Here is a 144179-nt window from a genome sequence, read left to right on the forward strand (position 1 = left end):
CCCCCCCACCTCCCTTTCAATATCTTCTGCAGCAGTCCCTATCAGGCTCTGTCCTGGCAAAATTTCCCTTTGCCAAAACTGTCTCTATCTTTGACTTTCAATAAAGCTGTTCTTACTCTTGTAGAGTCTCATAAATTATTTTATATTTTGTGAACGACCACAGGTTAATTCTACGCCAAGACAGAAAACATGTTTATTATGTACTCTGTTCTGGTAGTTCCAATATTTTGGATTTTCTGTTTTCTATTGTTTTTGCAGTTTTGTGCTTATGATGTCTTATTTCCTAAAGTGCCTTGATATAATTAATCATATGTTTACACTATATTTAAGAAATGACAGTCACATGCCACATAATGTTTCAGAGAACAAGAACCGCATATATGATGATGGTTTCATAACGGTATAGTGGAGCTGAAACATTTCCATCACGTAATGATGTAATCATCATAACAACATAGTGCAATGTATTACTCACATGTTTGCAACATAAACAAATCTACAGTACTGCCAGTCATATAAAAGTGTAGTGTGCACAATTATGTACAGGACATAGTACTTGAAAATGATAAATAATTATGTTACTCATGTATGTATTTTCAGTACTATACTTTTCATTATTTTAGAGTTTACTCTTCCTACTTATGAAGTTTGCTGTAAAACACTATGTCATGTTATGCCAGTAGTTGCCTCATACATCTAGTGTTTACTGTATCACTTGATTGTGTCATTTTCTTTTGTGCTTAATTTAATCTTGTGTGTTTTGTATAATAACACACTGTGCCAGCTTATAGAATAGGAACAATAGACTATAGCCTAGGTGTGTAGTACGCCATACCATCTAGGTTTATGTAAGTACACTCTATGATGTTTGCACAATGATAAAATTGCCTAACCACACATTTCTATGAATGTACGCATATACTGATCATTAAGTGGTGCATGATTGTATTTATAGAAATAATTTCAGACTAAGATAATGTCATCTTCCATAACAGTAGATTTAAATTTACTTTCTCCAAGAGCCTATAGCACTAGCCATATTTAATCAATTCCTTCAGTCATCAAGTTGATTCCATGTTTGGCTGCCTGCGTTGTGAAGCCAGGTTCACTACCTCTTTACCCTTATTCTTAAGGGCAGATAACCAGGTTTCTAGGCCACATTGACAGGACTACTTTACCAGGTTCTCTTTCTTTTTTTTCCACCAATTCTTAATTTTTTTTTACATTCAATATTATAAAAATATGGAATGCTTCATGAATTTACACGTCATCCTTGTGCAGGAGCCATGTTAATCTTCTATATATCATTCCCATTTAAGTATATGTGCTGCCAAAGCAAGTACATACCAGATTCTGAATAGATCCACAAAGTTGTGAAAAGAAATCTCAACTTCTCAGTTGCCTGTCCAATATAAAAATTGCCAGTTGTGTGCTTTTCTATCTCTTCTGTACTTCCATCATCCCCGGTAAATGACCCCTGTCTTATTAGACCTTTGTTATTTAAAAAAAATTATCTATTTCATCCAGCATCGTTAGTTTTCTTCAGTGGGTTCAAATGAAGTAGTTTTTCATTATGCAAAATAGAAAATGACCAGTCCTCAATCACATTTTCAGACATTGGCAACAAACAAATAGACATGTATTTCTTTAAAGTATAAATTAAATAGCAACCCAAACTAAAATTTTAGCAATAAATAAAAAGTTATACAAGATACTTATGCACAAATTATAAAGTTTACAAAAGGATATTTTAAAAATTTTATAAAATATGAGAAATATCCCTTTGTAGGAAGACTCAATATCTAAAGAGTTCAATTTCAAATTATTCTTTAGAATCAATGATAGTCCTAAAATTTATACAAGAAAGTAAAAGAACAAGAAGAACCATGAAACCAATGAAGAGATAGAGTAGGGCATGGAGGATTTCTCTACCAGATATACATCATGACTTATGGAGTTAGAATTATTGAGATCACATAGTTTTACTGGAAGTGTAGATAGAGTGAATAATGGAACAGAATAGAGAATTCAGAAACAGACTCATGCATTTACCACATTTGGATCTGTACAGATATAACATGGGATCAGTAGGTAAAGGAGGGACACCTCCAGACGTGGAATTAAAAATTTAGTTATCTGGATGGAAAAAAATAAAGGTGTATCTCTACATCATATTCTACACACTACAGTTGGATTGAAGATTTAATATCTTCTTTTTATTTTTTTATTTTTCAATTATACTTGATATTCAATATTATTTTATATTAGTTTCAGGTGTACAGAAGCACAGTGGTTAGACATTTATATAATTTTTGAAGTGATCACACCGATAAGTTGATTATCCATCTGGCACCATACATAGTAAATCCAATATTATTGATATATTCCCTATGCTGTATTTTACATCCCCATTACTATTTTGTAACTATCAATTTATACTTCCTAATTCCTTCCCATTTCCACCCAGTCCCCAAATCCCTTCCCATCTGGCAACCATCAGTTTGCTCTCTGTATCTATGAGTCAGTTTCTGTTTTGTTTGTTCATTTACTTTGTTCTTTATTCCACATATAAGTGAGATCATATGGTATTTCTTTTCCTCTAACTTATTCCTCTAACTTATTTCACTTGCCATAATACTCTTTAGGTCCATTCATATTATTGTAGATGGTAAGATTTCATTCTTTTTTTATGGCCATATGACAGTCCATTGTAGATATGGACTATATCCTCTTTATCCAATTGTCTATTGATGGGCACTTAGGTTGCTTCCATGTCTTGGCTATTGTAAATAATGCTGCAATGAACAAAGGAGTGCATATATAGTTTCAAATAAATGTTTTAAGTTTCTTCAGATAAATACCCAGAAGTGGAATTGCTGGGTCATGAGGTAGTTCTACTTTTAATTTTTTGAGGAAGCTCCAAACTGTTTTCCATAGTGGCTGCACCAATATGCAGTTCCACCAACAGTGCATGAGGGTTCCCTTTTCTCCACATCCTCACCAGCACTTGTTTGTTGATGTATTGATAATAGCCATTCTGACAGGAATGAGGTAATAATGTCATTGTGGTTTTTATTTGCATTTCCCTGACCATTAGTGACGAGCATCTTTTCATATGTCTATTGGCCATCCGTATATCCTGTTTGGAGAAACGTCTATTCAGGTTCTCTGCCCATTTTTCAATTGAATTGTTTGTTTCTTTGTCTGTTTGTTTGGTGTTGAATTGTATGGGTTCTTTATAAATTTTGGATATTAACCCCTTATTAAATGTATCATTGATTACTATCTACTGCCATCCCATTAGCTGTCTTTTCACTTTGTACATGGTTTCCTATGCCATGCAAAACCTTTTTAGTTTGATGTAGTTCCATTTGTTTTCTCTTTTTTGTCCATTGCCCAAGGAGATATATCAGAAAAAATATTACTAAGAGCAATGTCAGAGAGTTTACTGCCCATGTTTTCTCCTAGGGTTTTTATGGTTTCTGGTCTTACATTTAGTATTTAATCCATTTTGAGTTTATTCTTGTATATGGTATAAGGAAGTGGTCCAGTTTCATTTTTTTGCACGTATCTGTCCAGTTTTCACAACACCATTTACTGAATAGACTATCTTTACCCCTATGTAAATTCTTGCTTCCTTTGTCATACATTAAATGATCATATAGGCATGGGTTTATTTTTGGCCTTTCTATTCTGTTCCGTTGATCCATGCCACTTCCACACTGTTTTGATTCCTATAGCCTTGTAGTATAGTTTGATATCAGGTAGCATGATACCTACAGCTTTGTTCTTTTTCAAGATTGTTGTGGCTATTTGGGGTCTTCTGTGGTTCCATATAAATTTTAGAATTGTTTGTTCTAGTTTTGTGAAAAATGCCATTGGTATTTTGATGGGGATTGCACTGAACCGATAGACTGCTTTGGGCAGTATGGACATTTAAACTATATTAACTCTTCCTATTCATGAGTATAGTATATGTTTCCATTTATTTGTATCTTCTTAAATTTCTTTCTTCAATGTCTTATAATTTTTACAGAAACAGAAAGCAGAATGGTATTTTCCAATGGATGGATGGAAGGTGGAATGGCACGCTATTGCTTACTGGGCACAGAGTTTCAGTTGAGGAAGATGAAAAAGTTCTGTAGAGTGATCGCACAACAATTTGGATATAATTAACACTATAAAATGGTACACTTAGAAATGGTTTAAAAAAATTTACCAGAATAAAAAATAATAAAAATCATATCATAATCCCCCAAATACCTCCTAAGGTTTCTTATATCTAGGAAATTTAAAACTCCTTACCATGTATATTAGTTTCCCAGAGCAGCCATTACAAAGCACAACACACTGAGTATCTTAAACAACAGAAATTCCTTATCTCACTATTCTGGAGGCTAGAAGTTTCAGTTCAAAGTCATGGCAAGGTTGGTTGGTTGAAGGTTGTGTAAGAGAGTGCATTCCATGTCTATCTTCTGGTAGTTTGCTGAAAATCTTTAGGATCTCTTGGCTTGTAGAAGCATCATCCTGATCTCTGCCTTCATATTCACTTGGCATTGTGCCTGGGTACATATCTACCTCTAATTTTTTTAAAAGGACACCAATCATATTGGATTAGGGTCTATACTAACAACCTCATTTAACCTAATTATCTCTGTAAAGACTCTATTTCCAAATAAGGTACTGGTAGTTAGTGCTTCAATATATGAATGGGAGGGGGTGCACAATTCAACCCACAACACAGTGGTCCTGCATAACCTGATCCCTGCCCAACCCCATGGCCTCATTTCCTCTTGTCTTTTCCATCTGCTCCATGACAGCCAAACTTGCCTCCTTACTCATCCCCAAAAACACCAAACACACTCTTGTCTCCAGTCCTTTTGCAGTAACTCCTACCATGTGCAGATACACCGTCATCTCACTGGCCACCAGAGAAAAGTTAGGAAAGATGTTGAGCATCATCCCAACATAAAAATGCCTCTTCTCTCCTATTCCCATCTCTCCCATTCCTGGAGAGCTTTATGAAATGTAGGAAGGGATTCATTGAATTATAAATCCATTAGTTTATCCACTTGTTAAACATGTCCCTCCTTTTCATTCATTCATTCATTCCCTTATTCAAAAAATATTTACTGAGTACGTACGCTATGCCAGGCAACCTGGCAGAGTCATTGCTGGGAATGATTTGTGAACAACACAAATACCCCTTTTTTTTCTTCCAGCTTACATCCCAACAAGAGACTGAAAAGAAACAATAGAAATAAATCATTGTGTAAAATACATATGATGTTAAAATGCGATGAGGGCTTAGATAGGGAAGAAGATGAGCAACAGAAAGAGCTTTGAGACTATAAGGGGAAGTTTCAGTTTTCATATTAAAACGTGTAGTCAAAGAAGGCCTCATTGAGAAGGTGAGATCTGAGCAAAGATCTGAAGATGAGGAGTTTGTCAAGGAGATCTCCAGAGGAAGAGTATTCCAGGTCAAAGGAATTTTTAGAGCAAGGGTTTGGTGAATGACGTTTCCTGGTATGTTTGAGGTACTACAAGGTGTGTGTGAAGTAAAGTGAACAAGAGGGAGAGTTGTAGAAGAGAATTCAAAGGGAACTGGGAGCACATTAGGGTTTCAGTTTTTGCGGGCTTTAAATGGGAAATATTCCAGAACTCTGAGCGCAAAATAGACTACGGGACAAAGGTAGACCAGGAAGATGCATTAGGAGACTGTCATAGAACAGCAGGGGAGAAATGATGTGACTTAAACCAAAATGGCAGCAGCGGCAGCAATAAGAAATGATCAAATTATAGATATATTTTAAAGGTTGAGTCATGTGCATTCTTTTATGGATTGGATGTAGTTTGTGAGAAATGAACAGGCAGAAATGTTTGTAGGCTGAGCAACTGAAAAGACAGATTCCTCATCAAGTTAGACAGGAAAGGCAGTGGGAAAAGCAGAAGACTAGCAGGTCTGCACTGGACGGGGCTGGTTTGGAGATGTCTACTAGATATCCAAGTGGAGATGTTGCAGGAATTTCGGAGCTGAGTGACTGGGACGTCACAGCATCACAGCAGTAGGAGCTGTAGCAATAACAATAGCAATGACAGCAGCACCAAGCTCCTTTCGGGAGTTCTACGACCACAGAGCTCTCATCCATACCAGCCTCCTGACCAAGTTGATCTTGGAGATCACCCTCCCCATGGTAGGAAACTCTGAAACATTGTAGGGGACTCTGAGGCACAGAGAAGGGAAGGGAATGGCACTGGATCCTCTAGCAGTGTAGGGCAGACTTGTGGCTAATAACTAGTTCTTCTGATCCCACGTCCTTCTCCTGCTTCTTCCTGACACATATGGTATTCTCTGGTCAAACAGAACAACCACCTCCTTGTACATGTGCTTTATCATGCTGCTCTGCCAGAAGGTCCACCTTGCACCCCAGCACCCTCCCCACTCAGCCCACTCATTGACTCCTCACACGGCCATCTCCCACTTGTCTCGTCTGAGTCCTCCAGTCCATCCCTTGATCAGCCTCTGCCTCAGATCACTGATGCTCTCAGAGACAGAGCACTTATCTGAATCACTACCATGCCCCCAGTGCTCTTTTTCCTGTGTATCTCCCAGCAGGAGTCACTAAATATAATTGAACGACTAAGGGAAGGGGTGAAATGCATTCCACACTCAATAACCAAGGTTTGAGCCCCCTAGAATATGTAGGAACACACTTATGTATTTATTCCTTAATATCTTTTTGGATATGTCTCCCCAGGCAAGGGTAACAAAAAAGAATTAACTAAATGGGACTACATCAAACTCAAAAGTTTTTGTACAGCAAAGGAAACCATCAACAAAATGAAAAGACAACCTACAGAGTGGGAGAAGATATTCAACAATGATACATCTGATAAAGGGTTAATACCCAAAATATATAAGGAATTCATACAATTTAACACCAGAAAAACAAACAATCTGATTAAAAAATGGGCAGAGGACCTGAAAAGACATTTCTCCAAAGAGGACATATAGATGGCCAACAGACATATGAAAAGATGCTCAACATCACTAATCATCAGAGAAATGCAAATAAAAACCACAATGAGATATCATCTCAGACCTGTCAGAATGGCCATCATCAATAAATCAACAAACAAGTGTTAGTGAGGATGTGGACAAAAGGGAACACTGTGCAGTGTTTATGGGATTGTAAATTGGTGCAGCCACTGTGGAAAACAGTATGGAGATTCCTCAAAAAGTTAAAAATAGAACTACCTTGTGACTCAGCAATTCCACTTCTGGGTATTTATGCAGAGAAACCCAAAACAGTAATTCAAAAAGATATGTGCAACTTTATGTTCATTGCAGTATTATTTACAATAACAAAGATATGGAAGCAAACGAAGAGCGCATCGATAGATGAATGGATAAAGAAGTGGTGGTACATATATACAATGCAATGTTAACCATAAAAAAGAATGGAATCTTGCAATTTGACAACACGGATGGACCTAGGGGGTATTACGCTGAGTGAAATAATTCAGACAAAGAAAAATACCACATGATTTCAATTTTACATGGAATCTAAAAAGCAAAATAAATGAACAAACAAATAGAAACAAACTCTTAAATGCAGAGAACAAATTGTTGGTTGACAGATGGGAGGGGGGTTTGGAGGTGGGTTAAAAGGTGAAGGTATTAGAAGCACAAATTGCCTATTATAGAAATAGTTGTGAGGATGTAAAGTATAGCATGGGGAATATAGTCAATAATATTGTAGTATCTATGAGTGGTGTCAGATGGGTTCTAGATTTATTGGGGTGTACATATCATAAGTTATATAAATGTCTAATCACTATATTGTATGCCTGAAGTGTGTATAGAATATTATATGTCCACTGAAAATAATATAATATTGTATGTCCACACTAATAAAATATAAATTTAAAAAATGGAAATGCACTTTAAGTGATGTTAGAGAGAATAAGCCTAACATTTAAATATCTATTAGTATGGATAACATTTAATGTAATTTTATATGTAATGATTCTGTAAACTGTATTGTAAGTTAAAGTGTGCCATGTAATGGGTTGGCGTTTTCTTTGAGGCAGAAGGAAGAGTGTTTTTCCAGATATCATCCACCAAATGGTACTCATTCCTGCAACACTTTAGTAGGTGTTATAGGGGATACAAAAAAAGAATGAGACCTGGTTCTATTTACTAAGAAATTTTAATTTGAAGGAAAAAATAAAACTGTTACCTGATAATTGGGATAATTTTCTACAAGTTAGTGCTTGCTCATAAAATTTTGTCCTTTTAACCATTACAAATTTCAGAAACAGCTAGTTAGGTGTGAAACAAATTATTAAGACTCTTTAAATCTGAGTATAATTCTGGTACTTCTGTGAGTGTAAATGACACTTTTTCTGAACTCCAATCCTTATTTGTGTATATTGAAAAAATCCAGTTGTATAATTTTAAACGCCATCAGTAGAAAACATGTAAAGCATGTGAGACTATGGTTTTACTTATAGCTCCTGATTTCTGTCAGTCCCATTTCTCTTAACATTTCTCAAATGTAGCCAAATCACAATCATTCCAAGATGAGAGTAGATAGAATTTTGAGATTAGTTTAAGAACAACTGCTTCATTGGTATTATGGACTCATGGACTGGCCATGGCACTGCTCAGTTAGACATATGACACAAAACGTAACCAGAACAGATAACAGAATAGCCTGCTCAGCCTCTAGAGTTATCATATCTTGCTGTATATAATGCACACTTTTTTGCCCAAATTTGTAAGGGAAAAATAAGGATGCGCATCATACATGGGTAGTACTAATTCCATACCTATATAAATGTTTTTAATTATTTTATTTATTCTTATGAATTAAAAGTGTAACTCTAGAAACCGATAACAATATCTGTATGCAAAATAATACTCTGGAATACAATAATTGGTTTTGTTGAACTTCTGACAAACTTGCAATGGCAAAGAGTTCTTGGCCTTCTATGACGTGTAAATATCGTAAATTTGTTACCGGTACATAAAATTTCTTGTACTTTGTATCTGTTCTTATGTTTTGTAATTATTTGTTACATAAAATTTCTTGTACCATAATATGTTAAAAAATAAATGCTAAAATTCCTTTATAATATAAAAAACAAGTACCTAAATGTAAACAAATACAAACTTGAATTAAAAATTAAAATGAAAGCTTTTTTCCCCTGAAAGTTTGGGCCAAAAATGTGGGTGTGCATTATACACAGGAGTGCATTATACACGGCAAAATATGGATGGTATTTGAGTTAGTAGATTCTCTAGCTTGAGTTGTCCTCAATAACACGATTTCCTGATTATTTGCTTGCAGTCCAAGGAGGAGTTTGTGCCATAGCTAATACCTCCTGCTCTACATGGATAAATACTTTATTTCCAGAAAGAAATACGAAGAACCAAACTCCTTAAACTTTCAAAAAGGGGGCATTCCAATTTTGTCTCTAGCACCACTGGTTGGGTAGGATTTAGATTTTCTGATACTTTCAGCTGGCTTCCAACTGGGCTAAGAGTTATTTTAAGGTCTGTGTTGCAAACTGTTTTACTCATTGTTATTATAATTTGTTCAATATATTTCTTTGTTAGGCCATTGGTGTTCTACATAAGCAAATGTTTAAACCCCCTTACAAAAACTTGGAAATGGTTGCAGGAAGGTTACAAATGATCCATTGCATCCCCTCCATATTTGTAATTCATAATGGTTATAACCTTTACTCCCGATCTCAAATACCCTTTTTGTCAATAATCCCTGATTTCTCTTGATTTTACGAAATAAGTGCCTTTGTTTGTTCTTAAACCCTCCTCAAACGGTTCTGACTGTTTAGCAAGAGACTGTGAAGTTTTGCAAGCGCCTGAGAGATCGCTTGTGAGCAAATGTCCCACTTGCTCCAATGGGTAGTGCCCAACTACAGAAGTTCCACCGAGGGACTCAGTGGACCCAGAGAAGGAAGCCAAACCACTCCAGCACTAACACAGGACAAACCAACCTGATCAATCATCAACGCTGTCTGTCAACAGGTTTTGATCAAAAGGGGGATGATGTCAACCCCAAGAAAGAATATACCTGTTAAGAAAAACTCCTAGTGCCTAATCAGGCCCAAATTAATAACCAGAGTCTAGCAGCCATTGTCTATGGGGCCTCTCACACACACTGCAGTTCAGTGAAAAGCCACAGACTGGGCTGCCAAGCCTGCTGCACTGAACCGACCCTTATCAAGGAGTTCCTAGAATCATATTTTGACCAATAGGACTAAGACCTTCCCTGTCCAATTGGAGTTGCACAGCTGTACTCTCATTTGCATCATTATGACCAGGGTGGCTCCACAACCAATCAGAACGTGTGGAGTTGGCCAATCAGGACACTGCAATTTGGACCAATCAAACTGTGGATTTGAAGTCCTCATTTGCACAGAAATGGACCAATTGGGGACCAGGTATAACTTCTCTAGAGAGAAGTCTTCTCTCTATATAAGAGAGACTTCTCTAGACTTCTCTAGAGAGAAGTTGGAACTTCTCTCTATATAAGCCAGCCTTCCCTTTGTCTCAGTAGAGGACACTTTGGGCTGCATTTTCCGTGCTTGAGCTGTAACACGCACAGGAACTGTAGCATTTGAGCTGCAGTAGTAGAGCTACAGCACTTGAGCTGCAACACTGGGCTGCTTCATTTGAGAAACTTCACTTGAGCTGTTTGACTTGAATAAAGTCTCCATTCACTACATCTCAGATTGGGGAATCCTGGTGGCATTGAACTGGTGGCAGTGACGTTTTGTCAACACTTTAAAGCTTCAACCTCTTGCCATGTGTCTGTCCTCTGTCTTACTTCCTTCTTCCCACTCTCCTCTCCAGAGGCTAACTATCCACATTTGTACCATCCAAGGGGAGAGGAAATTGCCCATAGTGTTGCAAAAGGAGAGCTGATTGCAAAAGGAGATCTAAAGATCTGTCTCAAAGAGTTTTCACCTGTCCTCTTTATCCTTTTAGCCCTACTCCCTACTTTCAGGCCCAATTCCAGAAGTACCTCGTGTTAGCACTGCTGTCCTTTTGAGGTTTCTGAGATATAAAGTCAGATTGGCAATCAGCTTTTTTTTTTTTTTTTACATCTGTCTGGGGATCTGGAATTTTTTCAAGTTTACCAAGAAAATAACATCCATCTACTTTCCACATCCAAATGTTGTTGTTGGTATGTCCTTACCTGTTTCTTCCTGGCCTTGTGAGTTACCTTTTCAAATAATCCCTTAAATTTGGTTTTACTGGGTTTTTTTTTGGAAGGGAACAAAATTTGATGCGTTGTTAAAGAAAAAAATATCCTATCTATTAAGGAAAAAGTTGTTCATGGCACTTGTCAAAGAACAGTAGGGTAGAGTTTATTCAAGGGGGCCATCATGATAGATATAGTGACCACTGCCATGGGGTCTTGCAATGGGGAAGAAAGATTGGACTCAATTCCAAATACAGCATGGGCAAGTGGGAATTTATAGCCAAGGAGCAGGGTGGAGGTCAGACGATAGAAAATTACTAAGAGGAGACATCAGAGGTGAGGGGGGATTCTGGCTAAAATGATTTAGCATGATTCTTGCTAAAATTGTACAATGCAAAAATAAATCCAAGAATCCAAAAGTCAAGGCCTAGTTGAAAAAGAGCTCAGAGGAGCCTAATTAGAGTTTGGCGAACGTGAGAATCTGTAAGTGTGACCAGCCCAATCTCTAAATATTCCCTTTACCTAAATTTTTTTTTTTAAGTTTCTGGTCTTTTAAAAAACGTCTAATTGTATTGTTGCTAAAGAATGAATGTGGTCCTTATGATATCAATTCTTTGAAATGTATTGAGACTGCTTTATAGCCTAGCATGAGGTAATTTTTAAAATTATCTTCTCTACCTCTAGCAATATTTTTTGCCTTAACTTAAAAAAAAAATAAATGTAGCTGTTGTAATTTCTGTGGTTAATATTTACCAGGTATATCTTCTTCCAGCTTTCTACTTTCAAGGTCTATGTATCCTTATGTTTTAGCACATGGCTAGATTTTTAAAAATCTACTGTGACAATATTTTTCTTTTATTTGAAAAGTTCAGTCCATGCGTATATGTAGTAATTACTGATAGACTTTGATTTATTGCTACCATTTCTTATGTACTTTTTATTTGTCCCAATTTTTCTGTTTCTGGATTGTTGGAGCTTTTTGTTTGTTTGTTAATTTGTTTCCTTCTCCGTCTCCTCTATACCATACTCTCTGCTTACTTTGGAAATTGCACACTCTGTTGTGAATGTTATTAGAACCATTTCCCTACCAGAACAACTATGATGAATATAGTCATGTAATTTCTAATGTAAGAATACCCTTGCAATCCTGGAGAAATTGGTTCAAGGTATTTGTGTTAGTACAGTAATAGGAGATTTTTATTTAGTTTGTTTGGTGTTATCTGTGTTACTTTAGCTTGATTAAATGAATTGTGAAGATTTTCATATTTTTCAATATTTTGAAATAGTTCAGGCACTTCTAAAAGAGAAACAGACTTGGGTAGTAGTTAAAGAAGGTAAAAACATATTTTAGTTGGTACTATTGCAATAGGGGAAAGAAGCTTCAGTAAAACCAATCTTAACTCCCAATACAGACAAGACAGCTGGGGTTTTGCAGCAAACAAGCAGAGTTAAAAGGTCAGTGGATGGAAAATTACCAGAAGTGGACAGGAAGTTTGGGGACTCCTGCTAAAATGACCTAACAGGATTCTTGCTAAAGGCAGGCCAAGGATTTAGACATCAAGATTAGGGGATTAGGAATATGATCAGATATTAAGAATGGGGTTTCTACCTAAACTGATTTAAGATGATTCTTGCTAAAAATTGGGCTCCACAGGCCAAGAACAAGGAAGGCCAAGGGACCAGGTCTCATAGAAAAGAGGCCTCAGAGGAACCTGTCTAAAGTTTGGTCTAGGGTTGTGTCTTTGTCACAGCAATAGAAACTGGCAGAGGAAACTAGCAGTTATTTTTAGAAAACCAAATATTACAATCTAAGCTACCGTATCAATCTGCCCCAAATGTCACGTACTTCTCTAAGTTCCAGCAGCAGATCCAGGTGAAACTATAATAACAACTCTGGCTACGTATTTAATTGAAGATTATGCCTGCACTCTATACAATGATAATTTTGAAGCCTTTAGAGCAACGCCTGATGCTGAGCTAGGGGAGGGGTACAGTAACTACCATTCATGTGTCAACGAAAAACATCCAACCTAAGAGAAAGCTTAGAAGAATTTATCTGAACCAAACTGATGACAATTGCCGGGAAGCAAAATCTCAACAGATTGAGAAAATGCTCCGCAAAATGGCAGTTTGCAGTTTATTTTATACATAGAATCAAAGGAGGAGGGTTACATGAAATCCATTGGTGGTAGATTAAAGGGGTGGGAGAAAGCAAAGCAGTGGGGGGGCGGGTAATCTCTGGGATTGGATAAAAGTAAACTGGAGAGACAGGTACTTCTTTTACACAGGTGGGTACAGGACAGTTACTAGTTCACATAGAGATGGTCATCGAGGGACAAGAACAGTAATGAAGGATTCTGTACTTTCCTGCTCCAATCCGGGAAAAGGGATTACATTCCAAGGATATCATCTTAGGTGCAAAAAGACAACAGACAGGCTCACTTAAGGTAGAGATTGACTTTATGAAGCAAGCTTCAGGCTAAAGATGTGACTTCCCACCATGGCCCAGTTATGAATTCTTTTTATGTTCACGCCATCTTATGTGCTTATTTTCAGTCTCCTGACCTTGTCAGGTTTAACATATGGCCCCTTTTCCATCCTCACATGGAAAGCCCGCTATACACCCAGCGTGTTACCATTCATTCTTTTGACAACTTTGCAAAGGACTATCCTGGGCTCCTTTTATTTCAGAGCAGGAAAGTGAGGCTTAGCCAAGGTTGCCTCTTATCCCCTCCCCACGGACTAGGCACTATCAGGCTCTAAGGAGGGGCTCCTTTAGGGGAGCAGGGGTAAGGTCTGCGCAAAACTTGGCAAGCTGCAGCTCCACCAAAGCGAGCCATTCTGGGAGCCACCTCTGACTCACGGCTGGAACCGCCCCGCCCCACTACTCGGGCCTGCGCCTGCGCACTCCGAGGCCCCGCAGCCTTGTGGGAAATGTAGTCTGGCATTCCGGCGGAGGCGGCGGGTGGGGCGGTATCCGCACTGGCTGCTCAGGCTCGCGCTGGGCGAGGGTGAGTGCGGGGCGGAGGCTGGACGCGCCGGCCCGGCGGGCGGGTGGGCGCGCGCAGGTTGGAGGCCTGAGCTGGACGAGCCCTGGACTGCCGCGCGAGGGGAGGTCGGCGGCGAATGGGCTTTGACTGCGTCCTTCGGGCCCCTGCGCAGCTCCGGGCCGCTTGCTCCAGGTGCGCCCCTCTCGCCCCCGGAACCGGGCTGGGGAGAACACCCAGAGCTGAGGGTCGCCGGACACGGTCCTTCCTCTACTTGTCCCAGGAGCGGCGAAGGCGGGAGTGGCGCGGCGGCGCGGGTTCGAGGGGCCACTGAGGGACCCTGGGTCCCCCCTGCCGCGGACTTTCTCCGGGACCCTCTCTGGGGATGCTGGACCAGCTGCGGGGGCTCCAGGCTCCAGCACGTGGCCTTTGTGTAAAGCGCATCTCAATGCGCGCCCTCCGTGATTTTCGATTCCGAGGGGCGCTGGCGTGTGCTCCCCTTGACGCATCTCCGTGAAAATGGGGAGGCTAACCCTGTGCAGGCTTTCTTCTTCGGGAATCCTTTTTCTTTTTTTTTTTTAAGCAATTCTTTTCTATACAAAAAAAAAAGTTCACTATAGTACAACTAGAAAATTGAGAGGAGCAAAAGAGAAAAAATCATGTGAAAACTGTCAGAATCTGCTTGTACACGTGTATATGTGTCTGAACATAGAAACTCTTTGTTCTTAAACAAAGATGGATATTAGTATCCTTTTCTCTATTTGCTTTTAGAAATGAAGTATGAAACACATTTGGTAAGTGTTTTAAAGGGCACAAATCTTAAACCCCATGACTTTTTATAAATATTTTTATCTGTGTAAGTACCACTCACCATGGAGAATAAACTTTTTAAAAAAACAATATTTTGAAAACATCTACTTATACCAATTTTTAACAAATAACTAAGTTGTCATTTTCATGAGTATGAGGAAAAGTATGTCTGTGCCATATGTAATCCTGTCTTTACGCCTTGGTGGTACACCCCCCCAATATTATAAACAGTAGTCTCTTGGCTACTTGTATCTTTGTATTCTTGTCTCATTCTATAAATCTTTTCAAGTGAAATGTCTGGGTCCTACTATACGGCTTTTGATGCCTCTTGTCTTATTCTCTTCAGAAAAGTAGTAGTTTATAAACATTTGCAATATAAGCATGCCAGATGGCACCAAGCCTGGGTTCTCTAACTTTCTGAGACTGTTCTCTAACTTTCTGAGACGTGCAAATGATAGGGTTGTTTAAATTTGCATTTTGAATACTAATGAATATTTTTATGCAATTTTTATTTTGTTTATAAATTTTCTATCTGATACACAAGTATGTTTCCGTACTATGCAAAAATGTTACATTTTTATATGTTCAGACATGAAAGCCTTCCCTTCGTGTTTGGGTTTGTGGCATGATTGTTAGGCTTTCTGTTCCATTATGATCACAAAAATGTTCATCTGCATTTTCTTCTAGTACTTTAGTTTCATTTTTTGTGCAAATTTTTATTCTTTTCCAAATGGTAAGCACTTGTTCCAAGTTAGTGAACAATCCATCCTTTGTTCACTGATGTGAAATGTCACTGTTTTCATATCTGAAATTCTTATATGTAAATTTTTTTCTGAACCGTTTGTGTTGGCAGGATTAATTTGTTCCACTGACTCTTTTCCCTGTTAGATGACTACATCCATGAGGACAGAGAGCTTCTCTGTTTTGTTTGCATCGGTATTCACCTCCTCCCATTCACCTCCCTTAGGAATGGTGCTTTGAACACAGTAGGTGGTCAACAGTATATCTGGTGAATGAATGATTCTGCCATTCAGTTAACACTGTGTTCTGATTATTGTAGCTTCATAATATCTGTTGGGCCAGTGCTTGCTCATCACTATTCCCTTTCAAAAATTTCCTGAATGTTACTGTGCAACACAGTTAAGTTTTAAAAAAAATCATCTTTTCCATAATTAACTTTAAAATATTACTTTGGTATAATTTGATTGGGAATGTGTTGAATTTATAAATTAATTTCAAAGAAGTGATAATTTAGGATATTGTGACATCCTAACCAGGTATATCTCTCTCTTCATCTTTCTTTATATATCTAAATAAGCTTAGTAAAATAAATTTAACAAATAAAAATCATAGTTTTCTTTAAGTAGATACCGTACACTTCTTATTTGGCTTGGTGGTAGGTATTTTATTTTTTGTTGGTGCAGAGGTTTCCTTTCTCATGGCTTCTTTTCCTTCCCTCAGTTCTGCCTCTTCCTGCCCACCCTGTAGGAAGAACCCCGCAGGAAGGAAGGTGAAGGCGATGACCGCTGTGCCTCTTCCGTAGGGAGCTCAGGTGAGCTCATATTTCAATCTCAACCCTCTCCCTTACTCTTTACTCCTATACTGTATGTGGGCTTCACCACAGAGGACACTTGTATTGAGATCTCTGAATGTTGGATATTTTCCACAAATCTCCCTTCGGTGTCCCTCAGCTCTGTTCTCAGCTGCCACTTCCTCATTCAGCTGGCCTGTTGAGCCCTTGGTACTGTTCAAGGGTTAGAAAAGGAACAAAAATCATATGAGAGATGGTCCTGGTGCTTATGTCTCAGGGAACACAAAAGGTCACATCTCTACGGGATACAATCGCGATGATTGCACATGAATCCGATAATAAGAGCAAGTATGGTTAGGTACCCAGAGTGTCTGTTGCAAGACCTGAGAAAGGGAAGATTAGTGGGGCAGCCGGAGAAGTAAGTAGGGTTGGGTAGGGGTGACGAAAGGGGATTTGCTGTAATGAAGTCAGAGTGTCCCAAGTTTAAATCCTGACTCCACCAATTCATAGCTGCATTGTCTTGGGCAAGTGCCTGGACCTCCCTGACGTGCATCAGTCCTTTGTGGTGATGACAGAAATGACAGGATTAACTGAGTGTTAATCCTCATACTTGACATTGGTAAGAATTTCCATGGCTTATTTCATAAACATGGCTTATTTCATAATTCCGACTTCATAGGTTTGTTGAAAGTTCAAATGAAATGATGTAAGTAAAAAGTGCCGTGCACGGTTCCTGGGTGTTGAAGGTACCGGGTGAGTGGTAGGCACTTAGATTTCCAGCCAAGAGCTCAGGGGTTAGAATTCAGAGGCGGAGCACAATGTCAGAATGTGGCAGTGACTGGAAGTGAGAGGGAATCAGATACCAAGTTCGGGGTCAAGTTTGTGTGTCTGGTGAGGTGGTAAGTGTGGGGGTGGAGACGGAGTCGCAGGAATTTTGATAAGAGGGTTGGCATGAGAAGAGCTATGCCAGGAAGACCATGTGTCCATCTGCCAGAGAAAACCATGAAGCGAAACTAGTGAGTGGGGAGCCTACGCGTCTTTTGCCCTGATTGCTTTAAAATGGAACCTGCTAGTTTTTACTAGAACCTGGAGTTGTTGCTTCTCTGGAGAAGGAAATAAGACATTGGGGGTCTTGGCCCAGGTGACCTCAAGTTTTGTTTGTTTTATATTTTCCTGTTTAAGGTTAGGCTTCCTTAAACTGGTCTGCAGTCCCGAAGGACCTGTGGTGTTTTCTCTGTTCGTTAGCTCATGTGTTAGGCTTCTTTAAACATGTCACCTGTTTGTTTATCAAGGGTACCGGTTTTAAGAAGGCTTCATAAAGATGGATATTAACGGCTGTAATTTCTGTTTGTACGTCTTTCCTAGATATTATCAAGCTTAGATATAAAAGGCAACATAACTCACAACAATAGTTATTAGAAGAAGGGAGTTTCTAGAAAAGGGGAAGGATTAAAGGGAGAGCATTCACAAGATTTTAGATGATGGAGGTTGTGGTTTGGTTGTCAATAGCCTTGATTTTATTTTGTTTAGTTAAAATAGTATTAACTAAGTTATTAAATCAGCTTTTTTAAGGTATAATTTACATAAAATAACCCATTTTAAGTTTATAATTCATTGAGTTCTGATAAATTTTTGCACCAACATAACCACCACCCCAGTGAAGCTATAGAACGTTTTCATCACCCCAGACGGTGTCCTCACCCCCTTCCAGTCCACGTCCCTCTTCCCAGGCAACCACTGGTTTGATTTCTGAATACTTCAGTATGTGTTTCCTAAAAACAAGGCCCTTTGTTTTACGTATCCAAAATACAATTATCAAAGTGATGAAACTTACACTGATACAATACTGATTGAATCTACAAATCTTCCTCATGTTTTGCCACAAATGTCCTTTATCTGGGCGGAGCTAATCCAGGTCACATTTGGCTGTCATGTCTTCTTAGTCTCCCTTCATCTGGAGCAGTTCCTCAGTCTTTGTCTTCGATGACCTGGCCACATTTGAAGAACATAGTGATTGATTTGGGACACATGAGTGCAGCATTAGAGCTGTTTCCTTTTTTCATCTTTCCTCCTAGTTCCATCTTTACTCTGTTGGCCAGGGATGTGACTATGAATTGCCCAAGTATGACTTACATTTGCCCATATATTTTATCTTCTTTTCCTGAATATAAATAGTGGGCATATCGTTGTAAAAAAATTTTAAAACTATAAGATATACTCCCAAGTCTCAAACCCTCAAGAATAACTATGGATGTACATTCTTCTGGCCTTTTTAAATACTTCTCATATCTTTTGTCCATTTTTATATTGGGCTGTTTATACATCAAAGGAGCCTTTTATATAATTTGGATATTAATCTTTTGCCATAAACTGCCAACATTGTTTCCTGTCATTTTTCTTTTAAATTTGTTTATAACATCTTCTGCTACGAATAACTTTTGAAGTTTTATTCAGTTAACTTTCCTTTTCCTTTGTTTGGCTTTAGAATCATGCTGTGAAAGGCTTTCTATACCCTAAGATTTTTCTATGTTTTCTATTAGTCTCACTTTAAATTTACATCCTAGCTATCTGGAGTTTACTGTATATGATGTGAGAGTCCAGTCTAACTTCACTTAACATGGTGTGGCAAGGCATCCAGCACCCATCCACTCACTGAACACATACTGAGCACCTGCCTGCCCTGTGCTGAGCAGTGTTCTGCATGCTGGGAAGATGCAGTGAGCGAGACAGGCAAGACCTCTCTTCTCCATCTATCTTCTGGTGAGGGTAGGTGGAATGAAAAGGAAACACCGCTGAAGACATTGTCCAGTGCTGTGAAGGCCACACAGCAGGGTGGCCTAGTGAAGTGTACCTGGGTTGGGGCTGCTGTTTGAGCGAGGCAGAGCCGGAGTGCCACCTGATTCTGCTATATGGGCACAATTTTATTTGTTCTTCAAAATTTATTTTGTTATTTCATAAAGCAAATCACCCCTCATTTTTCTTTTCAAACTTTTGGTTGCTTTACTGTTCTTATACATTTATCCTCATAGTTAAATTTTACAATGTGTATTCTTACTGTTGAGTAAGAAAACTCCATTTTATTCAGCTCTTTCATTATGGCTTCTGTTAACTTTGTGAGGATTTTGCAAATTCCTGTTAAGTGTGTTCTGCGGTGTTTCATTTTTTTGCTGTGTGGTGCTTTATCATGCTTTTATCTTCTTTATAAATTATACTTTCATCATTAAAAATCCCTATTTATTTCATTTGGTACTCCACCTTTTCAAAGAATAACAATATCAAAATGCCTGTTGTTGCTTTTAGGTTTAAGAAAGCCTCTACGTGAATGAGATAAACCCATGACACTGCTTTTTCCCCAACAGCATGAGTTACCCTGTGCTTCCTGTAGTGCTGGGGAGAAAAAGACCCCTACTGAGTGGAAAGGAGAAAGGGAGAGACATCTTAGGGGATTGACAGCAAAATATATTTTATGAACGGATCATTGTTTTACTTTAGCCTTTTAAAATACCTTTCTGTACTGATCCAACTCACTGCCTCACAGGGTCATAGCTGGCACAGGGGTCCTCAGCACATTTCCAAATGAGACCAGCTTTGGGACATGCTTTGGGGTACTTCAGGGGACAAGAATCCAGGGAAGGGGGAAGACCAGCATATAGCCCCATTGGAGTCTGAATTTGGGCTTTTAATTTTGCCCAATATATTCAACTACCAAGGCAATTTATTGAAAAAAGTAGATTAGTTTTTGGAAAAAGAATGTCATATTTCTGATCTGTATCTTCTTTCACAAAGAAGGGACTTATGTTTTGTTTCCACATATATTCTAGCCTATCTGACATTTCTGTTCTCCCTGCTTGCTTTTCATTTGCAATTGCCTGCTATATTGTGTCTCTATATCCCCTTTTATTTAACTTCTTGGTTTGTGTTTTAGATATATCTCTTAATATGTGCCAAATAACTGGATTTTAAACAAATTTTAGAGTTTTAATAGAGAAAGTCAACCTATTTATGTTTGTTATTATGCACATATCAGGTCTTTTTCTGGTTATTTAATGATTTATGGTTATTATGCTTTCTTGTTTCCATTTGGTAACACACAAAAAAGTTTAGGCTGTAGGAAAGAATAAAAAGCATTTATTTAGCAAAGGAGGGATTGCAGTCCACTGATTCAGGGAGCAACCTAAATTGTGCGGCGAAGGGAACCAAGAAAGGCAGGGTTTATAGAGGACAAAAGGAGAGGAGCTATTCTCATTAAGGTCCTCCATGTAGGTGAAGGATGTAGGCTGGGTCAGTTGGGATTGGTCAGGCCTGTTATGTAAATGGAGGATGCTGGTTGTGGAAATGGACTGGTTCCTTTCAAGGTGAAGAATGCAGGTGGTCTGGTCACCACATACGTCCGTGTGGCAATCATGGACCCAGGATGTTGCTTGTTCGGCCTTGAGCTGAGTGTAGCAAGGTCAGCAACTTAACAATAGTCCCAGAACTGAGACATGAGTTGTGCACAGGCCCCGCCCCCTCAGTGGCCTTCGACTCCATGTTAAGTGACACTCTCTCCCTTTTTTTTTTTTTTATTGGGGAACAGTGTGTACTTCCAGGACTTTTTTCCAAGTCAAGTTGTTTTCCTTTCAATCTTAGTTGTGGAGGGTGCCTTTCAGCTTCAAGTTGTTTTCCTTTCTGTCTTAGTTGTGGAGGGCGCAGCTCAGCTCCAGGTCCAGTTGCCGTTGCTCGTTGCAGGGGGCGCAGCCCACCATCCCTTGTGGGACTCGAGGAATTGAACCGGCAACCTTGTGGTTGAGAGCCCACTGGCCCATGTGGGAATCGAACCAGCAGCCTTCGGAGTTAGGAGCACGGAGCTCCAACCGCCTGAGCCACCGGGCCGGCCCTGAGTGACTCTCTTAACAATGCTTATTCTACTTTATTTTCTCCTTATCACTTTCTTCCCCTTTCTTTACATTTGTTGAACTGATGATTTCTCTTGGTTTCTTTTTTCTTTCATAAAATGGAAATTCCGCCAGGTACTTATATCCTACTAATGAGCTACCTTTACTTGATAACATTTGTCAGTGATTCTTAACTTTTTTTTGGTTATTTTGATACATTGTTTAAATAAATAGTAGAAAAAATGATGAGGTGGAAAGAAAGTGAATTTTTTCTTGCCTCAGTGTTGACGCTTCTTCTACAGTTTATAGTCAGTAGGATGTGAAATACACAAATATCTTGGAATTGGTTTCATTCCATCTCTGGTCTCTTAGGAACCTTCTCCCTACTGAATTTCTCCTCTTTGCCTGTTTACATATTACAGTGTTCTCTGTCCTTAAATGAAAACCTTTTCCATTACTTTATTTCCATGACCTATTCCATATTTGTTTCATTACAGTCTTATTTCTCATCTTTTTCACAGAAAGTTTGAAGTCACTTCATCTGGATGCTTCTGATTCTTTATGTTCCATTGCTTCTTTTATCCACTGCAAGCTGACGTCTGCCTTCATCACTCTGCTGAAATCAGTGAATTTTCAAATCAACAGCTCTTTTCGATCATCGTTCTTTTTGAGCTGCTCCAGCTTCTGAGAGCATTCACCACTCCCTCCTCCTGGAAACTCTGTTCCCGAGTGTCGGCCCTGCACACCCGTCCATGTCCTTTCTGCCTCACTCTCACTCTCGCTTCCCCGATGCTAGTGTTCTTTTCTTGGACTGTTTCTCTTCTCACAGCACCGGGAGTTGGATGGTTCAAGGCCCAGCTGTGTGATCTAGGAGAGGTTATTCAACCTTTTTGATCCTCAGATTCGTCATCTATAAAATGATGACTAGTGCTCTCAGTCCAGCAGGTTGTTTATATGGATTAAATGCGGGAAGGTGTGTGGATCTCCCAGTAGGGTAAAACTCAGTACAAATACGAGTTGTCACTTACGGTGACCGCCACTCAGTTAGTGTTTTCTCCTTTATTAGTCAGGGCTCTCCAGAGAAACAGAACCAATAGGATATATGTGGACATACAGAACGCGATTATGGAATTGGATCATGCGATTCTGGAGGCTGAAGAGTCCCCACGCTCTGCCCTCTGCAGGCCCAGGAATGCCAGGGCTGTAGTTCCACTCCAAATCCAGGGGCCTGAGATCCAGGGTCCGATGATGTAAGGCCTGGTCTGAGTCTGAAGGCTCAAGAACTAGGGACACTGATGTCTGAGGGCAGGAGGAGATGGATGTCTTGGCTCAAGCAGAGAGCAAGTTCACCCTTCCCTCTCTTTTCTGTTCTCCTCAGGCCTCAGCACATCAGATGACGCCAGCCTTTCTGGTGAGGCTGACCATGACTCAGTCCACCCATCCACATGGCAGCTCCCTCACAGAAACACCCACAGGTAGTTTCTGGGCAACCTGGGCCATCTGGGCAACCTTAGCCCAGTCAGAGGGACATAAAACTAACCAGCACACTTGTTAAAAGATGTTAAGTGGTTACAGTGTTTTATTTCCTAGTTTGAAGGCTAGAGAACAAGACTGAAATGGGCTTTGAAATGCCAATCAAGTCAAGCTGGGTGTTTCATTGGTTCTCTTATAGACCAGCCACATTCTAGGTGTGTCCTGTTTACATGGCCTTTCACCCAGTCACTGGATTCCCACCTGTATTGTAAGGCCTGTGATTCCACGTGCTACCTTGACACCTTTGAGCCTCACAGGGCCCCAAAGACCTAGCCGTGAGTTCCCCTGCTCTCGCCGATTTGCCCCCATCCAGAGGGAAAGGCCCCCACCCAGCAAACTCGGCTATCAGCCCCACCAGGTGCACCCCTCCCAGTCCTCAGCCTGATGGGTTTCACCTCTCTGCCAATGCACGAAATTCAACAAGGCTGTCGTGTCTTCCTGAGGTAACTGTTTTTGTGTAGAATTAACCCATGGTCGTTCGCAGACTGTAAAATAATTCACAAAGACTCTACAAGAGTAAGAAAAGATTTATTGAAAGTCAAAGAGAGACAGTTCTGGCAAAGGGAAGTTTTGCCAGGGCAGAGTCTGATAGGGACAGCTGCCCAGATGAGAAGGAGTGCTGGGGTTTTATATTTTTCTAAGCAGGAAGTAGGGTGCTTGTCAGCTTGCAGAAGGCTGCCGTTACAATTGTCTTCTCCTGGGAGCTCCTGTTTCCATCTGTGATGGATGTCAGCTTGCAGGGGGTTGCTGTTGTGATTGGGAACTGGTCTGTTCCCATTTATGGATGTAAGGTGCTTGTCAGCCTGCAGGTGCAGTGCTAGCCAGGGGCTTCAGAGCCAAGCAGTTAATGTTTAAGCTCGCTCCTGCCAGCTTACAAGCTGTTAACTCTTTACTTGTCTCATCAGTAACCAAGGGTCACGTCACCCTCTTGTCATTGCAAAGCCCACCTCCCACAGCCCCTGCTAGTTCAGAGTTTCTGAGTGTAACTGCATGGTAGGTAGTGAGCTCCTGCCCCAGGCTGTACGGATATGTGACTAATAAACTGCTGTCAGTCTCGTCTGCGCCTGCCAGGTGTGGTTTAGAGTGGGACTCCCTCTTTCAGCAGTGGGGTGGATGGGAGGCCAGAGGGTCACCGCCACTTTCCTCCAGGGGTAACGCAGGGCAGCCTTTGCTGCTGTCCCAGTTCCTCCCCGAGCCCTACGCCCCTGCCCTCATGCACAGCACCTTCTGTATCACTCATCTCTGAGTATTTCATGTCTAGTTTTGTTGCAGATGTTTAGTTTCTTTTGGGGTATGACACGTTTTGCTCACACAGATCTCTTTAGCTTGTCCCTTCTAATGCTACTTGTTTTCTCACTTTCCTCAGAGGGTTTTATTGGTATAATCCTTTGTTGAACAGTGATTTATAGTTTCAAGAGTCAGTGACATTCAAGGATGTGTCTAGATTTCACTTGGGAAGACAGGCTTCATCTACATTCTGCTCCAGGGAAGTTATATGGGAAAGTGCTGCTGGAGAACTACAGGACTTGGGTTTTGCTCGGTAAGGACTTCTTTGAACTCATCTTTCCCCACCTACGCACATCTGTAGAGCCTCTGAAGTTATCAACTTGGACTTGAAATCCTGATATTATAGGGCGTTGGTTTTGGGTGGTTGCTTGGTGTTCTCTCCTTCCAGGTGAAAGGTCTTTTCTGTAGAGAATTGGAAAATGGAAAATTTTGGAGGCCACACCTTCCTTTGTTTCAGAGGCGCTGAAGGGGAAGGGAGAAGGACGTGTGTAGGAAGTGGCTTTTTGACCCTCCCTCAGGAGGAAGTGTCTTTCCTCCTGAGCAGGGCATCAGCTTTCCAAACCAATGTGATTTCTCAGCTGGAACCAGAAGTACTGAGCCACGTGACACATGAACTCCCAGGGTGCAACTCTCCAGGTGAAGTATCAGGCTGCAAGGACTTGTTCCATGAGTTTGTCACCTGGGGAAGAAATCACCTCAGAGACCCCTTGCTCTCTTGGAGACACCTACCCATTGCTGTGTGTTCTCTCAGATGGCTCTGCATCACTGATGCCACTCATCTTCCCGAAGTCTCACCCGTGTCCGCACCTTGGGGACACATTATGTGGGTTTGTATCACTCATTCAGTGTTAGCAGTTATTTCCCTTCTGTCTTCATCTGTACTTAGAATCCATGTTTTTCTATCTTGTTCTTTTTTATTCTCTTTACTCTCTGTCTTTCGGGAGTCTTTCTTCTCAGCCATAACCTATACCATTGCTTCCTTTCCCTTACTCATTTAAACGTTTGTCAGCTTTTTAAAGGGAACTAACATTTCTCTCCCTCTGCGTTGTGAGGTATTTTACACAGTTTTCATTCAAAAACAAGTGGAAATGACTTTAGCCTTGTTACTATTACTAGTAAACTGATATTTTATGTATTTCCTTTCTTATTCTTAAATTTTTAGTCTGCATCTACTACCTGTTCAATTCCATTTTTCTCTAAACATTTAATGCTTATTAATCTTTATTATCTGGTTTCTAATCCACATCACAAATGAAGTTTCTTTTTTAGGTGTTATTACTGACTTTTCTCTGAAAAACTGCATTTTACACATTTACATCTTCTCTACTCAGTATGAAAGTGTTGATTACCAATTCTTTTTATACATTTTTAAATTATGAGATAGGCAAATAATTTTTGATCTGTGGATAGTGTACGGCTATCTGATATAGTGCAATAAATCAGTGAAAGAACATATTGATAGGAAAAAAATAATCCAATGAACACTGCTGTTGGTTTCCAGTAAACTTTCTAAAGAATAGGATTCTAGAAGAATCACTGGGTCAAAGAATACACACATTTTTATGGCTCTTGCTACATATTGTGCAACTTTGGATTTATTTTATGTTTTTAATGCTAATTTATTACATATAAAATGATCCCTTAAGCAGCTTTAATTGCCTTTATTACAGGTTTCTGTGGGTTTAATTACTATTGCTATTTGTATTTACTGCTATGTAAATAACGTATATATTCAACAGATGTTTCTTGAGCACTAGGCCCTGTTCCTAGCACTGGGGCTACAGCAATAAGCAAAACAGGCAGGTTCCCCATGGAACTTAAGTCTAGTGAAGTGTCTCCTTCACTAATTTAATAAAGAAAGAAGCCAGGGAGGGAGAAGGGACAGGAAGGGAAGAGAGAAGGGAGGCATGGGTATTGTAGTCAAAGTACCGTGTGGAACAAAAAAGCAGCGTACGGGAACTATAAGTTAATGGACTGGTAGGGTAGGCCTCACCTCTGAGGGGACTTGAGCAGCCATGATGGGTCTGTGGGGACACTCTGGACACAGGGAATAGCAGGGGCAGAGACCTATAGGGGCTCTGTGGCTTCGTTTCAGGGGAAGAGTGCAACGAGATGTGAAGATTTTCTTAAACTTTGTCTTTCAGTCCTTCTGTGAAAAAATTTATTTCTCTTGTCAAATTTTTTTATTTCTGTGAGCCTTCTCATTCTCTGTGTGTTCTTTCTTTTTTAATAGCTATCTAGTTTATTGCATGCATTAACTTTTCTGTATGAGGATATTTAAATAATTTTGGTTTTTTTATTTGATTTTGGTATGTGTGTGCAGAATTTTTTCCCTTGTTTCCTAGATTATTTTAGTGGGTTTATGTATGCCTTTTTCATTATCCCATTGTCATTCTGGTGGGTTTTCTGGAGGCAGCAGAGGCAAATACACGTATTCTCGATACTGTTTTCCTCTCCCACTCCTTTACGTATCTTCAGACTTCTCTATTGGACGGACCTTGAAGTTTCTTCCCTTGTTATGACTGCATTTCACACTATTTTCCTCATCGCTGAGTGTCTGTCTAGCCACTAGTGTGTTGCTCACTGCATTGTCAGGATTGAGCTTACTTTTGTGTCCCCTGCCAATGGAGGTATTTAGTATATGTTTGTTGAGTGAATATTGAATGACATCAAATAGAAGTTTTAGAAATCAGATGAAATTACAGATTTAAGACTTACAATCATATGTGTGACGTACATATCAATTTGTATTGTTAGTTTTCAGGAAGAATGAATGATAAGGGCCAAGCAGCAAGGAAGGAACCCTAAAGAACAGTAACATTTGGCTGGGAGCCAAAAGTCCTATAGCAGAGGTGACAGAGTGGTCAAAGGCGGAGGAGAGAATTTAGGGAGAGCTGGGCCACAGGAAGAGAGAGAAGTGGAGGACAAGGTGAAGGGTAGCCTGTGAGTCAGGAAGGGCACTTCTGGTGTGGAGGGAAATGTGCTGTGGGCTGACGAGTAAAACAAGACTATTAAGTACCGACCGTTGTTGCAACAAGGTAAACTTTGAAGGAAAAGGAAGAAAGGGCAAGAACTGAAAAATGTCAAAGGTGGAGTGCCTCCGACTTATTTTTTACCAAGAAAGAGACTTGAACGTATTTAGAAGAGCAGGAGTGTCTGTTAGAAAGGAGAGACTAAAGTCACGGAAGAGTAAGGGAGAGAATGGAACCCAGGAAACACGATGATGTGCAAACTCCGGATCTTGTTCTTTCCAGATTTTCTTTAGTATTGCGGCCAGATTGAGCTACCATTTGGTCTTGTTATTCCATCCAAAATCGAGACAAGAAAGCATCGCTTGAGTGCTGTGCTCGGCAGTTCCCCAGTCCCCATCTGATGTGCTCATCAGTATAGTCGTGCGGTGTGTGTATCATTAGCCCCTTTCACAGTGGGAGAAACGGGCTCAGAGAGGTGAAATGACATGCCAGAATGTGAACACAGCTTTTTGTTTTGTGTTTGTCTTTGAGTTTAATGCTAATTCCAAAAACATCATTACTTTCTTTCCTTGCCTTGCTGTGACTTCTTGTTTCCTACCGTGTTTCCCTGATAATAAGACCTAACTGGAAAATAAGCCCTAGCATGGTTTTTCAGGATGACATCCCCGGAACATAAGCCCTAATGCATCTTTTGGAGCAAAAATTAATATAAGATCCGGTCTTATTTTCGGGGAAACATGGTAGTATGTCTAGTAAAAATAAAACTTCTACATCCTGACCTAATAGTCTGTTTAGATGCCTGTTTTCTTTCTCTGTTCTGAAGGTTCCCGTGTAAGTTGTTGAGTGCTTCATTGGATTTTGCTGCTTTATCAAAGCTGAGTAGCAGATGTGGGTTTAGAAGTGCTGTTCCTAGAAACAGTATTATCGCTAGTAAACTTCTTAATGTTGAAACAAAGATGGAAGTTATTAGTAATGTGGAAAGCACTGGTTAATTTGTAGCCTTTAATCAGTGGTCATTACACTTAAATAATTTGTTCAGTTATGAAGGAAACAAAAGTTAAGAACATGTATAAAATATTAGATATCTCTTATCAAAGATTATGTCTGATAAATAAGGTATAGGAAGAGATTCTGTAACATTTAAAGCACTCCAGGAAGCTATCCTTAACTAACCCTAAACATGGAAACCTGTTGTGTTTCATAGATGATTTTGTATCATTCTCAGACTCCTCCCTCTCTCTCTCTCTCTCTCTCTCTCTCTCTCTCTCTCTCTGTAAATATACGTGTATGTCAATACATACAGAATTTACCTACCTTCATGCGAACATGAGCCTCACTCGTGTTCAGTACAGATACAGCTTCGCTTCCATTAGTAGGAAAACTGATCTAAAAGCCTATAGTAAATGTAGGAACATCCAAGTTTGATCCCCTCACACAGGACAACCCTCCCCCGGCCTCAGGGCTCAACACTGGCTGGTCCTCGTCTGGGATGCTCTCCCCTCGATGGGTCTATGACTCCCTCCTTAGCCTCTAAAGTCTTGGCTTCAATATCACTTTTTCAGTGAGTGAGGCCTTTCCTGAAGACTCTTTAAAATTACAAACCCTTCCCCTCACCCATCATATTCCATATTTCCATTTCATTGCTTTTATCCATAAGGTATACCACTTAAATACTAAGTATTTTACTCATTTATTATGCTGACTGCCCTGCCCTTCTTCCTCTCACTATAATCTAAGTTCCTTTAAGGGCAGACATATGTTTTATTCATAGCTATCGCCTTAATTCCTGGAACAGTGCCAGGCTCAACATATACTTCGTGAGTGAATGACTTACCATGTTAAGATCCATCGGGCGCTGTATGGAGGGTGCATTGTAGGGCAGCAAGAGTATAAGCAGGAAGTCCAGTCAGGTGAGTATTGAAATAGTCTGGTTGAGTGGAAGGAGTGGTTTAAATGTTACACAGGAGATGGAAGAAATATAAAAAGGGAAAAGGACGACATCACCTTGCCCTAGGAAGAGTGGGAACTGCTGCCCAGGCCCCACACCTACCCCAGTACTCAGCAGTCGCTTGGCTTCTACTATGGCCAGTCCCAGACCCCAGACCCCATGGTCCTGGGGACTCTTGTTCATGTCCTGATGAGGACCAGAATGATGCCAATCCTGTAAGTTAAGTAGGCATTTTACGACATAATGGGAGTATGGGCTAACACTTGAAAGTTCTGTTTAGGAAAAAAAGGAAAGGAAGAGAGAGCTGTATATTGTTTAACACAAAATAATAATGGTAATAATAACAACAATCACTGAACCCTTATTATGACCAAGCATAATGCTGTATGCTTCATAAAGTCCTTATGTAATGAGATGGCAAAATGGCAGGGCTCTGGAACGTTGTCCAATCCTGGAAGACCTGTAGGTTTTCACCATACTGCTCAAGTTCCAAGCCCACAATATTTCACTAATTCTGAGTAAAGCCATCCTTACTATTTTGTTTTCAGAGATATTCATATAATTGGAAAAATGAAATTTCCTCCCCTCTCAGTTGTCTAATTTTATTAGTCATTCTTTTGGAATAATATTGAATAATAGCAGAATAATAAACAGCCATTCCTTGTTTCTGTTACTAGTGTGAATTATTCTAGCATTTATTTTTATACTTGGTACAGTGCTAACATGTTTGCTTTTGAATCAGGATTGGGTGTTGAATGTTATCAAATACTTTTGAAGCATCTATTAGGTTGATCATATATCCTTTTCCCGTGACCTATCAATATGGTAGGAATAAATTCCTAATAGTGAACATTCTGGAATTCCTGGATCGATCCTTTGTTCAAATTGAATATTTAATGTTTCAGGAATGGTTTAGGAGTACTATAATTACTGAATTTTCATATTTAAGATATGTGTTTTGGTTTTCTCTGTACATGTATATAGAGTACTGGCCACATTGAATTCTTGAGTCATATCAGCTAGTTTTTAAAAAGTTTGTAGGTAGTCGATATTTTTCTTAAGCAGCAAGTCTTCAGAATTAACTTTTAAATTAGGTCTCTAAATTCCATGAAGATACAATGAATCTCACTATTAAGCTTTCTGCAGCACATAATGATGTTTTAACTCAAAGTGACTAATATTTTCCAAAATACCAAATATTTTGTTGTTCTCATTTGTTTTTTGAAATGTTGTGTATACAGAAGAATGTGTAAAATATATGTATTTAACAAAAACCTACATACTCTTCTAGTGTAAATACTATAAATATTAACCGAGTTTTGTTTTTATATCACCACTGTGATATTGGTACCATTTAACAGGTGAAAAAACAGGAGCACAGACATGTTAAGTAACCTGCCCAAGGTCACACAGCTAACAGTGATGGAGCTCAAATTTGAGCCAGGTCTCAAATGTGTGGCTCCAGAGTTGTTGTCTTAACCGTTATACCCTACTGCTGCTTTTTATAGTTAATGATAAAGATTAATGAATAATAAACAAACACCCAGGCACTAGGACCCAGAGTGGGAAACAGAACACTCCTGGTGTCCTTGCGTGAGCTGTGTGCATTCACGCTCTTCCCTCTCCCTGGGACACAAGCATTCTTCTCACTTCTGTGGTTACTGTCGTCCCCTGCTTTTCCTTATAGTATTGCCATTCACAAATGAACTCTATGCAATATATTTAGTTTTAGTGTTTTTAAACTTTATCTGAATGGACTCTTGCTATATATATTTCTCTAGGAGTTGGTTTCAAGTATTTATTCATTCATATTGATATATGTAGTTTTAGTTTGTTAATTTTAACTAGTCTTCAGACCGCTATAACAGAATACCATAGTATATGCAACTTAAACATCAGACATTTATTTCTCACAGTTCTAGAAGCTGGAAGTCTGAGACCAGGGTGCCAGCGTGGCTGGGTTCTTGGTGAGGACCCTCCTCCTGGTACATGGGCATCTGCCTTCTTGCTGTGTCTGCACATGCTGGAGAGGAGAGGAAGCAAGCTCTCTCATCTCTTCTTAAAAGGGCACTAATCCCATCCCCAGGGCTCCACTTCCTCACCTACTGACCTCCCAAAGGCCCCACCTCCTAATATTATCCCACTGAGGATTCGGCTTCAACATAAGAATTATGGGGAGACACAAATATGAAGTCCATAGCATTCACTGTTGTCAATTATTCCATTGTATATTTGACAATTTAATTATCCATTCTATTCTTTGATAGATATTTGTGTTTCTAATTTTTTTCTCTTCTGCAGTGCTACTTTTAAAATTCTGAATCATGGTGTACCTTTGCAAGTTAGGTTTACCTAGGTGTGCATACCTAGTAGTGGACTTGTCAAACCATCCATTCAGGTTTTCCTTTTATTAAATGCCTATTCAAGTATTTTGCCAGTTTTTCTCATGGGCTTAGTGTTCGTTAGATACCAGGTTCTAGTTCTTTGTAGGTCATTGTTACAGGTATCTTCTGTAATTTTTTAAAAAAACTTCCTTTATGATGTCTTTTGATGACTGGAAGCATGTAATTATTCTTTCAATGTTTAGTCTCCCTTTTGCTTTTTTGCTTTTTTATTACTCTCCTTATTTTAAAATTTTACTTCTTAACCCTCTAGCTTGCAAACTTGGTATTTTCTGCATATCATTTATATTTGAAGGGAGGCAGTTCTTCAAACTGAAGGAGTTTGTATTTGTCTAACACTGAATGGATCCCCGTTTGCCCTTCATGTTGTCCCTGGGTGGCACTTTAAATGTTCTCAGAGAACTTTAGTTGGATAGCGGGATACGATGATGGTGAGGTGGAGCAAGTGTCCGCCTCTAATTCATGTGTTTTCTCATACTTGATTGAGTAGGTCCTCTCCGGGGTCACTTGGTGATGTGTGTGTTTTGGAGGTGGAGCCTGCTTGGCTTTCCACTTTTTGTCTTTTTCTATGAAAGCAGGTCAGGTGGAAGGCGGAGGTCCCAGTGAATGCATTCCCCTGGCTTCACAGTAAAGCCTCCTGCCCTCCAGCCTTTGGTCTGTTGGTTCCGTGTTGATCTCTGCTCTGCTGACTTTGATCAAGCTGAGAAGGAGATTCTCAGATTGTAGTTTGCCTGTCCTCTGCCTCTCTGCCTCCAGGACATTTTTTCAAGGATAAGAAATGGGATCTGAGAAAATAAAGCCTGAGTGGTTACAAGGTCCTTCCTTCAGCTCCCCCTGAAGCAGTTCAGCAGATTCCTGCCTACCTGCCCCTGCCACCAGTTCTCATTTTTAAGGAATGGGTATGTAGGAAAGGGCAGGGCACTTTAGGACTCTTACCTTTGTGAGAAAATTACAGCCTGCTTGAAGTTTCGAGGGGAAAGCTTTTAGATTTGTGTTATCCTCCATAAGAGTTTGAGTTTCAAGTATGTTCTGGTATTTTATGTACCAAACAAGTACGTTACCCAAGGGTAGATTATATACATTATCTGTATCAGATTATTTTTATTCTCATTTTATATCTGTGCAAACTCAGACCTAGAGAAACAACTAGTTAAGATGGTTAAGTATTAACAGCCAGGGTTTGAACCCGAGTTTGTCTGACTCCAGGGTCAGCAGTCGTCACTGTGTCACACTGTGATGTTTTTGAAGATTTAGTGTCAGAATTATAGGTGGCACTACAAGAGGGAGGAAACAGTGGATACTAGATATGGTGTGGCAGGGCTTTCTGATCTGCCACTTGCAATCCTACGTCTGCCATACATTTTCCTTTAGAAATGAAATTCCATCTTCATTAGCCTTGTCCAGTGATCAGTGGTTTTGGTGTCTATCCCTCCTGCATAGGCTCACTCTTTTCTCTGCTTATCCTGCTTCTAGTTCCTGGCTCACTGTTCTCGCTCCCTTCCAATTCTCTTCCTAATTGTAGGGGCATCTTTGAAAGCTCTCAGGTGTGCCCTGTAGTTATTCTGTTTTATTATTTTCATTCCCGCCTTATACAGTTTTCAGTATCCCAGCACAGAAACCAATATGCATTTGAATTTTTTATTTTTTACAGACTGGGAAACAAGACTTGAAACCAAAGAGTCAACTCTAAAGTCAAACATTACTGAAGATTTATCCTAGAGAGTAATAATGGAAAGGGAAGTTCTCTGGCATTCTCCTTTAGGAAAAACCTGGGAACCTGATAATTGGTTAGAGGGGCAACAAAAAAATCAGGATAGACATCTTGGCCAAGTTCAAGTTACTCATAAGGAAACCTTCACTGAGAGGAAAGTATGTGGAGGAAATGAATTTGAAAGATGTTCCAGTCAGGGTTCAATCATTGATACACAACAAAGTACTCCGAAGGGGAAAAGGCCCTATAATCAGAATCCACATGGAAAAGATATCAAACAAAATTGTGAATTAATTAAAACTCAGAGAATGTTTGTAGGAAAGAAAATCTATGAATGTAATGAATGCGGGAAAGCCTTCAGCCAGAGCTCATCTCTTCTTAAGCACCAGAGGATTCATACTGGGGAGAAACCCTATAAGTGTAATATATGTGGGAAGCACTTCATTGAACGCTCCTCCCTTAGTGTACATCAAAGAATTCACACTGGAGAAAAGCCCTACAAATGTAATGAATGTGGGAAAACCTTCAGTCAAAGCATGAACCTTACTGTTCATCAAAGAACTCATACTGGAGAGAAACCCTATCAGTGTAAAGAATGTGGAAAAGCTTTCCGCAAGAATTCATCCCTTATTCAACATGAAAGGATTCATACTGGAGAGAAACCCTACAAATGTAATGAATGTGGGAAAGCTTTTACCCAAAGTATGAATCTCACAGTGCATCAAAGAACTCATACAGGAGAAAAACCCTATGAATGCAATGAATGTGGAAAAGCCTTCAGTCAAAGTATGCATCTTATTGTACATCAGAGAAGTCATACTGGAGAAAAACCTTATGAGTGTAGTGAATGTGGAAAAGCCTTTAGTAAGAGCTCAACTCTTACCCTGCATCAACGAAATCACACTGGAGAAAAACCCTACAAATGTAACAGATGTGGGAAATCTTTTAGCCAAAGTACGTATCTTATAGAACATCAGAGACTTCATTCTGGAGTAAAACCTTTTGAATGTAATCAGTGTGGAAAAGCTTTCAGTAAGAATTCATCTCTTACTCAACATCGGAGGATTCATACTGGAGAGAAACCTTACGAGTGTATCGTATGTGGAAAACATTTCACTGGACGATCATCCCTTACTGTACATCGAGTTATTCATACTGGAGAGAAACCTTATGAATGCAATGAATGTGGAAAGGCCTTCAGCCAGAGCGCATACCTTATTGAGCATCAAAGAATTCATACTGGTGAGAAACCCTATGAATGTGATCAGTGTGGCAAAGCCTTCATTAAGAATTCGTCCCTTATAGTGCATCAGAGAACTCATACAGGAGAGAAACCCTATCAGTGTAATGAATGTGGGAAAGCCTTCAGTCGGAGTACAAACCTTACACGACATCAGAGAACTCATACGTGAGCAAAGTTTCGTTGGGCCCTTTACCACGATTAACTCTCCAGCAATAATCAGATATGTCATGTAATTTAGAAACCTAATAAATGTAACAATTTGGGGAATCTTTTAGATGAAGTATATTATGCCATATCAGATAATACAGACCACTGTAGAGAAACCATATAAAAGTGGAGAGATCTTGATTGATTCAGAAAGGAAAACTTTATATCAGAATGTTTAAGTAGCTAATATTCTAAGTAGCTAAATATTCTTCATGCTGAAGATAAGTTCTGTTGTATCATACCACAGACTCTCCATGTGGTATCAGAGACTTCACACCGGAGAGAAAATGTGAGAGTGCTTAACTTGACAGCCCCAAGACCTGGGATGTACTCTGATCTGCCACTAATTTGGACAAGTCACCTACTTTCAACAGGTCACAGTGTCCTTATTTGGTAAATGAGGGATTTTGGATTTAAAAGGCCTCGAGGACACCTATGCACTCTGAAAAGTTACAAACCTATAACTACAATTAATGGTGGGACATCCTTGATCTTCTACCATGTTATATATGTTATCTAGATGCTCCTATTCCAAAATCTGGTTTCCTTGGATGTTGTGAATTAAAGTTCTATACCTCCACCAAATCCTATTATCCCTCCATGCCCCCCTCCTTGTCCTGGCATTATTTCCTCCCCTAAATGCATATAGGCTGGTTGCTACCAGGTGATGGAATAATTGTACAAATCTTAATGCAATATCATGCTGTTTTGAGATCTCAACTAACAGTCATTAAATTGTTAAATAAGCTAATTATTTAGAAAACAATCTAACTTAAATATAGTTTTAAAAAACATACAAGGTTTTTTAAACATATCTTTGTATCATACTCTGTCACAGTGGAAATGAGAATAGGCTGAACACTAATAGATATGAACAACTGACAGGTTAACAAAATCTTTGTAACTCAAAACATATTCAAAACAATCATATGAGATTTTACACATCTACAGTTATGATAGTAGTTAAGCCAATTTCATTTATTTCACACACACACATTTAACAAGTGCTAAATACATGCTAGACCTGATTAGAAAATCAACATGAGTAATATATTCTTGTTTCCCAAGGTTTAAACTGAGAAAGTGGTAGGGATGGGAGAGGAAAGGAAGAATTCAAGCAATAATGAGACAGAATCTGGATAACATAACTGATTAAATGTGGGCACTTGAATTTCTTATTTGGGTGATAAGGGTACCATAATGAAAAACAAAGTTGACCAATTTTGTGGAGCAGTGACAAGTTCAGTCTGGGGGGTATTTTGAGGAGTGAAGATTCTGGATATGCAGTAGAATAAGTAGAATGACAGTGATAGAGGGCACTGTGGTAGTACAGCAGTCCCCCCTTATCTGTGGTTTTGCTTTCCATGGTTTCAGTTATCCATGGTCAACCTTGAGTCCAAAAATATTAAATGGTAAATTCCAGAAATAAACAAGTCATATATTAAATTGTGCAGAGTTCTGAGTAGCGTGATGAAATTTCGCACCGTCCTACTATATCATCACCTCACTTTATCTCATCACGTAGCCATTGTATCATCACATCAACACAAGAAGGGTGAATAGAATATGTTTTGAGAGACTATATTTACATAACTTATAGTATATTATAATTGTTCTATTGTTACTGTTAATCGTACTGTACTGATTTATAAACTAAATTTTATCATAAGTATGTACTTATAGGATATATATAGGGTTCAGTACTATCCATGGTTTCGGGCATCCACTGGGGATTTTGGAACGAATCCCTCAATAAGTGGGGACTACTGTACTATCACTGGATGGGTAAGTAGAAGCAGTAGAAGCTGAGGGGAGGCGACAGCCAAAAGAAACATGAACAACAGAAAGAAAAATCAGAAGGTGGCACAAAAGTAAAAGAGTTTTAGTGTAGGGATAGCAATAGTTAATATTTTCAAATGCTCCTGAGGGTGAAAGTAAGATCAAAATAGAAATATGATCTTTGGTTTTTGTTTCTGATAACCTCTAAAATTTTAGTTGGTTGAAGAGTGAGTTAAAGATTGAAAGGGACTTAACTGGGAAAGGAGAGTTTAGAAAGATAACTAGAGGGAGATTGGAGTTGAGAAAAGGTGTATCTATCAGAAGAGCTTTTGGTTACAAATACTAGAAAACCCCGTTAAAATGGCTTACAAACAGATAGAGTTTATTTCCTCACATAACAAATCTGGACGTGGTTGGCTTTGGTTCAAAGACAAAATAATTCAATGCCTGAGTTTCATGGCTTTTCCATCATGGTCACATGATGGTGCCGTAGCTTTAGGTCAAATATCTGCATTTGATGCAAGAAGGGGAGTGGATAATACGAGCAACATTTGTGCCTTTCATTATAAAAGGTTTTCCCAGAAACCCCTCAGCAGACTTCTGCTAACATCTCATTGACCACAGCTGTATTACCTGGAGGTTAGTAGCAAAGGAGGCTGAGAAAATAAGTATTTAGCTCTTGCAGCCTCCATAGTAGAGGTAGGCAAAGAAAAGGTGGTTTGAGAAAGGTATTGGATTAGCCAGCCAACAACCTGCTGAGAATGTTTGCATGATTTAATATAGAATTCTGCATGTTTATCACCTAAAAGATGCATGGAGAGTCTGAAGGCGCAGAAAGGAATGGATGTGCAGCTCAAAGTGGGGAAATATGATTTGGAGCACAGGTAGAGACCATAGGAATCTTTTTCACCAGAAAAAAGGGAGTTTTCCACTGGGAGAGGTGGTAATCAATGATGGGTGCAGATGTTTGTGGGTGCCAATGCAGGTTCCCTATGGACTCTCAGTGTTTGGACCTTGGGCCGTTCAGTCTCTTTGGGCTATATGACTTCTAAATTTTAATTCATGGAGTTCAAACATCAAAGACAAAGGAGGACTGAAACACTGAATTAACTATATCCTCAGAAACTGATAATAGGTCTCCATTACATCCAGTTTCCTCTTTTCCTTTCACCTATTTTTCTTGTTCCCCACCTCATCTCAAGAGATAGAAAGGAGGCAGAAGAAATGGGTAGAAAATAGGTGAAAATGATAAAGACAGTAGCAAAATAAAGGCTCAAAAGCAAGGCACAGGACGAGGAGAGGAAGAATGAAGTTATTAAACCTATGATTGATGCAGTAACTCAAAATTGTTTAAATATTAACCCACAGAGGGAGCACCAGGAGAAATGGGTCAGATAAATGGAGGTTTAAGTACTTTTTCAGGAGATTTGGAAGCCTTAGGCACTTGTCAGTTCTCAGCCATCCGAGGCAACAAGTAATGAGGACAACCTTTACACCTTTCATCTGTCAACAGGTGCAGGCCTCCTGGTTCCACGTACTAGACATGAGACCTTGGGCAAAGCACTTAACATATTGGTGCCTCAGTTTTCTCATTTGTTAATAGTGTAAACTTAATGGCTTTGGATTACATCAGATAACTGATATAAAGAGCTTATAAAAGTGCCCGACATGTAATTAGTGCTGAACGAATGTTATCGCCTTCATGTACCTAAAAACAGCAATACCCAAACGCCTTAGCATGGCATCCAGAACCCTTAATTAGAATGACAAGGTTCTCAAAGCACATAACTTCTAGGAAGGTTGTATAACTGGGTAACTGGGAGTCTGTCTCCCCCCCGAATGCTGTAATAGCCCCTAACTGGTTCCCGTGTATTCCCTGCAGCCCCACCATAGCCTGTTCTCCCTACAGCTGACCAGTGCTTCTGGCCAAGTGTGCTCAGTCATGTCAGTATTTTGCTCAAGCCCCTTCAGTGGTTTCCTATCACACACAGATTAAGACCAGAGTTCCTACAATGGCCTTCTGGTTACCGTATGACTTCCTCCCCCACTCTCCTGTCATACTGGCCCTGCTAAGCCTCGCATTCACCGGGCACACTTCTCTGGACAGCGGCGTTCCCTTCCCGCTCTTCCCCACCTGGGTTCCTCCCTCACTGTGTTCCAATCTCTGCTCAAATGTTCTCTTCAAGTTGAATTTCCCAAAATGCTACTTAAACTCCACCCCCCATCACATTCTGATCCTTGACACAGATCCACTGTCATCAGTACCTGATAAATATTTTGTTAATTAAACCTGCTTAAGTGCAGGGTTTTCACTGCTATTCTCCAGGCCCAAGAACAGTGCCTGACGTGTTTCAAAAGTGTCTACAGAATGAAACCTTCAATAACACCCAAACTAATGCTGCAGTGTCACATACAGCCACTGCTTCTATTCCTGACAAACCTCAGGTCACATTCTTGGCTCTTTCTCACCATGGACAAAGTTAAAACCCTCACCTTTCCTTCCTGCGCTCCATGAAAATAGGTATTCAGAAACAACTAAGTATCTCCACTTGGCTGTTTCTGTACAGCGCCTCCTCTTTGCCCGCCCCCTGAACATACTGTCGACAAAAACAAACACTACCTTCTCTAAATACCACCCATGCGTCCAAGAGGACCTCCTTGGCATCCAGGCTCCTTCCTCTCATGATAAGTCGCTGGGAACCAAATCTATTCTACCTGCTCGACGTTTCTCAGGTGCCCGTGCCCTCGGCCCCCGCCCAGGTTCCAGCCACCATCGGCTGTCCTGAACCGCCGCAGCAGCCTTCTCACTCGTCTGCCGGCCTTCAGCCGGATACCCCTGTCTTCCCCGCCCTGCACCGCACTTATCGCTGAACCATCCCTTGCCCGACCACCGGCCACAGATAGTATCGTTTGCGTCCCGGGGCGGAGGCGCAGTATCGCCGCCTTTTCACGTCCTTTCGGCGCGGTCCTTCCTCTGGAACGCGCCTTTTCGGCTTGTCGCCTCGTACTCCGTCTTTCGGAACCGTTCCGGATCTGCTCTCGTCACCGGATCAGGAGCCACTCACCACCGTCCACTTTTCGTTAGTCTAGCTTCTTGGGGGTTTTTCCAAGGCAGAGACCGAGTCCCAGAGTGACCCGAACGGAACCAAAGTCGCACCTACGAGTTAGCGCACGGGGAGTTATCTGCGTAATGGAACGGCGACACCCCGCTGAGGCTCCTGGGAAATGTAGTTTCAGTAGGGAAAATCTCTAGGGGCGGGGTTTGAGAGGCGAGGGAGCGGGGTTTGAGGGGCTGTGCACTGTCTGCGCGGGCGCGTAACATCTTTCTCTGCCCCGCGCGGTAAGGGTGCTCGCCACCGATTTGCCACCTGGGAAGTAGAGGTGCTGCGCACCTCGAACTTGCGAGGATTCGGCTCAGCGGTTCCCAGGGCAACGCGCAAGCGCAGTTCAGACCCGGGCTGCAGATTCCAGCTCTTTGTGTTCTGCGGGCGATGTGGCGGTTGCGGTCTCTGGCCGCCGGCCGGGGTTCCTCAAAGGGCAACCCAGTGGTGACCAGGCACGGTAGCCAGAGCTTCATCGGGAGAGCGGGAGCGGCCGTGGCTGGTCGCGCCCGGGGAGAAGGACGGAGGTGAAAGCCAAGTAGGTCCGGGTCGTGCTCCATTCTGGAGAACGTTGATCTGATGCCTCAAACTTCCCGGGATGTATGGCTAAGGTTTGTTTTCTAAGAGAAAAAGAGGACGACCAGGTGTGCGCTCTTGGGTTTAGGGTGCGAATCTGCGAGTGCCCCTGGAGGATGATGCGGTCAGGTCTTCTGGCGCGCTTCTTGGAGCCGACCACTGGACGCCCGTTTACGCTCAGGGATAGATGCCCCGGGTGGGGTTCAGAGCCCTGTACGCAGAACCCTCCGAGGCGGGCACCGCGGGGCAGCCCCCGCGGCATCTCCGCTGTGGACCTAGCAGAGCAGAGGGCTGGAGGGTGGGCTGGGTTGTGCCAAGAAGATTCCTAAATCCCCTCTCTCTCTCCGCCTCCCACATCTAAACACACTGCTGCCCACCTTTGACTCTAGGTCACCCAAACTGGGCCCCAGAGGAGAGGCCTGAGGCCAGAGGAGGGCTTGGCTTAAGAGATTTCGACCATGAAGATCTAGCCTTCTTAGCTTCCTTTCTGAGGAGAAAAAAGTGACCTTCCTTCCCCACCTCCACTTCCCTCCCAGAATTAAGCAGCTGTCCTGTGAGGACACTTCTCTAGAGACCTCTCAGTGTGACTTAAGGGCAAAAGTTGGAGTGTGAGTACAAAGCGTGAGAACGGGGGGAGGGGTGCTCTCTGCAAGAAGTCAGTGGAAGGGATATGGAAGGGAAAATGGGGAGGATTCTAGTCGATGCTAGGGGAAAGATGTGTGGTGGCGCAGTACCGTGTTTCCCCCAAAATAAGCCCTAGCCAGACCATCAGCTCTAATGCATCTTTTGGAGCAAAAATTAATATAAGACCCAGTTACATTATATTATACTATATAAGACCCGGTCTTATAGTAAAGAAAAACTGGGTCTTATATTAATTTTTGCTCCAAAAGATGCATTAGCGCTGATGATCTGAGTAGGTCTTATTTTCGGGGAAACAGGGTGGCATGGTAAGTGATCCCCATTACAGTGGAGGCCAGCAGAAACACCCTCAGGAGGAGGAGAGAGAATTGGGAGCAAATAGGGATTAAGAATTCAGGGCTGGGGTTATTGTTGGTGGACTCCCAGGATTTGAATGCTCACAGCCTCACTCTGGACTGCTGTGTGGTGTCTTTTGAACCAGTGTGTGTAGAAGTTTCCAGCCTCAGGAGTCCTTGCTCCAAGTCCAAGCTGACTTGTTCCTAAAAGGGTTCATCAGAGAAGAAGGAATGGCTGTCAGGTACCTGCCAAGCATGGTCCAGGTGAGTGGGGACTTGCTGTGGGGTTCCCCCCACCACACACTAAATTACCTTAGAAGATTTGAATGTAGAGGTTTGGAGCGTGTGGGCATGTTTCTTTTCCCTGACCAGGAGCTTTTCTCCCAATCCAGTCTCACTCAGAGGTCTGATCTAGTCTCTGCTTTCTCTCGCCACACCCCATACTGGGCTGATCCTAGTGGGTGTAGAGCTAAGGAACTTGTTAAAGGTCTCCTAAGTGACAACTGGAACTGGAACCCAGGTTGGTTGGAAATGGAAACCTGCAATCTTCCCACTAGCAACTAAGATTGGAGTGTAAGAGGTTCCTGCAGTTCCTGAGACAGGAGCTAAATGAAGAAAGAGGTTGGAGCATTTTCCTGGGGAGGTGGGATTTACTGCACTCTTTTTTTTAGTTTATTTTTTATTTTTCTATTATGACATTTGGCTTTTTACTTGAGAGGATTATTGCATACCAATGGAATCATTCAAACGATGTGGTACATATATACAATGGAATATTACTCAGCCATAAAAAGATGGAATCTTACCATTTATGACAAAATGGATGGACCTAGAGGGTATTACGCTAAGTGAAATAAATCAGACAAAGACAAACACCATATGATTTCATTTGTATGTGGAATCTAGGAAAAAAACACACAAAATAAATAAACAAAACAGAAGCAGACTCAGTACAGAGAACAAACTGATGGTTGCCAGATGGGAGGGTAATTGGCGCTGGGTGAGAAAAGGGAGGGATTAAGAAGTACAAATTGGTAGTTAGAAAATAGTCACAGGATATGAAGTACAGCATAGGGAATATAGTCAGTAATATTATGAAAACTATGGATGGTGCCAGGGGGGTACTAGACTAGTCAGGGGGATCACTTCATAAGTTATATAAATGTCTGCCCACTGCTGCACACCTGAAACTAATGTACTATTGTATGTCAACTGTAATTAAAAAATTTTAAAAATTTTTTGAAAAGATACATTTTCAATTTCAATAAATTACTAAAAAGCTTTGAGCAGTGCCAACCTCTATAGAATAAGTGTATGGGCTGCACTTTGAAGAAGACAGCATTTATTTGAGTGTATAAATTCTGATGATTTGCTAAAATTGTTCACTTTACACGTAAGCCGGTCCAGGGCAGGAATCGGTAGCAGAAACATTGAAAGGGATGAGCAGCTGGTTGAAGGTGCTGTGTTGAGTGAGACACAGCTCACCAGCTACTCACCCTCCTTTTCCCGCTTTCTGACTTTCCTTTAGGACCCATCTCAGGCACCATTTTTTCTGTGAAACCGGTCTCCATGGTGCCAGTCCACTGTGATATTTCTCTTCCCTGACCTTTTCCTCAAATTCATTGTCAGTGTCATACCATTAATCTTGTGTTTACAAGCTGCCTTACTTTGGTTGCCACGAGTGGCCGATATTAGGTTTGTAAAATGTGCCATGTGAAAGGGTAGCCACCGGTCAACAGGGACGGGCTTGCTGTTACAGGAGTCAGTGACCTTCAAGGATGTGGCCGTGCTCTTCACCCCGGATGAGTGGGCACAGCTGAGCCCTGCACAGCGGGCTCTGTACAGGGAGGTGATGCTGGAGAACTACAGCAACCTGGTCTCTCTGGGTAAGTGGCAAGCCTCCGAAGGCTCGGCTTCACGTTGGGACACCTCCCTGGGACCCTGAAACTGGTTGCACAGAGAAGATTGGGCTGACTGAGGGTGTGATTTTCAAGGCTCCGACATGCCTGTCCTTGGTGTCCTGGGCACAGGACTCTTTGGGGGCCTCAGATGAGTAAGGGTCAAATCCTCCTTCCCTTCACCAGGGAGAAGGATATGGGAACAGGTTGTCTGTCAGGCCTGAGCCATCTTTTTGTCCTCTGGGAACTCATCTCTACCCTGGGCCCTCCTATCAAGTCACCTTTTCCAGGAAGTACCAAGGATCAGATCGCATCCTAGCATGATTTTATTTCTAGTGTGAACAGATGTGGTCCATTTTTTTCCCCTCACAAACAGGACTCTTAGGACCCAAACCAGATATGGTTGCCCACTTGGGAAAAAAGGAAGAGTGGATGCCGCAGGACGCTTCTGGATGCTTCTGTCTTGGTAAGAATTCTGCAGTGCAAGGCGTCAGGAGAAACAGCAAATGCGTCAGGCCTGTGGACCGAGAAATGAGCATCTTTTCCCTTTTGTCCATCTTAATACTTTGTTGCCACATTTGTCCCCACATGCATGTGGCACTCCTTTCTTGTGGTGATTTGTGCCTGCCTGGACCCTCCATGATTTTCTTCTCTCCCAACTTGGCATGGATTAGTAGTCCCCGGTTTGGAAAAGACCTCATATATAATCTGGGCAGCTCTCCCACCACGCTTGCATGTCCTGTTGTCCTGCTAGCACTTGACAGTGCAGTCTCTGCTTGCACTTCTCCAGTGAGGAGTTGCACACTGGGTCACACACAGCAGAGTGGCTTCTTGTCCTATGGCCAGTTACCGTATGTCTACTGAGGCCACTCTTCTACCTGAACACTGCACATTTCTTCACCCGCTTCCTGTTGGTTCATACACGTGTGCATACCTTCAGCCAGCACATAATTATTCTCTAGCGTCTGCGGCACCGCACTGAGCTGTGTGCACCAGGAGAGCGTGGCCAGGCCTATGGCATATGCTACTGTGCCACCACACCCGGCACAGTGCTCGGCAGCTGCTGAGGGGCATAGACTGGCTGCTTGGGGATACAGAGCACATGACAGTTTAGTGGCTGTTACTTGTCTTGAGGAGCCCACTGGACCTGGTAGCTTAAGAGCAGGTTCTAGGGAGCGTATTGCCTTATCCAAGAGATTACAACAGTTCACTTTCACTACATTTGCAGGCTACAAAGTAGTTAAATATTTTTTAAAAAGTGTTTGTTACTGACTTTGCCCAGGGAAGTAGGCAGAAATTCATATCCTACAGTAAATAACTATATATCTGGAATGTCTAGGACCCAATCTGTTATGGAATTTAAATGTCTTAGCTCCAACACACGGTTGTCAAACAAAAATCTTGTAACTTACCCCAATAGCATTCTGAATTGGTATGTTCTATTATAACCAAACTGAGGCATTTTAATATTTCATTCTGTATTATACAAGCAGTACATAACAAAAAGGGGAGAGTTAAAAGAAATTCATCTTCTGTCCTTGCAGTCTGGCATCATAACCTCCTTCATGCTTCCATTTATTTGTCATTAACACTAGTTCTTTATTGCACGTGTCGGGGGCGATGAAGATGAAGAAGGACTTTGATGCCTGTAAGGGACTTTATAGTCACCGTGGGTAATGACCTGGAAAACCAGGTGGTCCTGGGGCAGTCCTTCCCAGGGGCCCTTCACAACCCTCGGTTCCAGCACCTCTTATTTTCTGCGTTGCCTGGACACCCCAAATGTTGAGCCGATTCATGAAGGATGATAGTGGTTAGTCAGTCAGAGGTGGAAAGAAGTCTCATTTTCTATCTCCCAATAAAGATTTATAGCTGTTCCCTCCTTTCCCGAGAAGGTGGTTTTTATTGTTGAACAGTAGCATCTCGTCTTTCGTTTGTTAACTGGAAAATGCTACTATAAAGAAATGGTAGCCATTTCCAAATAATTATCCCCCTCTTGTCTCTTTCTCTTATTAAAATATTCATTGGATTCATTTTTAGTTTTAGTTTTGTCTTATTTCTGTTTCATTTCTTAATGACTGGCTAGGACTTGAGAAACCACATAGAACAATGGTTATAGGTTTTATACCTGATTTTTAAGGGACTGGATCTAGCCCTAGCCCATTGTTGCACCAATTACTCTTGGTTTAGAATAAACACTTATTTTTAAACAGAATAAGAAAGAGTCCTTCTGATAGATAGCTTTCCTTCTTAATTTTTATCTCTGGGCCATGAGCTGGTAGAGGGAGGAGAAAGTCAGTTGAGTGCCTGTGGCTGGGCCCTGTGCTAGGTGATTTCCGGGAATTTATGTTAACTGCCCCATCTAATAATTACAACCTGAGGCAAGTATGATTAACCCCACTTTACAGAAAATTGAGCCTCAGAGTAGTTGATTAATTTGGATGATTTCATGTTGCTGAAACGTGGCAAGTCAGGATTAGGGTGAAGCCAGCATGAAACCCATCTGATCCTCAAACCGTGTCATTTTTCTTCCTTCTCCAAAATAGCTTTAATTACACAAAAAATTATTTAGTCAGTAAACCTAAAGAAAACTATTTGATCCCTTGCTTTAAGCTGTAACTTGTTACATTTCTTTCTTATTTATTAATCTGTTTAGGTTTCTCTTTGTTGTGTCAATTGTACATTTTACCCTTTAGCTTTAAATTAATCTATTTTGAGCTATAAAATGTATTCATTTACAATTGTGCATGGTGCACAATTGTTTTAACATTTTTAGATTATTTCCAATTTTACCTGCATACTTTTTTTCTCTTAAATTAGTTGGGAAATTTTTTTAGAGAACCAGCTCTTATTTATTTCTCTGACATGGAATTTTATTTCTACACCTGGCATTACCAGTTCCTTTTTTTTTTTTCCCTCTTTTTTTTTTTTTACCTTAAAATAAAGAAACAACACCCAGACTCCACTGTCTGTCTTAAGAAACCAGATATAGCGGCACAGGAAGTCCTGTGTCACCCCCGTCCTTACCTACCCGAGAGCCGTCAGCTTGATTCTGCACAGTTCAGTTCCGCTCTTCCTGCTCTGACCGCATGTATGAAGAGCTCTTAGCAATTTTGGTGCTATAAAGCTTGATATATATGTCTTGTACTGTAGATACGTTTCCACACCTTCTGCTTTTAAATCCTCGTTGAGATGTGTAGCTCTAGGTCTTTTTAAACTGCGTTTTGAGATTCCTTCAATGACTGTCCCTTAATTTTCCATTTTTTGAGCTGATAGACCTGTTTCCAGACTTTTTGCTGTGTTGAATAATGTTGACCTGAATATCCTTGTACGTACTTCCTTTTATACACATGGGCCTTGTTTGGGACGTTCTTTAGTGTGTTCATAGATGCAGAAATCCTGGGTGTAAGGGTACATGCTTCTTCAGTTCTACTACATTTTTCCAGGTTGCTGGTTAAATTAGTTTCAAATGAAACTAATAGTTGACGTAAGCTCCTATCACCTTCTTGCCAAAATTTGGAACTTTAAGACTTTTAAAACTTCTCCTTTGTCCCATTCCTGAAATATGGTATCTCATTGTGGTTTTAATTTGTGTTTCCTTGTTTACTGGTGAAATTGAACATCTTTTTAAGTGTTGATTATTTGTGTCCTGTAACTTACATATTCATATTCTTTGCCCATTTTTCTATTATAGTTATCTTTTTCTTATTCATTTCTAGGAGTTCTATACATATCTGGGAATCTAATACTTTATCAAGTAATATGTATTTCAGTTTATAGCTTTTTCTTTACTAACAGAAATTCCTAATTAATGAGCTAAAATAGATCAGTTTTTATCTTTATGATCGTTAGTGCTTTCTGTGTCCTGTTTAAATAAGCGTCTCTACCCTCAGAGCCACGGGGGAATGACTTGGTCTCATTTGCCTGTGTCCCCAGCACACCAGGTCCCAGTATGTAGTCGTTGAATGAAAACATGAATTTCTGATACTAACTTTTGTCTCTCTTTCTGTGTAAGTCTTATCAGAGGTTTTCTTTTTAAATAGACTTAATTAACAAATGTTTGACTTAGCTGATCCTTTCTGTTTTATCTTGATCTATTTTATTAGTTTTTGCTCTTCATTATTCCCTTTGAGATTTTTGGAGCTTATTCTGTTCTTTTTCTATTTTTAGAATTAAATTTTATCAAAGTAATACATGCATTTAGTTTAAGGAAACCAGTGTTTATTATGAAAAACAGTGGCCCCTTGTCTCTCCTCTTCCCCATTCTCCCCTCTTTAGAAATAAGCACTTTCTCTTCTTTTAGCTGATTATTTGGTCTGTTTGCTTCCATGTCTTCAAGTAACATTTTGTATTGTTACCTCCGGACTTTTTAGTTTTAGACATTATTTATCTGAATTCCTTCCATAAAAAGTGAGGATTAAACTCACCGCCCCAACCAGTCATCTTACTGCCTCTTCCACCCCTGTCTTCCCCGAAGGGTTGTAGGGTCATCGAGCTCAGAGCAGTCTTTGCACCCTTAGTCACTGTTCACAGCCTATCCACGTAGTAAATTATGACAACTTTGGCTTTCCTAAGCAATCTGTTCCCAGCGTTCATTGGTTCTTTGCTTAGTTTAATTTATTTTAATCTCAGCCCTTCTCCAGTTGTCTGCATCTGCTCTCAAGACTTACATATTCATCAGGCACTGTGATAGTTTTGTTTTCCTGGAAAAGCCTCTTCTGGAGCATCTGACCTAGTCCATTCCAGAGCCTGGCACCAGTTGTCATCCTCCTGTGAAGCCCGTCTTTCCTGGCTGCATGTCCCCTGTCATATTCTTGCTTGGTTTACTCTCTTCTTTTGGTGGCATACATCATCCAGTAGCTTCCTAAGAAAGGATGCCGGGAGTACTTTTTTTGTAGCCTAGCATGCTATAAATGTCTTTTTTCTGCCCTGACACTTTCTGGGTAGTTTCACTAGATCAAATTCAGCACTGTAATTCAGTCAGCTCTTGAGAAATACAAAGTCATTCTGATTCTTCATCAGTTATGACCTGTTTCCGTCTCCGAAAGCTGGTAGGGGCCGATCCAATACTCCCATGCTCTGACGTCTCTGAGTGATCTACCCTGGTATGGTTCTGTTTGGTGAGCATTTCCATCTGAAATTTTTGCCCTTTGGATCTTCTCTTATAGTAGAAGACATTTTCTTCTGTTATTGTGTAATTTCCACCTTCAGTTTTCTCTTATTTTCTCTTCATGGAATGCTTGATACTGCCTGTACTGGTCTTCTAATTTTCTTTTTATTACAATTTCCATCTTTGTTTTTTTCTACTTTTTGACAAATTTTTCAATTTTATCCTCCAATTTTTCTCTTGAGGGTTTTAAAATATTTTTAATCAGCTTCATATAAAGTATAATTTATATGCAGTAAAATTAACCAGTTTTAAAGTGTAATATTTTATCAGTTTTGACAAATTTGTACAGTTGCATAACCATCACCAAATCAAGAAAAATAACATTTTAGTCACCCCTAAACGTTCCCTTTTACTTCTTTGCAGTTAATCCCTGCTCCAGCCCCAGCCCCAGCCCCTGGCTACCACTGATGTGCTTTTGTCGTGAGTTTAAGTTTCCAGGATCTCCTGTGAATGGAATTATGTTGCATGTGCTCTTTGGCATCTGACTTCTTTCACTTAGCGCAATATCTTTGAGACTTATCTTGGATGTTTTGCATCCCGTAGTTCCTTGCTTTGCTGAGTAGCATCCTGTTGTGTAGCTGGACCACTATTTGTTCATCCATTCATCACTGATGAACATTTGGGTTATTTTCAGTCTTTGGCCAAAACTACCGTGAAAATTCTGGTACAAAGTTTTGTGTGGACATATTTTTAGTTCATATGCTTTTTCCAGACATATGTTTTCACAGAGGTAAATGCCTAGCGGTAGGGTTGCTGGGTGGCATACTAAATGTGTATTTAACTTTATAATAAATTGTGGAACTGTTTGCATTTTGCATTCCCACAGCAATGTATGCACGGCCCCGGTGTTTCTCCCTGCAGTGGTGACGGCTCCTGCAGTGCTGAGTGGCTGTGACAGGCCATCCTCCTTGTCAACAGCCTTAGGGGAAAAGCATTCAGTGTTGCACAGAGAGTATAATGTCAGAGGGAGGATTGTTTTGTAAATGCTCTTTTATCAGGTTGAGGAAGTTTACACCTATTCCTGGTTTGATGAGAGTTTTATCATAAACAGATGTAGAATTTTTGTCAAATGCTTTTCTGAATCCTTAAGATGATGCTATGGTTGATATAGTGAATTATACTGATTGGTTTTAAAATCTCAACTCAAATTTGCATTCCTGGAGAAAACATACTTCGTCTTGATTTACTACCTTTTTTTTTTTTTAATTTTTATTTATTTATTTATTTATTTATTTTTTAATTTATTGGGGTGACAATTGTTAGTAAAATTACATAGATTTCAGGTGTACAATTCTGTATCACATCATCTATAAATTACATTGTGTGTTCACCACCCAGAGTCCTCCCAGTTCTCCTTCCATCACCATGTATTTGATCCCCCTTACCCTCATCTCCCACCCCCCAACCCCCTTACCCTCTGGTAATCACTAAATTACATTCCCCAGATTAATTTTCAAAACCCCATTTTTTTAAATATTGCTAGATTTAATTTAACATTTTGTTAAGAACGTTTGCATCGGTATTCATGAGGAATATTAGTTTGTAATTTTCTTTCCTTTGGTATCAGAGAGTAACATTAGCCTTATAAAATGAATTTGGAAGTTTCTTCTTCTCTTCTGTTTTCTGGGGAAATGTGTGTAGAATTGGTATCATTTCTTCATTAAATGTTTGGTAGAACCAGCAAAGTCTTCTGGACTGGCTTGCTCTTTCTTTCTTTTCCTTCCTTCCTTCCTCCCTTCCTTCCTCCCTCCCTCCATCCCTCCCTCCCTCCCTCCCTCCCTCCCTTCCTTCCTTTTCTTGTGGGATGGGTTTAAACTGCAAATTCAGTTTCCTCAGCTTTCTGCTCTTTAATGGGCCACAGATTTTAGCCTGGGCTTCCCCAAACCCTGATATCTGTCACTTCAATTCACTGAGACTCCTGGCTGTTTTGATCCCATGCATGACATAGAAACCGCCTCCAGGGGCCAAACTGGGGCATCCCTAGGTTTTCCCTTGTCTGTTTCCCTTCTCCCAGGCATCACCATCTTCCCCTGTTATTTGTCCATTGCCTAAAAACAGTTGCTTCAGTTTTTTGTTTTCTAACTGTTTACTATGGGAATTCTCTATTGACTTTTCAAATCTGCCGTCATTTTTAATTTCCAAGAATTCTTGTTTCTCTGAATATTGCTTTATTTGTAAGCTGTTATTCATGTTTTACAGTTAAATATATTACTTCTAAATAATTATTTTTTAAAAAGATTTCTCTCCCTTGCTAGGCTCTGTGCTCTCGAATTTTCTCTTTATTTTGGTATCTCTTTCCTATTAGAGGCTTTCCTCAGTGTCCAGTAATCCCTGATTGTCTGTCTGCCCAGTTGAACAGCAGAAGACTGGAGTCCTCGGGAAGCTCTGCTGGGGAGTAGGTGGGGCTCCAGTCTTCAGCGAACCATCCTGCAGCCAGCTGCCGGGGTGTTCCCATCCGTGGCACGGGTTTACTTTCTCTGGGAGAAAATGTCTCTGCTCTTTTGCAGAGCTGGGAGAGGGAAAGGGATGTCCCTCCTCCTCTGAATTGGAGAAGGAGTCTGGGGGCCTAAAGGCTTTGTAAACTGATCTTAAGCCTTCTTTTATCCACCCCCACTCCCCACTTCTGGATGTACGTGATGGTGCCAATGCTTGAAGCTTTTGATAATTTGAAAGTAAATTGGGTTAGTTTCTGGTCTCTTCTCTGGGAGTGGCCTCTGGACTATATTGTATAGGGGCTTGGGTCATACTACTCACACGCCTTGCTTGAAACCCTAGAGTTGCGTAGTTTAAAACCATACTTTTTTTTTTTTTTTTTTGATGTGGGCCAGTACAGCTGGGGCTGTATCCCCTTAATTCAGCCCACACTGAAATGACCTGGGCCCCAGTGAGAGCTGAGTGAAGTGGCCTTCGTCCTCACCCTAGTTCATCTTCAGTGCGGTAAAGCCAGGCTGTGTTTCTCTGCCCGCTTCATTAACAATTAACTGAGTGTTATCCTTTACCTAAAACATTAAAAAGAGAAATATTCTTTTATATACAAATGATGTGTTTTTATTATCACAATCCAGAAAACGGCTTTCATAGACATAGCTATCCAGTAGCTGCTAGAAAAGAAAGCTAACAGTTGGGTAGTTTTGTTGAGCCAAATTATTTTTGAAATTCATCTCCCAGATTTTTAAAACTTTTTCTGAAGTAATACTAACACAGAAGAGTACACAAATCATAAGTGTACAACTCAACAGATTTTTACAGTATAAATACATCTGTATAACCAGTACCTTTATCAAGAAATCGAATGTTACTAGCGCACCAGAACCCTCCCATGCCTTCTGTTCCTTTTGTCCTAAAGAAAACGACGACCCTGACCATAGCTGTAGTTTTGCCTATTTTAAAACTTCTTTTAACTAAATTACTAGAGTAACATTTGTTAACATTACATAATTTTCAGGTATAAAGATTATAATTCAACATCTCTGTAGTATATGCTGTGCTCCCCACCCAAAGTCTAGTTTCCTTCGGTCACCGTTGATTTGATTCCCTTTACCCACTTCTCCTTCCCCCCACCCCTTTTACCCTGTACAAACCACCATTCTATTGTCTGTATCTATGAGTCTGTTTTTGTTTTGTTTGTTCATTTGTTAGTTTTTGTTTTATATTCCACATGTGAGTAAGATCATATGGTTTTTGTTCTTTCCGTCCAATTTATTTATTTATTTATTTATTTCATTTAGCATAATACTCTCAAGATTCATCTATGTTGTCACAATGGCAATATTTCATCATTTTTGTGCTTGAGCAGTAGTCCATTGAGTATATGAACCACTTCTATTTATCCATTCATCCATCACTTAGGTTGTGAACACTTAATTTATATCCATGTCTTGGCTATTGTAAATAATGCCATAATGACCTTAGGGGTGCATGTATCTTTACAAATAAGTGTTTTCGTATTTTTGGTGTAGATACCCAGAAAATGGATTGCTGGATCATATGATAGTTCTGTTCTTAATATTTTAAGGAACCTCCTTACTGTTGTCCATAGTGTCTGCTCTAATTTACATTCCCACCAACAGTGTATAGGGGTTCCCTTTTCTCCACATCCTCTCCAACACTTGTGATTTCCTGTCTTTTTGATGACAGCCATTTTAATGGGTGCGAGGCGTTATCTCATTGTGGTTTTGATTTGCACTTCCATGATGATTACTGGTGTTGAGCGTCTTTTCACATGTCTATTGGCCATTTGTAGGTCTCTTTTGGGAAAATGCCTTTCATGTCCTCTGCCCATTTTTAAATCAGATTGTTTGTTTTTTGTTGTTGAGTTGTGTGAGCTCCTTATATATTTTGGATATTAACCCCTTATCAGATGTATCATTTGCAAATATCTTCTCCCATTTGGTTGGTTGCCTTTTTGTTTTGTTGATGGTTTCTTTTGCTGTGCAGAAGCTTTTTAGTTTGATGTAGTCCCATACATTTATTTTTACTTTTGTTTCCCTTTAAAACTTTATATAACTGGAATCATACAGCATGTACTTTTCTGTCTGGCTGCTTTCCTTCAAGAATGTGTTTGAAATGCATCCATGTTGTCATGTGTAGCAATAGTTGGTTTATTCTCATTGATGCATAGCATTTCACTGTGTAAACCTCCCACTATTTGTACATTCTACTTTTGCTGGACATTTGGATTATTTCTAGCTTGGAGCTATTATGAGTAGTACTGCTATGAATATTCTTGGACATCTTTTAGAGAATATATGACAATTAAGTTCATGAACTTATTGCAATGATGTTGCTAAACCTTTTTTGATATCAGAGAGATTATTCGTTACGAATTTGTACCAACTGGACAAATAGTTAAGCAAGTTTACTATTTGGAAGTACAGAAAAGGCTGTGTGAAAAAGTTAGATAACCTGATCTTTTCGTCATTGATTCATGGCTCTTGCCATGAATCAGGACAAAGCACCAGCTCACACCGCACTGTCTGTGAGGGAGTTTTTAGCCAAGAAACAAATAACTGTATTGGAACACCCTCCTTACTCACCTGATCTGGCCCCCAATGACTTCTTTCTTTACCGAAAGATAAAGGAAATATTGAAAGGAAGACATTTTGATGACATTCAGGACATCAAGGGTAATACGATAACAGCTCTGATGGCCATTCCAGAAAAAGAGTTCCAAAATTGCTTTGAAGGGTGGACTAGGCGCTAGCATCGGTGCATAGCTTCCCAAGGGGCGTACTTCGAAGGTGACCGTAGTGATATTCAGCAGTGAGGTATGTAGCACTTTTTCTAGGTTGAGTTCACGACCTTAATTGTCCGACCTCTTAAGTATACATTTCTCTTGACTGTATAGCTAGGAATACTAAGTTCATCAATATGTGAGCTTTAGTAAACACTGTCAATCCACATGGAAGATTCATGATTCATTGTTTTCCATATGGGTATCCGGTTGACCCAGGATTATTTATTAAAAAGACTGTCATTTTCACATTGTACTACAGTGTCACCTTTGTCATACATACGGTGACTGCATGTGTGTGGGTCTGATTCTGGGTTCTATAATCTGTCCTGTTGGTCTGTTTGTGTGCAAGTCTGTTCCTGAACTCTCTATTTTGTTTCATTCTTTTTGTCTAATCTTGTGCCAATACAATACTGTTTTACCCTAACGTTATAGTGAGTCTTAAAATTAATGACATAAGTCCTCCAGCTTTGTTCTTTTCGGGTTTTTTTTTAGAATTTTAGGATTGGGTATTCAGTTTCCACAAAATTTCTGATGGAATTTTTGTAAGAATTGGACTTAATCTGTAGGTTAAGTGGGGAGAATTAGAAGTATTCCATTCTGTGAACATGGTAGATCCCTAATTTACTTAGGTTTTCTTTAAATTCTCTGAATTTTTTGTAGTTTTATATGTACAGTTATTACACATCTTCTGTTATATTTATTTGTAAGTATTTTTTTTGTTTTTAAAGCAATTATAAATATCTTTTGAAAGTTTAATTTTCCAATTATTTGTTGCTGCTATGTAGATATACTGTTGGTTTTTATATATTGATCTTATATCCAGCAACTTTATTAATTTTAATAGACTTTCCATAGAATATTTTGTGTTTTTCTATGAACATAATGTTATCTGAGAATAATGACAGTTTAGTTTTTTCTTTCCAACCTTTTTTTTTTTTTTTACCTTGTATTAAGACTTCTAATACAATATTAAATAGAAATAGTGATAGCAGTCATGCTTATTTCATCCCAGTCTCAGGGAATATTTTACAATTAACTGTGATGTTGGTGTAGATTTTTTTGTAGACACTTTTGATCAGATTAAGGAAGTTTGTTTCTACTACTATGCTAAGTTTTTATCATGACTGGATGTTGAATTGGGTCTGATGATTTTTCAGCATCTATTGAAATAATGATGTGGTTTTTCTCCTTTATTTTTGTTACTATGGCGAATAACATTGAGTGATTGAAATGTGAAAACAACCTTGGAATTTCAGGTTATTTGTGATGTATTATCCTTTTATATGTCACTGTATTTCTTTTACTAATTTTTTTTTTTTTTTAGGAACTTTGCATCTGTGTTCATGAGAGTGAATGGTCTGCGATTTTATATATTTTATTGTCTTCATCAGATTCTGGTAGTAGGTTGTGCTAACTTCATAAAACTAGTTAGAAATGTTCCTTCTTTTCAGTTCTCTAGAAGTTCCTATGTAAGATTGATGTTACGTTATTTCTTCCTTAAATGTTCAGAAGAATTCATTAGTGAAGCCATCGCTGCCTGCAAATTTCTTTGTGAAAAGGTTTTTAATTGAAGATTCAAACTATTTATTAGATATATAACCATTCAGATTTTCTGTTTCTTCTTGTGTCTGATTTAGTACATTATACCTTTCTAAGAATTTGAGTCTTTTGTCTAAAGCGTCAAATTTATTGGCACAAAGTTTTCTCATTATGCTATTATATTACAAATGTCTGTGGTACCTGTCCTGATGTCACTTTATCATTCCTGGAATTGGTAATATGTGCCTGTCCTCTTTTCTTGATTAGGTTTGCTAGAAGTCTATCATTTTTTTATTAAGTTATTAATTTCTGTTATCTTTAATATTTCTCCTTTGGGTTTGTTATTTTTCTACTTTTTTGAGATTGATAATAGACAGATAGATAGATGTACATTTCCTTCTAAACATGGTTGTAGCTGTATCCTATAAGTTCCATTTTATGTTTTTACTACTTAATTTAAAATATTTTCTGATTTTTGTTCTGTTTTCTTCTTTGATCTATCAGTTATTTAGAAATGTATTGCTTAATTTAGAAATATTTGTGGGTTTTTAAACTGTCTCTCTGGTATTTTGGTATTCATTTCTGGCTTAAATTCCACTGAGTTCAGAGAACATATTTTGAGTGTTCTCACTCCTGTGAAATATGTTCATTCTGCCTCATGGCCCAGCATATGGTCAGTTTTGATAAATATTCTATATGCACTTATGTACAGTGTGTATTCTATTATTGTTGGGTATAGTGTTCTAAGTATATCAATATGGTTATGTTTGTCAATCAGGTTGTTGAAATCATCCATATTCTTAATGGTTTGATTTCTGAGTTATTGAAAGTGGTATGTAAATATATCACACTGTGATTGTTAAGATTTCTCTATGTATCCTTTTCATTCTCTCAATTTTTACTTTATACATTATGAATATGTAATGTCCAAATGGAGATTTGTTGTATGTTCTTGGAGAATTGACCTTTTTGTCAATATGAAATACTCTAAAATCTATTTTTTATGACATTTGTTTGATATAAGTATACCAGCTTTCTTGTGGTTAGTGCTTTCTTGAAAAAAGCTTTTTCGTTCTTTCCTATATTTCTATATTTTGTTCTATGTTTTTGGTATTTCTCTACTTTTTTAATGTGTTTTGTTTCCTCCTTCTACAGCACAAATAATTCCAAATTATATTACTTCTGAGCCTTGGAGACAAAAACCACTAGTAAGCACAGGAGGCTTGTGAGTTGAATGTAACAGCTTTTGCTAGGTTTAGCCTGTGGTTTTCCTCTGTGAGGGAGTTGATGAGTTCTGTCATGTGTTGCTGCTAATGTTTTCAACCAAGGATCTTAGGCTGTTTGATATTTTTGGCTTCATCATTTCCATTTCCAGTCCATTTATTTTTTTAATTTTTAAGATTTTTATTAAAATATAGCTAACATACAATATTATATTAGTTACAGGTATACATCATAGTTATTCAACAGTACCCACCTAGCACTATACAGAGAGTTATCACCACATTATTGATTATGTTCCTTATGTTAAAGAAGTGATCACCATAAGTCCAGCAACCATCCGACATTATATTACGCTGTCACAATATTATTGGATAGTTCCCCCCTTTTTAAATTTTTCAGTTAGAATTGACATTCAATATTATTTCTGTTAGTTTCAGGTGTGTAGCATAGTGGTTAGACATCTATATAATTTAGGAAGTGATCCTGCTGACTAGTACTCACTTGGCCCTATACATAGTTATTATCATATTCCCTATACTTTACATCCACATGACTATTTTATAACTGCCATTTGTATTTCTGAATCCCTTCACCTTTTTCACCCTTCCCCCACCCCTTTCCCATCTATCACCCTGATAGATCTAGTACACATCTGACACCATACACAGTTATTACAATATTTTTTATTATATTCCTTATGCTGTATCCTACATCCCCATGATACTGTGTAACAACTAATTTGTACTTCTTAATCTCTTCCCCTTTCACCCACCTCCAACCCCCCCCACAATCTGGCAACCATCAAAATGTTCTCTGTATCTATGAGTTTGTTTCTGTTTTTTTGTTTGTTTGTTTTTTAGATTCCACTTATAAATGAAGTCATATGATATTTGTCTTTCACTGTCTGACTTATTACACTCACCACAGTACCCTCCAAGTCCATCTATGTTATCGCAGATGGCAAGATTTCCTTCTTTTTCTATGGCTGAGTAATATTCCATTGTATATATGTGCCACCTTTTTTTATCTGTACATCCACTGATGGAGACCCAGGCTGCCTCCACATCTTGGCCATTGTAAACAATGCTGCAATGAACATGTGGATGCACATATCCACATGAAGTAATGTTTTGGGTTTCTTGGTTGTAGGTCCTTGCTTTTCATCACTGTGAATATTTCCTACCAATCCCTTCTGGTCTGCAAAGTTTCTGTTGAGAAATCAGCTGACAGTCTTATGGGGGGGCTCCCTTATAGGTAACTTACTGCTTTTCTCTTGCTGCTTTTAAGATTCTCTCTTTGTCTTTAACCTTTGGCATTTTAATTATGATGTGTCTCGGTGTGGGCCTCTTTGGATTCTTCTTGTTTGGGACTCTCTGTGCTTCCTGGGCTTGTATATCTATTTCCTTCACCAGGTTAGGGAAGTTTTCTGCCATTGTTTCTTCAAATAGGTTTTCAATTCCTTGCTCTCTCTCTTCTCCTTCTGGTACCCCTATAATGCAAATGTTGGTACGCTTGAGGTTGTCCCAGAGGCCCCTTAAACTCCCCTCAATTTTTGGATTCTTTTTTTTTTTTTTTTTTGCTGTTCTGTTTGTGTGTTTTCTGTTACCTTATCTACATCTCTGGTTCAATCCTCTGCTTCATCTAATCTACTGTTGATTCCCTGTAATGTATTCTTCATTTCCGTTATTGTATTCTTTATTTCTGACTGATTCTTTTTCATGTTTTCTATTTCCATTTTTATGTTTCCTATCTCTTTGTTGAAGTTCTCACTGAGATCATTGAGCATCCTTATAACCAGTGTTTGGAACTCTGCATCTAGTAGATTGCTTGTCTCCATTTTGTTTAGTTCTTTTTGTGGAGCTTTGTTCTGTTCTTTTATTTGGGACATGTTTCTTTGTCTCCCAATTTTGGCTTCCTCCCTGTGTTTGTTTCTATGTATTAGGTAGGGCTGCTATGTCTTCTGGTCTTAGTAGAGTGGCCTTCTGTAGTAGGTGTGCTGTGGGGTTCAGTGGCACAGTCTTTCTGGTCACCTGAGCCTTGCACTCCAGGTGTGTCCCTTGTGTGGGTTGTGTGTGCCCTCCTCTTGCAGTTGAGCCTTGGTTAATAACTGCACATCAATGTGAGGGATTGACCCTCAGTCTCACTGGTTGTGAGGACTGGCCTTGACTACAGTGGAAGAGTTGTTGTGCATGGGCTGACCCTACAAAGCAGGATCTGCCTCAGCAGGGCTCTGTTGCCTGCCCAATCTGCCTCTTGGGTGTGTCATTCTTGGAGGCGGCTGGGTGATGCTCCAGCTATTTTCGAAGCTGGCCACTGGAGGTGCCAGCCTCAGGACCACCTTGGAGGGGATCTGCTGCAGGTCAAGTTCAGCTGCACCCCATGCCCTACCCAGGGCCATCTGGCAGAGCCACAAAGAAATCTGCACATGGCTGCCGGCTGAGTCATGCTTGGAAGTGCCTCGAGAAGCCAAGGCCAGCTGTGGCTAGTGCTGGGCTTAGGGCTGCTTAGCCAGAGGTACAGGAATGCTTAAGCCACATGCTGCTTGTCTGGGTACTGCGAACCTTTGAGAGACCCTAGGGAAGTCTGCAGCATGAGCTGAGGCAGTTGGTTTGTACAAAAAAGGCACTGAAAGCAGCTTGGATGTGCCTGAAAGTTAGGCGGGGTGGGTCTGGGATCACCAGGGCGTGGTGAATGAACAGCCTTAGCCAGCTTGATGGAGACTCAGATGCCATATCTGAGAAGGAGGAGGGCTCAACAAAGAAACCATGGCCTCTGCCAGCTCCTCCATCCAGGAGAAAGCTGTCCTCTAGCCCCCGCTCCAAGCCAGACAATTCAGTTCCCCACTATAATGTCCCTGCTGCCTTTCCAGCTGCTGCCCCAGTGCTGGACCTCAGAGCCAGTGATTCAGTCAGTGAGTAAGTCCATGTGTGGGCCCTTTAAGAGGAGTGCCTGGGAGTAAAGCCATCCTCTTTCTCACTCAGTCACAATCTCTGCTGCTTTTCACAACCAGAAATGATGGGGACTTCTCTCCCCAGCACTGGAACCCTGAGCTGGGGTGGGACTGGGACCTCTCGCTCCTTGGGGGGGACCTCCACAGCCGAGATATCCCTCCTGATTTTTAATGGTCACATGCGGGTATGGGACCAGCCTGTTCTGTGTCTCTGCCCCTCCTACCAGTCTCGAGGTGGCTTCTTCTACATGTCCTTAGTTGTCAGCAGTCCAGTTTTTGAAGTCCAAAGAAAAGGAGTTTCTAAGCTACAAAATAGACTTTTGGTCCAAGGCAGAAAGTTAAATTTCTGAGGTCTCTCTTCTTCTCATTCTTTTGAATTTCATTTTTTTTTTCATGTAGCAAGCTGTACTTTCCTGATGCTTTTTTTCCCTTCCTGCCTTAGTACCATAGGCTAGTTTCTGCCTCAATTTATCGCAGTATTTGTTTTGTGGCTGTGTTTGTATATCTTCTTGGCACTTTCATACAGTGAGACTTCAAATTTGGGACTCTTCACCAGAAAGAAATCAAGATGTCACCACTTTTCTCTTGGATACCCAAGGAGGGTGTAGTCATATTTCTTATCTTGCCCACACCCCTTCATATGATGTATAACCCAACAGAGAAGGAGTCCCCATAGCTCTGATAGACTTGGGTATTGTGCTGCTCTTTCAGTTTTGAAGTTTCCAAATTCAAGAGAGAGAGATCAAGGTCACATGATGATATTATTCTACCCGCTACAAACTAATGGCCCTCTTTGGTGAAGGTTGAGAATCCCTAACATAAAATATATCATAAATAAATAAAATATATCATAAAATAAATATTACTTTTTTTTTCCTTTTTTAAATTCTCATCTCCCCTTTGGCAACCATCAGCTTGTTCTCTATATCTATGGGTCTGTTTCGGTTTTGTTTATTCATTCATTTTGCTTTTATTAGATTTCACATATAAGTGAAATAATACGGTATTTGTCTTTCTCTGACTTATTTCACTTAGCATAAGACCTTCTAGGTCATCCATCTGTCACAAGTGACAAGATTTCATTCTTTTTTATTGCTGAATAAATGTGGTATATATACACCACATCTTTATCCATTTACCTATTGATGGACATCTAGGTTGCTTCCATATCATGGGTATTACTAGTAATGCTGCAATTAACATAGGGGTTATCTTTTCAAATTACTGTTTTTGTTTTCAAATTACTGTTTTTGTTTTCTTCAGATAAATACCCAGAAGTGGAACACTGAATCATAATGGCAGCTCTGTTTTTAAGTTTTTGAGGAACCTCCATACTGTTTTCCATAGTGGCTGCACCAGTTTACAATCCCATCAACCCAGCACAAGAGTTCCCTTTTCTCGACATCCTCTCCAGCATTTGTTGTTTGTTGATTTATTGGTGATAGCCATTTTATAGGTGTCAGGTGATATCTTGTTTTATTTGTATTTCCCTGATGATTAATGATGTTGGGCATCATTTCATATGTCCATTGGCCATCTGTATGCCCTCTTTGGAGAAATGTCTATTCAGGTCTTCTGCCCATTTTTTAAATCAGATTGTTAATTTTTCTGGTGTTAAGTTGTATGAGTTCCTTATATATTTTGGATATTAAGCCCTTACTAGATGTATCATTGGTGAATATCTTCTCCCATTCAGTAGGTTGTCTTTTTGTGTTGTTGATGGTTTCTTTTGCTGTGCAAAAACTTTTTAGTTTGATATAGTCCCATTTGTTTATTTTCTCTTTTGTTGCCCTTGCCTTAGGAGACAGAGCCTAAAGGATATTGCCAAGAGCAATGTCAAAGAGTTTATGGCCTACATTTTCTTCAAGAAGTTTTATCATTTTGGGTCTTACATTTAAGTCTTTAATTCATTTTGAGTTTATTTTTGTATATGGTGTAAGAAAAGGATCCAATTTCATTTTTTTTGCATGTATCTGTCCACTTTTCCCAACACCACTTATGGAAGAGACTGTCTTTCCCCCCCCACCTCCTTCATCATAGATTAATTGACCATATAAGTGTGGATCTATTTGTGGGCTCTCTATTCCATTGATTGATATATCTGTTTTTATGCCAGTACCATACTGTTTTGATTAGTGTAGCCGTGTAGTATAGTTTGATATCAGGGAGTGTGATACCTCCCACTTTGTTCTTCCTCAGGATTTCTTTGGCTATTTGGGGTCTTTTATGGTACCATATAAATTTTAGAATTAGTTCTAATTCTGAGAAGAAGGCCATTGGTATTTTAATAGGATTGCATTGACTCTGTGTATTAATCCTTCCAATCCATGAGCACAGTATATGCCTCCATTTATTTGTGTCCTCTTCAATTTCTTTTTTTCAATATCTTAGTTTTCAGAGTATGGGTCTTTCACCTCCTTGATTAAATTTGTCCCTAGGTATTTTATGCATGTTAATGCAATTGCAAATGGGATTTTTTTCTTAATTTTTCCTTCTGATCATCCATTATTGATATATAGAAACACAACAGATTTCTTATATTGATTCTGTATCCCACAACTTTACTGAATTCATGTATTAGTTCTAATAGTTTCTTGGTGGAGTGTTTAGGGTTTACTATATATAGTATCATGTCATCTGTAAATAATAAGAGTTCTACTTCTTTCTAATTTGGATGCCTTTTATTTCTTTTTCTTGTCTGCTGTGGCTAGGACTTCTAATAATATGTTGAATAGAAGTGGTGGTAGTGGGAATCCTTGTTTTGTTCTTGATTTTAGTGGAAAACCTTTCAGCTTTTCACCATTGAGTATGAAATCCTTGTTTTGTTCTTGATTTTAGTGGAAAACCTTTCAGCTTTTCACCATTGAGTGTAATATATAGCCTGTATTGTGTTGAGATATGTTCCTTTAATTACCGCTTTGTTAAGAGTTTTTAGTATAAAAGGATGTTGAGGTTTGTCAAATGCTTTTTCTGCATCTATTGAAGTGTTCATATGGTTTTTATCTTTTATTTTATTGTGATGTATCACATTGACTGAATTGTGGATGTTGAACCATCTTTGCATCCTTAGGATGAATCCCGCTTGGTTTTGGTGTATAATCCTTTTGATGTATTGTTGAATCCAGTTTGCTAATATTTTGTTGAAAATTTTTGCCTCTATGTTCATCAAGATATTGCCCTGTAATTTTCTTTTTCTTTATTCTTTTCTTTTCTGTTTTTTATTTTTTATTTATTTTTTATTTTTGGTAATGTCTTTGTTTGATTTTGGTATTGGGCAATGTTGGCTTCATAGAATGAGTTTGAAAGTATTCCTTCCTCCTCAATTTTTTTGAAATAGCTTAAGAAGGGGAGTGGTATTATTTCTTATTTGAATGTTTGGTAGAATTCACCTGTGAAGCTGTCTGGTCCTGGACTTTTGTTTGTTGGAAGTCTTTTGATTACTGCTTCAATTTCATTGCTAGAAATTGATCTGTTTAGATTTTGTATTTCTACCTGGTTCAGTCTTGAAAGGTTACATACTTATAGAAATTTATCATACCTTTTCTTCTTGGTTGTCAAATTTGTGGACATGTAATTGTTCAGAATATTTGATAACGATTCTTTGTATTTCTGTGATATCTGTTGTAACTTCTCCTCTTTCATTTATGATTTTATTTATTTAGTCTCTCTTTTCCCTCTTTGAACTGCTTTTACTGCATCTCGTACTTGAAATATTGTATTTTCAGTTTCACTTGTTTCAAGATAGTTTTTGATTTCCTGTTCGAGTTCCTCTTTGATCCATTGGTGGTTTAGTAGCATGTTATTTAATCTCCCCCATCTGTGTTTTTTTCAGTTTTCTTCCTGTAGTTGATTTCTAGTTTTCATGCCATTGTACTTGGAAAAGATGCTTGGTATGATTTCAGTCTTTTTGAATTTATTGAGGCTTGTTTTGTGGCCTGGTATATGATCCATTCTGAAGAATGTTTTATGTGCACTTGAATAAAATATGTATTCTGCAGTTTGGGGTTGAACTGTTTAAAATATCTATTAAGTGAATCTGATATAATGTGTTTACTTATTAATTTTCTGTCTACATGATCTATTAATTGATATGAATGGAGTGTTAAATTCCCCAACTATTACTGTGTTACTGTGGATTTTCTCCCCTTATGTCCATTAATAATTGCTTTATATGTTTAGGTGCTCCTATGTTGGGTACATAGATATTTACATTTGTTATATCCTTTTCTTCAGCTGATCCCTTTATAATTATGTAATGTCCTTCTTTGTCTTTTTTTTTACATTTTATGTTTTAAAGTCTATTTTGTCTGATATGAGTATTGCTATCCTAGCTTTCGTTTTGTTTCTATTTGCATGGAATACCTTTTTCCATCCCTTCACTTTAACTCTGTATATGTCTTTCTGTTTGAAGTGAGTCTCTTATAGATACTATATAGATGGGTCTTTTCTTTTTTTTAATCCATTCTGCCACCCTATGTCTTTTTATTGGAGCATTTAATCCATTTACACTTAAAGAAATTATTGATAAGTATGTCATTTTGTTGATTGTTTTTATAATTCTCCTCTGTTCCTTTCTTCTCTTGATCTCTTTTTGTGTGTGTGGTTTGCTGGTTTTCTTTAGTGTTTTGTTTGGGTTCCTTTCTCTTTATTCTTTGTACATCTTTTATGTTTTTTGGTTTGTAGTTCCCATAAAGTTTATGTATATCATTCTGTATTTCTAGCAGTCTATTTTAAGCTGTTAGGCATGTAAGTTTGAATATATTCTGTTAGGATTGCATTTTAACTCCCCACTCCTTGCTTTAAGTTATTGATATCATGTATTATATCTCTTTGTGTGGTGTGTCTCCTAACTACTTATTTTAGTTTGAATCAAGTTTGATACATTTTTCTTTTGACCTTTTTTTTTTTTTTAAAGATTTTATTGGGGAAGGGGAACAGGACTTTATTGGGGAACAGTGTATACTTCCAGGCCTTTTTTTTTTTTCCCAAGTCAAGTTGTTGTCCTTTCAATCTTAGTTGTGGAGGGTGCCATTCAGCTTCAAGTTGTTGTCCTTTCAGTCTTAGTTGTGGAGGGCGTAGCTCAGCTCCAGGTCCAGTTGCCATTTTCTAGTTGCAGGGGGCGCAGCCCACCATCCCTTGCAGGAGTCAAACCGGCAACCTTGTGGTTGAGAGGACCCATCCCAACCAACTGAGCCATCAGGGAGCTCAGCGGCAGCTCAGTTCAAGATGCTGTGTTCAATTTTAGTTGCAGGGGGCACAGCCCACCATCCCTTGCGGGACTTGAGGAGATGAACCGGCAAGCTTGTGGTTGAGAGCCCACTGGCCCATGTGGGAACCGAACCGGCAGCCTTCGGAGTTAGGAGCATGGAGCTCTAACCACTTGAGCCACCGGGCCGGCCCACTTTTGATCTTTATAGTAGCTTTTTTAAATGTCTGAATTTCTGTATTTATTAAATATTTGGCGTTACCTGTGAGATGTTTTTCCTTTCTCATATTTTCTTATTTCTGGTTATAGACTTACCTTTTCTGCTTAAAGAAAACCCTTTAACATTTCTTATAAAACTGGTTTAATAGTGGTGAACTCCTTTAGTTTGCGCTTGTCCAAGAAACTCTTTATCTGTCTTTCAATTCTGAATGATAATCTTGCCAGGTGTAGTAGTCTAGGTTGTAGGTTCTTCCAGCACTTTAAAGATGTCCTGTCCTCTTCTGGCCTGTAAAGTTGCTGCTGAGAAATCAGCTGATCGGCTTATGGGGTTTCTTTTGTATATAACTAGTTGTTTTCCTCTTGCTTGCTTCAAGGTTGTCTCTTTAACTTTTGCCATTTTAATTACAATATGTCTTAGTGTGAGTCTCTTTAGGTTCATCTTGTGGAACTCTGTGCTTCCTGGACCTGGATTTCTGTTTCCTTTCTCAGGTTAGGAAAATTTTCAACCATTATTTCCTTAAATAAATTTCCGTATCTTTCTCTCTTTCTTCTCCTCTGTGATCCTTATAATGTAAATATTTGAGTCCCAAATGAGAGCCTCACATGTTTACTATGACTGCCCCATCCTTCCTTGGAAGGTCCTGAACTCCACTTTTTGGCTCCACAATGCCATAAGACTATAGAAAATTCTGAATCTTGTCTGAGAAGCTTAAGAATTCAGCAAATTCTATGATATAAAAACAACTAAATGTTGGGATCACCTCTGTATATCCCTTCTCTCCCAAAAATTGGACTAGCAAGTTGGCCTCAGGTGTCATCTGATGCCTTTAGACAGATTTTTTTTTTCAACTTCAGATTTTCCTGTTGTTTTCCGCAGAAATGTTTGTCTGCCACAGGCTACTCTATGAGTCTGGAAGTGAAAGTCAGTCCTTAGGATTCTGAGATTTGGCAATAATGGTGTTTAACTTTGACCATTCTTTGTTTTGAGCAACAGTATGTTTTTCTGAGCCCACCGGGACTTTAGCCTTAAAATGCACCCATTTAACTTTCTTTTCCAGATAAGTTTTAAGGCGTTTATTTATTTATTTATTTATTTATTTATTTATTTATTTATTTATTTATTTATTTATTTATTTGACTATAGCTCTTTGTAGATTTTCTGGAGTGAGTAGGAAAAAAAACATAATGAGGGAGACTTGTTCTTGATAGGATTTCCGAGGAATCTTCATCATGTGTGTTCAGTAGTTAGTTCTTATTATTGTATTTCTTAGTATAGTCTTAAATAGACTTAACATAAAAGGCAGCTATTCACAAATACGTATGGAAAACTAATATGCGATCTAGAACTCTACTTGTTAATATCAAAGTACCCATGAAAGGTACCAAGTGAGACAGCAGTTGAGTAAGTGTGAAATTTGTGTTTGGAGAGAGGAATAATTTTGTCTGATAATTCATCTTGGGACTGTTGTTCCTATCCCAGTAGCAGAGTCCCATTCTAGTGACTAGTATTCTCCTTTTCCTAGATTCAGGGCCTTGTCCTCTGAGACATAGTGGGCATATCCTGGCAGATTTGCTGCTTTATTCCTGATTTTCTGTGCTCACATATACATCCTCATAGTACGTTTTCCTCATATAGATGTCACATTATTCATATAGGTTGAAGACATTGCTTCCTCATCAATGTTAGGAGGTCTTTCACACAGCATTAATAGTAGCCTAACTTTTTATTATCCATCTGAATGCTTAAATGAGTGTATAAAATATTAAAATGTTGGTTTTAGTAGTTACTCTGGAACTGAATTTTTTCTTCCAAGTATTACCTCTAGTTTCAATGGTTTCTTAAGGTCACACCTGGATTATTTTTAAGACCATATCACTAAAATAAACAAAGCACATTTTTTCTTATGTTAGCATAGTGTGTCTGCATAGGTTTTTGTTTTGTTTTTTAGGCTTGGAAAGTCAGGTAACTTCTCTAATCACAAATAAAATAACTATTATACTCAGGATCCCAACCCAGGCCTGTGACTTCTGAACGCAAGGTCCCAAGGTCTTCTGCTTCATACATTATACATTTGATCAGTCTCTTCCGGTTGTGTCCTCTGTTCACCTCTCTTCCCCTTTGCTTTTTTCACTTCAAGAAATCTTCAAAACTGCAACCTCTTTATTAGCATTATAAACAGGCTCACCTTCTAATCCCAACTAGATGTTTTACTAGGATAAAATAGACATTTTTATTTTTGATGTTTTTCAGACTGGATGACTACCCCTATGAGTAAGAAATCTACTCTCAAGGCAGATATTCCTGAAGAAGACCTGGGTCAGTGGATGATAAAGGAAAGATTCACTAGAGATAGTCACTGGAAATATGATAACCAGTTGGAATGGCAGCATGGAAGCCAGGAGATAAAGTTGCAGCAAGTAGTGCTCGCTCATCAAAAAATATCATCTGCGGGTAAAGACCGGGAATGTGATGAATCTAGGAAGCGCTGTGCCATGAGCTCATCTTTTGTTCAAAGTCAGGGATTTCAATTTCAAACTAGCAAAAAAGCCTTTGAGTGTAGTGAGTGTGGAAAAGTCTTCACTAAGTGTTCCACCCTTAATAAACATCAGAAAATTCATACTGAAAAGATTAGTGCAAATCGGAAAACTGTTATTAAAGAGAAACGATATGAATGTAGAGAATGTGGGAAAGCCTTTCACCAGAGTACACACCTCATCCATCACCAAAGAATTCACACTGGGGAGAAGCCGTATGAATGTAAGGAATGTGGCAAGGCCTTCTCAGTGAGCTCCTCACTTACTTATCACCAGAAAATTCACACTGGAGAGAAACCTTTTGAATGCAACTTATGTGGAAAAGCTTTTATCCGAAACATACACCTTGCCCACCATCATAGAATACATACTGGAGAAAAACCTTTTAAATGTAACATATGTGACAAAGCCTTTGTGTGCAGGGCACATCTTACCAAACACCAGAATATTCACAGTGGAGAGAAGCCCTATAAATGTAACGAATGTGGGAAAGCCTTCAATCAGAGTACAAGTTTTCTTCAGCATCAGAGAATTCACACCGGAGAGAAGCCCTTTGAATGTAATGAGTGTGGAAAGGCCTTCAGAGTGAACTCTTCCCTCACTGAACATCAGAGAATTCATACTGGAGAAAAACCTTATAAGTGTAATGAGTGTGGGAAAGCCTTTAGAGATAATTCATCCTTTGCTCGACATCGGAAAATTCATACTGGAGAGAAACCTTACAGATGTGGTTTGTGTGAGAAAGCCTTCAGGGACCAATCAGCCCTAGCCCAACATCAGAGAATTCATACTGGTGAAAAACCATATACGTGTAATATATGTGAAAAAGCCTTCAGTGACCATTCAGCCCTTACTCAACATAAGAGAATTCATACTAGAGAAAAACCTTACAAATGTAAAATCTGTGGGAAAGCCTTTATCCGAAGCACACACCTTACTCAACATCAGAGGATTCACACAGGAGAGAAACCCTATAAGTGTAATAAATGTGGGAAAGCCTTCAACCAGACTGCAAACCTCATTCAGCATCAGAGACATCATATTGGAGAAAAGTGATGTTTGCAGTTTTTAAAAAGAGCTTTGAGACTGAGTATATTAACTATTGAATAGAAGAGAATCCATTCTAGAGAATGAATAACCATGAATGTTTACATAAGATAGTCATTTTATTTACTGAGAGGCAAGCTTTAGAGTATTGTGGGTGTTGAAATTTAAGAATGTCAAACACTATTCATAGTTCAGAATTGCCTCAGCTGAATAGCAGTACTGTGCAGTTTAAATTACCAAGTATCAGAACCAAAACGGAGCTTCATTAACAACATAAAAATCAGTAAACAAAATTTACCTTTTGACTATTAAGAGAAATTATAAAAGTGTAAAAATTAAGGTTGAGAGCAAAGTAACAAGAAAGTAAGTAAATGGTCTACAAGCATTTCACTCTACTGATTCTCTTATATCAGAGGGTTCCTGCCTTCAGTAGAACTTTTTGTTCTCGTCTGCACTGCTGACACCTGGAGTAAAGAAAATGCATTCACTCGTGCATCGGCCCAGGACTTAAATTATGCTCCCTATCTTCTGCTTCCATCCATCTCGTCATATCTCACTGGCCTGTGTGTCCACTGGCTTCCTACCTGTCTTGTCCATCTTAGACGATTCATTTGAATGGTGTGTCCCTCTTGATTTAGCAGCTCCAAACTGGTAAACATCGTGTCACTTATTACCACCCCATTTGCCCTTGGGGGATGTGGTGATCCTACTTCATACACAGTCCACGATTGTGGATATCGCACCCAAATGCAGCTTTCAGAACTCAGGACCTCTGCCTGGGAAGCAGATATTAATCAAAATTCTTGAGTTACCCAGTTCCTCTGGGCCTCAGCTTGACTCTGACCCTGGGGTGATACCTAAAGTAAGGGCTTGGTCTGTGTGACCGTTACCCTTCTGTCTTGCAGTAAGTCTACATACAGCAGGCAGGGGCATGCTCAGGCTCAGATGTGACAATCCCAGCCACCTCGTGGTGGCTTAGGTCACCTCCACTTCTGCGACTTGCGATTTCCTGATGTGCAACTGACATGAGAGGTTGGCGCCCCATGGCCAGTTCTCAGAGGGCTCTGACCCACTTACCCGCAGCTGGGTGGCCCTCACTGGCCCCTTCATTAGAGTATATTTGTTACTGCCAGAATATTGAACTGCATCCTGGTTGCCCTGCCTTTGTCCAGTTTTCTGAAAGTATTAACAGGAAAAGCAGAGAGCTTTGTATTTCTGGTTTTGCATTTGAAAGTGGCCACTTCCTCTCCTCCATGTAGGTATTTCACTACTTAAAGTCTGTCCCATTCTGACAGTGTTGAACAATATGTTGACTAATTCCATGAGTCAGGAAGTGGTCAACCAGCACCATGACATTCTCTGGCAGGGGCTGTGTCTGTGCCCAGAAGTTTGTGTGACACTCTGGTTCTGCAGGTATAGTTACTTCTCCATCTTTAATCCTTCAATGCCATCAATAGAAATCAGAGAGATGAAATAACATCTGTATGTCTTCACACACACAGCCTCTGGTGGCACTCTCCCCTTCCCCACCACAGAGAATGAGGAGCCCTCACTATTTCAAGCTGGAACATTCCACGTCGTGAAGATGGAAGAGCAAGTAAACTATCATTCTGGGGAGCAAAGTGGCAGGTTGGTTTTCTGTGGAAGTGTTCTGCATCACGTTGGGCAACCTGCTGGCCCCTATGAATGCTGCACCTCAGCTCCAGGTTACAGAAGAGGATATTCTATGTCATGGTGGGATCAGTGGACTCCAGGTTAAGCATAGATGTGAAGCTTCCTGCAGCCTTAGCGCCCAAGTTTTCTAAATTTGGCTTCCATTTAATAAAGGTCACCTGTAGGCCTCTCCTGTTAGGTAAGCAGTGACTTATACTTTCTCCCTGTTAAGCGGCAGGTAAAGCAGCATTTCAAAGGGTTACTTGGGACTAACTGTGCCCTGGACATGTTTCTCTGCAGCCTCAAGTGGCTGGCGACCCCAGATTCCACAATAAACTAGAGAAGATGCTCTCTGTCCTCCGTACTATCCGTATGGCTTGTCTGGTCCCAGCTCTCACCCCCTTACCTTGGATCCCTGAGAAACACTTTTCTAAACTGAGTTTGTTGCTCATTTTGTTTGTTTTTAGTGAGAGCTACCACCACTCGATGTGTGCCTGCTGTTGAGCTAGGGCCAAGACCTGCTGCCACCGCGAGCCTCATTCTTCCCAGTGACATCTCCAGCAGCTCCTCTGCCACGATTAGTGCAGTCCTCTCCCTGACCCATCTCCTGTCAGGCTTGGGTCTTAATGAAATTAGACCTCTGAAATGCCTATTCACTCATCTCTGTCTGGGAGGCAAAAAGTAAATAAGTAGCCTATTAGATTTGCCCAGGCCACCTGGATGTGTTTATGGTAATCCTGTTTAACCAGCCTTTAGCAGTGGCTCCATTAAAGTCTGCCATCTGATTGGCACCTTATTGTATGAACGTCTCAACTGAGGGAGTCAGCATTTGCATGGGTGCTATTCTGCACTTTTCTAGTCTGAAGCAGTATGGCTCTGCCCAGGCAGTCTGACCTGCCCGAGCATCACCTTTGGCTCACGCCCTAAAAGTGCATTTTTGAGAACCTTGAGATAGAGTTCCTCAGCTACCTTCTCTTCTGCCAACTGATCTGCAAGGTGTTAGACAAGATTTCAGCAGCTATTGAGAGGGACTTTTCTCTACCCCACCCTCAGCCAGTGACATTAGAGAGAGTGCCGAATCCTAACCACTAGATCACTAGGGAGTGTTGAAGACATGAGAAATTCCTGGGAAGAATAGTTTGCTCTGTACCTCAGTTTCCTAGTCTTGCTGATTGGCTACGCAGACACTGACTGGGACGGGTGAAGAGCGCTGGGACCACCCGTCAGGTTAGAGTCTGAGCGGGGATAAGCCATCATCCTCAGCACATCCAGCCCATCTCCCACTACTTGCCCCACATCGTGCGGAAAACTTCCCGGCACACCCACGACTGCCGTCTCCAGACGATGAATCTGCATGTGGCAGAGGAACTGCTGGACTTGCATCAGCCATCTCCCCAACCCCTCAACTCCAGCTAATCTGTGGGCCGGAGAAATAGACTCCCCACTGCCCCCAGGGCTCTGCTCGTGTACTTTGGAAATGCCAACTGCACTCTGCCGGGGGAAGGTTTGAGTAGAGGATTAGCATCTAAGCTTCGGTACATTCTTCAGTGTCTATGGGCTCCCATGAACAGTCACTGAAACTGCTCTTAAGGAGAAAAAAATTGCTCCAAGTTTCCCCTTTTTAATTCATCTAGTCCTCTCTTGTCAGGTCTTACTCATCTCCAGCTGATTGACTTTGTGCCTGGGTTCTCCCTGTCCAGCTGAGTTGGCCTAGCTTTGGCAGAGGATTCACCCTAGGATGTTGCCTTCCTCCATATTCAGCAACTGCTTATAAAATGGTACCTTGGCCTTGCAGCAGACTCGGTCTTACAGGGTACTGTGCCCGAGCCCCAGGCTTGGAACAAATTAGCCCTAAACTGCATGAATGTCTTAGGTTAAGAAAACAATTCCCTTAAACACAAATTTAAGAACAGGTAGCCTCCAGCTCTCCAGTTCCTCTCCTTCCCTTCCTTTTTCCTTTTGCACTTTGTGCTGCCCTCCCATAAACTACTGTATTGGCTAGCAGGATAATGTGGGAACAAAACTCCCACCTGCAGTGGAAAGGTTTCCAGCTTGGCCATCCTCAACTCCTGCTAAATATATATTTTGGTAATATTTTTACTTTTAATATTTTTATACCAGCTTGTAAAGGGAAAAGAAATACAAAGCTTGAATGTTTCTCATCACTCAAAGATTGTGCTAATGGTCATTCTCTGCAAGTGCCAGGATTTGGTCATGCAGATGTACCGTCCCTGTGCTCTGTGTTGTGCTGTACACCACACATAACTGTCCTTAAAAAAAAAAAAGCCATAAAAATGATTCATCATCTTTCTGAAAATAAATGAGAAAAGTACCCAGTATTCTAAGATGTACAAATTACATTTGTGCTCCCTGCTACCTAATCAGATATCACTAAGACATGTCAGAAATCATGCTTCCAAGTATTTTTATCTGTTTATGGCCAATCTCCCCACATGGCCATCCAAACCTAGCTGGCCCTAGAAACCACAGTGTTCAGGCGGTGTCCCCCTTCCTGGCAGAACATTTGAGGGCATACCTTGTGCCAGGTACTGGGGTAAGCACCCTGCATAGATTAACTCAGTTAATCCTTAAAATTATGTGAGATTGTTTCTACTATCCCTTCTTGAAGGTTGAAGAAAGGTGTTGTTGATCCTGAGAATGAATGTACCTGTTGAGAAGGGCTCCTTGTAGTTAATTGGGCTCAAATTTATAAACAGAGCCTAGCAGCCATTGCTAAACAGGGGCCTCTCACATAAGATGCACTTCAGAGAGAAGCCTACACTGAACTGCCTGCCTGCTCTGTGTTCCTGCTATCTGAGCCAGCCTTTCTAAAGGAGTTCCTGGAATTGTATTTCAACCAATAGGACTGAGACTTTTCCCCGTCCAATCGGAGCTGTGCAGCTATACCCTCATTAGCATCTTCACCGACCAATCAGAGCAGCTCCAATCAGGGCAGTGCTTTTTGGACCAATCAAACTGAAGATGTGGAGTCCTCATTTGCATGAGAATAGGCCAATCAGGGACTTCTCTATAAGTCCACACCCACACCCCAGCCCAGGGGAGGGCACTTTCCCTTTCCAGGGAAGACTGAAAACTGTTTCCCCAGCTGGAGTTGAAACACTGAAGATTTCTGGGAACAGAGCAGAGCTGTCTAACTGGAGAGGGGCTTCGCCCAAGGGCCTCCTCTTGCCCAGAGCCACCTTACAGCCATGGTGTTCCATAGCTGTGCTGATTCTTAGTTGAACTGTAATATTTGAGCTGTTCCATAGCTGTGCTGTATCACAACTGAGCTGTTTGCACTGAATAAACCTGCTCCTTCACCACACCCCAAATGGGGATTCCTGTTGGCATTGAATTGTTGTCAATGACCATGGATTGACAATTAAGAAACTTGTCAGAAGTCGCATAGCTAGTAAGTGGTGCATGAAGGACTTGACCCAGGCAGTGTAGCTACAGAGCACACGTGCCTACCTACCACACGAGGCCACCTCATTTCTGATGCATTCTAGACCACCCTAGAGAGCTATTTGACAGGAGACTTTGGGGTGGGGCTGATGTGGCAAGTCCCCAGTCTTGTAACCATGCACTTCTTCCCCAAGAAAGTCTTCTGCTCTGGATTGGCAAGGTGGGAGGAGTTCAGGATGCCTTTCTAACCCAAGAGTGCAAGAATGTGTTCACAGACAAATATCTGAGCCCCAGGACATCTCATGGGCATAGCCTATTGTAACTATGGCCAGTCCTTGGACCCAGGACAAATAAGAGAGTTATTGCTAAGAATGCCCCTTCTGTAAGTGTTACAAAAGAGGAAATCTCAGGCTAGTGGCCAGAGAAACAGAAGGGCAATAGCCATTTGTTTAATAACTTCTGCCAAATGTAGTATACAATGGTTATATATGTATATAGTTACTGCTTTCATGAACTTTAAATTGGGGAGATGGATGTTATAAAAGGGAACAAACAATTAGCAAGTAATTGTAATATGTGGAATGAATAAATAGAATGGAATACTATGACAGAGTGTCGGGTCCAGTTTGAAATTATGTGGTTGGAGCAGGCCTCACTGAGGAATGAATTGATGACAAAAACACAGGATAGAAGAGTGAGACAGGCAGAGGTCTGGGTGTTCCGGACAGAGTGGAGAGCATGGGAAAAGCTCGGGCAGGAACTAGCTTGCACTGGTTTAGAGCCTTTGCAGTGGTGTGGGTGGGACCCAGAGGGCCGGGCCCACAGGAGCAGGATGAGATGCTGTAGGATGCTGTAGGAGATGCCCGCACAGTGAGCTTTGGTTTGGGTTTAAGCAAAGGAAGCGATTGCTAGGTGTCAGGTTTTGTATTTCAAGCTTCCAAGCTACAGTAGTTCTTATTAACATGTAACTTTTACCAGAGTATAAAAGGTGGAAAAATTCCCCATTGTTTGTTTCCCAGTTAATTTTCCTTGCAATGAATAAGAAATTCCAAAGTTGGAAAAACTGTTTAACCACCGAAAATTCAATTGCTCATTTATTTCAGTAATATACCTCAACCAAAGTATAGGGTTGCTTTCTGACACAAATGTTACCTAATGTTGTTTTATAATTTCTAGCCATGTGGTAAGAAAAATAAAGCAGTTACAAATATTTACGGTCAGGAATGTGCCAGATTCCCCCTGGTGAATTGCCCCATGCTTCTCCCCACTCTTTCTGGTCCCCTCCCGTCTCCCACCCTGCCACAAGCCATCTGTCCACCCCCACAGATCCGGGCATGGCATTCACCTGCTTAAACCCTCCAGTGGCTGTCAGCCAAGGGTGGAAAGCAAGGCCTTCTCGACCATTCACAACTGAACCCGTGTAGACTCTCCAGCCTCATCTCCCCACCTTAACTGCAGACCCAGAACGGCCAGTAGCTCCTGACACCCCAAACTGGTTTGTCATTGTCTCTTTGTCTAGTTCCCCAACTAGGCTGTAAAGTCAATGTCAAGAATTTAGTTCATTGTCCAGCTGAAGTTGAGCACATAGTGGTGTCAACAAATGTCTGTTAAATTAATAAACAAGTGAAGCTCATTACTTCCAACAAATGTGTGCTGAAGTCTGTAGAGGATATGACACATCTCTTCAGAGGAAAATGCCTTCAACTGGCTTATGGGTTATAAAGGGCTCTTCTATTCCCAGGGCCAGTAACCCTGAATGGAAATCTTGGGGAGGAAAAGGAGGTGGGAGCAGTTGTGGTTGCTTTATCCCCTTAGGGTTATTTGCAGACAGATAACTTTTTAAAGTGATTTCCATGTTGTTTTTCTCTTTGGTAGCAAACAGTACAAACTCAAGAGCACGTGCAGTGAAAAGTAGCCGCCTCCTTCCATTCCGTCCTCGAAGGCAACAACAGTTACCAGACTCTGTGTCCTGCCAGAGAGTCTACACATATGCCACTGTCCGCCTTTCTAAAAACACAGATGGTAGAGTTCCAGATACATTGTTCTGCATTTTGCTACTTTTATTTAACAATGAATTTCAAAGATCTCTTCATTACAGTAATGTAGAACTGCCTCATTTTGTGTAATGGCTGCAAAATATTCCATTGCATGGATGCACCCTGATATAGTTAAATCAGTGGTCCCAAATTGTTGTGCAGTGAGGCTGCTTCATTATTGCAAAAATGCTGCAATTAATGTCCTTGGATATATGCTATTTCATACTTTGCCAAGTATGTCTGCAGGAAAAACTCCCTGAAGTGGGTTGTTGGGCTGAAAGGGTGTGTGCAATTTTTAATTTAGAAAAACAGTGTCATGTCGCCCTTTGTAGAGGTGGTACTAGTGTGCACCCGCCATGGGAGGTGGGGCCATGCCCCACACCTTGCCAGCACAGAATGGTCATTAGCTCTCTGATCTTTGCCAATCTGATGAAACTGTGTCTCAGAATGGGTTTCCCCCCACCTTTTTGAAATATAATTGACACATAACACTGTGTAACTTTAAGATACACAATGTGATGATTTGATACAGGTAGAGTGTGAAATGTTTATCCCAATAAGGTTAGTTAACACATTCTTCACCTCACATAATCACTGTGTTGCTGCTGTTGTGATGAGAACAGTAAAACTACTCTCATAGCAACTTTCAGGAGTACGATACAGTGTTAACTATAGTCACCATACTGTACAGTAGCTCCCAGAATTTATTCAACTCATGCCAAGAGTGCAGTTATCTTGCTATGAATTAGTTTGGGCATCTTTTCATATTCTTACATGCCACTGTATCTCTATAGGGTCGTTGGTTTTTAGAAATCAATTTATAGGTTCTCTTCCCATAACAAGGTAGTTAGCCTTGGTAGCTTTTGCAAATATATTTTATTAGTTGGTCCTTTGTTGTTTGGACTGTACATAATGGGATGTCTGTAACAAAAGCTTTTGATTGTTATACAAAATTTTATTAATCTTTTCTTTCATGCTTCCGAGTTTTAAACCATAGGTAAAAAGTGCTTACCCATATCCAGATTACTTTTTAAATTGTTCACTCTTTTCCAGTTCTTTTTTGTTTGTTTTGTTTACTTTAAAAAGTTTAATCCCTTGGAATCATTGTGGTGGAAGATATGAAATTATAGGATCAATTTAATTTTTTCCCAGATGGCTGTCTAGATGTCACAATGTTACTGAATGCAGAGGGTTCGTCTCTTGGGCAGTGTAAGCCAATGAATCTCAACCAAGATAGAATATAAGCAAAGTTTATTGCTTGCAGCAACTAAGGGGAACCCTGGGGATAATTCCCAAAAGCAGTATCTCTCTGAATTCACAGGGGAAATTGCCTTTATTGGGACTAGTTATGCATATTCATCAAAAAGGGACAGGTCATTATATGAAGAGGCTAGGTCATTCTAGCACAGGTGAAGAAGGGATCATGCTTTATCATACATCACATGAGTAGAAAATGGTGTATAAGCTCTCTCTGGGGAGGAGAAATCAGTATTATAACTGAGCAGCGTCAGTCTTTGTTTCTTTTAGGCATCCTTACCTGCTTTCAGCAGGAACAGGATCTTGTGGCCAGCCTTTCAGGGAATGTCCTTGTTATGCAAGACAGCTCAGCAAGGATTGTTGGTTTCACAATTCAGCAACCCTTTGCCATCTTTATCTTTTACCACATTTCACACACATTTGGACCACTATCTCCCATTGGTCTGTCTGTGACATATAAACCAGTACTTTGCATTATTACAGCTTGATAATAACATGACTTTTAAAACTATAGATTCACCCTAAAATATTGACAATAAAATTAATTTATATGTTTTTCTAAAATAATTTCTTATCTCAAAATCTCCTTCAAGAATAATTAGATACTTTTGACGCTGTGCTGTTCCTTGTCTTTGAATGATGACGTCAGAGGAATTCTTAAGCCCAGATAAGGTGTATTCTTCCAGGCAAGACTTGCATTCGCTTTTGTGAAGCGCCTCATGGAGTACTCTGGGAAGACGTACATTTATGACTGGGATAGTTTGGAACACCCAGGGGATGTGAATCTGGCTCCATGTACCCATGAGGGCTGGCATGTGGCTGTAACGTCGTCGGACTTGACTCACTTTTCTCTTGCTCTGAACTGCACAGGCATCTGGGGTCCTCTGGGGGTGGGGGTGGGGGACAAGTTTACTTCTGGTTTCTTCCTAATCCTGAAGTGTGTAGCCCTCAGAGGTCCCAGCTCTAAAAAGGGAGAGTCTCCCATTAGATGCTCCCCAAGGAGCTGATCTTGACCTTTGAACTCTGTATACATTGCCCCAGCAGGATGTCAAAAAACAACTTTCAAATCTGCCTGCATCTTCAAATGCCATCAGGCAGAAAGCAGTTACGTCAGTCTCTTACCTCTGTAGGATTACATTTACACTGAGATTTCAACCTACTATCTCTTAACGATCTTTTCAGGCTTTCAATGAAAATTTTAAAAATATTTTTATTATGTCTTTTAGTTGCTTTAGCCAGGAGATTTTGGTTTCAGTAAACTTGCCCTCCCCCTTCCTATAAATAGAACCCTCTGCTGTCAAACCCATCCAGCCAGGTGCCCCCACTTCTCCACTGAAACTGCCGTTGACAAAGTTATTCAGTGCCCTACATATTTGCTAAACAGGATGGTCACTTCTCCATCCTCTTCTTACATTACTTATAAGGAGCATTTAACACAGTTTCTGACTCTATTTACCTGGCTCTCAGAACAACACATTTTCTTGGATTTCCTCCTCCTTTACCAGGCCGCCATTTCTTACTTCCTACTATTCCTTGGTAATAATGTCTTCTGCTAGTTCTTTCTCATCTTCCAGAACACTTAATGTTGCAGTAACCTACCACTCTACCTTTTGACCTCTTCTCTTTTCTCTTTACAGTCACTCCCATAGCGATGTCATGCAAATGAATGACTTTGAAATACCATCTATGGACTGAGGACTCCCAACTTTTCCTGCTTAGCATGGGCAGCTACAGTGTAATCCAGACTCATAACCCTACTCAAAATTTCCGCCTGGATGTCTAATCAAGATTTCAGTCTTAACATGTCCAAATGGAGCACCTATTTTTCCTCCCCAAATCTGCCTGGGACTGAGATATGAGAGAACAAAGAAAAAAATAAGGAATATGGGGGGTGTCCCTTTTCTCTGAGCTTTAGGAATCCCCTTTCCTGATCTTGATCCAGAACTAGGAGGTTTCCTGTGATGCTGTCTCTGATTGCACCCTGGTGCCCCCATCTGGGTCTCAGACTAGGGGAAATAAGGGCAGAAGGACTTGCTGCCAGTTCTGTAGTATTTCAAATTTTAGTCTTTTCCCCAAATCTGCCTGCTATCATTTATTCTCCAAAGTCTTCAGATTGATATTTTATGCTTCCTGTTCGTGTTTAAAGCAACATTCAGTGAGAGAGACAGGATGGAGTCTACTTGCTCCATATTGCCCAGCGCCGGAACCCAGAATAAGATTTTTATTTTTACACAGCATTGTATTTTTCCTAAGTTAACTGCCTTAAGGATTTTCTTACATTAACTCCCACCAGCCTTTAATTCTTTTCAGATGTTTCATCATATGAATCTACCATCTTTTCTACTGATTTCACTTTTATACTGTATTTCTCCATTTGGAGACTTTGGACCTCCTCCAACTTGGTCTGCTTGCTCTCTAAAATTGCCTATGTCTTTCCAACTGGATCTTTTCTTCAATTTCCTGGATTGAATGCATTGTTTATTGGATCCCACGTATTCTTTCTTGATTTAATCCATAGTTTTGTGGAGCATATCCTCCTAAAGCTTACTCAGAAAGGAAGCATAAGGGATGAGCTTCATGTCTTTGCATGTCTGAATATGTCTTCATCTGCCTGTACATCTGACTGGTGGTTGACTGATTACAGAATTCTAAGGATGTGTGAGGGGGCAAGTTAATCTTACTGTCAGCAGGTTTTCTTGTTTCTAGCCTCATGCTTCACCCTGTCCCCTGCCTCAGACCTCAGACTTTCCCAGTCAATGTCACTAAGAAAAGACAAAAACTAACCTCTTTCCTCATGATTGGTGAGCAGGTATCTGTTGGCAGTTTTCTGTATCTGGGATGGGTGTGAGGATTCATTGTTTATAGCTGGACTTCCAAAATAACTTCCTGTTTTCCCTTCTCCCTCTTTGCACACACCCCTCCTCCTTAAACCTACTACTGCCAAGTGCTCAGTCCTTGTGGACGACTTGGGTGCAAAGCAGCCCTCTCTGCTTCCTGTTTAACAAAGTACGACCGCCGTGTTCTTGCCAAAGTACTCTTGGCTACCCTGTCCCTTTTTGTATTCTCTTTGTTCATGTGAGCTTATGTAATTTTAATACTTGTACTATCATTGTAATGGGGTCTTACATCGGTCAAAAGAAAGCACAAGCGTTTAATCGACCACTTAAAACAAAAGGTGTATTGATTTATTCAGGTGAAGGTGAGAGAAGAGTAGGACGTGGACATAGCCTTGTTTTACGCCATTTAGAATTGAAATTTGTCCCCATGTCCTTTTCTCTGTGTCATGTGGGGCGGCCTGCGGGGTCTCTGGTCCCGCTCCCCACATAAGAACGCAGGACGTGGTGAGGCCAAAAAGGAACCCCCACGGAGCCATAGGTAGGGGAGTCATACCACTACAGTCTCACTGGAGGCTGGATTCACACGACGTGCGACCTGCTGTCTGCTTTTCTGCCAACCGATCGACAACTGTCCTCAACGCCCCTCGACTCCCCTCCCAGCGCAGCCGTGGCAGTTATATTAGTGGCCCATGGCTCAAAGGTTACAGCTGACGGCCAACTAGCCACAGCTGACAGCCATCTACTACCCGAGTCAGCACCCCTCTGCGTGAGGCTGAGAGCCTGGAAACTGCTCTCTGGGGCTCTGTCCCCACACTCTTTCTAGTCAGTCTTGTTCTCTTGTTCTTTTGTTCTTTTCATGACATTATGATAAAAGTTGAAATGGACATTAATAGTCAGGCACCAACATTGAAATTAAGAGTCTAGTAAATAACAAGTTTTCCATAGGAAACATTACATGGAAATTATTGTTTAGCTAAAGGATATCCATAGTTGAAGTAGAATTATACGTAGAGTCAAGTTTTCATGTAAACTACAAGATTCAGTAAACTTTTTCTAGAAAGAGCGCATATGCAGAAAACTAAGGTTTGTAATTTGAGAGACATATTCGTAGTCTACTTTTTGAACATAATGTGGAGTTCAAGTTTGATCAATTCTAAAAGGGCTAACCTTGATGAGTTCATTATATTGCCTCTGATGGTATTGTGTTATTATGAAGCTTTCATGTGAGAAGAATTCTGAGATGAATAAATAATGAAAGTTACTATGCCTTAGTGTCAGGAGAACTCCTCCTTCTTAATGTCACTGTTTACACAGTTTCATTATTAGTTTTGTGCTGGTCTCAGCCTATCAATAACCAATGTTGTGGCTGGACCAGCCCTTGTGGTTCTTACTATGACGCCATTCAGCAATAACCATTAGGACATGTCAGGAAAACATACAGGGTTATTACTCACAGGACCTGGTAATTACACAGCACACCTGGGCCCACACAGTAAGGTTGCAGATAGAGAGTTCATGAGCCTGGGGTTCTGCTTTTATTGGGGTTGAGGCTGGGCCTAGTGTGTCATGGGCTCACTCTTCATTGGTGAATTTAAAACATAAGAGTGGAAATTTAAAGCACGGGAAGAGAAAATAAAACAAATAGCCCAAATGGTTAGTGATTGAAATCAACCAAGATCTCTAAAACAAAGGAGCCTCAGCGTGGGGAGCTGCCTGGCTCTTTATCTAGTCCTGTGGCTGCAATGTGCTTATTCAAGATAGCCCTCTGTGAAATGGATGCCTCCCAATCAAGGCCTAACTCAGGCACTTGCCTTACAAAACAGAAAAAAATAAAAATAAAAAAACAGCTGTCAGGGCTCGCACTACAGTCCTGATGTTAAGTTTTACCCACTTTGCTTATTTAGAGATGAGAGTTGTTGAGAATTGAGGATTTATATTTAATATATTTCTAAGTATTTTTCTCCTGAGATTTGATTATGAATTTGCAGAGTCCTGGGGTTACAAAAAGATGAATGAGCCATGAACTACTAGAGATCGTGTGGTTAGATAGTAATAAGTAACTGCGGTACATGAAAGAACTACAATGGGTGCCACGAGGAGAAAGAAACAAATTGTTGGAATTCACAGAAATGACAGAGGTTTTGCAAAGGCTTTGTGAAATGGCTACATACAGTGAATGATCTTTAAAACTGGAATCAAGTGGTAAGGAATGTGGAAGAAGCAGCGCGTGGGTATTTTTGGCAGAGTCGTGGTGTTTTGTAGGGATGATGCCCTTGGAAACAGGCTTGCCTGTTGTTTCTGCCACTTCATAGCTGTGTAACTTGGGACAAATCTTTTATCATCCAGTTTTTAGTTTCCTTATTGATATATATGTATTTTTTAAAAGAGTGGACTGGAGAATTTTAAAGATCCTATCCAATTATATTACTTCTGCCCTCCTTTGTTAAGGAGTGTGTAGGCTGAGAACGAATCTTGAAGGGCTTTTGTTACCAGTGTTATGTGTTTGAACTTACCAAGTAGGCAGTGGGGTTGGACTGGGAAGATGAGATGAAGGGAATGGCATGATTACACATATTCATTACAAAAGTTGTTTGTTACCAGGGAAGGTTATCAGAATTACTATTGGAGCTGTTAAAAAATGCAGTTATTTATGTCTTTGGCTCTACTCCTACAGATTCTGTGGTAGGAAAATATTATGGATACTTGAAGTTAGGGAGAAACTGCCTCTTGAGCATCTAGTTATGCAGCTGTTACAACAATTCATCTGAGTAATGGTAGTCTAGGTAAAGGAGATGTCAACGTTTATTCCTTGGGAAGTAAGTAGTGATCCTCCTCAAATTTCTCATCTTTTAGGTTTTCTTTTCTTTTTCTTTTTTTAAATTTTATTGGGGAATATTGGGGAACAGTGTGTTTTCCCAGGGCCCATCAGCTCCAAGTTGTTGTTCTTTCAATTTAGTTATGGAGGGCGCAGCTCGCTGGCCCATGTGGGAATCGAACCAGCAAACCTGTTGTTCAACGCTCACACTCTAACAAATTGAGCCATCCGGCCAACCTTAGGTTTTCTTTAATCATCATCTTTTCTTACCCGTTTTAGTGGTTTTTATCCCTACCATCATAGCATGCTAGATATGTTCACATCATAGATAATATTCACTGAGCACTTACTGTGTTTCCCCCAAAATAAAACCTAGCCAGACAATCAGTTCTAATGCATCTTTTGGAGCAAAAATTAATATAAGACCCAGTATATATTAGATTAGATTAGATTAGATTAAGTCAGATTAGATTAGATTAGATTAGATTATAAAGATGGGGTCTTATATTATAGTAAAATAAGACCAGGTCTCATATTAATTTTTGCTCCAAAAGGCACATTAGGGTTGATTGTCTGGCTAGATCTTATTTTCGGGGAAACATGGTACTATCTGTCAAGTACTGTGTGTGTACTTTACTAGCTTTATGCCACGAAATTTATACAAGACCCCAGTTTTGTGGGGTGGGTGATTACCTATCAGCTAGATGCAGTTATCATACTCACTTTATGGATGAGTATGGAAATCTGTGACTTGCCCAAGTTCACAGTGTTAGAGTGTTAGGTTTTAAACATGAAGTCTTTCTGATTCTAGAAACCAAACCCATAACCACTAAGCTGTAATGTTGTAGGTCTTGAAGAACTGGTTGCTCTGGCTGCCAAAGTCCTCACTCACTTCTTTTCTCTCTTCCTTTTTATCCCTTTCCCATAATATGAGGCAACATCACAAGGTGTCTCTAATAATGCTCATACATAAGTGACTGAGAACAGCGTCATTTCAATTAATGTGTCCACCACACTATTCTGCATATAAAACACTCTGTAAAAAAAACACATGCACATGCACAAAAGATGTTTCGAAGATATTATTGACCTTAAAAAAAAAAAGCCAGTTATTTTACCAGCAAGATGGGTTTATTTAGAAATAGCAGAGGAACTGCCATTTGTAACAAGCAAATTATGGTGAACCATAGGCAAGTCCAAAGAACATAGGAGATGGATTTGCTTTTATAGAGTGAAGGGGGAAGTTTGGAGAGGCCATTTTGAAGAGTTCAGTGTGGTAACAGCTTCTCATTGGCTTGGCTGTTGCTAGGCAAGAAGAAGTTCTTCCTTCCTTCTGCTGGGGCATGTAAATTAAGCTTCCTCCTGTTTGGGGCCTCAGTGGTAGTGTGTGAAAGCTCCCCCTTCAGGGTTTCCCTACTTCATTTTAAATGAGGTTTCCTTTATTTATTTTCACAATATTCTCAACACAGTAGCCAGAGTGTTCCTTTTAAACTTGTCAGAGCATCTCAGTCTTTTCTTAAAGCCCTCCATTGTAACAGTCCAATGTCTCCTTAACTCACCTAGAGTAAAAGCAAGTCTATAATTATAATGGCTTGTGGGGCTGCACATGATCTGCCCTTATTACTTCATGGCATAGTTTTTTGTGTCTACCTGGCTAGGATACAGTACACAGTTATTCAATCAAACACTAATCAAATACCTGTAAAGGTATTTTGTAGATATTGTTAACACTCCGATCAGTAGACTTCAAATAAAGGAGAGAAGTACTCGTAATTATCCTCAATAATGTGTGTGGGCCGCATCCAATTAGTTGAAGACCTTAGTAGCAAAAATCCAAGTTTCCTGGAAGAGAAGTAATTCTGCCTCAAGACTACCACACCAACGTTTGCTTGAGCTTCCAGCCTGCCACCTGTCCTAAGTTTTCAGACTTGCCAACCTCCACAATCATGGGAGCCAACTTCTTAATTCTCTTGAATAGATATATTTGAATATATATATATTCTCTTGAATATGTATATACTGGGGGTGCCAAAAAATGTATACAAGTGGACACATTGGTCAACGTTGCTCAAGCAGTAGTTTGCCATAATCAGAAGTGTCTGGATGCTGATGGTAACGACTTTGAGCACCTCTTATAATTGCAGAAGTCACACGTGACTTGTATTCATCTTTTGTCATCGGTATATATTGAGTATTACAATTTTATTACAGTTTTTTCCTTTCTTAAAATATATATACATTTTTTTGGCACCCTCTGTGTGTGTGTGTATGTGTGTGTGTGTGTGTGTGTGTGTGTGTGTGTATATATATAAAATATACCCTATTGCCCTATTGGGTATAGTATAGATAGATACTGTATAAATTATTTATCTATCATTTTTTATCTCTCTGCCTTTGTTTATATATATATATATATAAATTGTTTATATATATATATAAATTGTTTATATATATAAATTGTTTATATATAAATTGTTTATATATATATATATATATATATATATATATATATATATATTCTCTCTCTCCTATCTTATATCTATATATACTCATATTGGGTATAGCCAATAGGAGTATATATATAGATACCTTTCTATGTATATACTAGAGAGCTATATCTCCATTTACCTATCCATATATCATGATTCTCCAGAGAAACCAATATGTCCTATTGGTTCTGCTTCTGTGGAGAACACTGACTGATACACCTTGCCTACCTTTCTCACATTGCTTCCTTCCCTCACCCTGCTCCAACCACACCAGCCTTCTCAGTGGGTCCTCAAACATACCAGGCATGCCCCAGCCCTAGGGCCTCTCTACTGGCTGCTCCATCTGCTGGCTCTTCCCTCAGATAACCCCATGGCTCGCTGCCCACCTCCTTCAAATGCTGCCTTCTCAATGATGCCTATTGAATCACTATTTAAAATTGCAGCCCATCCCCTCTGGCCTTCCCCATTCTCCTTACCCTGCTCTACTCTTCTCTTTTTTCCATAGCACTTGCCATCTTCTGACATACTATGTAATGTGTTTATTTGTCTTAAATATTTAGTGTTTGTATCCACCACTTGGATATGAGTCCCATGAAGGAAACAATCCTTGTCTATTTTGTAGACAGGTGTATCCCAGGTGCTTGGCACAGAATAAACACCCAATGGCACTTGTTGGAACAACAATGAATGAGGAGTGTGTGGGGATTGATAACTGGGGGCCCATGGATCTGAGATGGGGTCCTGGAATTGTTCAGCTGAGGACTTTGCTTAGTGGGTGGGGTCTGCATGGCAATGACGGACAGGACTGGAGGGTCAATGGTAGGTAAATGGTGTGAGTGATTTGGCCATCTCTGTGGGGATCATTAAGGAGATGATCCATAACTGTAGGAGAGGATAATTATCTTGCCCAAGGTCACCCATCTGGTAAATGGCAGAGCTGGAATTGATCTCAAGAAGTCTTACCCTCAACATTGTACAATTTCAAGATGTGAAAGCTGATTGAGAGAAATGTACCGTGGCTAGAGCAAGACAAGGTTTATGGATGTTGGAAAATTTCCCTGTCTGGCAAATCAGAATGGGAAAAAGAACTCAGAACTTGATACTATGGGTCAGTTCAACATTCGAGTGCTCTGGTAGAATAACCTCATGATACTTAATCTGCCAGATTGTATCAGGCAACAGCATGTGGGGCCATGATACCCTAGACTATTGTACCCTTCCTGCTGTTTTCTGTTTCTGAGTCTGCAGGTAAATATGGAAATGAATCGCAGCCAGATGCAGGTGCTAGAAGGCACTGTCCACAGCAACAGTCCTCTCCGAGTGGGGAGCTGGTGCCCTGTAGCGATGATTTTGATATTGGTGTGTAGGAGGAGAGGAGAAAGATACAGGAAGCAGAAAGACCAGTTAGTTAGACTCCTGCCATAGTGATCCATGAATGAAGTGATGAGGCTTCAAATGTCAAAATCCAGTCCCTCCACCAATTTGCTTCTCTACATCCGTCTGCCTTTTCCGTCCGGTCCGCCCACTCAGTCTCTCCCCTTTCAGAGCCTTATCCCACCTTGGTTCCTACCTTTTGCTCCACAGGTTGAAAGGTCATCTCTGAAACGCACAACCTATTTGTCATGGCTATCAGTACACCGCTCTGCTTGTCCACACACAAGCAGGTTTTCCTCCCAAAGCCCAAGAGATGGAAAATATTGACACTTGGAAATTTTTCATTTTTAGAAATAAAGATGTCACTATAACAGAGTATTCCTGATTAATAAGGTTTTACCCTATTAAGTGATGGCGGAAAGATTCACTGGAAGTGTGTGTTTATTCCATTTTGGAAGGAGTCTTGCAAATTGATATAAAAAAGCAACAGAAAACCCAAGTCAAACTTTTTGGGAAAGTTACATTTATTTAACAAGGGTCACTGAATAAAATGAGAAGCAATGAGTGTAATGAATTTGGGGAAATTTTCTAAAGAACATAGAATGTAATAAATGTGACAAAGCTGTAATAAATGTGTCAAAAAAATTCATACCAGTGAAAAAGCATAAGAATATAATTAATATAAAAAAGGCCTTTCTATACAAATCGCAACACATTGGACACAGGTGATAACCTTACAAATAGGTGAGCAAAAGCTCATGTCTAAATGTAATCTTGCTATGCTCTAAAGACCTCATCCTGGAGAGCATCCTGTGATTGTAATGTGGAAAAGCCTCCGATCCAGAACCCCATTTCCACTGGAACATATAGTTCTTACTGGGGAGAAGTCATTTGAGGGCAATGAATGCGAGAAAACCAACCATATAGCTCAGCTCTTATTCAACATTAAAGAAACCATGAGGGCAGAATGCCTTATAAATGCCACAGATGTGAACAAGACTTTAGTCAAGGGTTCAGATTGATTGACTGGCCATCAGAGAATGCAAAACTATGCCTGCAGATAGCAGGGCAAATCCTCAAGGAGTTGTGAACCCCACTGAGCATCACAGTGATGATCAAGGGGAGCGACCTTATGCACACATTGAACGCGGAAAATCTTCTAGAAGTCAAACCATTGACTACATTTGAGAATTCAGAAAGGAGACCACACGAGTGAATTAAGTATGATAACTCCTTTGGGAACAGAGCCCACTGCACACAGAACGGCTCATGCCGTGCCTCATGGACAAGTGGACCGGAGCGAGAAGGCCGTAAAGAGAAGACAGCTCCCTGTGCATCAGAGAACTCACACCAGAGACGCAGGTAGGAATGAGTGTGTGGAAGTCTTCAGCAAGAAGCCAGGACTCTAAGTCAGAAGTCTCACGTCACAGGGAGAAATCCTCTAAATATGGAAATCCGCCAAACTCTGAGTCATAAGAGTTCAGAATGGGGAAAAACCACAAAAAAGTAACAAATGTGGAAAAGTTTTCAACTAGAAGCCGAGATTCATTGCATATCAGAGAATTTGTCCTGGGAGAAAAACCAAGAAAACAGTACCGTGTTTCCCCCAAAGTAAGTCCTAACCAGAAAATAAGCCCTAGTATGATTTTTCAGGATGACATCCCCTGAACATAAGCCCTAATGCGTCTTTTGGAGCAAAGGTAATATAAGACCCGGTCTTATTTTCAGGGAAACATGGTAAATGCAGGAAAACCTTCATTTGGAGATCAGAGCTCACTGAATCTACAAGTTAGTATCAGAGAAAAAGCACTGATAAGGAAAAGCCTCCAGCAAGAAAACACACTTCATTATAGATCAGAAAACCCACACAGGAGAGAAGCCCTGTGAAATAATGAATCTGGGAAAGCATTCAGCCTTACATGAAACCTCATAACTAACACTGCAGAGAAACAAATCCTAGGAAAGCAACATGTGTGAGGAAGGAGACCTTGGACACCAAAATGTTACTCTGAGGAGAAGCCCTATTCATTTAAAGAATGCAGAAACACCTAGTCCCAAGGTCAAAACTTTTATGCACCAGAGACTGTATAGGGAAGGGTCTCTATGTTGTATGTATGTAAACAAAAAAAAAAAAGAAAGAAAGGAAAAAGAAAGAAACAAAGAACAAAGAAACAAAGAAACAAAGAAAGAAAGAAAAAGAAATTACTGACAAATGAACATCCACTCACTGCTAGGGCAAGCACCTTCCTCCCCATGCCTCACGCTCGCCTTCCAAAGAGGACTTCCCAGGGGGCACGGGGAGAGAAGTGTTTTTATATCCATCCTACGTGGAATTAACCTTCACCATGAACACAAATCTCTCTGTCACTGGTCCCAACTTGGAACTCCTGAACACAACCCTTCAACTGGCATCTCACGCCACTGAAATGCACAAGTGCATCTGATTTTCCTAAGGGTTCAGGGTCATTTACGGGAGCACAGATGGGAAAGGAAAAAAGCTGTACTCTGAGTGTGACATCCCCCAGATCCCAGGACAGATCCCAAGAGAAAGGCCCTTACACGAGTAACTTCATGGGGTGCACCCAGAACCACTGCTCACTCCCCTGCCCCTGTAGGCCCACCCTCTCTCACAGGGGTCGCACCCAAGGCCCCGTCCCTCTGTGCCAAGCCCTCTCCGCTCAGTACAGAATACAGACCTGCACATCTCCTATTGTGGAGACGGCTCCTCCCCCATACCAGCCCTCTAGTTCACTCTGGGGTCTATACATTCTCCCACACTGTCTGATCCCTAGGTTCTGGTGGTTGGTCAAGGTGAAAATGTCACTCACCCTGGGCCAAGACCAGGGATTCTCTTCAACGTCTCAACTTCAGACCAGAAAGTGTGAGTGTAGTCCCTTTTTAAAAGTAGACGCCTCTGGGTGGCCGTTTCCCACCATGAGTAGAAAGTCTAGTCTAGTCTGCAGTGAGGAAGTATGATGCCGACATGCACAGGACATCGCTGCATGCCTGGACTCCACGGCTTCTACCATGAAGCAAGGGAAAGAAAAGAGGAGAGGGCACAACCGTCCCCTTCACACCCCCTCTCTATTTGGAGGCCTCTGTGTCCTCACCCTTGGGTGAGGCTGTCATGGTGGAGGTCGCCTTGAGGCTCCGCTTCCGCTTCTGCACGTTCTGCTCTGGGTGGAACAGGATGACGTAGGCTTTGGGTACATAGAGCATGCCGAGGGACACCGACGCACTCAGGCTCAAGGACACGGTCAGTGTGGTGGTTTGGATGTAGATCTGAGCCATGGAGGAAGGAACCAGGTGGGACTCAGCCCTTTTTCTCCCCTCCACCCCCACATAGCCTGGGAATGAGCCCTTAGGAAAAGACAACTGCATAAGCAAAGCCTGTGGCATGAAGAAGTAGTAGTGGCCCTGGTGTGGGCAGTAAGGAGGGTGAGTGGCACGGCACCAAGTGAACCAGTGACTGAGTGAAGAGGTTTCATTCACAAAGATTGACACTTGAGGAAATGGTCCATGTGACTAAAAGGGGCTAGAGCATGTTTGAATGAATGAACATGTTTTCAAATGTACAAATGAATGAATGAACCGAGATTGAATAAAGGAGCAAGTAGGCAAATGAATGGATGGCAAGGATGAATAAACAAATGTTCTACTATATACGTGAACAGATGAGTGAATAATGATCAAACAAATGAACAAATCAATTAATGGATTGCCTGATATAAAGCATGTGAAGAAGTAAGTGAATAAAAAGTTAATCAATGGTAAGTAGCATGGATAAACGAATGAATGAATGAACAAGGGAAGAGGGGAATGATTAAGTGCACAAGCAGAGGAAGACTGGAAAGACAAATGAGTAAACAAGTATTTAAGTGCATGAATGGATCAACGAAGCGCTATTCATATGTGTGGCTCAGCTCTTGGGACAACCGAGTCCTTCCCTTCTGTGGACAGGCAGTAGTGAAACCAACGGGAGACCCCAATTACCTTTTCAGCTGACTGGGCAGTGCCAAAGAAGATGGGCACAAAGGCCAGCCAGATGATGCAGGTGGTGTACATGGTGAAGCCGATGGGCTTGGCCTCGTTGAAGGTCTCGGGCACACCACGGGCCTTGATGGCGTACACCGTGCATGTGGCCATGAGCAGGAGGCTATAGCCCAGGCAGCCGATGAGGGACAGATCTGACATGTCGCACTTGAGCACCCCTCTGGCCTGCTCTGGGTCCATTGTCCGCTGCTCCTCATAGTCAATCACACTGTGGGGGGGCTGGGCCCCCAGCCACGCCATCACTCCCACCACCTGTGGGAGCCAACACCACATCAGGGACACACTTAGCCTAGCCACCAAGTAAGGTCTCTGGCAGGTGAGGGTCCTCTTGAGGCTGCTTAGGTCTGAGAGAGCCACTGTGCAGAGGAGAGGGCCATCCAAGGGCAGACTTCCCGGGCAAAGGCCTGTGACATGGTCCAGTGGAGGTCTGTGCTGGTTGGGTAAGGGGCCCCTGGATGCCCTCTTCCTGCATTCCAACCATTACTAATGCCATTTACTGAGTCCTGCAGGTGCAGTGACTACAGGCATTGTGACCCTGAATCCATCTTCTCCATCTACAGGATGGGAACCCTCCTAATCTGCTGTGAGAACCCAGTGCCAGCTCGGAGGTGGGGCTGGTGCCTGTACACTGGTTAAGGGCCAGGCCCAGCGCAGATGTCCTCTCCTCACTGTCCCCTAGGCAGGAAGGCAGAATCCTCTCCATTCTGTAGATATGAAGTGTTAAGCTGTCCCCATGAAGCAACATGGCAAACCTAGTGCCTGAGGACCCCCTTCCTTCTCCAGATCCAGAGAACTGCTGAAGGAGAGGTAATGGAATCACATGTGAGCGCACAGTGCAGCTCAGCGTGCAGGCCCCTAGGGGACAGTAGTGAGAACACGAGCTGATGCAGGGTGGTCTGGGAGGTTATCTGAGTCGGACAGGTCCTAACAGGGAGGAGATGGCGTTTCAATTTCCTCACAGTCAGGAGACATGACCTTGAGCCAAGGGAAGCTGGGGAGAGGGAAATAAGACACCTGCATAAGACAGGACCCTGGAAGGGCTGCCCCATACTTTCATACAGGTCATTCCTTGCACAAGAGCACCTGATTGGGGGTGGGGGCGCAAGGGGGGGCTGAAATCTAGCCACCGCTCTGGTGTTGTGCACTGGAGCAGGCTGTGTGATCCTCGAGGAAGGGACTTGTTTTAATAATTTGTGCGCCTAGAAGGAGTGCCTTTCTGTGCTTCTCCCAAAGGCAGGAGCTCTATGAACAAGGGACTGGTAAAATAACACCCACCCACTGTCCGGCATGGAGGCTTCTCTTAAAACAAGGCTCCAGGTGGTGGGGGAAAGTTTTCCACGAGAAACTAAAATTCAAGGCCTGAGATATGAAGGAGTAGCAACCAAAATGTAAAATGTACCTCCACTGATTTTGTAACCCATGTAATTGATAAAGAACTAGGACCCAGTCCATGTGATGAACTCCTACAAAGTACTAACGGGACATGATCAAAGTATAGGAACAGGCACATCACAAAGGGCACAGCTGGCAAAGGTCAGGTGCACTAGAAATTAAGTAGAGGCAAACTGAAACAGTGAGATACCATTTCACACCCACTGTTTTGGTAAACAACCTAGTACAGTTTAACATGTGCCTGCCTCTTTGAAAGGGCCCAGGGTTTCCGGAAATGAGGGCATAATATGGGGAGTCCTTAGGTGAGCTGGGGTCACTGAATATAGCCTAAGCATCTATGTCCTGGGATGAGGTGCACCATGGGGGTTCCAGGCAGCGAGGCCCTGAGGTGCCGTTTCTGGATGAGCTGGGCTGACATTGCGGCCCTGACCGGAAGCTCACACTGCACCTGCAGGAGGACAGTAGCACTCCCAGCCATGGAGACCCCTGTGCACCGAGGCCTGTGGGTGGGAACGGACATTGTGCACGCATCGCTGGGCAGGGAGAACGGCTCACCTTGAGTGGAGAGCATGCTGTGTCAACATGGGCTGAGCCAGAGCCCTCCACCTGGCGCTGAGAACTGGGCTGGCTCCGCAGTGTCACACAATGTCACACACACCTTTCTCTTAGCATAGAAAACACCCAGACCATGGAGTCATTTCCAAAGCTGTGGTATTACTGTCTTAGAGAAAGACCCAAAGCAAGTCTGCTTTTGCTGCATATACATCATGAAATCTGGCCACGCGTGGAGCGCGACGCTGCCTGCCCTCCAGGGACACCATTGGAGCCCGTGCCTCACGTCAGGGGGCAGCAGTAACTCCCTTATGGAAACAGATTCTTTGCTCAAGGAAAATTCATCAGGTATCTCTTTGCTCTATTTTTATATGGGAAGCAAATTATGACAGAGCAAATTCAGTTTATGGTACTAATTTCGTTGTTTTACAGAAAAATAGCTAGAAGCTAGTGCCCTGGCCTTACGGACCCACTTTCCTTCCAGTAGACGCAGGGGAAAGGTTGCTCTTACCCAGTTCTCCTCACGGGAGAACAGCAGGGCCCTGTCTCACGAGGCTTTCTATTTTTTAAACATGGAAACCAAAACTGAAGAATAACTCTCTGATTTTTTAAGTGGAGGTCAGTGCCCCGCCCATAACTGCGGGAGCCTGGGGACCCACCTGCACGGAGGTGAGGCTGAAGGTGATGACAAGCTGCGAGGTGGGGCTGATGAAGGGCGGGGGCGTGACGGAGCGCTTCCCCTGCTCGAAGATGCGGTAGATGCGGTTGGTCTTGGTGAACAGGGCGGAGTAGCTGAGAGTGGTGCCCAGGCCGAGGAAGAGTCTCCGGGCCGCGCAGACGGCCGCCCCGGGCTCGGCCACCATGAGGAAGGTGGTGGCATAGACCAGGAAGATGCCGCTCAGCAGCACGTAGCTGAGCTCGCGGCCCGAGGCCCTGACGATTGGCGTGTTGTTGTGCCGCACGAAGGTGGCCACCACTGCAGTGGTGGCCGTGATGCCCAGCACGGCCAGGAGGAGCGGCGGGGCGGCCCAGGGCGAGGCCCAGGTGAGGCGGACCACGGGTGTGGGGCGGCAGCCCGTGCGGTTGTGCGTGGGCCGCATGTCGCCGGGGCAGGCCTCGCACGTGAACTCATCTGCCTGGAAGCGGTACCCGTCGCAGGCCTCGCAGTGCCAGCAGCAGGGCACACCTTTCACCATCTTCTTTCGCTCACCCGGCCCACAGGGGAGGCTGCACTGAGACGGCGGCACCTCCCGGGGGTACCCCGACCACTGCAGGGCGTCTACCTACGCACAGGACACAGGGCCTGTGACCACCGCCCCAGGGATAAGGGAGGGGGGCACCTCCCCTCTCCAGGAGCTCAGCCGGTGCCACTCACATCCAGCCTGAGGGTCTCCGCCCACTGGCCCACCGCCTGGTAGCCGCCGCTGCCCGCACTGCCGTTGGCCGCCTGGTACTGGAAGATGTCGTATCTCCCCGGTGCATCCCCGTTCTCGTTGAACATCACCCGGGTTCCCGCGCTGCCTGGAGGGAGAGCCTGGCGTCCTCAGCTGGTTCTCCAGCCCATGGAAGCCAGCCTCCTGGAGAGGCCGGAGTCTCAGCCAGGATAAAGGAAGAGCTCAACAAGCATGCAAACATGCTCTCTGGCATCACGCCACTGTGAGGTCCCACCTCATGCCCATTAGGGCAGAGGTGGCCCAAGCAACAGAAAATAACAAGGATCAGCGAGGACTCGGAGAAATTGGCACCCTTGTGCACTGCTGGTGGGAATGTCAAAGGGTGCAGTCACTGTGGAAAACAGTAGGGCGGTTCCACAAAATAACAAACACAGAATTACCACCTGATCCAGCAATTCCACTTCCAGGTGTCTATCCAAAGAATTGACGCAGGAACTCGAAGAGATACTGGTACACGTGTTCATAGCAGCATATTCACAATAGCCAAAAGGTGGAAGTAATTTAAACGTTTGTTGGGGGTTGGATGGATAAACGAAATGTGGCATAGCCACACAACGGAACACTATTCATTCTTAAAATGGAAATTCAGACACATGTACAATGTGGATGAACCTGGAAGATGAACCTTGTGCTAAGTGAAATAAGCCAGCCACAAAAAGGCAAATACTGCACGATTCCACCCATGCGAGGTATTTAGAGGAGTCAAGTTCATAGAAACAGAAAGTAGGGTGATGGGTGCCAGGAGCTGGGTGGGCGGCAATGGGAAAGTGTGGCTTAATGGGAAGAGAGTTTCAGTTTTGCAAGATGAAAAGAGTTCTGGAGATGCTTGCACCACAATGCACACGACTAAACTACGCTTCAAAGTAGTTAGGACGGTAAGTATATATTATGCTATGTGTATGTCACCACAATTAAAAAAGAAAAAAGAAAGCTTAAGTATCCAGGTGAAAGGATGAGTTCAGACTCGCACAAAGGTCTGCGTGTTGGCATGAAATTTGTACCAATTTGAACAATCAACTTGATTTCTTTTAGAAGCTTATTCTACGAGCTTGTAGACCTGGTCTGGAGGGAAATTGAGTTGCACTGTTTATCAGAGAGCTTGGAAGATAGAAAGCACTCCATATTTGGTGGAATATAGAGCTTTACTTTTGTAAAGGATAGCAATTGTACAAGTGCACCTCGCCCCACAAGCCAAGTCCGTCTGGGCCCTTTCAGAAGCATAGCCAGGCCCCTGGGGGTCCCAGGGACACATCGCACTCGTGCTTGTGCTGAGGACCTTGCTGGGACAGCGTCTGGAGGCCCGAGACTCAGAGTGGGCAGCACGTGCACAGTCCCTCCTTACACGTGCATGGTGCCCCATGTGTGCCTGAGAGACCAGATGCTTCCAAACTCTGTGCAGTGGAGGCGAGAGTTGTGTGTGACCTGCTGAGGGTTCCAGGCAGAAGGGGTGGCAGAGAAGTTCCCCAATACCTGAATTGTGCAAGTTGGGGCAGGGGGTACTGAAGCCTAGGAAAGGAGGAGTGTTAAGAAGTGCCCAGAACTTGGCTCAAGCCCCCAGCTCTCAGGCCCAGGCGCTCCCTAGACCATGCTGCTTCTCCCATCCTTTGATCCTAACTCATCCCAGGTCCCACAGAGAAATCTATCCCAATGGGTTTCCCTGTACTCTCGCAGGGACCCTGGCACCCACTCACCATTGAAGCGGACAGCTCGAATATACTGCAGCAGCGTCTGCCCATCGGTGGGCTCCATTGCGGGGCATAGGCCTGTGTGCCCAGGACAGAGAGCCTGGTGCATGCTGTGCAGGGCGTGGGCAATGGCGTACACGGCGTCGATCACAAACTGCACCTTCCCTTCCTGCTCATACGCAGAGTCCCGGCCAATGCGTTCCTCACCTGCTCTAGGGATGCCCAGAGGAAGTGTGCCTGGCCCCCAAGGGCCTAGCTTGGCCTCCCACCATCAACCTCATCACCCTCGCCACCTCACCACCCTGGGCAGCTCTCACCTGTGCATATGCGGGTGGAGTCATCTGACTGGGCACCTGAGCTGGTCAGTTTGCAGTTAAAATTATCTTCCCAGAACTCTGCGAACCAGATGTTCCGGCGGTTGTTCTCCAGGGAGCGGGTCATGAAGTACTGGTCAAATCCTGAGAGGGAGGACGGAGAAGGGTGGCAACCATGAGCCAGCCATGGTTCTCCTGTGTGCCTTCACCACTTCCTCACTTTGCAGCTAGGAGTGGCCATGCAACCATCTGGGGACCCCAGGGTAGAACTTGCAAACTCAGAGCCTCACCACATGAAAGACTTTTATGCTGCCCCTTCTTTCCTGGCTAGGAGCCTGCTGTGCAGATGTAATGGGTGGAGCTTCAGCAGCCACTTTGTAAATATGATGCCACAAGCATGAAGACAGAGCAACCCCAGACGATGGTGAAACAGAAACAAGGAGAGAGCTCAGGGCTTTGAGAACATAACTGACTCACTGCCCCGAGCCTAAAGTTCCTTATTTTCAGACCTCTTGTCTTGTGAAGAAATACCTCTATTGCTAAAACTACACTGTCTAGTTTGCCACCTGCAGCTAATGCATTCTAATGGAAAAGAGTGTCAGGGTGGGTGTACACCCCCAAGAGGTATCAGTGTGGGTGTCAGGGCTCAGCCTTATAAGGGTCCATGCTTCATAAACAGCCTTGAAACCCTCATCAAGGTGTCTTCAGTTCAGCCTTTGGGAAAGAAAATGAGCAATACTGTTGTAAAGTGAACACCCCTACTGGATTCTTCCAGATGTTCACAGGTGGGGAGGGAAAGACCTCCTCACTTTGATCAGCAGGACAGTCTGTCCCACATCCTTGGTGTCTCTCTCTCCCACCACACCCTACAATCACAGTGCTCTTGGCAGAACCAGAAATATAGGCACTGAATTAAACACCAAAACAAAAAACACAAACTAACAATTCTTCACGCTGTGTGGTGGGTGTGCTTTTCCTCATCTGCCAGCTCTTTCAAACACTGGAGGGAGGGGTGTATTGCCAGAATCTGAGTCATAGAGCCTGGGAATCCTAGAAGGGGCCTGGATCACAGTATAATTTTACAAATGGGGGGATGAGTGCCCCAAGAGGGGCTAACGGGGAAGGACAGCAGGGGTGGAGACACCGTGGGGAAGGGCGTTTCTGCGCTCACCGTCGATAGAGGACCTTTTGGGCAGGATGGTGACTGCGCCCACCACCACATCCTCCAGGTTCAGGATGGGTGAGGTCTTGGCTCCCCAGCTGTCTGAGCCGACCCACAGGAAGTGGCCAGTCAGGTTGGCCAGGCGTGTAGCCTCTAGGACCCTCCTGGTAGGAAGAGGGCTGGTGGTGAGCAAGGGCCTGAGCTCTTCCTCCAGCTTAGCCCTCCTCACTTCCCATTCTTCTCTCACCACCTATCCCATTCCACATCACTCCTCAGACCCTCATTTATCAGGAACATGGGGTATCGGGTATTTACACTTGCGCTGGGCTTCTTGGGTAGTCAGGACCCCGGGCCTGCCCTCTGGCTCCACGCACTGCACCCACTTCACACTGCCTGGAAGCAGAGCTCCTGCTGGCTCTGCCCCTGGGGGTCCTTCCTGATGCTCAGATTCTGTACTTCGATGTGCCCACAGGCCCCCCACTGCGAATTCTACCGACGGACATGTGTTCTTGCGTGTTTCCCTGGCTACACTTGGAGCATCTCCACCCAGCCTGGGCCTGGTTCCTTTCTGGGGGCACCAGACAGTGAGGGCAGCAGCAGAAGTGTGCAGGGGGAGGGAGGGTGAGGAAGAGGCAGAGGGTGACAGGGAGGATCTTCATGTGCGGATGTGTGAGAAGAGGAGGCAGGGCCTTCGAGGAGAGGGTCTGAAGAACTCAGTGACCTCAGGCACCATCCGTCCCACCTGATGTCATCCTCGTTGGCAAAGATGATGACGCCACGGGCATTGGGCGTCTCCAGGAGTCGCCTGATCACCTTGTCGAATTCTCCTGGCTTTGGTTCTCTGGGAATCTTGATGGACTGGGCAATACAGACGCCCCCTGGGTGTCGGGGTGCCAAAGTTAGCTTTCGTCCATCCCACCCAACCCCAGGGGCTGCCACTGCACAGGACTGTGTAGTATGATTGCTCTGCAGCCTGGCCAGGGGTCTGCAGGAGTGAGGCCAGCCTGGGCTCCACCAAGCCGTGAGGCAGGGGCTGAGTCCTCTGAATGAAAGGGGTATCCGCCCACAGAGGACACCATCCACGCTCCCCACCGTGGACCCAGTGCTCCCAACTCATGGCTTCTGCCCCGTTTGATGGTCCCTGCCTCACCCCTCTGTAGGCTCCTTGGTGCCTCTGACCCTTCTGCCCCCAGCTCACCAGCCTCGCGGGAGATCTGTACAAAGGCCTCGACCCCGCTCTCGCCATAGTTGCCCTCGGAGGCCAGTGTGGACACATAGTTCCATCCCAGTGCCTGCACAATGTCCACCATGGCCTGGGCCTGGTAGGAGTCGGGCGGCACCACTCGGGAGAAGAAGTCGTAGCGTGTGGAGTCACTGAGCTCAGGAGCCGTGGAGGCGTAGCTGATCTGAGGGATCTGGAGGGGGGAGGATACCTGAGCTGTGGCTGGAGGGTCAGTGACCTCAGGAAGGGAGGGCAACGGGGACTCAGAACACAGGTGGGGGCACGGAAGCTTCGGGGCAGGGAGCTGAGAACCAGCTGGAGTGGCCAGCAGGTGTGGGAAAGACCTGCATCTTGTAAGTGGGTCTGCTGGAGTAGGGGAGGTCTGAGGGGAGAGGGCTTGGCCACGACATACAGCTGTGCAGGTGTGTCTGAGCAGAGGCGAGGTGGGAGCTCAACTGCAGCCTGCAGCCCATCCAGCTGCTAAGCACAAGCTGTCTGCCCTGGAAAGGGACATCCTTCTCAGCCCCACAGGTGACAAATTTTCCTAATTCACAGCAAGGGGCGAACTGTGTGGGCGGTGGCAGGCCCAGGAGAGGGCAGAGCAGCCAGGTGAGATGGGGAGGGGCGTGTACTCAGGGGCCTAGTGCAGGGGCCTGTCTGGTACTGGGTTTACCTGTGTGCATTAGAGTGACTGATGGCAGGGGCGCAGAGGGGGAGCTAGTGCAGGAGAGGCCTGCAGGGCAGCCATGTGCGAGGTGAGGGGAGAAGGCTGAGGCATCTGGGAGAGGGAGGCCAGCAGCGAGAGGGGCAAATCAGAACCATATTAAAGACACAGTCACTATGGAAACAGCAAGTGGGAGCTGGTGGAGGTCATGGGGGCGGTTCTGGAAGGAGGGACTGAGCTGGGCTGGGGAGACAGGGTTGTTGGCAGTGGGACAGAAGCAAAGTGTGGAGTACAAAGGTCTATGGAAAGGGGAGCGTACAGCAAAAGGGTCAGGGAAGGAAAGAGGGAGGAAGGATGGATGAGAGGGAGAAAAACAAGAAGAAAGACAAAGAAAGGGGGGAAGTCAGAGAAAAGGAGGCAGAGAAAGGCACGCTGGCTGCAGTATATTAGTAAGCGCCATACACACTTCAGTTTCCTCTTCAGAAAAGCCTTCCCATACATGTTGACCCTCCTGAGAGCACAGGATGTGGTTGAGAAGTGAACGCAGAAGCTCTTGTCTTTGCTTCTGGACCAGGAATTGCAAAGCAGCCCCGGAGGGAGCAAAATCTGGCCCATGGTTGCTCTCAGTGCACTGTGTCTTCATGTAAAAATTTTTTAAGTAGTAGCCAGTGTCCAAAGTCTAAGGGTGCAGCACCACCTCAGTCTTGGACTGAGCTGGCAGCAGAGGGTCCTGGGCTCACAGGGTCCTGCTCACTCAGCTACAGTCCCCACCTGGACCCCAAAGTTCCCTGAATTTGAGATCTCTGCCTAGAGGGAGAGAGACGGAAACCAGAACTCCGGGCAGGAAAGAGGCTACAGCCCACAAATGTAAACAGACAGGTGCGGTGAGACAAAGATACCCCCCCACACACACACACACACTCACACACACTGAGCAGTCACACAACCTCTTTCAGTGCCAACTAGAAGGTGCATCTGTGTGCTCTGCACAAATGCTGCCGTCCAGCAGAAACTGGGGTGAGAGGAGTGAAGTGGATGCAGGTGATGGAAGGGGGCCCAGAGCAAATCCCACCTAGTGCCTCGGGGCAGGAGCAGAGGCCACTGCTGGAAGAATCAGAAAAACTCAAGACAGAGAAGTCCTCTACCCTAGCCAGATGGAAGAAAAGACTTCTACTATTCTCAGAAAGATGAAGGGACAGACACCCCAGCACGAACCCCAATAAAACTGTCCCAGAAGACCGCTCCCCAGAATGTACAGAAAATTCCCCACATTCTAATGCCAAAGGCCCACTAATCCATGATTCCTATGCCCCCCAGATTGCAAGGAAGGTGCTGCTTCCCACAAAAGACAGATCCTCAGAGATGAGGGCATGGCAGGGACTGTCCCAGCATTCCCCACAGGGCAGGGTGCTGGAGATAAGCACTCTAGAAAGCAGACCCCACTGTTGCCCGTTAAGTGACCGTTAGTTAGAGACAGACATTTTGAAATTGAATTTAAACTACGATAAAAAAGGAGGAGCGAGGTCCAGGACTTTACACGCCCAACCACCCCCCAGAGCAGCCAGGAGCTCGTCCCAATTGCCAGTCGCCCCACAGGAAGGAGGGCCCTGATTCCGGGGACAACTGGTTCCTCATCACTCAGAGCTCTCCAGAGCCCACGGTCAGGACCTCCTTGCACCGCTGTGCAGGGTGTGCCCACAACGAAGACACCGGAACAAGAGGTCCAGTGGGGGCTAAAGTCCAGGCCGGCCTGCTCCAGCTGTCTCCTGCGGGAAGGGGCCGCCTGCCAGAGGATGGGGGTACGCTTCCTTAATTCACACAAAGGGCTGTGTGTGCGGGCGGCAGCCATGGGGGGGCGCCAGAGCAGACAAGGGAGGCCTGCGCGGTGGAGTGAACCTGACTGCGGCTTGCGTCTGGCCGGACCCACAGGGTTTCTCGGAAGCAGCTGTTTGTGAATTGGAGTGATTTCTCCAAGGAGACTAGACCTCCGCCATCCCAAGGGCGAGGACGGGAGACAGGGGCTGGACACCGAACACGGCCCGCGGGCCTCACCGCAAACAGGCGCAGCACGTTGGCGACCATGATGGAGACCGAGCTGGCCGAGGCGCCCACCACAGCCACGACGCGCTCGGGGGGCGCGGCGCGCAGCGGGGTAACGCCGCCGGGGCAGCGCTCGGCCGCCTCGTCGCCGTCGCCGCGACCGCGGATCAGCGCTTGCACGAAGCTCAGCGTCTGCTCCAGCGCGTAAGTGTCGCGCGAGCAGGTGTCGAGCAGCCGCGCGCCCAGGCGCACTCCGGGCAGCAGCTCCGGGTCGGCGTTGACGCGGTCCAGCGCGTAGAGCATGGCCTCCAGCCGGTGCACGCCCTGCTCCTTCTTCAGCGGTCCGCACGCCCTGCCCGCCGCGCCCCGCGCGTGCACCGGGAACAGGCCGCCCAGCGTGAGGCCGCCCGCCAGGCGCACCGAGCCCGCCGCGCCCGCCGCGCCCGCCTGCGCCAGCAGCAGCAGCAGCAGGGACGGCAGCCGCGCCAGCAGCGGCGGTTCCAGGGCGCTCCGGGACCGGGCCATCGACTCGCCGGCTGCGGGAGAAGAGCGGGCAGGGAGGAGAACAGAACCGGAGAACGCTCTGAGCGCCTGGCCGGGGAGTACTGGGGCAACGGGAGCCCCGGGGCCTGGGGGCGCGCAGTAAATGTGAGCTGAGTCAATCAGAGAAGAGGTGTGATGTCAACTCGGCTCCCTTGCCCTGCCTCCCCCTCGCTCTCAACACACTCTGAACCTTATCACAAGGGTCTCCTGCCTGACCACTGTCTCCAAGGCGCCAGCCTTGGCCAGCTCTTCCTGGGACCCATTCCCGGCGCACACCCAGGCCCCAGTCCGTAGCCACACTCACCTGCACCAGCCGCTGGCTGTCGGGTCAGGACGCCGCTGTGACAGATGCGGAGGGCCCCGAGTAAGCGAGAGAGGATTTAAGGATTGTGGGGAAGGGATGTGAGGCTGCCCTGAGGGGGGTGTGCAAAACGGGCTCTGGCCACGTAGTTCCCTCCCTCTCGTACTCCCTGGGTCTGTTTCTTCCCTGTGTTTTGATGTGTGTCTAACCTGATTCTGGCTGTCTCCCCAGCTGTCTCTGACACACATACTCTGCCCTTCCCTCTCTCTTAGTTTCTTTGTTTGTTTCTCTCTCTTAGCTCTATGTCTACCTTTCTTTCTCTCTCTCCTTTTCTGTCTCTCTTCTCTTTGTGTCTCTCTGTGTCAAGTTTTCTTTCTTTCTTTGCCTCTCACTGTCAGCCTTTCTCTGTCTGTTTCTCCCTCTCTTTCCTGGCTACCAGTCTCTTGACTCCAGCTGTCTAATGTACTTCCCAACTTTCTCCTTGCAAAACCCTGCAGTAAACCTGTGAGTGGAGGGAAAAAGGAACACAGGCCGAGTGAGCTGAGTGGACCTGAACAGGAAGAGGGAGAACAGGGCTGGGCAGGAAGGAACCATAACAAGCAGATCTTTAATATTGGCAAGGACTCTGCTTAACACACACAACAACCCTGCAAAGGAGAGACTTTAACCATCAGCCCCATTTTGTTGATAGGGAAATAGAGACCTCAAGGAGTTAAGTGACTTGCCCAAGGTCACACAGTTGGCATGTGTCAGCATCAGGATCTGCACCCAGGTTGGTGTAAAACCACCAGCCTGCATGGCCTCTGATGGAAGTGATACGGGAGAGCCCCCCCCCATAAAAGTTTTCAGTCCTCTCAGTATAGGAATTTTAAGTCTCCTTTTCCCTAGTTTCTTAGCTCCCCCAGGTCTTAATCACTTTTCAAACTAGTTTCTTAATCCTCAACTAAAAATTGCTCCTAGCCTAAATCACAGAATGTCTCTCATCCCTGCTTCAAATAACCACTTAAAAGCCCTTGACTTAAGCTTGTTAACTATAATCATTGTAGCCCAACACTCCTCTAGGCCAGTCCAGACCTAACCCCTGGGTGAAGTTAGATAATGGGGCTTCGAGTCCTATTCCTGGAGCCAGCGCTTTTAATTGATTAACTAACATCTGTCTTTCCTCATGCAGGGGCAGTTGGGATACAAATTACATCCCAGCGAGGCTTCCAGTGCACCCTGACCAAGGAAGATATGAGACCCCCTCTTTTTTATTTAAGATCAGATAGGGTGAGAGTTTCATGAATCCCCGTTTGGTAGGGACAGCTCTACCCCCTTTTCAGCTTGAAGCAGATACAGAAGAAGAGACCTCCCGTCCCTCAACTCCCCACAGAGATGTATGAGGATCATGTCTCAGGAGAAATGAGGCAGACAGTTAGAAACAAGTAATTCGGTCTCTGCATTCCTGCACATCCACCTGCCGAATTCTTCCCTTAGCTACCCTAAGCGTTAACCACCGTGAGGACCTAACTAAATTGGCCCGGCCCCTCACACCTGCACAGTAGAAGGCCACCACCACCTCCATCTCACCCTAGCCTCATGATGCCATCATTATAATATCATACATATGCCTGGTAGCTCATTAATATCATTATAACAGACTGAACTCTTGGAAGGGACATGCACAGTCTCAGAGGATGACGTAATAATCCCTTATCAATCACAAGTGTCAATCAAGTGGTCCCATGCCTGGAGAAGAACAGCCCATGCTAGAGAAAAGAAAATAAAAACCCCACGTCCTCACCAGCTGTTGCCTTTTGAGTAACTTCTGCTGCTCGGGCCCATTCCAAACTCTTTGGAGTGTGCTTTTTCTCCACATAATGCCGCCTTTGAGCCTTTGAGCCTTTGAGCCGCAGCTCACTTCTAACCCTTTGGAGTGTACTTTTTCTTCTAATAATGGCCCTTGAGCTGCTTTTCTTTTTGCTTGGGCCCGCTCCTAATTCTTTGGAGTGTACTATCTCGTCTAATAAACTTCTCTTTCACCGCTTTACCTCTGTGTCTCGTTCAATTCTTTGCCCAAGATGCCAAGAACCTGGACATCGTGCTGAGGAGGTCCCATCCTGGCAGTGTAGCAGCTAGGATTCCCAGTGTTCCTCCCCGAGGCCAGGGTTCAACCCCCAGTGTGGGAACCTAGCCCACTGATGTGGAAACCAAGCCTGGGCACCATGCCGAGAAGGGCCCCCTCTCTCGTAACAGAAGGGAGGGGAGTTTGCCCTGCAGCTCACAACCCCACCTCCTGCAGCTGATAAGGGAGCCCTAAGGCGTGGCTCTTATGGTCGTTTATAAAGGCTTCCTGGCTGGGCTCTGGGGTCTGAAGCAGTGACTTACACCATGCGAGGCTCTCTGTACCTGAATTTCCCCATCTCATCGTTGAGGACCAAACGTGAGGGGATTTGGCCAAAATATACTTTTACCATCACCCCTGTCTAAGGCCCTGGGTTTGGCTCTCTGAGGCTGAGAGAGCAAAGGGCATCCTGGAGACAGGTGGTGAGCTCTCAGCTCCAGGGATTAGCAGGCTTGTCGTGCGGAGCCTGAGCTGGCTTGGGCTCCATTTGACAGGGTGGATTAAAGCGGCTGCAGGGTGGATTAAAGCTGGCAGCGGGAGCAAACAAAAGCCATGTTACCCTTCTCTCTTCCCCTACCACATCCAAGGGCCCCAATAGTCTCTGTTTCCAGAGCTGTCTAGGCATCACTCCCTGGCAGAGGGCGGGAATCAGGAGGCCTGGGTCAAGCATGGTCTGTACCCATTTTACAAGTGGGGGAGGATGGAACATTTAGCTGGTACTTGGCATTGCACAGGTCTGTACAAACCTGGCATTTGAGATGGATGGGCCGGTAGCTGGGCTCACACAGCCCCTTATCAGCCCTTCCTCTCCTGGGACTGGTCAGATAGGGCTACAGCTGACATCACAAAGCAAGTTCCCTACTCACAAGGTCAGAGCATCCCTCTGGCTCCTAAGTGCAGGATGGCCCATCAGTGAGCTGGGGCAGAAGCCCTCACAATAGCGCAAGAGTGAGGGGAGAGGGTCTGAGTAGCGTGCTGGAGGTGGAAGGGATAGAAGTGGGTGGGTTCCAGGAATAGGAAGAACTGGCTATGAGGTGAGGGCGAAGAAGGCATAGTAAGTGGGGTACCTGGGAGGAGGAGGCAGCATCCCTGAGAAGGTGAGGACCAGGACCTGGGCAGAGCAGGACCGTGGAGAGCAGAAAACAAGATTTTGATTTTGGACACAGGAAAGCTGAGACTCTCATCTGAGATTTGGAGGAGTAGGTCAAGCCTATGGTTGGATTCATGAGTGTGGAATTGAGGGAAGAAGCCAGGGCAGGAGACAAAGCTGAGGCAGGATCAGCAAGGGTGTGGTATTTAAAGTCTGGGGTCCAATGAGCTCACCTGGCAGAGGGTGTAGACAGAGGGTGAGGACCAGGCATCCCTACATCTCAACCAAGAAGTTGAGCAAAGAGAGGATGCTGGGAGGGAGAAGCCAAGGAAGTGGAGGAGGGTGGGAGAGTGGGCGGCACAGAGGCCAAGAAATAAGGATTGAGGAAGGAAAATTCATCACAGTTAATTTAGCCCCATGCAGTGGCAGTCATTGACTCACGAAGATGAGAAAACTGAGGCAGAGGGGTATGGTGACTCGCCCAAGCCCACACGGCACAGGGGACCTGGGGCTGCTCAGACAACCTGAGGTAAAAAAAACTCAACAACCTTTATGTCTGACTCCATGATTTCACCTCCAGCTATTTCAGTTGACAAGATTCAATGAAATTAAAAGCCCAAGGCTGCTAAGTATGTTTTCCACATTTCTAATCCCTGACCTAGATGTCAAATATGTTCTTTAGGCTAGCATCCAATTTAACGACCACATGACTTTTATTACATAGTTCACTGAAAACTGTATGTTCTTGGGTTCATTTAATTGTCAGCTTCAAGGCTTCTGATTCCTGGATTGGGTTGTTACCCATATTCCATCTTCTCTTGTTTAAAGAGAGTCTGGGACATGTTTTGTGAGAGAAATAATGCATATGGCATGGTTTCTGGCACAGCCATGTTCACAAGCATGGTGTTTGTACCTGAGAATGTCCCTCTGACTCCTCCCTGAATGCCCTGCATGGTGGATACACATGAGGCACGTGTGCCTTAAGAAGCCTGCCACCCCGTTGCTGCGCTGCCGTGCCTGACCCTCACCAGCCCCTCACCTAACCATCCCTATCCCCAACCCCACAGCCTCCAGGAATGCAAGCCTCTGCTGATCCCAAGGCCACCAGGCAACTCTCCACAGCAACAGGGTGTAAGGTAGGGACTGGACTGTCACCCAGCCCCAGCATCACCTCCCTCCAGGCTTCTTGTTGGCTCTTGGCCCCCACCGGTCACTGGAAGCTTGTGGTAACCAAGCATTGTGCTCTCCAGAGCTCAACCGCCACGTGACTGGACTACGCAAAGACTTGCGTTTTGAGCCACAACCACTGGGGAATGCTGCCACCACCGGCTAGCCAGGTGGTGGTCGCAGAAACAGCCCAACCAAGAATGAAGCAGCTCAGGGATGGAAGTGCAAGGATAAACAAGGCGCAGAGTCTGGGAGCGAAGACGCTTCCAGACCCCAGTCCTCAGTCCTCAGAACTGTACCCAGAGAACCAGCAACCTCTCCAGCCTGACTCCAGAGGGAAAGAAGGCCTGACAGGAACACAATTTCACCCTTACACCAACCATGGACCACAGCATCCCTACTGAGCACACCCACCACGTATGCATTCTAGAGATGCTTGGAACCGGTGAAATAGTACAGACATTTTATAAGATGCTTAGGATTGAGGATGGAAAAGGGGCCACAGGTTAAACCTGACAAGATCAGGAGACTGAAAATAACCACATAAGATGGAATGAACATAAAAAATTCACAACTAAGGTGGGCCATGGCGGGAAGTCACATCTTTAGCCAGAAGCTTCCTTCATAAAGTCAATCTCTACCTTAAGTGAGCCTGTCTGTTGTCTTTTTGCACCTAAGATGATATCCTTGGACTGTAATCCCTTTTCCCGGATTGGAGCAGGAAAGTACAGAATCCTTCATTACTGTTCTTGTCCCTCGATGACCATCTCTATGTGAACTAGTAACTGTCCTGTACCCACCTGTGTAAAAGAAGTACCTGTGTCTCCAGTCTACTTTTATCCAATCCCAGAGATTACCCGCCCCACCACTGCTTTGCTTTCTCCCACCCCTTTAATCTACCACCAATGGATTTCATGTAACCCTCCTCCTTTGATTCTATGTATAAAATAAGCTGCAAACTGCCATTTGGTGGAGCATTTTCTCAACCTGTTGAGACTTTGCTTCCTGGCAATTGTTGTCAGTTTGGCTCAAACAAACTCTTATAAGTTTTTCCTTAGGCTTTTTTCATCGACATCCCTTTCAGGATAGAAACCAAGAGAGTGGGTGAAACAGTTTGCAGAAAGAAAAGTTTATTAAAGTGAAAGCTTGATGTACCAAGGGAGGACACTCCACTCCAAAATAGAATGGATGTGGCCCCCTGAGGTCTTTGGGCAAAGTGTTTTTATGGGCCCTTGTGGTTAGGGGCTGGGTTAGTTTCCCTGGAAGGGGGCGGGGAGTTCTGGGAATTAGGTTGCCACCTTCTTGTTGGTCTTATATGGCTGCTCCAGATCTGTCATTGTGCTGGCGGGTGTATTTAATATGGCAATGAGGACAGGTCACTCAGAAGACAACTCTAACCGGTGCTCAGGTTTGGGGACACTTTCCTAAATCTAATTACATATCTTTTGCAGTTACCTCTCCAACTGTTCTTGTTTCTTATTGGTGGGGAAGTATGACTCAAGGTTGTTTCCCCCAGGTAGGTTTTAGCTATGTGACTACTGACCATATTCTGGCTAAGTGACTATCGACCATAACTGCACCTTTATTTTACCTCAGTGTCCTGTAAACCAACATTAATTTTAGACTATAATAAAGAATAAGGAGTATTTATTTGAGCAAAAGGAGCTGCAGCCTGGGAGACACAGGTTCCAGCAGCAACCTAAAGTGTGTTCCACTGAGACAAAAGGAGGCCACCTTTTATAGGGAAAGCTCCTGCCCAGGTTCCCAATTAGGTCTGTTTTATGTAAATGAGGTATCCAAATTATACACTTCTGATTGGACAGGGCTGATTGGAAAGAGGAAACCAGGCTTCGCTGCAGTGGTTGACTCAGACAGCATGAACTAGTGGGCCAGCAAGCGTGAGGGAAGCCCAGAGTTCAGTCTGAGCTTCTTCCTGTGTACAGAGTACGTGAGGAGCCTGTCAGCGAACAGCCACTAGGCTTTCATTATTCATGAAATGTGGGCTCTCAGTTGACCATGGGGAGACCATCTCAGCAGATAAATTCCTTCCTGGGGTTCACATCAAATGAATCCTTCTTAGGTCCACAATCCAAGGATCAAGGAGTAAAGAGGGAAATTTAATATGGCAAACTCTATTGTTTTTAAATTTCAATCCAGTGTTTCTAATCCGTGTCTAGACTCCTGTATATTTCTCTTCTGGGGCTTGCAGGAACTGTCCGAGTTCATTAAATAATTACAATACACAATGAGAGCTCATACTTACTGTGTGACATGTATCTCCTTAATTCTTGCAATACTCCCTGTGAAGTAGGTATCATCATCCACATATTACAGATGAAAAACTGCGGCGCAGAGGAGCACAGAGAGGTAAGGAACTAATTTGCCCAGGGCGACACAAACATTACTTAACTGAGTTAGGATAGTGGCACCAAGCCCGCTGACTCCAGCGCTGGGCTATGACTCCCTGGGCTATGCAGATGACACCGGTGGGTGTAGCTCTTTGTAACTTTACACTTTTTACCTGTTGTTGTAGATGTAACCTTGACAGAAAATGAAGAGATAGTTACAGAAATTGCAACTTGTTTATTCTGAACATGCAATGTTTGGGTCCTAAGGACACCACCTCTGAATTCCTTTGGAAGCAGGTGTCTCTCACCACATGCATTAGTTAGCTCAGGCTGCCATAACCACAGACTGGGGGCTGAAACAACAGACATTTATTGTCTTACAGTTCTGGAGCCTCGATGTCAGAAATCAAAGTGTCAACAGGGTTGGCTGCTTCTGAAGGTTGTAAGGGAAGAGTTGTTTGTTCCAGGCCTCTATCCTTAGCAAATAAACGGCCATCTTCTCCCTTTGTCTCCATATCATCTTCCCTCTGTGCATGTCTGAATCCAGATCTCCTCTCCTTATAGGGACACCAGTCAGATTGGATTTGGGCCCACCCTAATGATCTAATTTTATCTTGATTACCTCTGTAAAGACCTTACCTCCAAATAAGATCACACTCTGAGGTACCGTGGGTTAGGACTTCAACACACAAATCAGCCTGTAACACCGCATAAAGATTTTGCAAGTGAGCTTTTTATTAAGGCTGCCAGGCCTTTGCTTTGAGACAATAATAACTAACAGCAGGGGTTATGAGGAGAGTGGAGGTCAGAGCAGGCACTGGGAGTGAATTCAGTCTGCTCCGGTCCCCTGTGAGCCAACAGTTTGACACGGAGGACACTTGTACCACCAGAAAAACCTGACCAGGTAGGGCCTATTCCACTGATTGCCAAATGCAAAGCACTGCAGCTATTGAAATGTGAAGTTCAATCGGAAATCACTTGCAAAATCCTAATGGTTCACATTGGGTCAAATAAGCTTATATGAGTGTGACACATGGACATCTTTGGAACTTGTATTAAAATATGTCTCTATTCCTAAATAGTACAGGGTGAAGTTTTGCCTCTTTGTGACATTATTTCTAAAGGAAAACCTTAAAGTAATTTGATCAAATCTGAATCTTGCCCTAAATAAAATGCAGACGACTTGACAAATGAACCAAATGCATCATACCGAGGCTTAAAAATGGTCAGTTTTTACTATATCAGTCTGTATGATCTTTACTGATTTGAAGGTCAATATGAACATAAACATTTGGGCTCACAGTTTTTTGTTGTTTTTTTTTTTTAAAAAATTTTTTAATTGGTGAATATTGGGGAACGGTGTGTTTTTCCAGGGCCCATCAGCTCCAAGTCATTTTCCTTCAATCTAGTTGTGGAGGCTGCAGCTCAGCTCCAAGTCCAGTTGCCGTTTTCAATCTTACGTAGTTGCAGGGGGCACAGCCCACCATCCCATGCAGGAATTGAACCAGTAACCTTGCTGTTGAGAGCTCATGCTCTAACCAACTGAACCATCTGGCTGCCCCCAGGGCTCACAGTTTTGATAATGGAGGGATTTTGAAACAAATGTCTAAATGCACCAAAGATTCATTTGTAAAGGCTGTGTTTTAATCTGCCTTGCCTTGCCATAAGGCAATGAGGAATTTCATGTGTCAAATATACTTGAAAAACTTTTCATTGTTAATTTTTATTTACTAATAATCAGAGAATTCTTAGTTGGGAGATACTGCTTAACTGTTGTTTGTTTTTTTAATGGCAAAACTGACACAATTTCTTCAAAATTAGAGAAATCAAAGTCGAGAAGACCATAGAATGAATTTTAGAGAAGTCCCAGATATAGTGTAGAACAGGGATCAGAAAACTTAGATTTCATGGAATTGTCTCCATAACACACACAGTGTCAAGGTATGATCATAGCAGAAAACATTTTCTTAAAAGACCGTGTGGTAGGCTGAATAATGCCCCCCCACATGTGTTCAAGTCCTAACCCCCAGGACCTGAGGGACGATCTTCTATGGCAAGTAGGACTTTGCAGATGTGATTAAATGAAGGATTCTGAGATGGAGAGATGATCCTCGGTTATCCTGGTGGGTCCCCTGTAATCATAAGGATCTTTATAAGAGAGAAGGTGATGTGAAGATGGAACCAGGAGAGCTTTGAAAATGCAGACGGAGCCACCAGTCAAGGGACGCGGCTCTAAAACCTGAACCAGCCGGGGAATGGATTCTCCCCTAGCGCCTTCAAAGGGAGCGCAGTCCTGCTGGCACCTTGATTTCAACCCAGTGAAGCTGATTTCAGAACTTTTAAGAGAATAAATTTGTGTTGTTTTAAATAACTAAGTTTGTGGCAATTTGTTACAGCAACAATAGAAAATTAATACAAGCCAGACAGTAAATATTTTAGGCTTTGTAGGCCATATTGTCTCTGTCGTAACTATTCAGCTCTGCTGATGTGGCATGAAAATACTCACAGACAAACCATGGAGCCAGGCTCAGGTTCATAGCAGTAATAGAAACAAGCCACAGGTGGGTTGTGTGAGTGGTATTCCCATTCTCAGTATTAACTTAGGTCAGGAACCCAAACTAGTAGGCCCAAATTGGGGTCTGGAGGACCTGCTGGAGGCCACTGCAAAACTGAGGTGGAGAGGGGAACAGTGACACTGTGTTGGATAAAAGACAATCTTTTCAATAAAAGATGTGGGAAAATCAGTCATCCATATAAAAATGAACAGAATCTGAACCCCACCTCATTCCAAACATCCAGATGCATTATTGACCTGAATGGGAAATGCAAAGCAATAAAGCAGGTTAAAGATTGTATATGAGAGTATATAATGATCTTAGGGAAAGGTATGTCGTGCAGGGGACCCTGCTCATTGCGCCATTTGACGTGCGGGGCGGCCGGCGGGATCTCAGCTCCCGCTCCCCACGCAAGAACGCAGGACACAGTGAGGCCAAACAGGAACACCCACGGAGCCATAGGTAGGGGAGTCATACCACTATACTCTTGCTGGCAGCTGGGTTGGAGAAACAGGAAACAGGAGCAACACAATTCTCAACCCTCACTGTGCCGCTTGCAGGCTCAGCCACCATCTTCTTGCTAGCCCCCATTTTCTGCTAGCCTAGCAACGGCGGTTATATTAGTGCCCAATGGCTCACTGGTTACAGCTGACGGCCAACTAACCACAGCTGATGGCCATTTGATCACAGTCGATGGCCATTTACTACCTGAGCCAGCAACTTTCTATATGAGTCCGAGAGCCTGGAAACTGATTTTTGGGGCTCTGTCCCCAACTCCACCCCTACAGGGTCTCGCCTCACAATCTACGCGACAAGCGTCTTCCGCGAGGGGCGCTATGCGAGGAGCCTGGAGGTGAATGCTATTTCCTGGACACAGCCAAGTTCTCTGGTCACGGCCAGGGTTTCTCAGGGCACCACCAGTACTTCTGGGCACAGCCAGACTTCCTGGACTTCTTAGGGTACCACTAGTCTCCCCGGGCACAGCGAGGGCTTCTCAGGGCACTGCCACTCTCTCTGGACACAGCCAGACTTCCTGGACTCAGCCAGGGCTTCTCAGGGCACTGCCACTCTCTCTGGGCCTCTCAGGGTACCGTACTGGAACAACAGCGGCTCACAGTCAAGGTGCTTACATATTCTCAATGGTGGCCGGTCAAGACACAAAAGCAAACATCCGCCAGTTCTACTACATGGTGGTATGTTCCCAGTCAAGTGGTCCATTAAATTAGGGATGGAAGGCAATTCCCCATAGTCCCTAGTCATTCGCCAGGGCTGTCCTGGGGGTGAGGGATGACCTTGACCTCACCCTCAGCTCCCACGGAGGACTCAGCAAGCGTTTCCTCCTGGGACTACAAGTCCTGCATCCGGGCTGCGTCAGCAAGCACTTCCCAGCCCACGGGGCCGCAACAACCTTCGCTTTCTCCGGCCTCTGCTGGTTGGGGAACCGTCCACGTCTTCCCACCCCTCCACGGGGGTCCAGCTCTCAGGCAGCTGCTCCTCCTGGTCTTCCTGTGACTGAGTGTTCATATGCACAAACTGCTCCACCGCCCTTCAGAGGGCTTTGGCCGGCACCGTACCCTGCTCGCTGCGCCATGTGTCGTGCAGGACGTCATGCGGGGTCTCTGCTCCCGCTCCCCACATAAGAACGCAGGACACGGTGAGGCCAAACAGGAACACCCACGGGGCCATAGGTAGGAGAGTCATAGCTCTATATTCTCACTGGCGGCTGGGTTGGAGACACAGGAACCAGGAGCCACACAATTCTCAACCCTCACTGCGCCACTTGCAGACTCAGCCACCATCTTCTTGCTAGCCCCCATTTGCTGCTAGCCTAGCCACGGCGGTTATATTAGTGGACAAGGGCTCACTGGTTACAACTGACGGCCAACTAGCCACAACTGATGGCCATTTGATCACAGTCGATGGCCATTTACTACCTGAGCCAGCACCTTTCTATGTGAGGCCGAGAGCCTGGAAACTGCTTTTTGGGGCTCTGTCCCCACAGGTATGTTCAAATGAACCCCAAAACACCACCAATAAAAGAAACGAACTATAATTTGACAACTTGAAAATTAAAAATTCTATCACAAGACAACATAAGGATAAAGTGTTTACGATTATCAAAGCAAGATGATAGGTTAAGGGGTTCATTACGTTATTTACTCTAGAAAATAAAACAAGAGAGAAAGACAATAGATAATAAATGAGAAGACAAGCCATACAGTAGGAGAAGATATTTACGAGGTGTGACAAGTAAATTCATGAACTTGTTGCAACAATGTTTGCTAACTTTTTTGATATCAGAGGGATTATTCATTATGAATTTATACCAACTGGACAAACAGTTAATGAAGTTTACTATTTGGAAGTGCTGAAAAGGCTGCATGAAAAATTTAGATGACCTGAACTTTTCGCCAACAATCCATGGCTCTTGCATCACGACAATGCACCAGCTCACACGACACTGTCTGTGAGGGAGTTTTTAGCCAGGAAACAAATAATTGTGTTGGAACACCCTCCCTACTCTCCTGACCTGGTCCACAATAACTTCTTTCTTTACCCAAAGATAAAGGAAATATTGAAAGGAAGACATTTTGATGACATTCAGGACATCAAGGGTAATATGATGATAGCTCTGATGGCCATTCCAGAAAAATTGTTCCAAAATTGCTTTGAAGGCTGGACTAGGTACTGGTGTCAGTGCACAGCTTCCCAAAGGGAGTACTTTGAAGGTGACCGTAATGATATTCAACAATGAGATGTGTAGCACTTTTTCTAGGATGAGTTCATGAACTAATTGTCTGATCCCATATAATTCATATACATAGAATCCACATCTTCTATGAATCAATAATTAAAAGAAAAATTACATATTAGAAATATGGATAAAAAATTTTATCAGTCATTTCACAAAAGAGGATATCAAAATATCAATCATCATATGAAAAGTTATACAACCTCTTTAAAAATTAGGGAAATTTAAATTAAAACCATAATAAGCAGGAAAGATCCACTAGTGACTGAAAATTTCATGCGTTAGTGCAGATGGAGAATAATAGGTGTCTCTCCTGGAGCACAGTATATGTATCCTGGAAAATTTTGTGTTGAGTAAAAATGCCGACAAAAAATAACTGGAGTTATGGGAAGAATAGTTTGAACAGACCTGTCAAACCATAACAGGTTTGGAACCAGAACACTAACAAAAACTACATCCTAATGAAAAATAACAGCATAGTTAAAAAGACATGGTAGGTTATTAGATACACAAATATACACACACTAGACAGAAAGAGAGAGAGAGAGAGAGAGAAACTTTACCTCTTAAGAAAAGTGCAAATACCTTGAAGATGGTGTATGGTGAAGGGTTGATGCCACTGAGTGAAGAAGACCATACAGAAGTGTTTTTGAGTAAGAGAAGATAGCCACAATGAGCTAAGAGAGAGATTGTGAGAGTTGAAGAGTATCAGGAACAGTCCTATTTTCTCCAGTTGTACTGCTCTCAGCTGTGGGTTTATGTGCATTAAGAGCCTTTTATTTGGAGTGCAAAATGTTGCTGTGCTGGGAGAAAATCTTATACCAAAAAACCTCCCACATAAAACTGAATACAGAAGTATGTGTTGCAGCAGAATATATTTTTTCACAAAAAAAATCAGAATAGAAAAAAAAATTAGCAATGCAAATACATAGCTAGGACAAGAAATAAAATTTATAGCCAAATGAAGAAGCATAGATCCAAATATCACAATAAAACATTTGCAAACTGAAATACATAAAAACATCATAATCAAGTCTGGTTTGTCCCAGATATACACTTTAGCAGATTAATGACTTAGAAAATTTATTAATGTAATTCACTGCATTAAAAGATTTAAGGACAAAAACATGATTATCTAAATGGATGAAGAAAAAAAACATTGGCTAACATCCAATATCCGTTCATGATTTTAGAAACATAACAATCTAGGGATCTTCTTCAACTTAATAAAGTTATCTACCAAAAGCCTACAGAAAATATTACATTCAGTGATGAGTCATTTCAAGTACGTATTTCCTTTAAAATCAGAGCAAGACAATTCCAATTATCATTCCCTCCAGGGGGCACTAGTTAGCGCACAAAAAAATAAGCATGGTAACTGAATTAAAAAATACACAACTCTCATCATTTACAGGTATGATTGCTTACTATATTATTCAGGGTTCTCCAGTGAGATGGGATATATATGTATGTATATATATATATCAGGGTTGCCAAAAAAATGTATACACATTTTAAGAGATGTTAACACTTTGGTCAACATTGCTCAAGCAGTAGTTTGCCGTAATCAGAAGTGTCTGGATGCTGATGGTAACCACTTTGAGCACCTCTTGCGAGTGCAGAAGTCAAACGTGACTTGTACGCATCTTTTGTTATCAGTATGTATTAATGTAGATTTCTCCTTTCATAAAATGCATATACATTTTTTTTGGCACCCTCTGTGTGTGTGTGTGTGTGAAATACAGAATTGGCTCATGTGATTATGGAGGCTGAGAAGTCCCAAGATCTGAAATTGATAAGCTGGGGACCCCAGAGAGCTGATGGTGTGGTTCCAGTCTGAGTCCAAAGGCCTGAGAACAAGGAGAGCCCATGGTGCAAGTAGCAGAACTACAGCCAGAGACTCAAGATCCAAAAAGAGCCAATGTTTCAGTTCAAGTCCGAAAGCAGGAAAATACCAATGTTCCAGTTCAAGGCAGGTAGGCAGAAGTTCCCTGTTACTCCTGGGAGGGTCGGCCTTTTTGTTCTCTTCAGGGCTTCCACTGACTGGATGAGGCCCACCTACATCATAGAGAACGATCTGCTTTACTCAATCTCACAATTCAAAGGTTAATCTCACCCAGAAGCACCCTCACAGACACACCCAGAATAATGTTTGGCCAAATATCTGGGCACCCCATAGCTAGCTGAATAGACACAATAAATTAACCATCACGGGTTCACGTCCTGTCAACCTGGCACCCAAATGCATCTCCTTAAACCATACTTAATCTCTAAATAAAGACAATAACAAGTCAAACTTCCACCTAACATGACACAACTATCCTGCATAAAACTGAAAATGTGTTAACCTCTTCCCCATAAGAGAAGTTAAAGTCCCTAAGCGATGTTTACCTCTTTTTACTCTCCTTGATATTCCATAATTTAAATACAATTGACCCTAGAACAACACAGGTTTGAAATGCACGAGTCCACTTATATGTAGGTGTTTTTCAATTGACCGGAGTTCAATTGACGTAGGCAGTTGAAACCTGAATTGTTCAAGGGTTCACTCCGTGGTTGCAGAGGGCAGCGGGAATCCGGGAATCCGTGCTTGCAGAGAGCTGACTGTAGTTATATACAGATATTCGATTGTGTGGGAGATTGGTACAACTAACCCCCACATTGTACAAGAGTCAACTATACTATGATGTAGTTAACACCACTTAAATACATCTTATGTTATAAGAGAATAAAAGGAGGAAAAAAACAAAGATATATAAATAAGCATAATCGTGACAAAACTGGTCCTCATTTCTGTAACTGGTCATAGCTGGTATTTATAAGTACCTTCTTCCACTACGCATTCTGCGTTCCTTTTGTCTTCAGCAAACACCTTAGCTGGTCACAATTCTTAACTTGGGGGGGTGACCCTAGCCTTCATTTCTAAAGGGTCTGGGCCGTGAGTTTGGTTGTTGTAGTTTTACACTGACTTTAATCAAGGGGCATGGTAATACTAAACGGTATCTGAAGGGATTTCCTGCATTCCAGACACACTCTTCCTCCGCTCCATTGTGGAGTAACAGCCCAGTGTCCCGTTGGTAGTCAGGATCAATCACCCAGCCAGCGCAGTGACTCCCTCCTTTGCCTGTTGATTCAGATGCATGAGGAATGCAAAATGGCCATATGGCATACTTAACTTCAAGTTCAACACAATCATTGTTGTGTCTCCTGGGGGAAATGTTACTCCTCTGGAACTAAGACCTCAAGTCAGCAAAACATTCGGTTATAGGAACAGGAAGCAAAAAATTTGCCAGTGGGTCACTAGGGGTAATAGTGAATGGTGCCACCTCCATTTCCACCCCCTTGATTCTTAGACCCATGAATCCTGACTATGGGGGAAATAGCACTACACATTGGGCAATGATTTGGAGAATACAGCCTGGTGGAGAAACTAGCCCCAGCCCTGCAAGGTATTGCCACCTAGTTGGCAATGTAACTGAGTCTTCAAAAGGCCACTTCACCGTCCTACCAATCCAGCTGCTTCAGGATGGTGGGGAACATGGTAAGACTAGTGAATTACACGAGTTTGGACCCATTGTCCCACTTCATTTGCTATAAAGTGAGTTCTTTCATCACAAGAAATGCTGTGTAGAACACCATGGTGATGGATAAGGCATTGACCTGCCACCATGTAGCTGGCTGATGACCATGGGAATGGTGCCATATGGAGAACTCAGTGCTGGTCTCTGTGGCTGGCAGATTGGGCACTCCAGGTTGGCCTGGAGAGTGCAAGTCCATGCTGGGGAACCCCTACCCCCTGCCACCTCGGCCATTTTGTCCATGAGCCCAGTTGGTGACAACAGGGGTGGTTGGGGAGAGGCTGAGTGGTGTCCACAAAATAGGCCATCCTCTGTACTTTATTAAAATTCTCCTCTGCTGAGGTCACTCTTTGGTAAACATTCACATGAGACATAAATATCTTCATGTTTTCTGCCCATCCCGAGCGGGTCTGTACACATACCTGTGCTCCAGTTTTCCTTCCACGTCCGTAATCATCCAGCCATGCCTTGAATCAGCATATAATCACACATCTGGCTGTTTCTCCTTCCAAGCAAAGTGAACAACCAGGAGCACTGCTTGAACTTCTGCCCAACTGGGGGAACTTCCCTTCACCTGTGTCCTTCAAGGATGTCCGAGAGAGGGACTGTCATGCTGCACTGTCCACTTCCTGGTGGTGTCTGCATATCGTGCAGAACCATCTGTAAACCAGGCTCAAGTCTCTCATTCTCTGTCAACTGATTGTGGGGAAGTCCGCATGAGGCCATCGCTGCAGGCTGGGAGAGAGAAGGCAGTGTGGCAGGAGTGGGACCAGGCGCACCTGGGCCACTTCTCCACGTAACTCACTTATGCCTTCAGGGCTTACTCAGGCCCCATCACACTTGGGCCATCTCTATTTGATGATGGAGTGCTGCTGTGCACACCCAACTTCATCACTTGGTGAGTCAGATGACACACAGTTCGTGATGAGCAGCTAAGATCACATGGTAACTTGATGGCCCATAGTTAAATGTTCAGTCTCTACTAAGGCCCAGTAGCAGGCCAAGAACTTTTTCTCAAAAGGGGAGCAGTTACCTGCAGAGGGTGTCAGGGCTTTGCTCCAAATCCTAGGGGTTTGCGCTGTGACTCACCTATAAGAGCTGCGAAAGGCTCCAGACAGCATCGTTATTTGCACGGACACTCCAAGCACTCTTGGACTCACTGGATCATAGGGTGCAGGTAGCGGAGCAGCTGGCATAGCAGCCTGGGCCCGTTGCAAAGCCTTCTCTTGTTCTGGGTCCCATTCAAAAGCAGCAACTTTTCTGGTCACTCAGTAAATGGGCCAGAGTTAACACACCCTAGGGAGGAACATGTTGCCTCTAAATCCAAAGACCACTAGGCATTGTACATGTATTTTTGGTTGTAGAAGATGCCAGATGCAACAGTTCATCCTTCACCAGAGAAAGGGTATAGATACATGCCCCACACCATTGGACTTCTAGAAATTTTACTAAAGTAGAAGGTCCCTAAAGTTTCGTCAGATTTATTTCCCATCCTCTGACACACAGTGTCTTACCAATAAGTCTAAGTCGTTGCTACTTCTTGCTCACTAGGTCCAATTAGCATAATGTCATCAGTGTAATGAGCCAGTGTGATATCTTGTGGAAGGAAAAAGCGATCAAAGTCCTCCGAATTAAATTATGACATAGGGCTAAGGAGCTGATGTGCCCTTGAGGTAGATCTGTGAAGGTGTGTTGATGGCTTTGCCAGCTGCAAGCAAACCGATTCTGGTGGGTCCTACTAACAGGGCTGGAGAAAAAGGCATTTGCCAGATCAATAGCTGCATTCGAGGTACCACGGGATGTGTTGTTATGGTCAAGCAATGAAATCACATCTGGCACAGAGCCTGCAACTGGAGTCACCTGGATAAGCACGCAGTAATCCACCATCACTTTCCAAGACCCATGTGTCTCTTGCACAGGCCAAACAGAAGGGTTAAATGGGGGTGTGGTGGGTGGGAATCACCACCCCTCCATCCTTTAAGTCCTTGATGGCAGCACGAATATCGGCAATGCCTCCAGGAATGTGGTATTTCTTCTGATTTACTCTTTTCCAAGATAGAGGCAGTTCTAGTGGCTTCCATATGGCTTTTCCCACTGTAATAACCTTCACTCCACAAGTCAGGGAACCAATGTGGGGATTCTGTCAGCTGCTGAGTATTTCTATTCCAAGGATGCATTCTGGAGCTTGGGAAATAATCACAAAGTGAGTTTAGGGACCCACTCTGACATAGACCTGAGCTCAAAATTCATTGATCACCTGAACTCGATAATCCTCTTGTTTGACTCGTGGACCACCAGGATGTTTTGGGTCTCCAGGAATCAGTGTGAGTTCAGAGCCAGTGTTTAGTAGTTCCCCAGATGGCTGAGTATTTCTTTTTTCCTCAATGCATAGTTATCCTGGCAAAACATGGTAGGCTAGGGAAAAGATTAACAGTATAAACTTTTGGTAGTGTGCTGGGGTCCTTCCTCAAGGGGACTCAGTCTCTCCTTCATTCAAGGGTTCTGAGTCTGTAAACTGGCTTATGTTTGGCAATTGATTGAGGGGCCTTAACTCTTTGTTATTATGATTCAGGTTAGACTTTTGTTCACCTGACCTAAAACTTTTCTGCTTATACAGATCAAGTAAGAATTTAGTTGGTTTCCTATGTATTTCACTTCTAGGAATACTGTGATTAAATAGCCAAAGCCATAGATCTGCGTGAGTCAGACTAGTCTGATTGCTAATTGTACTCTGCTGTCCCTTATATTAACCACGCTCACCTTGCCTTTGGTGGTTGGTGCCACCATTTGCCCGCTGTGAACCCAGGACCCAATTACTCCCACTGTATTTAGGTTTCCCAGTTCAGTGGCCACAGTTCCCAATGTAAGGTCTGGCCTACAGAGAAGAGCGGTCACAGAGCTCATCAAGGATGCTGGGGTTCCCCTCACAGATGTATTTCTCACAGTCTTGGTAAAAAAAAAATGTGTTTTCTGACCCGCCCAGGGTGAATGAGTAGGTTTTAAATGACAAGTGCACTAGAACACTCTAATCTCCCTAAGCCTTTGAGTCTCTTCCTCTACATCAAACTAAGGCAGGTCGAGTATTTCCAGGTTGCTCACTGTGGACTGCCTTTTGGTTCATATTTTAGCCAAACAACCAAACAAACAATTAGAGGCCTTTCTAACTCTCTGAGCTGTAACACTAAATGCAGAATCTCTGCTTAGTGAGTCCATATCACTAAATCAGCCTGACCCAACTTTGCATTCCTTCTGCCATTATCCCACTTCTTACTATCCATCCCATACATGTTCCCCAGATCTCTGTGTAAATTAGGAAACACCAGTACTTCTTTTGGAATGTAGCCTCCTCATGGGTCACATTTTGAACCTTACCTTTAGGGGCCTGCTGGGATTTGAATCTAGTTATAGGTCTAGAGGCAGAGATGGGTGGTCTGTGGGTTCTGACTGAGATTCAGTATTGTCTTGCACGGAAACTGCCCCATGGGAGGCCAGTACAGTTTCCTCAGGCAGTGCAGGGTTAATCCCTTCAGACTGGAGTGGAGAAGCTAGTACCAATGGCAAAGAAGACTCACCTGAACTTAGGGGCTTGATGTCCCCATTCCAGCTTTCAGGATCCCATTCCTTCCCGATCAATGGCCTCACTTTGACAGGAAACAAACTATGAAGCTAGGGCTTCAACTTGCATTGTAATTCAGCCAGCTGCTTTTAGCTGTCTCAGCCCTGTAGCTGCAGGAGATCAGCGTCTCCTCAGGACACACAGGGACACAGAGTCTCTCTGATCAGTTATGTGGCACTTGAGCTGGGGTGTCTAATCCCTGAGCTCATCCTTTGCTTTCACTGCTTTATCTAGTGACATTTAGAGCAACCAGCCAAACTCACTATATTCATTAGTTTGCCAAAATTGTTCAAAAGTGTCATACACAGTCACACAGGTCCTTGCTGTTTATAAATGGCTAAGGAAGAGGAGTAACCAACGTTGATATTTTGTGTGCTTCTATAGCCAGGTCACCCCATGCATTATCAATACTCCCTCTGCTACTGAAAATAGAGTCATTTAGCATCTCTACATCTGTGTTTTATTTTCTGTCATCATGTGTATGTGTGGGAACCTGTACTTCCATGATGCGGGGAAGTGAGGTTGCCATGTCTCTTCAAAGCTATATGTAGGACTGTGAAAAATTGCTGGATAAGGTCTGCTAAAAAATCTAATACAAGATTAGATTTTGCAGAAGTCTAATACACCCTTTATGTGTTAATTGTAAATCTAAATTCCCTCTTGCCGGGGAGACATATCATAGATCACTTTGCTTTTTCTTCAAGGAGCTGAGGTTGCACTTGAACATCCCAACCCTTAAAGATCAAACAATACAAGTAATTTTCACTTTAAAAACTCATGATGGGACTGGCCCGGTGGCTCAGGCAGTTAGAGCTCCATGCTCCTAACTCCGAAGGTTGTCGGTTCGATTCTCACATGGGCCCGTGGGCTCTCAACCACAAGGTTGCCGGTTCAACTCCCGCAAGGGATGGTGGGCTGCGCCCCCTGCAACTAGAAACGGCAACTGGATCTGGAGCTGAGCTGCGCCCTCCACAACTAAGACTGAAAGGACAACAACTTGACTTGGAAAAAAGGCCTGGAAGTACACACTGTTCCCCAATAAAATCTTAAAAAACAACAACAACAACAAAAAACTCATGATGTAATTGCATGGCAAAATGCTATGGAACCAACAAAATCTTGCATTTTAAGATAAATATTCTTTTATTTCTGTTAAACTGAATATACAATTATGTACCGTAGGCAACCAACTTTTGTTTATAATTACCATTACATTAACAAAACATAGATGGTGAAAATACAACTTTATGAAGATCTAATTACAATAATAAATCAAATAATTTGCATTAAAAAAGAATGTTGAATGTAATTTAAGATTACTCTGTGGCAGATTAGAAAGTCATATGTCATATTTCTATTTGTGTAGTGGTTTCTATTAAATATTTAACATACATATTTAAACATTTAAAAAAATTTACATCTCAAGTCAATTTGTATCTATGTCATCCCCTTGAACAAAAAAGAACCCTAGCTTGCCCTTAGATCCTCCTTGCCACTGTTTCGCAATCATCTGCTTTCATCCTATTATTAAATTACCCTCACAATATGCTTCAAGAATCATTTCAACTCAGATGTTTTACTGATTCATTTACTTACTACATTTTCTTATAATCTGTATGTTTCACTTTCTTTGATTTTTAAAAATGAATTACATTCATGACTAATTTTATCAGAGATATTCTAGAGATTATAATCTATGTATATACTCTCATCTTCCAAATGCCCTTGCTTCGCTCACAGTTGAATATTAGATTAAAGGGTTATAGAATTCCAAGTTCTAAATCATTTTACTTAGAAATCTGAAGATGCGCTCCACACCGTCTTCTAGGACGCCCCGCTGCTGATCAGTCTCATGTCAGCCTCACCCTCTTTGCTGTACCTGAAAGAGTGGACCTTCTTGGTTACCCAACATGAATTCCCTCTCCTCTTTTTATTTGGCAACAGAAACTTGATTTTGTGTCCACAGCCACATCCCACTCCACTTCTAGGGAGCAGAGCGGAGATCAGGAAGAATCCTGTTTTTTTGATGACTTCACTGAACAACTCATTCCGCTGTAGCTGAGTCCATCCCAAAGATTTCTTGTTACACTTTTAACCAATTTGAGCAGTCCCATATCTATTACTTGAAGCAAGTAATACATAGGTAATCTTTTATGTTATTTCTTTCTTATATCCTGATAGCTTTCAGGATTTTCTGTTTCTCCTTAGAGTTCTGAAATTTCATCCATGCTGTATTTTTTGTAGCCCCGTCCCAGTTATTATGCTCAACACCTTATATTCTATTTAATCTTAAGACGCAGGTCTTCTATAGCTCGAATATGTTTTCTGCTATATCTTTATCCATTTCTCTATATAATTTATTTGTAATTATTGCCTCCTCTTCATTTTCTCTGTTTTCTTCTTCTGAACCTTTATATTAGATGCATTTTGGATCTCAGGGCACATTGCTGTATGCCTTTCAAGATTTCCTCTCAATTTCTGGTGTTCTGATGATATTTTTCCAGATATTTTTAATTTATTTCTTTGAAAATTACATATGCATGTGTTATTGTTATTTTAAGGAATATTAAGAGAAAAAGGGAGGTAATCATGGGTATTCAGTCTGACACCTGATTTTTACTTTACAAATATCAATGCTGTGTTGTTTTGCCAATAATGGTTCATAATTTTTATATCTTTCTTTTATACTGTTATTTTTATTGTGCAAAATTCACATAACATAAAATTTACCATCTTAACCATTTTAAGTGTACAGTTTGGTAGCATTAAGTAGGTTCACATTGTGCAACCATCACCACCATCTATCTCCAGAACTTTTTCATTATTTCAAACTGAAACTCTGTACCAATTAAACAATAAATCCTCATTTCCCTCTTCCCTGAGCCCCTGGTAACCATTATTCTACTTTCTGCCTATAAATCTGACTATTCTCATATAAGTGGAATACCTCATATAAGTGGAATTATACAGTATTTGTCTTTTTTGAGTCTGCCTTCTTTTACTTAGCATGTCTTCAAGATTTATCCATATTATAGCATGTATTAGCATTTTCTTCTTTATATGGCTGAATAATAACCCAGTGCATGTATATACCACGTTCTGTTTATCCACTCATCTCTTCATCGACATTTGGGTTGTTTCCACCTTTTGGCTGTTGTGACAAATGCCACTATATACATTGGTGTACAAAAACCTGTTTAAGTCCACACTTTCAATTCTTTTGGGTTATACCCAGAAGTGGAATTGCTGGATCATATAGTAATTCTATTTTTAATGTTTTTAAAAACTGCTATAGTATTTTCCACAGGAGCTACACCATTTTACATTTCCACCTGCAGTGAACAAGGATTCCAATTTCTGCACGTCCTCACCAATACTTGTTTTCTGTATTGTACAGTTTTGTTTTCATAGCAGCCATACTAATAGGTGTGAACTGATATCCTATTGCATTTTTGATTTGCATTTCCCTAATGGTTATAATGTTTATCTTTTTTCAATACGAAACAACTCATTGTGTCCAACTTAATTATTTTTACTTCAAAATGATCTGTCTTATGGTAACATTATGATTCCAGATTTGTTTTTCATATTATTTTCCTAGCACATTTAATTCCTTTATTTTCTACCATCAAGGGCCCTTTAATTTTAGGTTTGTCTTTGTAAATTGTAATGTTGAATATTTAAAAATAAATTTATTCAAAACTTATCGAGCACATATTATTTGGTATGGACTGTGCCAGTCATGGAGGCTTAAGAAGGGCATTATAGTCAATACTGGAAGACAAACTTGATGATTTAAATGAACCATTTTAAAAGAATGAGTGTCATAAAAAGGGAAATACTGGGTTTATGTTTTTGCTTTTACCGAATGAGTGAATGTCAGTTAACAATATATGTTTTGTAGGTTACAAAATTAAGACATAATATTTTAAATTCAAAAATTTGTAACATAGATTTTTAAGATTTCTCTGACCAACCAAAAGTAAACACCAGCGAAAGGCTAATCTTCCACATATTTAAATACATTATCACTTTTTCCTCTTACTATCATTGTCATAGTTACGAATAAAAAGCGTGAACCAGAGGATAAGTGGTTGGAGCTGCTGCTGAAGGATGAGGTTCAGCCTTATCCGGCTCCGAGCAAGACCGCGTTCTCCACCCTCCCTGCTATTGGCCCATCTCGGTCACCGTAGAGATAAGTGCCGCGGCAACGTCTGGGAAATATAGTTCGAAAGGAAAAGTGCTGTGGTTCAGCCGGCAGAGCGAAGGCTCTCCGGTGCGCAGACGCACTTGCACCCGGCGGCCTGGCGGCGGCGGCGGCGAAGTGTTCCTGCGATAGGTGTTCCGCTTGTCTACAGTGGGGTCCGCCGCTTGGCCTCCCCTTCGCGGCGGGGCCAGGTACAGATTGCCGGTGAGAGCGGGCCCGGGATGTGCTGCTCCTGCGGCGGGGCCAGGACAGCGAGTCCCAGCTCGGGGCGTGCGAGCCGCGGCGGCCTCGGCAGGTGAACGCGGCCCGGGGAGGGGGCGTTGCCCATAGAGGTGCCCTGAGGAGGCCGGAAGTCGACTTTCCTTACCCCCAGAGTTTAAACTCTATTTTAGATCGATCCGTTTTTGCTAACCTTGCTTATTTGGCATCTTTTTCTTAGAGTGATTAAATATTTTTGTTGTTGTTGTTGAGAGTAATTTTGTCCTTTTGCTAAGTTAGTTCCCTTTTCTCAAATTTTTAAATTCATTTCTAGCCAGTGACGCTGTTCCTTCTGAGTCTTGTATTTTTTAGGAGGTGGGGAAGGGAAGGTGGGTAGGTAATGGTTCCTTTTACATTTAAGGAGCTATGATAACTCTTCATAAAGGAAGCACAGCTTCCAAGAAGGGAAGAGAGGAATTTTTGGTTAGCTGTTCCTTAAAAGGACACCAAGTTCTTCAAATGATATTTGAAAAATTGTAATTGTCAACGAAAGAAACTTTCAAAGCCTTAATAAGAATTTATTTGAGTCCAGATTTTGAGGACATGCCCCAAAGCAAGATCTCAATGGATTGAGAAAAAGCTCTGGAGAATGGCAGTTTTACAGTTCTTTGTATATTTTTAGAATCAAAGGAGAAGAAGGAAGGTTACATGAAAGTGGTTGATGGTAGATAAGGAGGTGGGAGAAAGCAAAGCGGGGATGTCTTTAGGATTTGTTAAAAAAATGGAGACAGACTTCTTTTACGTCCGTGGTTGCAGGACAGTTAACATTTAACAATTACAGCAAATAGAGGTGGTATGTGGGCAACAAGATAATGACGGAATTTCAGTGTTGTGCTCTGCTGCCAGTGGCGGTGTTTTTGAGGGGTCTGGAAGTGAGAGTAACTCTTGACATTCCAAAGACACATTATCCTAGCTGCACAAGAGCAACGGACAGGGCTCGCTTAAAGATGAACCTTTAATGAAGGAAGCTCTGTAGCCTGGGACGGGACTGCCCACCATGCCCTGCCCAATTAGGAGTTAAGTGTTCAGACCATCCCGTGTGGTTACTTTTGGTCACTGGGCTTGTCAGGCCTGTGTACCCCCTCTCCATTCTGTTCATTATTATTTTTTTTTTAAAGCGATGAAAGAGAAGTTTATTAGACGAGATAATATACTCCAAAGAATTAGGAGCGGGCCCAAGCAGAAAGAAAAGCAGCTCAAGGGCCATTATTAGAAGAAAAAGGACACTCCAACGGGTTAGAAGTGAGCTGTGGCTCAAAGGCGGCATTATGCGGAGAAAAAGCACACTCCAAAGAGTTTGGAATGGGCCCGAGCAGCAGAAGTTACTCAAAAGGTCCCATTCTCTTAATTATTATAGCTGGAAATATTGAAGTGCAGATGTGTGGAATATTTGTCATCTCGTTAACATGTCTAAGCTGGGTGTGACTGTCCTTTACTCTGTTAATGCACATCAGATCGTTCTAACCCCTTAGTTTGATTCATCTTTATTCATGAACCCCTGACTGAGGAAGCAGGCTCCGCGACTGGAAGTGTGTTTGCTACCCACTCCTGGTTCGGTGACAATGCCCAGGCCCCTTTAATGTGGGATTGCCTGAGCTGGGCTCTGGCTTCCCTCTACTGGGACCTCAGTGCATGGAGATTTGTGACCTGGTCTGGCGTAGTGAGGGTGGGAGTGTTGCCAGGATGGAGACCTCACAGTTCTTTCTTCATTTCAGGTGCCTTCTCCAAAAGGGGCAGTGGGCAGAGAGAAATGGCCACAAAGTTGCTACCAGCCCAGGTTCAGGTGAGTGAAAGCTTCTTTCTTGAACAGAGGTTTATGAACATGCTTCATCCGTTGTTGAGCTTTACTGGCATGGAAGCCCACAGAGGGGCCAGGTGACCTGGTGGGTGAGAAACTCTGGAAAGAAGGTGTCTCCCTCACCCTGGGCCAGTCTCGTTGTGAATTTTGCACTTAACAGGTTTAAGTACTTGTTGACTACGAATTGAATGGGCCCCCAACCCATATCACTGCCATATGCAGAGCTTTGTGAGAGATCCACCTTTGGTTTTGCCCTAAGGAGGACGGACGTTAACTGGAAAAGGCAGTTTTTCTTGGTTTTTGTCTTCTCGAAGGAAAGAATTCAGTCAAGAGACGGAGTTAGGTGGGTAAAAGTGGCAAAAAGATTTATTTGTGAGGCAAGTACACTCTGAGACATGGAGCAGGCTGACCCGAGGGTAGGTAGCAGCCTCTCCTTACATTAGGTGACAGCTTTTATTCTTGTGGGTAGGATATTTCTCCTCTCTCTCTGGCACCTCCTCTTTTTCTAACCAACCTGTCTCCTGTGTCTAGGGCACAAGCACGAACCTGCCAATTTCTAACTGATATGTCCCCTGTTTTTAGGGTGCAAGCGCGAGCCCACCAATTTCCCACCATCCATTTGAAAGCCCACTATAGGGGCGCAAACCACAATGTAGATGTATTTGTGGGCGTGGCCTCTATGTGTGCATACTCTGGGGTCTGGAGATGGGACGAGTCTAACAGTAGGTTCGGGCCAGCTAGTTCCTCTTCCTGCTGTTCATCTCTACTTCCTGCCTACTCTATCACGGAGTCATGGAGGAGTCAGATAATTCCTTCACAACACTAGGGATTCACAGAGGAAAGGCACAGTCTTCACCTTTCCAGTCAACTGCAGTAGTACCTGGTAAGGGTCTAGGTGATTTTCTAGGAAGATGCAGGAAAGAAGACCTCTGAGTCTGCAGTACTGGGCGATCTTGGACTTAGAAGCAGTCCCAGGCTCATAGAGATATTCAAAGGAAAAGAAGTCATAGCCCTGGCCTGGCACTCCCCTGAAGGCTCTGGGGAAGTGAGCCTTCCCTGGGGAGATAAGCGTCTTGTCTGCAGGGATTCCTTCCCTTCTTTGCCCTAACATGGCACTTGGGGAAATATAATTAAAAACACCATTTCTTCCCAGCCCAGAAAACCTCTGCAGGAAGGTAGAAGAGAAAGAAAACACTCTTATTATTGAGTAAGCATTAAGCCAGAATGTAATGTATATCAGAGGCCATCCCCTAGCGAAACTGCAAAGATAGGAAGTTCATGCTTCTGTAGCTAAGTGGATTCAACCCAGTTTTGCAATTTGGAAATTTGTTAGGGGTCAAGTTATGCCTGTTTCCTCCTAGGAAACTGGGAGATGGGCACATTCAAAGATATGGCTACCAGGTCCCTGGGGAACCTTTCCTTAATTGTGAGGCTTGTTCAGCTATTAAAAAGATTTACATATATTTGGAAAGGACTGAAAAAGAAATTCAGGAAGGAAACAGGGAGGGAGAGACGGAAGCTCCCCTCTCAGCCTCTTACTTTTTAGTTTGTGTTTGCCCTTACAGGTCAGAATTTTCCTGGTCTTGTGACTGCCTTTTGGGGAATGGTGAGGAGAAAGCAAGCTGTGACCTGTTACATACCTATGGAAATATGTCCGAAGGAAATAAGCTTAGCACACTATTCCAGTGATGAGCAGGGATCCTCAATCCAGCATTTTTAGTTACTAAAGTGGAAGTAACCTAAATGCCCACCAGTAAATTGGTTAAGTGAACTGATTGATCTATACCATGAAATGCTGGACAGCAAATAAAAACATCTCACTTCGGATACAGTTAATCTGTATAATATTTCATTTTTGTTTAAAGCCACATTGGCACGTAAAAAGTCTGAAAGGACATACTTGATGAACTTAACAAAACTTGTTTTTGGTGGTAAAAAGTTAGATTAACTTTTTTTTCGTTTGCTTATTGATCTTTTTTAATTTGCTTTATTTTTTTGAAAAAAAGAAAAAGATTCTTAATAAGAAAAGAAAGAGCCACTAGTTTGAAAGAGGTTACTGGTCCACTGAAATGGGAGAGGGGTAGAAAAACAAGGCTTCTGGGGAAGAAGGGGGGTCCCAACCACACCCTTCTCCCCGGCTCTTGTTGAAGGTTGATGGAGCCCACCACCCTGGGCCACCTCCAGGCAAAGCCCTCCCAGGGGCATTCTCAGAGCCTTCCCTCTCCCAGGACACAGAGATGGCCCAAGGTGGTGACAGTCCAGCCACACCTCTTGCTTCCTGAGTGAGTGTACGGGAGCCTCCTCCTAAAACCTGATTCTCATGTCTCACCTGTAAGGTGAGAGTTTGGTCTAGATGATTGTCCATGTCCATGTCTGAGGTTCTGTGTTTCCATCATTGTGGTTGTGTTGAATGATTTCAAGTGCTTATCTTGTTTGGCTGCTGCGCTTCAGCTTTCTGCAGGCGCAGTGCTTTACTCACAGTGGGTACGTGGTAAATATGTCCTCCGTAACTGACGGCTGTCAGGAAGTACTTGGCCTGAAAGGCTCAGAACCCTGAGTGGTAACAGGGTTGCTGCTCAGTCACCCCCTCGTGGGTTTGCGTTACAGGAGTCTGTGACGTTCAGGGATGTGGCCGTGCTTTTCAGCCAGGACGAGTGGCTATGCCTGGACCCTGCGCAGAGAGCCTTGTACCGGGAGGTGATGCTGGAGAACTACAGCTCCCTGGTGTCTCTGGGTGAGGACCTTTCCTTGCGATGCAGAAGCTCCTGGGGCGAGCATCTTGGTGCTATCTCCAACGAGGACATTGGTCGGCTTGGCCAGGTTCAGCCTACCACCTGGTAGGCGGCCTTGGAGATTGGCAGCTGCTATTCTCCTCGGCTGCCGCGAAGGTCTCAGCCTGACAGAGCTGATGATGGACGTCCTGTGTGTGCGTTTCCTGTCTCCTGTTCCCCTGCATCTCACAGGAATTTCCAGCTTAGAGGAGTGCACAGCTGGAGCCCTCACTTTTGCCCAAGACCACCTCCTGGCTGTCCTCTGGATGCCCAGATTTAAGCCTCTCTCAGAACAAACCTCTCCTTCCTTGGACTGTCCCTCTGGCCCGGAGACCCTGGGGCGGGATCTGCGTGCTAGGATGGCTGCTCATGTCTGCACGGACTCATTCTCTTTTTCTTGCTCATGAACAGGGATTCTGTTTGCCAAACCAAAGGTTATCTTCCAGTTACAGCGAGGGGAAGACCCCTGGATGGTGGAAAATGGAGCTTCTCGTGGCACATGTCTAGGTGAGTGGCAGTCACTGGGGAATGGGCACAGCATGGCCTGACTGCCCGGGCGCCAATGATTAGCAGGGAGGCTGCTGTCGCCGGCACTGACCAGGGCCTTTCCTGGTATGCAGGGCAAGGTGTATCCTCACCCTATCTTTCTGAGTACTTGATACAGCAGGTTCAGAGGGAAAGTTGGATTCTCCCAATATGGGTTACAGTTTTGTAATATGTCCCTTATAATTTGAATGCAGAATATGTAATGCGATATGTAGTGGGTAAGGGTTTGTGATTCATATATTCCCCTTTTTTCTTGCTTGTACTGGATTATTTTCTTAAATTATTTTTCTTTTGTAGTTTGCACATACCTTTTAACACCAACTGCACCCCTCATTGTTCCATATTGGATTTTTGCTTGTACTTTTTTTGTCTGCAATTGACTACACATGGTCAAGCTAAAAAGAAGAAGCAGATGTATATATTTATATACAACTTGTGGTGTATTTATATACAACACAGGAGAGAGAAAGCAGTGGTAGCAAAATGGTAATGGTTATCTCATGTAGGAAGAAGGTTTGCAGATACTCATCATGCCATTTTCCTAGATCTTTTGTGTGAAAATTTTGAAGATAATGCTGGTTGCCAGGACACCGCTCTTAATCTCTAAAACCCTTGTGGTTGCTGAATCATAAGCTCTTGCTCTCTGTTCTGCTTTGAATTTTGTCTTTGTTTCTGGCACCAGAGAATGGCTCTCTCTTTTGAGTTTTGCTGCTTATCCAGCATTTATTCCTCTCAATGGCAGGCGACAGGCTTTCTGTGTCTGCTCAGTCTTGTATTTCCTTTCATGAACTCTGTCTTCAGGTTTTCCCCTTTGGTTTGATGAGAATATTTTCTTCAATAATGTTATCCGAAAGGTTCATGTGTGCTATATTTGTGCTTGACCAAAATTAGTTTTTACCTCTCCTGTGGGAATTATGTTTTGGATCTAGAATTCTGGCATCAGACTTTTTCCCTCAGAATTGTCCAAATTTTGCTCCACTGTCTTTGGGGCCTGAGTGTTGTTGATAAAAAGTCCTCTGCTAGTATGATTCTGTTCCCTCTATTTCCCATATAGAAAACTCTTTTTTGTCTTGTCTTCTGTGTGGAATCTTACAGGATATCCTCTTTATCTTTAATATTGTTGTTTGGTACTCACTGGGACCTTTGCTTTAAAGAACCAAGTCTTTTTCATTCCAGGGATCTTTTTTCCTACCACATACTTACATATGTTCTGCCACATTCTACCAATAATTCAACGAAGCTGACTGCAATAATGATTTAATAAAATAGAAATTCATTCAGAACCCTAGAAAATAAATGTATCTGTTGTAACAACAATGGGTAGCCGTGGATGAGTTTCAGATTTGGCTCTGAGCTTCCTAGTTGGCAAAGAAATCATTAGTATCAAATTGACTCTCATTCTTTTATAATCATTTAAAAATTAATTGTTTTGATTTGTACAAGGTATAGGTAGTATTGTTGGAAAAAAAGGAACTAAAAAAAGAGGTTCACCTGAAATTTTACCAACTATGATAAACTTTTGCTGATATTTCATTATTTATCCTTTCAGACTGTGGATATTGTTTGAGTGTGTTTGTGCATGAGAGAGACAGTCATGCACAGAAAAGGAGAGAAACAGAGAGATTGATTTTACATATTGTTCTCGAGCCTGTTTTTAATTGTGAATGTCTTTCAATTATTCAACCCTCATTACATAGAGGCCTACTTCTTTGAAAGAACTCTATTATATTGGTAAGCCATATTTTATTAAACAGTCTTGGAAATTTTAGTTTCTAGTTTTTCCTTGTTAATATTGCTGCTATGGCTATAGAATACAAAAGTATAATATAAAGATAAAAAGAGAAAAAGTCCAGAGAGTAATTACACCACAAAGACAGGAGTATTGTGATTAAAAAAGGCAAGGACTAGGAATTGAAAATTCACATAGGACTTTTTGAAAAACTGTTCAACCTCATTACAATTAATGGAATTCAAAACTAAAAAATGAGATGCCGTTTTTTTCATTATTAAATTACCAGAAATTAAGAAATACATGTCCAGTGTTTTGCTGCTGCTCTGAGTGAAAAGCAGGATCTTTAGTGGGATTTTGATTGTTACAGTCTTTCTAGGGGACTGTCTGCCTTTATTAAAATCAGTTCTAGGTTTGGAAATTTATCTTAAGGCAAAGGTGCAAAGATGGTGTAAAAGAATGTTTGTTATAATATGAGGGGTTACTGGGGGAAAAGAAAGTTAAATGACTCTCAAAAGGATTTAGTAAATTATGATATGTTCGTGCATTGGAATATTACAGTCATTAAAATGACTGTAATAAATGTCAACCTACATTTATTGACATGGAGAGAAGCCCATAATTTTTTTAAGTGAAGAGGGTGAAGGGAGAAACTTAGTTTCAACCTGTTTTTATTTTTTAAGTAAGAGTGTTTTTTAATATACAGAAAAATTCTGGTGAGCTAAATTCGACCTATAACAGTGATTATACTTGTATGATGTGTTTATGGGTGAACTATATTTTCACTTTTACAGTGTTCTGAAATTTTATTACAATTGTATATTTCCATTTTGGCTAAGAAAATCAAAGCCTTTTCATAAAATGCATTCATTCCCTTTGAATCAGTGATTCCATTTCTTGCACTGTATCCTAAGTGATCAAAAAAGTGGACAGAAAATTATTCTCAAGAATGTACTCTTCTCCCAGTATTTCCTGTGTCATTACATGGCACCAGTCTCCATCAAGTTGTCCAAGCCAGAAGCTAGGCGTCATCCTGAGTCCTCACTTTCACGTGCTCTGTACACCCTGTTCATAGGTGAAGATACTTGTCATCTCTATCTGTAAAATAATCCAACTGTACCCGCGTCCACTACCTTGCCTCTAAAAACCGCCATCACCTCCATTCAGGAAGATTTTGGCAGCCTCCAAAATCTTGGAGCATTTGGCTGCTCTGCATCTGCCCTTGTTCTCTACCCCGCTCCAAATTACAGTCCATTTGTCCCAAAACCATAGCAGTCTTTTTTAAACAACCATCATGTCCTTCCTAACCCCCAGTGATCCTTCAAAGAAATTCTAAATGCCTTCCTATATCTTAGAAGACCCCACATGATAGGGCCCCTGCCCACCTCTTCATTTCGTAGCACTCTTCCCTTGTTCCCTCTTTCTTAAGCCACACTGGACTTTGTGTTCTTCAAACATGCAGAACTTACTCCTCCTCAGGGCTTCAGTGTTAGCTGGGTTTTTTTTTGACCTGAATCATCTTTACACCTACATTTTTGCATGGCCAGCTTTGTTATTTAGATCTCGTCTTTAATTTTATTTTCTCATCATCCAGTTTAAAACATCAGCTTGCTTAATCTTACTGCTACCATGTTTCCCCAAAAATAAGACTGGGTCTTATATTAATTTTTGCTCCAAAAGATGCATTAGGGCTTATGGTCAGGGGATGTCATCCTGAGAAATCATGCTAGGGCTTATTTTCCGGTTATTTTAGGTCTGATTTTTGGAGAAACACAGTATCACCTTGTTTTGGTTTGTTTTTTTTACAGTTCTCATCACTTCCTGGTACTTCTTTATTTGTTTACTTGGTCATTGTCAGTATCCTACTTGGTTGTAAACCTTGTGAAAATTGGACTCTTGTCCGGCATGTTCCCTGTAATCCTGAGTCTTGACCTTTGCATGGTGCATAGTGGGGGGGCACTCAGTAAATTTTTTTTGAGTGAGTGAGTCTATCCCAGCATTATTTGAATGAGCTCCACAGACTAGTTGATGCCCTGTGTTTCAGAGAGCTTTTTAGGGGTAATAGCTCTTCCACTTTTTATTCATAGCTCCTCTTCAGTTATGTCTTGGGTTTACCTTGAGTGCATTGGTGGCTAACATGGAAGAGGAAGCTGAGGAACAGCATAGCCCTCTGTGCTCAGAAATGCTTTGCACCCTGCTGATCTGAGCGCTGCTGCTCTGTCAAGCCTGGCTTCCCTCTGAGCTCCTCAGCCCACCTAGGGATAGGCTGCTTCAGACTCTTCCCACCCAGGCATGTCTTCATCCTGCTTTCTCTTGCTCTTTCCCATCCTTTCCTAAGAGTCCACGGGTATATTTGTTAGTAATCCTTATGTATTTTAATGTAACTTTTATTTATTCCCAGTGCAAGGGCAGCTTACATGTTTTGTTTCTTTTAGGATGGGAGAGCTTCTTTGAAACCACAGTTTCCGAAGAAGAATATCAGGAAATAATAAATAAACTCAGAGGTGATGGTACTTTTGACTTCAAGTTGGGGAAAACCTATATAAGTGGGGACGAGCTAGAGAAGCAACAGGACAGAAAGAACATACCTTTCAAGAAAGTTTCAGTTACCATCAAAAAAACCTACAAGAAGGAGAGGAGCTTAGCAGGTGTGGAGAAAACTCTCGGTTTAAAATCATCACTTATTAGAAAACCCAGAATTGTTTCCAGAGGAAGGAAACCCCATTCACAGCAGTATTCAATTCTATTTAAACAACTGGAAGTCAATACAGTGCGAAAATGTTACAAATGTAACATCTGTGGGAAAATCTTCCTCCACAGTTCTTCCCTGAGTAAACATCAGCGAATTCACACTGGAGAGAAGCTCTATAAATGTAAGGAATGTAGGAAAGCTTTCAGCCAAAGCTCATCCCTAACTCAGCACCTGAGAGTTCATACTGGAGAGAAACCTTATATATGTAGTGAATGTGGAAAAGCCTTCAGTTTCACGACATCTCTCATTGGACATCAGAGAATGCATACTGGAGAGAGACCCTATAAATGTAACGATTGTGGAAAAACATTTAAAGGTAGTTCATCCCTTAATAATCACCAGCGAATTCATACTGGAGAAAAGCCCTATAAGTGTAATGAATGTGGAAGAGCCTTTAGCCAGTGTTCATCTCTTATTCAGCATCATAGAATTCATACTGGAGAGAAACCGTATGAATGTAGTCAGTGTGGGAAAGCCTTTACTTCAATGTCACGGCTAAGTAGGCACTATAGAATACATACTGGAGAGAAACCCTTTAATTGTAATGAGTGTGGAAAAGTATTCAGTTACCACTCAGCCCTGATTATACATCAGAGAATTCACACAGGTGAGAAACCTTATGCATGTAAAGAATGTGGGAAAGCCTTTAGCCAAAGCTCAGCTCTTATACAACATCAAAGAATTCATACTGGAGAAAAACCCTACAAATGTAATGAATGTGGGAAAGCTTTCTCCTGGATTTCACGGCTTAACATACACAACAGAATCCATACTGGAGAGAAACCGTATAATTGCAAAGAATGTGGAAAAGCCTTCAGTTCCCACTCAGCAGTTAATACTCATCGAAAAATTCACACTGGAGAGAAAGCTTATAAATGTAATGACTGTGAAAAAGCCTTCAACCAAAGCTCAGCTCTGATTCAGCACCAGAGGATTCATACTGGGGAGAAACCTTTTACCTGTAAAGTATGTGGGAAAGCCTTCAGACAGAGTTCGTCCCTTATGACACATATAAGAATTCATACAGGAGAAAAGCCTTATAAATGTAAAGAATGTGGGAAAGCTTTCAGTCAAAGCTCATCCCTTACTAATCATCAGAGGACTCATACTGGAGAAAGACTGTAAGTGAAAGGCATGAGGAAAATCTTCCAACCAAAGTTCATGCTGAATATCAATTCATCCTGGGGAGAAAGTGCTAAAAAGTGAGTGATTTGTGGGTTAAACTTCAGAATTTAGACCTCATCAAACATCAGAGACTTCATGATGCAGGATAACCTTAGAAATATCAGAAAAGCTATAAATCTTTCCCCACATGTTCTTAAGTTAAATAGAGAATTTGACTAAATTAGAGAATTTGTAAGATCAAAAGGTCAGTATTTTTTTTTCATACTGGTGATGTGATAACATCCACCAGCCTATATAAGCTCCACTGGGAAGAATGTTGACATATGTAAAAGTGCAGCCATAAAATCTAGACTTCAGATTAATCTGGGAATCTATTTTTTGAAATTACATTTAAGTGTTATTTATGCAAGCCAGTTGTACCAAGAAGAATGTTTTGGAGAAGAAATGTAAGCAAGTGACCTGTAACTACCTCACTGTCACTAAAACTTGTTTTTTTTAATAGTTTAAACGCAAATTCTATACTTTGTGGTTGTTAAAACTTGGTGGTGGTTTAGCCTCTGCTTTCTAAGCCATTCACTTGAAAATCACTCAGTAAACTATGCAGGTATACAGTCCTGTGAGTTTTCTCCCGGACTACTTGTTTCAACCTCTGAGTCAGATCTAAAGTCACTATAAGTCACAAAATGCATGGTATTTCACTTGTCTTTCTCATAAAGTGGTTACCTTTGCTGTATTAAGTTGTAAAAGATTACTCAGACAACTGCTGCCTTTACAAGTTAATTTACTGATAAAGGCTGTTAAAAATTATCTTACAATGTAGCCTTAGGCAGCACAGCTCTTGGCCTCCCAGGCTGTGCCTGTTTCCTGAGCTCTGATTACCAGCCACTGGGCAGGCCCAGGAACAGTGTGGAGCCCGGCCATCCTCCCTGCAGTAAAGTGATCAAGGGGACTTTACCCCTACGTCTGCTCTCATCCCCTTCACATGGTACTCACTCTGCCCACATTCTGAAGGCAACTAAAACAATTCAGGCTCTAAGTTCAGATGCTTCTTCCTTCAAAAAATGGACTATTATTCAACAAGTTATTTAGTCTATTTTAGTATTTCTGAAATGTAAATAATTTGAGCAAGCGAAAACAGTTATCTTACAAGTCAAAAGACTAAAATTAAAACCGTACAACATCATTTTGTGCAGTTTATCAAGAGCACATAAGGATTGAAATTCCCATTTTAAAAAAACACAAAAATTCAGAGAAGGTGCTGTTGGGCTGAAGGCTAAGCAAAACAAGCATTGAGTTCAGCTTTTGCCTCTTGGGACTATTAAGTCTCATTGTTTCAAACTTGTGAAGAACACAGTCCATCTGCAATGCCCCCTTTCCCACAACCGTTCTTTTAAATTCTCTAATTCTGGAGGAAATCTCTAGGAAAATACAACTCTCCTGTCTTGGTCTGTTTGGGCTGCTATAACAAAATACCACAGACTGGGTGGCTTATAAACCGAAGTTTATTTCACACAGTTGAAGGTTGTGAAGTCCAAGATCAAGGCCCCAGCCTGGTTATGTTCTGGTTTGGGCCCTCTACCAGGTTCATAGCCAGTGTCCTCTTGCTGTGTCCTCAAATGGTGAAAGGGGTTAGGGATGTCTCGGGGGCCTCTTTTAGGGACACTACTCACATTCATGAGGGCTCCACCCTCATGACAATCACCTCCCAAAGTCTCCATCTCCTGATGCCATTGCCTTGGGGGTTAGGATTTCAGCATATAAATTACAAGGGGACACAAACATTCAGACCCTAGCTTTCCCCAAGTATAGATAGTCCTAAATTCACCAAAAAAATAAAAATCACAAAATATTAGGCCCAGTTAATTTTAAGATGAAGTCTATCAAACTTGCAGTAACAAGTAATTGAAGTCTTATGCAAAATCTTCAGAGGAAATGATGTATAAGCACAGTGATTCTAATATAACCCAGTACCAAAATCAGAAGGAAGCACAAGAAAATTGCAGGCCAGTATCATCCATGAACGGAAATGTAAAAATCCCAAATAAAGCATTAGCAAATGTAACCTAAAAGTACCTAAGCATAGTTTAATACATTGTGATTAGGGTTTTTTTAAATGGGGATGCATGATTTACTTGACATTAGAAAATGTACAGATGCTGTGCACCACTTTAACAGATTAAAGGACAGAAATCCATATGCTCATCTCCTTAAATGCAGAAAAAGCAACCAAAATAGTGCCCATTCATGTTAAAGCCTCTCTTCTTTTTAAAATCAGTTTCAGGTGTACAAAACAATGTAATAGTTAGACATTTACACAACTCACAAAGTGATAACCCCCCTCCCCCAATCTACCCCTGACATGGTACACAGCTGTTACAATTCCACTAACTCTATACTCTCTTCCTTATGCTGTACTCCATATCCCGTGACTATACACACACACACACACACACACACACACACACACATAAAATTATAGCTGACATTCAATATTATTCAGTTCCAACTTTAGATGCACAGTGCAGTGATGAGGCACCTACACCATCCCTGAAGTGGTCTCCCTAATAAGACAAGTGGCCATCTGACACCCTACAAAATCTTTACAACATTATTGATTATATTCCCCAAACTGTCTTTTATCTCCCAATGGCGATGTTGTGACTACCAATTTGTAAGGACCTTCTCCCCCCATCCCCACCCCCCTCCCAACTAGCAGCCATTAGTTTTTCCTCTAGAGCCTCTTAACCAAGCACCAGTAGAAAGGACCTTCATTAACCTGGTAAAAGGGTATATACCAAAAACCTGCTGGAGAAAAAAATGGTAAAATAAAATGTTACTATTCATGACAGAACAAGTATGAGGAAAGAATAAATTATTCAATAATAGCTCCAAAAAACAAATGGTTCATTCATAGAAAACAATTGGATGCCTATTCTCACCATAAGAATATATGAAAGGCAAGTCTGACTTTTGGAAGAATATGTAACAAATAACTTTATGACCTCAACATAGGAAATGGCTGTTTAAAAAGGATACAGTTAAGCTATGTAAATCTTTAATATATTTGCTCACATTAAAGAACTTAGGAAAATATACCAAAAAGGAAGTGAAAAGTCAAGACAAAAGGACATCTTTGGACAATATGCCCAACAAATTAATCATCTAAAACATTTAAGTGATTTGTACAAATATATATTTTAAAGGCAACCTAGTAGAAAGAAGTGGTCTGAATACATGGCTACTTATTTCACAGGGGAAATACATATTTCCAAAAATAAAAGCTGCTTCATTAGTCGTTATAAAATGCAAATTAGAACTAACAGGTCTGATTTGACAAGTACAGATGATCAAAATTGAAGACGGATGACAGTAGTTCTGCAGTAGTTGTGGAATAACGAGCATTCAGATGCTGCTAGTGGGAATAGAAATTGATACAGATCATTGACGTCTTGTAAGGCTGTTCATGCGCACGTCATAGAGAAGTGCCACCTCTACGCATATGTGCCAGATAAGTGTTTACATGTGAGCACCAAGAGATGTGTATACAGATAGTCTTAGCAGCACTGTTCATGAAAGCAAAGATTTGAAAGTAGTCCCTTAATAGGACAATGGATAAATTTTGGAATGTTAACACAGAACAGCAATGAAAGTGAATGAACCAATGCTATATGCAAAACAAATTTAAAACATGAGTTTTTAAAAGGCATAGGAAGCTACATATAGTATGATACCAATGTTTTTTTTTTCAAAATTAAGTGTATACTATATATACAGAGGGTGTCAAAAATGTATACACATTTTTAAGAAAGGAAAAAACTTAAAATTATGCTGATGGTAACCACTTTGAGCACCTCTTGTAGTTACAGAAGTCAATCGTGACTTGTATTCATCTCTTGTTATCAATATATATTGACTACTACAATTTTAATACAATTTTTTCCTTTCTTAAAATGTGTATACATTTTTTTGACTCTCATATGTATACACACACACACACATACAGACAATTAAGTTCGAGAACTTGTTGCTAACCTTTTTTTTGATATCAGAGATTATCTACTGGACAAAGTTAACTTAAGTTTACTATTTGGAAATGCCGACAAGGCGGCGTGGAAAAGTTAGACGACCTGAACTTTTTCGCCAACAATTCCTGGCTCTTGCATCACGACAATGCACCAGCTCACATGGCACGGTCTGTGAGGGAGTTTTTAGCCAGTAAACAAATAACTGTATTGGAACACCCTCCCTAGTCACCTGATCTGGGCCCCAATGACTTCTTTGTTTACCCAAAGATAAAGGAAATACTGAAAGGGAGACATTTTGATGACATTCAGGACATCAAGGGCAATACGATGACAGCTCTGATGGCCATTCCAGAAAAAGAGTTCCAAAATTGCTTTGAAGGGTGGACTAAGTGCTGGCATCAGTTTTTAGCTTCCCAAGGGGAGGACTTCAGCAATGAGGTATGTGGCACTTATTGTAGGATGGGTTTGCGAACTTAATTATTATCAGACCTCGTGTGTGTGTGTGTGTGTGTGTGTGTGTGTGTGTGTGAAATTAAGTGATTGAGAAGGTTTTCTAGTTATCTGTTGCTGTGTAAAACTCACCTCAAAATTGATTGGCTTAAACGACAATTGATTAATATCTGCCTTGGTTCCATGTTTGGGCTCAGCTGAGCAATTCTTACTTGGTGTCTCTAACGCATTTGCGGTCAAATGGTAGCTTGGGCTGAAGGCCCAACTGGCTTGATGTCCATGGTCTCTGGCTGTTGATGCCAGCTGGCTGAGAGCTCAGTTGGGCGTCTCCATGTGGCTTAGGATTCTTACAGAAGGGTACCTGATTTCTGAGAGGGAGTGACTCAAGAGCGAGCATTCTAAGAAACCTACATACAAGTTGCAAATCTTATAACTCAGCTTTGGAAGTCATACAGCATTAATTCTAATGTGTTTTATTGGTCAAAAATGATTCACAGATTTGGCCCAGATTCAAGGGGAGAAGATAATACAGGGGTGTGACTAACAGGGCATGGTTCATTGGGGAACCATCTGGAGATTAGTTACCACATAAACACAAAGACAGGATAGTGATTACCTCTGGGTGTGAGCGAGGATATGACTTGGGGAGGAGCAGAGCGTTCCTCAGCTTACTTGGTGCCTGAAGGAGGCTCCCCTGTCTTGAGGAGTCTGCCTAGGCCAGCCTGAGTGATCCTTGTGAAGGCCAATGTGCATATCAGTAAAAGTAATTAAATAGATTTTTTTTTTGGCCCAACTCTATGCTAGGCGATTTGAGGAAGAATAAAATTTGATTTCATGTGCAGAGATCTTAATGTCTCATAACCCTGGATAAAGTGACTATAAGATGGAATGACCTCAGAGATTGTAGCCAAGGGCCATCCCAAGGCCAGCATCCTGCAGGCCACTGTTGAATTTAAATGAGTCTCATTAACAAAATTGTCAACTCCTCCCTCTCCTGTGTACACTTTCCCTTCCCATTCATCTCCCTAGATCACCAAAGAGAGAATATTGGTTCCTATTCCAAGTAAGGAAACAGTAAACCAAAATATGTATATCATAAGAGAACGAGACAAAGAAGTAATGATCATTAAGTCAACAGATTTTGCCTAATTTTATTCTCAAAGAGACTTATTAAAGAGAAAAATGTACATTGTCATAGTTTCTTAATAGGCCATTTTCAGAGCAACCTGTAAAAGGAAAGTTTAACTTTTGTAATATAGTTGATGTGCCTGACATTGTGTTTACAATATTCAAAGAAATTAAGTGTCCATTTATATTTTCAGGTGGTTGGGGCTATTATCTCATTGATACATTATCAAACATGTTTTCTCATGAAGAGATTTGTGAAATGAATAGGCTGTTTCCTGTACTGTCTCTCCACTGGATTTGTCAGATGTTTCCTAATGATTGGGCTTATGCTATGCTTTTGGGGGAAGAAAACCATTGAATAATCGTCTCACTTCATCATATTAGCACATGAGGAGGCTTTGTGATGTTGACTTGTCCCATTGCTGCTAATTTTAACTTTGCCCTCTTGGTTAGGATGGTATCTGCCTGATTTCCCACTGTATAGTTAATATTTTTCTCTTTGTAATCCTTAGTATCTTGACAGGAAATCCTCTGAGTGTACACATACACAGTTTTGCTAGTGTGGAGAAAGGGAATATTTCCCCCTTTCCTCCTCTGATTGTTTTGGCTGGTTGAATAATCAAATCGACATGAGACAGACTGACAAGAGAAAAATCAAATTTAATTTTATGTGCATGGAACCCCACACACATGTGAGAGTCAGACCCCGTATACATGAGAGATTCATAATCTTATAGGCAAGGTCCATAATTTAAATTCCGCTGCATAGTTAAGTGGGGGCAGAAGTTTCTCTTGAGCCCACAGGGTCCCCCTTGCTTTTATCTCAAAATAATCCACATCTCACAGATACGGGGTGACTCGTGAACACCCACACTAGTCAAATTCTCCTCCATTAGTTATAATATCTATTGATGACACTTCCTTTAATCAATTATCATTATAATGGTTTCCAAATGGAGATTTTATAATTCCATCATTTCCTTTACACTTATTAATTGGCTTTCTACTTCAAGGGAGAGTTTTGTCTTCTCCCTGTTTCTTTCTATGATTCTGGAAGCATGGTTTCTTATTTTCAGTGCACTGTGATCTAATATCATGATTTATTTTGATGCTGAAATTGCCCCAGACTTGGCCTCTGAGAGCCCCTGCAAACTGGTTTGTGTCACAACAGGCTTGGAATTGTATCCAAGGTTCGTAATTCAAGTACAGCTACTTCTGCCTATGTAGCAAAGTATGAGTTCTTGACTAGATGACTTGGGGGTTGTGAGGAAGAATTGTGGGGTCAAAAACATTTGGGGGGATTTTTCTTTTTTCTTTTTTTCCTGCAGGATCTTGTATTTCCTCATCTTGCTGCTTTCCCCCTTGACACATGGTTTCCACACCTCTATCTTTCTGTTAACAATCTTCTCCCCTGAAGCATTACCTTCCCACCGATGCCTTCTCTTATCTGCGTGTACTTAAAAAAAAGTGGTAAAATATAATTTAAAATTTACCATTTTAACCATTGAAGTGTACAATTTAGTGGCATTGAGTATGTTCACAATGTTGTTTAACTATCACCACAATCTACGTCTCAAACTGAAACTGTACTCATTACATACTAACTCCCCATTCCTGTCCCCCCCCGCCCCCTCCCCCCAGCACTTGGGAACCTCTGTTCCACTTTCTGTCTCCATAAATTTGACTACTTTGGGTAGTTCTTCCAAGTGGAATCATATACTATTTGTCTTTTTGTGTCTGGCTTATTTAGCATAATGTTCTCAAGTTTCATCCATGTTGTAGCAAGTATCAGGATTTCCTTCCTTTTTCATAATATTCCATTGTGTGTGTAGACCACATTTTTTAATCCATTCATCCGTCAATGGACATATGGGATGCTTCCACCTTTAGCTATTGTAAATAATACTGCTATGAACTGGCTACAAGTATCTGTTCGGCTCCCTGCTTTCAATTACTGTTCCTATAGTTTTGCCTTTTACAGAATGTCATATAAATGCAAGCACACAGTACGTAGTATGGTTTGTGTTTTTGAGTCTGGCTTTTTTTATCTTAGCATAGTGCATTTGGAGTCACCCATGTCGTCGTGTGTAAATATTTTGTACCTTTTTTTATTTCCGAATGGCGTTCCATTATATAAATATACCACAGTTTGTTTATCCATTCTCCATTTGATGAAAATTTGGGTTATTTCCAGGTTTTGGTGGTTATGAATAAAGCTGCTACAAACATTTGCATACATATTTTTGTGTGAACCTTAGCTTTCATTTCTTTTGGGTAAATACCTAAGAGTGGGATTGCATAGTCATATGAGAAGTGAATATTTGACTTCATAAGACACTGCCAAACTTTTCCACAGCACCTGCACAACAGTTCTAGTTCCAGTGTGGCGTCCTCCATACACCCTTGCCAACACTTGTTATCTTCCATTTTTTTCATAATAGCCATCCTAACAGGTGTGAAGTGGTATCTCACTAAGGTTATGATTTTCATTTCCCTAATGACTAATGACATTGAGCATTTTTTTTATGTGCTTATAGGATATATATATATATATATATATATATATATCTCCCAAGGGTGCCAAAAACGTATACACATGACTTGTATTCATTTGTTATTAGTATATAGTGAGTATTACAATTTTAATAGTTTTTTTTTCCTTTCTTAAAATGTGTATACATTTTTTTGGCACCCTGTGTGTGTCTGTGTGTGTGTGTGTGTGTGTGTGTATTTATC

General features: G+C 42.3%; 4 protein-coding genes and 1 non-coding gene across 16 annotated transcripts; 3 read left to right on the forward strand and 2 right to left on the reverse strand.

Annotated features, from left to right (window-relative positions):
- Window positions 1-1236: 1236 nt before the first annotated feature.
- Window positions 1237-1343, reverse strand: LOC117017144 (U6 spliceosomal RNA). Its single transcript, XR_004422021.1, has one exon. It is a non-coding gene; the product is annotated as a U6 spliceosomal RNA (small nuclear RNA).
- Window positions 1344-14189: 12846 nt separating this feature from the next.
- On the forward strand, window positions 14190-35224 carry ZFP2 (ZFP2 zinc finger protein). Of its 8 annotated transcripts, none has more exons than XM_033095788.1 (4): window positions 14190-14248; window positions 16496-16586; window positions 22818-22914; window positions 33233-35224. In XM_033095788.1, exon 4 carries the CDS (start codon window positions 33310-33312, stop codon window positions 34702-34704), a length of 1395 nt encoding a protein of 464 aa, XP_032951679.1. In that variant the 5' UTR covers window positions 14190-14248; window positions 16496-16586; window positions 22818-22914; window positions 33233-33309; the 3' UTR covers window positions 34705-35224. The 8 variants fall into 8 exon arrangements, with proteins under 8 accessions (XP_032951679.1, XP_032951680.1, XP_032951675.1 ...); XM_033095789.1 differs by lacking the exon at window positions 22818-22914 and adding an exon at window positions 29003-29141; XM_033095786.1 differs by lacking the exon at window positions 22818-22914 and adding an exon at window positions 15923-16020 and having other exon boundaries at window positions 14219-14248.
- Window positions 35225-39832: 4608 nt separating this feature from the next.
- On the forward strand, window positions 39833-74731 carry ZNF454 (zinc finger protein 454). 3 transcript variants are annotated; one of them, XM_033096184.1, is made up of 6 exons: window positions 39833-40160; window positions 40588-40806; window positions 41322-41439; window positions 42935-43061; window positions 43450-43539; window positions 66866-74731. In XM_033096184.1, the coding sequence occupies exons 3-6, from the start codon at window positions 41407-41409 to the stop codon at window positions 68203-68205; spliced, it is 1590 nt and encodes a 529-aa protein (XP_032952075.1). In that variant the 5' UTR covers window positions 39833-40160; window positions 40588-40806; window positions 41322-41406; the 3' UTR covers window positions 68206-74731. The 3 variants fall into 3 exon arrangements, with proteins under 3 accessions (XP_032952075.1, XP_032952073.1, XP_032952074.1); XM_033096182.1 differs by lacking the exon at window positions 40588-40806 and having other exon boundaries at window positions 39833-40233; XM_033096183.1 differs by lacking the exon at window positions 40588-40806.
- Window positions 74732-89073: 14342 nt separating this feature from the next.
- GRM6 (glutamate metabotropic receptor 6) lies at window positions 89074-101514 on the reverse strand. Its single transcript, XM_033096177.1, has 11 exons — window positions 101448-101514; window positions 100613-101136; window positions 97873-98089; window positions 97417-97552; window positions 96684-96838; window positions 95516-95656; window positions 95205-95405; window positions 93435-93580; window positions 92719-93342; window positions 90056-90367; window positions 89074-89344 (listed from the first exon to the last, which is right to left on the reverse strand). Exons 2-11 carry the CDS (start codon window positions 101123-101125, stop codon window positions 89147-89149), a joined length of 2643 nt encoding a protein of 880 aa, XP_032952068.1. The 5' UTR covers window positions 101126-101136; window positions 101448-101514; the 3' UTR covers window positions 89074-89146.
- A 23394-nt stretch (window positions 101515-124908) lies between these two features.
- Window positions 124909-138218, forward strand: ZNF879 (zinc finger protein 879). Of its 3 annotated transcripts, none has more exons than XM_033096186.1 (5): window positions 124909-125065; window positions 126835-126902; window positions 129525-129651; window positions 130100-130195; window positions 134399-138218. In XM_033096186.1, the coding sequence occupies exons 2-5, from the start codon at window positions 126870-126872 to the stop codon at window positions 135838-135840; spliced, it is 1698 nt and encodes a 565-aa protein (XP_032952077.1). In that variant the 5' UTR covers window positions 124909-125065; window positions 126835-126869; the 3' UTR covers window positions 135841-138218. The 3 variants fall into 3 exon arrangements, with proteins under 3 accessions (XP_032952077.1, XP_032952078.1, XP_032952079.1); XM_033096187.1 differs by having other exon boundaries at window positions 124909-125052; XM_033096188.1 differs by lacking the exon at window positions 129525-129651 and having other exon boundaries at window positions 124909-125052.
- Window positions 138219-144179: the final 5961 nt, after the last annotated feature.

This window comes from Rhinolophus ferrumequinum, chromosome 24 (genome assembly GCF_004115265.2).
Source record: "Rhinolophus ferrumequinum isolate MPI-CBG mRhiFer1 chromosome 24, mRhiFer1_v1.p, whole genome shotgun sequence".
Classification (NCBI taxonomy): domain Eukaryota; kingdom Metazoa; phylum Chordata; class Mammalia; order Chiroptera; family Rhinolophidae; genus Rhinolophus; species Rhinolophus ferrumequinum.

Excerpts from the sequence above, each read along its gene's own strand:
- GRM6 (XM_033096177.1), bottom strand. The coding sequence starts at position 101,125 with ATGGCCCGGTCCCGGAGCGCCCTGGAACCGCCGCTGCTGGCGCGGCTG. Across the intron at positions 90,368-92,718 it reads TCAGCCTCACCTCCGTGCAG|GTGGTGGGAGTGATGGCGTG; the intron begins GTGGGTCCCCAG and ends TGGCTCCCACAG. Across the intron at positions 89,345-90,055 it reads CTGCCCAGTCAGCTGAAAAG|ATCTACATCCAAACCACCAC; the intron begins GTAATTGGGGTC and ends TCCATGGCTCAG.
- ZFP2 (XM_033095788.1), top strand. The coding sequence starts at position 33,310 with ATGGAAAGGGAAGTTCTCTGGCATTCTCCTTTAGGAAAAACCTGGGAA.
- ZNF879 (XM_033096186.1), top strand. The coding sequence starts at position 126,870 with ATGGCCACAAAGTTGCTACCAGCCCAGGTTCAG. Across the intron at positions 129,652-130,099 it reads CAGCTCCCTGGTGTCTCTGG|GGATTCTGTTTGCCAAACCA; the intron begins GTGAGGACCTTT and ends GCTCATGAACAG. Across the intron at positions 130,196-134,398 it reads TTCTCGTGGCACATGTCTAG|GATGGGAGAGCTTCTTTGAA; the intron begins GTGAGTGGCAGT and ends TGTTTCTTTTAG.
- ZNF454 (XM_033096182.1), top strand. The coding sequence starts at position 40,202 with ATGCCTCAAACTTCCCGGGATGTATGGCTAAG. Across the intron at positions 43,062-43,449 it reads CAGCAACCTGGTCTCTCTGG|GACTCTTAGGACCCAAACCA; the intron begins GTAAGTGGCAAG and ends CCTCACAAACAG. Across the intron at positions 43,540-66,865 it reads TTCTGGATGCTTCTGTCTTG|ACTGGATGACTACCCCTATG; the intron begins GTAAGAATTCTG and ends GATGTTTTTCAG.